General features: G+C 43.7%; 1 protein-coding gene across 1 annotated transcript; it reads left to right on the top strand.

The window, feature by feature from the left end:
• Positions 1-19034: 19034 nt before the first annotated feature.
• Positions 19035-82425, top strand: LOC126412972 (acetylcholinesterase-like). The gene is made up of 9 exons (XM_050082863.1): positions 19035-19061; positions 19325-19604; positions 26955-27140; positions 38597-38796; positions 43243-43408; positions 56504-56685; positions 69583-69715; positions 79323-79452; positions 82172-82425. The coding sequence occupies exons 1-9, from the start codon at positions 19035-19037 to the stop codon at positions 82317-82319; spliced, it is 1452 nt and encodes a 483-aa protein (XP_049938820.1). The 3' UTR covers positions 82320-82425.
• The last annotated feature ends 61754 nt before the right edge of the window (positions 82426-144179 follow it).

The following is a 144179-nucleotide window of genomic DNA, read 5'->3' on the forward strand; positions in this document are numbered from 1 at the left end:
TTGGAAGGGTCTGTATGCCCGCCGGGTATCACTCTACTGGTCGACTTCCAACCAATGTGTTGGTGCTTCATTAACCTTCCCATCATCCAAGTACTGCTTCCTGCGGAGTGCATCCTTCATTGGGCAAAACTTTCTTTGCAGACGCCATTTTGAAGGCTACTTATAGCGCCGCCATCTATCGGAACTTCATGAGACTATAGGAGCTGAAGCGGGAATACTCCACGATGTTGCACAACGAATTCCGCATTTCTTCAACCGAAATTGGCCGAAAAAAGTATTGCATTATTTATTGAATGCCCCTAGTACTAATCCAACCGTTAGACCAAGAACTAAAAAAAAAAAAAAAAAAAAAAAATACGGAGATTTTGCAGCTGTATCGGCCGAACAAGATATAGTCAGGGCAAAAGCAGCACAGGCGCAAACATGCGAGCTGGTGCCAGTGTCATAGAGACTCGCTACTTGCGCCAGTTCCACAGCGCCACGGCTTGCCCTGAGGATGAAGATATCGCCTTCACCTTGGCCAATTGGTGGTCGAGTTCAATCCGCCAATGACTGGACAACAGATGGAAGCCTACTCGGAAGATAGGAAAGCAGCTCTCGCCCACTTGGTTATAGACCATCGTCCAGGGCTGACTTAGACAGGGAACGTCGTTTAGGGAACTCTTAGAAGCGGACTGACAGTTGCTGTAAATTGCATTTGCTATGTTCTGTGAAGTTTACCTACGAATATTTGCACTTAGACATCGAGGGCCTTTTTAGTGTTATATTACACGTAGTTCAAATGTTCAAATGTGTGTGAATTCCTAAGGGACCAAACTGCTTAGGTCATCGATCCCTAGACTTACACACTACTCAAGCTAACTTAAACTAACTTATGCTTAGAACAACACATACACCCATGCCCGAGGGAGCACTGAACCTCCGTCGAAAGGGGCCGCGCAGTCTGTGACATGGCATCTTAAACCGCGCGGCGTATTACACGGAGTGTTGCAGACTTCATCATTCGACAAGTTACAAAGATAAGTAAATCTTTTTAACTGATTTGTCTGACTTTGTTACAAATTTTTTGGTTGTAGAGCCTACGTTCTTCTATCCCATTACCTGACCGTGGGGTATAGGTGTGTAATAATGGCAGGGAGAAATAGTCTTAGCGGTGTACTGCACCAGAAGCCGTTTCACGAACTCACAAACTCGGCCTACCGTAACAACAGTGGCATCTCGGCCTCCCTAGCAGTAGCGACGCGGCCTTTACAAAACTGGTGACGAGGGTTTCCCAAAGCTACAGTTGTAGATTGCAGCTTAATGTCGCCAAGGGCATCAACTTACCTCAGGGCAATTCGACCTTGACTACAGCCTTTATCAGCACTGTCAGTAGATACGGCGTAGAGTGCTTTGAGTCCTCCACTGATAAAACCGGCTCATGGGCTATAACTTCCTCAGACGTTATAATTCCGACCATGAATGTTTCTATTCAGTCTGACTTGTGACACTGCCAACACAATATTACTAGGATGATCTCGTCGTTAGTAGCACTGGTGTGTGTGGCCACTATTTCGTCCTCACTGGTGAGTGCCTTTTTCTCTCCTATTACTTCCAGTCTTTATTAGATGACTCTTACCACATGTTACACTACTCTCAGGACACTGGCGTCAGAATAATTTCGGGCTTACAAGTATTCGTAACGACAGACTTATCTTTAAATGAAGAAATGAGGGATACTTTAGCTATGTTCAAACATACCAATTTCAAATGAATGTGCTTAATATTTCGTGTAACAGGTCCATATTATAAGATTAAAATCGTTGTTTTCCCATAGTTGACTAGCGTAACTGCCTCTTGATGTTTTGTTTTGTGTCGTGTTGCCAACAGTCGAATGTTATTGCCAAAGATCGAATGTTATTGCTAACTATTCAATGTATTTTTGTGATATCTGTGTTCTGTTTGTGTGTGCATGTCTATGTGTGTGTGTGTGTGTGTGTGTGTGTGTGTGTGTGTGTGTGTGTGTGTGTGTGTGTGTGTATGTGTGTGTGTGAGTGTAATCGTATTTGTTTTGATATTTGATATGATTAGGTGATGGTATATGTAGTTTTTTCAGAGTATGTGTTTGTGTGTGTGAACAGCTCTTATTCATGTGCCAGAATGTATTTAATTTCCATGTATTCGTTTAACCTGCTTTTGGTGCTGTGTTTCAACTCTTTTTCCAAACGATTTTTTTCCCTTTTTCTTGTAGTTCTGACACTGTCAGGTTTAGAGGGAAACTTTGGTGAAATGTGTGTTGATGTTCTTGTGGTTTCATATTACTTCTGCAAATGTATGTCTGTGCCTTTTTTTATTGTTAGTTACATTATTTTTTGTTTAAGCTTATTTTGTAAAGGTTTCACTGCCGTGTATGTGTTGTCTTCGGTTTTTTCTGTCAGTGCCATGAGGAGTGCGGGGTTTCCTATGTGCTGTGTTAACTCTAAATGTGTCTCAGTTGTTTTAACGTGTAATTAGACATTCCAAAAATAAAAATTATCAACGTGCCGTAGTATTGTACGCAACTGAGTACGACAGGACTTCAAAAGTTGCAGATATTCGCTCGGAATTAATAAGTAAACACTCTGTTGATTACACTGAAGTTGTAACATACTTTATATATTACAACCAACAATCAACAAATAAGGTAAATTAATTAGTAGCGTGGCTGTAGTCGGTAGTTGGTCCACAACAAAACTACCTTTACTGTCTTTGACATCCTCATCTTAACGATTTTAGAACGTGTTCTGAGCTTGCAAATAATGAGATATCTCGGACAATAGGACCTTTTCCGCAAACATCGGCCATCTGCATTTCTCAAAAGACATTCCGAATCCACTGATCGAGATAGTCATGTGGATACAGTATTTCTTGACTTTCGAACGGCATTTGACGCAGTATATCACCAATGTTTACTGACGAAAATACAATCACGTGGGACATCAAAAGCAAACTGTGACTGGATTGAGGATTTCTTGTTAGGGGGAAGCAACATCTCATCGATGACAGAGAGTCATCGTTAGATGTAGAAGTAACTTCGGGCGTACCCCAGGAGAGTATATTGGGACCCTTGCTCTTCATGTTGTGTATTAATGGCATGGCAGACAATATTAGTAATAACCTTAAACTTTTTGCTGACGACGAAATTATCTATAATGGCGAACAGTTAGAAAAAAGCTGCACAAATATTTATTTAGAGCTTGATAAGATTTCAAAGTGTTGTAAAGATTAGGAACTTGATTTAAATCTTCAGAAATGTAAATTTGTGCAGTTTACAAAACGCTAAAACGAAGCAACTTGTGACTACAGTGTAAACGAATCACTATTGGAAGCAGTCACCTGATACAGTTAAAATGGTTCAAATGGCTCTGAGCACTATGGGACTTAACATCTATGGTCATCAGTCCCCTAGAACTTAGAACTACTTAAACTTAACTAACCTAAGGACAGCACACAACACCCAGTCATCACGGGGGAGAGAAAATCCCTGACTCCGCCGGGAATCGAACCTGGGAACCCGGGCGTGGGAAGCGAGACTGCGGACTGATACAGTTACCTGGTTGTAACAGTTTTTAGGGATTTTAAATCGAACGATCGCATAAGTACAGTCGTAGATAATGCACATGGTTGGTTAGTTGCTAGGGTACTGAGATAAAGCAATGAACCTACAAAGGAGATTGCTTACAAAACACCGGCAAGAGTCAATATAATGTATTACTCAAGTGTACAAGACCCGTACCAAATAAGACTAACGGGAGATTTTGAAAGTGTACAAAGAAGGACAGAACGAAATGTTACAGGTCTGTTTGACCCACGACAGAGTGTCAGTGCAACGTTGAAAGCTGTGAACTGGCAGACGCTTGAAGACGGGCGCCAACAATATCGCGAAATCATTTCTCCAAAGTTTGTAAAAACGTTATTGAGGAATCTACAGCTCCCTAAGCATCGCTGTCGAAGGGACCGCGAAGACAAGATTAGACGCAATTAAACCATCATTCTTTCCACGATCCACATGCGAATCGATAGGGAAGCAACCTATCTACGTGGTCCAGTGGGAAGTGCCCTCAACTGTGCTCTTCATAGTGGTTTGCTGGGTATAGATTATGGTGCAGATTTAGATGGTAATATTGGGCCAATTTCAGTAATTCTTCGCCCTAGCCGTGTTTTTGTCAGGACGCGGAATGAAACCGAGGCGTAATGCAGAACGATGGTAAGAATGGAATGGAGCAATGTACGAACGTGAAATTTTATTTTAAAGTGGGGAAGGCAATGTCGCAACATGATGCGCCCGGTATATGGAAACAATTATTTGTTGAAAAAGTATGTGGACGAATGATACAAATACTTCCTCACGGCTGAAACTGAATGGAAAACTCGCATCGGCGAGGCAGCCTTTTGACGCGCACCTTAAACAGGACGGCATACGAAAATTCGTCAGCTCTTGACCGAAAATCATCGACGAATATTTCGAATTTTGGAGTAATTTACAGGAATGCCGCACGGGAATGCTTATACAACTGCCGTGGGAACACTGGATAACCGTTACTGTGTTCGCTGTTGTTGCATACAGACTGACTCAAAGACAGGAACAAGCCAGGATAAGACGGACAGTGACACTATTTTTCCGGATCCCCCACGCAACGTCACAGGCAAGCAGTCGTAGTTCCTGAAGCACGATCTGGTATCGACAAGTGAAATTGTCGGGTGATGTGGTCCAGGTAAGACGAATCTAGAGAAGTTGGGTGCGAGAAGTTGCACATTAAGTGCATTTTCTCCTGTATACCGAAAAACATTGAAGATTTTAGAGGGTTCCAGGAGAAAAATAAAACTGCGAATGGAAACCTGTGTCATAAACCGTCATTCATCAAGGCAACAGGGCATCAAACTCATAGGAGAAAAGGCCTGTCTACGCAGCAGCTAGCTCTATCTTCTCCACCGGCAATCGTGGCAATTAACCGCAATCCTTACCGTCAGGGTACAAAGTCACATTTGCTGCCAAAGGGGTGGCCCAGTTGTAGGCACCGAAACCTATAAGTTAAACGCCCTGTAGCGTCAATGGGTTCCTATCCTCGATCTGTTCCGCAAGACCCCTCGAAGTTAATCGCAACATTTCTGGGACACCCTGTATAAAGAATACCTGCCACAAGGGATGACTATTAATCCAGCCACCTAGTAGAAGAATATCAATCAGGTCCTGAAGATCAGACATATGCATCGAGAATAGTTCGCGAATGATTCGTGTTGTCTTCTGCACGACAATGCACAGTCTCACCACCGTATCTCTGCAGCTGTTACGATACTTAAAGAGAGGTGGGTGGGTCTTATTATTATCCAAATGTTTCTCCTGCCCATCATTTCCGTTATCCTCTCATGATAAATGCTTATTAAGAAAAAAATTTTCGCAAAATTATTGATATTCAACCCAGTTGGAACGCTGCACTCAGTCGACTCCATCTGCATGTGTTGTCCGAAGTGTATATCCAGGAGAGGCGATAGTTTTGAACATTAATAATATACTATCTGATCAAAAGTGTTTAGACAGCTGTATGTAATGAGGAATTGACCACTAGATATCAGGAGAGGCGAATCTGCCGGTATATATGGAGGCTGGAAATACGGTTATGTCAGCAGAGAAACGTAACAGCGGAACTGATCTGTCAAGAGGGCTTAGAGTCTTCTAACATCGACTGTTCGTTGAGTAATAGATCTATCAGGGAAATTTCAACTCTTCTAAAACTGCATGTGTCACTGGTTAGTGATGCGACTGAGAAATGAAAATGCAGAGGAACAATCATACATAAATCAACACCAGATAGACCACATGATAGAGATCGTCAAGCATTGCGAGGGTGACTGTAAAAAAATCACATGAAATCAATGGAAGGGATGACTCGTGAGTTCCAAATTGCCACCATCAGAACAACTAACACAATGACTGCATGTAGGGAGTTAAAAAGAATGGGGACAATGGTCGACTACCTCCTCACAAGTCATACGTTTCTGTAGTCAGTGATAAGAGACGCTTGAGCTGCTGTAAGGAGCGAGGCCTATGGACGATGGATAACAGGAAATGAGTGATTTGGAGTGATGTCACACTATATTCCGTGCCACTTCCACAGAAGGTTTTGGGTTTGGTGAATGCTTGCCTTCATCTGAGTGCCAACACTGAAGTACAGAGCAGGTGGTGTTTCGATATTGGTGTCTTTTCATGGTTAGGGGGTTGGGTTGGGGTTGTTTTGGGGAAGGAGACCAGACAGCGAGGTCATCGGTCTCATCGGATTAGGGAAGGATGGGGAAGGGAGTCGGCCGTGCCCTTTGAAAGGAACCATCCCGGCATTTGCCTGGAGCGATTTAGGGAAATCACGGAAAACCTAAATCAGGATGGCCGGACGCGGGATTGAACCGTCGTCCTCCCGAATGCGAGTCCAGTGTCTAACCACTGCGCCACCTCGCTCGGTCATGGTTAGGGGGTGGGCCTCTTATTACACTTAAAAAAAAACACTAAAATGGAAAGGATACGAACAGACTTTACAACATTATACACTGCGTAGGTTAGAGGAACTGTTCAGAGACGATGAGTGTTGGTATCAGCATTCCATGAAGCAGGATCTGTGAGGCGATGATTTGTGGAAAATAACGTCCCTTAAATGCACTGGCCTCCTGGCCTGAACCAAATGGAACATCTTTGGAATGTATTAAAACATCGACTTCGCTCCAGACCACAGCGTCCGAAATAGCCACCATCTCTGGTGTTGGTTCATGAGGAAGAATGGGCTGCCATTCCTCCACAGACATTCAGACACCTCATTGAAGCTGTCGCCAGTGGAGTTCGAGCTATCATAGAGGCTAAGAGTGGACACATTCCATAATAATGTCCACTAATAGGCAAATAAAGTCGTGTGGCATGAATGGCTGGTAGACCCGAAAAGGGATGTTCAGACGCCTGATTGAAATGGTTTCACGCCCACAGGCACGTCTCCGTGTCGAACTATGAGATCTTGGGGGGGGGGGGGGGGGGTGTATGTTAAGTGTAGAAGACTGGATTAGTGTGTGAATAGTCGAAGATTTCCGTCAAACCTCCTTGCCTGGGGATACCAGATGGAAGTTGATGTCGTCAAGCCCTGAATGAAAATTGCGCAACGGATAACTGGGGAGGGGAGCTTGAGAGCGCTACCGAGAGAGCGTGCCCTTTCTGTACGATACTAGGCAAGGGGCTGGAGGGCTCACACGCTGATGTGTGGATCCCTGCATTCTGTATCTTTTATTTTAAATGAATTCCTTTAACTTGACTCCTTTGTGATTTTTGGGGTATGTTAAAGATTGATCACGATTATTTATTTATTTTAAACATTATCACTCGAGTTTACAGCGATTGCAGCAATTGATCCAGTTTACAGATATTACAGTTTTACAACTTATAGCTTGGGTATATTATATACTAATCTGCACGCACATTTCTACGGGCAAGACGACTTGCGTTGGCCAAATGTATACCACCAAAGTCTCCCAATATTTTACATGGGACATCCACAATGTGAGGAGGATAACAGGCAAATTGGGGACCAGATACATTAACACAGGGGGTCAAATTTCCGAAATTAAAAGAGAACATTCATTTCCTTACACAGTCCGAAGCTGGAAATAAAAGAATTAGTGCAAATATTCAAATACCTCTCTTCCATGCGTGAACACCGAGACAGACGCATTGAGGGCACGTCTGCTCACTTACCCGTCTTCTGTAACACTCCCAGAATATCGCGGGCACTCGGAGGTCTTTCTGGACCCCGGTGGAGGGGATGGTCGAACCACTTGGCCGTAACCAACTTCTCCACCCCAAATCTTGTGACACTGGAACCTCTTTGACTTTGCCCTGCCTGTGATGTCTCTCTGATCCCCTACCCATGAGTAAGGTTGGCACTACTATACTACAGAACTACTTCCCAACTAAGATTTGGCTACGCTTTATGGGGAGGTGTGAGAAGGCTTAGGAAAGTTCATGTGCAGGTTCACATTCACGTACAAGAAATGCATAATACACGACACATATAAATATGTTTTATCAAGCCTGACACATTTCTTTCCGCCCGTCCACATGGGTTCTGTTGCACCCGCGGCCGGCCACGTCGTGCAATATGGAGCGGAAACTACTGTACCGTTTCAATAGTACAGTGTGAGGTTCGTATTGGAGGTGACGGGAGAGGGGCAAAGCCAGTGATGGCACGCAGCCCACTCCTCTAGAGGGGTACCAAAGAAGCTGCTAAGCTTAACGCCCCCATCCAATGGACAGATCAGTATCAACATTGCCGCTTGCCCCCACTGCATGAAAGGCTGCGAAGAGGTTTGGAATTTAATCCAGGAGAATGGCGCGAAGACTGACGATCAGGGACTTCACGTCACTACTCCTCCTGTTCCCTCTGCTATAAAGGCAAAGGGGGAATGTTAACAGTGCTCGGTGAACCCAGACAGTCACCCATCCAAGTGCTAAAAGCGCCCAACGGTGCTTAACATAGGTGATCTGACGGAACTGGTGTATCCACCTCGGCACAGCCGTTGACCAGTAATCGGTGTCCGGATACTTTTGATCAGATAGTTTATGCGGTCCTGCATAAATACTACCTTGTCTTCGACTACTGCATTAATAATTATTTGTTAAGGATAATAAATACTTCAACTGGGCATGAAAATTGCAACAACTTGATGGCTGTGTGCAAAAAAATTAAATTCTTACGAAATTTGCTATATGCACGGATATGGACATCGTTAGCGTTTTAGTACAATTGCGTAAAGCAGTTAGCACGCAATCTACAGACTGTAAGTAAGGAAAGCATACATAGCGGATTTATCATTCAGAAGTTGCATTTTGTGGAGGTTGTTGAAAGACTGTTTTACACCACGTGTAAGGGGATGAAACGTCTACCAGCATGTGTTCGAGAGGTGGCCTATTGAGAATGCAGTATTGCGATATTACAGCAGCTCTCGTCCGCTGCAATCCCGAATGGCATGCGAGTATGCAGTCGATGGTTTTAGGCGAGCCATGCTCAAAGCTATGCAGAATCTCAACGACCACATGTGACTATCGCCTGAGAGGATATACATTTTGCTCACTTGTCCTTGCAGGATCGTTCAACCACGTAGCTCACTTGACTCAGGAAGTGGACCTACTTGCAGCAAGACAAGTATCAACTGGGACAACAGGACGCCACCTGGAGCACCACTGTCTGTCAGCTGAGTGACCATTGTTGTGCCTTTCCTGTAGGTGGCAGCAAAGAGGGGCGACTCAACAGCAGTGCGCTGAGCCATGGGCGTATACAGAAGTTTATTTGGGGAGGGGCGGGGGGAGGGAGGAGAGGCGGGAGGACGAGACGTTAAATCTTCATTTTTAAAATAAATTAGTTGATTTGTTTCGAGACTTGTCCTACCAGAAGAACAGAATTTTACAGGGTCACAAAAAACTTATCATATCCTAGAGAAATTATTGTTAGCCACTCGCGGGAAATCAGTCCTGGAAGTGTATGATACCATAATTATGAAATAAATAAAAATATTGTATTCCAGATTACACGACGTGTACGAGGGTGGGGGAGGGGGGGGGGGAAGGGGGAAGGAGACACGTTGACTTCTCAAATAAGTTCCGTTTCTGGATTCTGTACATCAGTGGTCACATCGATGTATAGAGGCTCTGAGGAAAACGAATGTTGTCGTATTGCATTCGTCACCGCCACAGGAGCCCACTAACTGACGTGATGCTATGGGAAGCCGTTAATAACACAACGCGATCTCCTCTGACTTGCATAGTTGGTAATTTGGGCAATGAGGGCTACGTTTATGTGTTATGGCTGGTGGCTGCGCCCTATATTTAAGGTCTTTGTGATGTAATATTTCAACAAGATAACGCAACACCCTAATTGTACCCGTGCTACTACGACCTACTTCGATACAAAGGATGTTCTACTATTGCTGTGATATGTCTCACCCTTGGAAATATCTGGTCACGGGTTGCCGACATCACTCACCACCCAGTACGACTGAGTGCTCTATCACAGGATTGTGTCTTTCAAGCTCAGATCAATTTCGTGCACTGCTTCGCAGAGCCGTTGTTACTGCCAGAAGTGAAGGTTTGTTGCTAAATTTCGCACTCAGTTTCTCCTCAAATCACCTATAAATTTAGTCACGTATTCTTGATACGTACAATATGTAAAAAAATTTTATTCGCTACGGTAAATTTGCAGAAACTTCAGTGACTGTGGAGAGTAGCGGTAAAAATTATTTACGTAGCAGAGATGTCTCCCGTTCTGCAACGGCATCACACCAATCATTTTGTAATTTGCTTCCAGGCTCAAGACGTGTATGTCACCGTGGAGCAGGGCACCCTCAGGGGTGCCGTGGTGACCAGCGCTCTGGGCACGCAGTACGCGAGCTTCAAGGGAGTGCCGTATGCACGACCTCCGATGGGGGAGCTGCGGTTCCAGGTGAGATTACTCACACGATCAAGCAGCGGCACTAGCTGCGGTGTTCTGACACCTCTTATTCAACCTTGACTGTGTAGTTATTTTTGTTGAGGAGTTAAAATATTTTTATGCAGCAAATTTTAAATTCATTGTCGAAATTTGCATTAGAAAGCTTGGATCCTTCACGAAGGACAGCCATTCTTTTCGTAAGTGAAGCAGGGAAGGCGATGGGTTAAGGGAAAAGGTGACTAAGGGTTACCACACCTACATATTAAATGCTGAAATGCACATTATCATTGTTTCACTGTTAACATTTATTTTACATCTTGTTGAGGCTTGCGGCTTGCTAGGCTGTTGTAAGACAACTGAAGACTGAACAGACAGTCAGACAACCATAGGGAGAGCTTCTAGCTGTACAAAGATTGTTATTTCCAAAGATATGTTTAGAGATTATTTATGCATACTAAAAAACAAAGCTGGGAAAGCTTCATTTGACACAGAGACAGTACGAGAAATATTATGCAATGATATATTTAATGTTTAAGAATCTGAGGATACGAGTATAAAACTGAAAATACAATGTTTATCTACCCTAAACGAAAACGAAAAATTGCAGTGCTTTAATCTGACATTAGCACAAAACAAAAATAATGCAAAGACATACTTAATGTTTTAGAATCTAAAGATATGAGTATACATCCGTGAACGCAATGTTCGACGAATCTAAACACGCAACTACTCAATTTATACAAATATTGTTTAGTATGCTCAACCTTTGCAAACTAATATTGATGTAACAGATAAAGAGTATTTACCAAGAAACGTTATATTAAACTGTACTTAGACATTAAAAGTTCTTGGGAAGACAGGTCAAAGAAGTACAGAAAGACTACTATGGTGTATTATGCACAAAAATGTGATGGACTGGGAAAGGGGTGGGGAGAGAGCCAGAGGAGAGCAAGGAGACAAATCAAAGTGGAGAGAACGAAACAGTCACAAAATTTACTGCGAAAATGTCGTCTTGACGTGAGAAGAATATTAACCGCTGTTGATACTTCAGCAAGGCTGAATCATGGGACTGTATTTGATCATTAACTATTGCGTCAGGATTCTCTGACTGTTGTTTGTTGATAGCCAAAATTTCCATTAACGTTGGTTTACTGCTTTCATTCGATCTATGGAGAACTTGATATTTAATGTCAAGCAAATGGCATTCACTCAGGGCGTACTCGGCAAAGATGTAATCACTTCGTTTTAGCCTCCAATTTCTTTCACATTCAGTCAGCTTCGTAGGTACAACCCTGACTGATCTATATATGCTTTGCCATACAAACTGCAGGAAAACGTATAAAATGAACTCTATTCTGAGTATTCCTGGTGTGGAAAGCTAGTGTATATTTTCTAGATTTTAATTTGTTAGCTATTGCCTGTGAAGTCCTGCCCTTATATTACTTGGAGACCCAATTCTGGGTAGGATTTAGTGCCTTCTCAGAAGAATACATAAGTGCTGTTATCCTCTGTCTACTCATTCTCTTAACTAAACCATCAGTTTCGGTAGGATTACAATCATTACTGTATGTAATGTCTTTAATTATTTTCAATTAGCTTTAAATATCTGATATGGTTGAGTATCTCGATAAATCGGCTTTAGAGTAAGGGATAATAATAGAGGATTTTCTTTTAAACATAGCTGCTTAGTTCAGTGACCGTTTACAAATTAAAGTTAAAGCAATTACAGCCTTAGGTCACAAAATTTAAGCCTTTTGACCAGGTTTCAACACTTCTATGAGCAACAGACTGTTGCTACCTGTGGCTTTATTGGTGTGAAAAGCCAAAAGTGGCTCGCCTTCCATGTATTTATAAATTTTTGTGACTAAAGCCTTTCTCGCTTGATATCTATCTTATACGTGACATGTAAGTACTGTTTCTTTCTTGTACTCTTAGCCAGTACCTACACTCTTATATAAAAGTTTTTTTTCATAAATTTGTGCTTATGTTATAGGCCAATTTGAATATTCAATTTCTGATGAAGGCACTCATAGAATTGAAACCTGGTCAAAAGACATAAATTTCATGTCCGAGGGCTGTAATAGCTTTAAATTTAATTATAGAGGATATTATGCTACTAAATATGTACCAGCCCCGCAAATTACACCCTTTCCTGATCTATATAAATGACCTGGGTACAATCTGAGCAGTTCTCTTAGGTTGTTCGCAGTTGATGCTGTAATTTACAGTCTAGTAAGGTCATCCTAAGACCAGTCTCAGTTGCAAAGCGATTTAGAAAAGATTGCTGTATGGTGTGGCAGGTGGCAGTTGACGCTAAATAACGAAAAGTGTGAGGTGATCAACATGAGTTCCAAAAGAAATCTGTTGGAATTCGATTATTCGATAAATAGCACAATTCTCAAGGCTGTCAGTTCAACTAAGTACCTGGGTGTAAAAATTACGAACAACTTCAGTTGGAAAGACCACATAGATAATATTGTGGGGAAGGCGAGCCAAAGGTTACGTTTCATTGGCAGGACACTTAGAAGATGCAACAAGTCCACTAAAGAGACAGCTTACACTACACTCGTTCGTCCTCTGTTAGAATATTGCTGCGCGGTGTGAGATCCTTAGCAGGTGGTATTGACGGAGGACATCGAAAGGGTGCAGAAAAGGGCAGCTCGTTTTGTATTATCACGTAATAGGAGAGAGAGTGTGGCAGGTATGATAAGCGAGTTGGGATGGAAGTCATTAAAGCAAAGACGTTTTTCGTCGCGGCGAGATCTATTTGCGAAATTTCAGGCACCAACTTTCTCTTCTGAATACGAAAATATTTTGTTGAGCCCAACCTACATAGGTAGGAATGAACATCAAAATAAAATAAGAGAAATCAGAGCTCGAACAGAAAGGTTTAGGTGTTCGTTTTTCCCGCGCGCTGTTCGGGAGTGGAATGGTAGAGAGATAGTATGATTGTGATTCGATGAACCCTCTGCCAAGCACTTAAATGTGAAATGCAGAGTACTCATGTAGATGTAGATGTAGATGTATTTGCCGGGAAGTGGCTAGACTAAATGTTTAGTGGCTGCAAGTTCATAGCTGATGAAAAAGCAACACTGGCATACTCCAGTCAAAAATTAAACTAGACTAAACTCCATCCGAACATGCCTCGAAAGACTCTTACGGTACTGACCTTAGCCTATAGGTGTCAGCGGATGCGGATATGGAGGGGGGGGGGGGGGGAGGGGGGGGGTGGTCAGCACACAGCTCTCCTGGGCGTTGTCAGTTTTCGTGACCGGGGCCGCTACTTTTCAATCAAGTACCTCCTCAATTTGCCTCACAAGGACTGAGTACACTCCGCTTGCTAACAGCGTTCAGCAGACCGAACGGTCACTCATCCAAGTCTAGCCGAGCCCGATGACTTCGGTGATCTGACGGAAACCTGTGTTACCACTGCGGCAAGGCCGTTTGCGTAATGATAATGAAAGTTTCCCTTAGCCAATTACAATATGTACTATGCGCCTGACACAGAGCGGCCCACTAATGAGCCGACAAGTCTTTACGACGGCGGCGATAAAGAGTGATTGTTCTAACAAAAGCGCTTACCTGCATTTTCAGAGGCTGATGCTGATATCACGTTCCCGACTTAAACATACCACGAAGTAGGCCATGTGGCTGAACTAAAGCCCCAAAAACATTCCGGTGTTACAAGAGATCGATTGTGAGGGAAGCAACGATCTGTTTCATCTTCAGACATTGGTACATTAGCGTAAACTGTAAACAGTGATGGTATGACGCTCATGTGGAGATATATTTTCAAATAGACCGTATTCATAATCCAAAACCGGCAGTGTCCACCTGAGACAAAGGTAACGTAGAAGCAGATCAAAAGGAATTTTAATGTATCGTCGACGAAAGCGTCGGTAGAGACGGAGTACAGGCTTCGACTGGGGAAAGAATTCCCCATGTCCTTTTAAAAGAAACGTTTCCCATATTTACATGAAAGTAACTTCGGAGTCTTGAAGGATCATTATGAGAGTTATACGACCATTACTTTTCGGTATGTAGACTGGTGCCCAAAATTAAATTAATAAAAGGACATTTTGTAAGGTTGCGCTTCTATTGCCACAAAACAGTATAAACAGGTGATAGTAAAGTAGAAACAATGTAAAGAATACACAATGTAATCAACTGCAATATACATAACGATACACAAAAGTGTTCTTCGCTTTTTTTTCAACTTAACGGATTTGCACACACAGTCTGGCAGCTGATTAATGTTCTCAGTATGGGGTGTGACCACCTCTGGTACGAATACAGGGTTGACAACGACAAGACATGCTGTGAATGATGTCATCAATCTCATGTTGAGGCAATAGCGTCCATTTTTCCTGCAGAGCTGCTCACAAGTCTTGGAGAGTGGTTGGTGGATGCCGACGTGGTGCAAGCCATGTCCCTAGTGCATCCCAGACATGCTCTACGGGATTCAAATCAGGAGAGCGAGCAGACCACGCCATGCGTGCAGTATTTCCAGTTCCCAACAAAACATCGACCATCCGTGCTCTATGAGGTCGAGCATTATCGTCCATCAATACGAAGTCTGGGCCCACAGCACCTCGCAACAACCACGTATGAGATCCCAAGATCTCTCCACGGTACCTGACAGCAGTTAAATCTTGCTGATTCACCCGTACAATTTCCTGAAGAGGTGTTCGAGTGGTCAACATAATTTCTGTCCTCACCATTAGGGATATCCCTCGATATCGTTCCATCCAGATGCGAATCCGCCGAGTATCACTCTTCAGACTAAATACGGACTCATCTGTGAAAAGAACATCGGCCCACAGTTCGACCGTCCAGGTGGCATCTTGATGGCTCCACTCTAGACGTTCCCTTCTGTGAAGACACGCCAGACGTAAACAGATAGCAGCTCTCCAACTATTGAGGCCACTCTGCTGAAGCCTACTGTACACCTTTTGCCTCGATGCTGCGAGGTCAGATGCCAGTTGCAGTGCCCTTAGAGCCAAATAACGGTCCAGTCTTTCTGATGTCACACGTGGCCCGGCCCTGTCCTGGTCTCCAGGATACAGTTTCGGTTTCTACAGACTGTCGCCTCATCTGAGAAACAACAGAACGATTCACATTAAGCCATCGGGTCACAACAGTTTGCTACTCTCCTGCTTCCTACCTTCCTACGGCCCTCCACAGCAGAGAGTCTATGTGCGTCTTCTCTGTGCCATTTAGCACCGTATGTGACTGTGTACATGTCTATTGTGGATGTGGGGCTATCCTACAAACCTCCTGCCCTGCTTGATAGGCGCCATGACGTCATTTCTGGCGTGGTTGTCTATTGATCGGAATGTCATCTTCCGTGCAGAACACCATCGTAACGTCATCTGTTGACAGTTTGTATGATTATGTCGTGAATTAGAAACAGGACGGGGAAATAGCAGTTTGTTTCTTCAGTTATGGGCTTATGAGTTCATTTTAACTGAAGAAATTGAGATATCTCGAAAATAACACATCGGATAAGAAAGTTATAATTCCAATTTTTTTGTCTCGGAGGGACCCGCACTCTCTATAGCAGATTACGATTCTACGGCAAAATCTACATACGTTTTGTCTGGAGCATTTTCCTCATTTCGACACATAGGGCGCTTAATCGATGGAATAGAAATAGCTACACAATTATACTTTACGACATTCTACTCAATGGCCCTTGAATATCCAGTGGCACATTGGGCCCCAAGTCCATGCTGCAGGGATAGAACATTTCATAACTTCTATTTACAACTCCCATTCGTAACGTTGTATTCCTTCAAAATAGCGAACAGGTGACTACTCGACGCCCCACGTGGCCGTTGGCGAACTACGACGTATCATATCAGACAGTACTCTGCGACTGAACCTCACGTATCGTGCAGACGTAGAACTGATAGCAACTGTAAATATTACAACACTTTCACAGTGTTTATTGACTGCACACATACCTACTATTTGGAAAACAGATTTGCAAGTGGACGAATGAATGCTACAATCACAGAATAAAAAACTGAAATGGTCCTGATTTACGGAGAACGTAAGGTCGAGACTGTTGTTGCCCTGTATGCTGAGCGCTTTCCAGAGAAAGCTCTGATGCTACATGTGAAAATGAACCGAAAATGTCCCGTGAACATTTGTCCGATTTTCGATCGTGATGGACAGAATATTGGTGGGACAGAGACCATATCCATCTTGCAAGAGGTGTTCAGAAAGTTCTCCACTCACCTCAATACATTTGTCAACGCTTTGGAGGGCTTTAATGCGGCGACAGCAAGGGTGATGCGAGCGATCGGCGACGCGAGCGAAAATTTCTTCATGTGTATCCACCCTCGTAGCGTACGCTTCCTCCTATAACCAGACGCATAAACAAAACTTTAATGGAGTTACCGCCTGTGATCTGGGATGCCAGTTAATGGGTCCACCGCGGCCAATCCACGGCTGAGGAAATTTGTTATTCGGATACTGGGATACTTGTTTGGTACCGGTGATTCAACGTGTTGCTGTCGTTGCTCTAATGTCACGTCTTCCAAAAGTGAAAGAAGATCTTCTATTGGCAAATGTGCATATGCTGTGGCTGTCATGCAGTTTGATAGGACCACAGGCATTATCAACAGGTCATCAATCATACCACACCAGACGTTCGCTGAGAATCTAACATGGAATTTCGTTTCTCTAGTGCCATGTGGGTTCTCCATCGCCCATGTACGAGAATTGTGGGTGTTCTTGATAGCACTGCGTCTAAATGTGGCCTCATCTGTAAATAAAAAGCAATCAAAGAATTGTTGTCTGCTTACTGAGTCTCCTAGAGGCATATGTTTCATGGGTTACAAATGGAATGCGTACAGGCCCTCCGAATTTAACGTACGCCACACTCGCGTTTTTTGGAATATTGAGCTGACGGCTAACGTACCGTGTTGGTGTTGGGACTCCATTGTACGAGGTGCATTCAAGTTCTAAGGCCTCCGATTTTTTTTCTCTGGACTGGAAAGAGATAGAAACATGCGCATTGTTTTAAAATGAGGCCGCGTTCATTGTCAATACTTCCCAGAGATGGCACCACCGTACGGCAGATGGAATTTTACCGCCAGCGGCGAGAATGAGAACTGTTTTAAATACTTAAAATGGCGACGTTTTCCTTACTTGAACAGCGTGCAATCATTCGTTTTCTGAATTTGCGTGGTGTGAAACCAATTGAAATTCATCGACAGTTGAAGGAGACACGTGGTGATGAAGTTATGGATGTGCTGAAAGTGCGTTCGTGGGTGCGACAGTTTAATGAAGGCAGAACATCGTGTGACAACAAACTGAAACAACTTCGGGCTCCCACAAGCCGGTCTGACGACATGATCGAGAAAGTGGAGAGAATTGTTTTGGGGGATCGCCGAATGACTGTTGAACAGATCGCCTCCAGAGTTGGCATTTCTGTGGGTTCTGTGCACACAATCCTGCATGACGACCTGAAAATGCGAAAAGTGTCATCCAGGTGGGTGCCACGAATGCTGACGGACGACCACATGGCTGCCCGTGTGGCATGTTGCCAAGCAATGTTGATGCGCAACGACAGTATGAATGGGACTTTCTTTTCGTCGGTTGTGACAATGGATGAGACGTGGATGCCATTTTTCAATCCAGAAACAAAGCGCCAGTCAGGTCAATGGAAGCACACAGATTCACTGACACCAAAAAAATTTCGGGTAACCAGTGCTGAGAAAATGATGGTGTCCATGTTCTGGGGCAGCGAGGGCATAATCCTTACCCATTGCGTTCCAAAGGGCACTACGGTAACAGGTGCATCCTACGAAAATGTTTTGAAGAACAAATTCCTTCCTGCACTGCATGGGAAGGGCTGCGCGTGTGCTGTTTCACCAACACAACGCACCCGCACATCGAGCTAACGTTACGCAACAGTTTCTTCGTGATAACAACTTTGAAGTGATTCCTCATACTCCCTACTCACCTGACCTGGCTCCTAGTGACTCTTGGCTTTTTCCAACAATGATAGACACTCTCTGTGGCCGCACATTCACCAGCCGTGCTGCTATTGCCTCAGCGATTTTCCAGTGGTCAAAACAGACTCCTAAGGAAGCCTTCGCGGCTACCATGGAATCATGGCGTCAGCGTTGTGAAAAATGTGTACGTCTGCAGGGCGATTACGTCGAGAAGTAACGCCAGTTTCATCGATTTCGGGTGATTAGTTAATTAGAAAAAAAAAAATCGGAGGCCTTAGAACTTGAATGCACCTTGTACTATTGTAATAATGTCTTCCCTTTCCTCAACTGATTCAACTGCCTCACGTTCTGATGCTATATATACGCTGGGTAGTGTAATGTTTGAAAAACCCTGGGAAACACCTCGGTGCAGGGAGTTTGTCGATTAGGTAAACGTCTCCGGTATTCTCTCACAGTCACAAGGGCGCTGCGATTACAATACCTGTACAAAAACAACATGTCTGAGTGTTCCGCTTGGGTGACTGTATGCGGCATGTTGGTACTCACGTGCATAATGGAGTTGCTCAGTTAAACAACACCCAAGCACGACGCGCACATGACCCCACGACAGCGCTTAGCTTCGGTGATCTGATGGGAACCGATGTTATCACTGCGGGAAGGCCGTTGGCGCTTGAGGTGCATGTATCCTGTATCCGTGGAATTAACTAAGTGATGTGAGCTCTACTCCCGAAAAGCTTTTCTGCGGTTTATGTTACTAACATTAATGGTTGTACCCTAAAGTATTTATAACCGCTGCTTCCAGCCCCCTGGGACGGACAACATTAGAAGTATCGAGTACGTTGCGACGTTTGAGGGGCTGTTGCGCAACGGCCGCGATGTCTGCAGGCTCCGCAGGCGGCCGACAGCTGGGAAGGCGTGCGCGACGCCCTGGAGGAGGGGTCGGCCTGCGTGCAGGAGCCGGGAGGCCCCGAGGCGGGCTCCGAGGACTGCCTCTACCTGAACGTGCACGTACCCCTCAACAGCTCCGCGCCCTTCGCCGTCTACGTGCTGATCCCCGGCGGCGGCTTCACGGGGGGCAGCGGCGCCACCCGCATCTACGGGCCAGACTTGTTCATCGAAGAGGGCGTGGCCGTCGTTGCCATCAACTATCGCCTGGGACCTCTCGGTAAAGCCCCTCTTACTCGAGCGACTTGCTTGTCTCAATCGACTACTCGTGGCAGGTTATGTCTACTGTGGAGCAAATAAGTGGCGCGTTGTTCCTGTACCGAGGCTCTCTATCACGAGTGGTTGTTTGTGTTTACACGTTGATGCCAAAATTGCACAGGTTCTCAAAGTCCTGTACGATATAAGTCAGGTTATAAAGGACCGATCTTCTTATAAAAGGTGCCCCCCCCCCAGAGCCCCCCTTTTCCTTTCCCCTCCTTCTCCCAGAGCGAATTTTCTTCCCTTGCCTCCCCCCCCCCCCTCTGAGTTCCTGTACCCCATCCTCAACTCTTTCCCTCCCACGACCTTCCCTCCTGGCCCACTTTGGCGCGCCCCCCACCCGTCTCCCCCCTCTCCCTTCTTCCTCATCTCCATCCGCCTGGCAGATCCTCGGTTTGCTCATCATCATCAGTGTGCTACGTCAAATGGTTCAAATGGCTCTGAGCACTATGGGACTTAACATCTATGGTCATCAGTCCCCTAGAACTTAGAACTACTTAAACCTAACTAACCTAAGGACATCACAAAACACCCAGTCATCACGAGGCAGAGAAAATCCCTGACCCCGCCGGGAATCGAACCCGGGAACGCGGGCGCGCGAAGTGAGAACGCTACCGCACGACCACGAGCTGCGGACTGTGCTACGTCAGTGTTGTGTTTGGTGCTGTTCTCCTGTGCGTCGAGAGCTGTGACTTTAATTGTGTGCTGGACTTGTACATAGTGTTACTATCAGTGATCGTTATGTGCTACGCCCTCCATCGATAATTTTACGCTGAAGCCATACTTCACCTTCTGTTCTTTTAATTGTCCCAGTGTGTGGTTTTTTGTGCTCAATACTTTTTAAGGTTTTTGTCTCCATTTTACAGTCGCCCCCTGCTTGTCTGTTCTCGTCCATTATGTTCCTCCTTTTTTATATTTTTGTCCGTCATATTTTCTCCTTTGTAATTTTAAATGTCTTCTGTTGTATCATATTGTCTTTTGGCTGAAGAACAGCGCATATGCTGCTGCTAGCCCGCCCCGTTGGGGAATTGAAATTCAATAAAGAAAAAAAATATAAAAAAATGTCAAAATGTGTGTGAAAACTTATAGGACTTCACTGGTTGGTTGGTTTTGGGGAAGGAGACCAGACAGCGTGGTCATCGGTCTCATCGGATTAGGGAAGGATGGGGAAGGAAGTCGGCCGTGCCCTTTCAGAGGAACCATCCCGGCATTTGCCTGGAGTGATTTAGGGAAATCACGGAAAACCTAAATCAGGATGGCCGGACGCGGGATTGAACCGTCGTCCTCCCGAATGCGAGTCCAGTGTCGAACCACTGCGCCACCTCGCTCGGTAGGACTTAACTGCTAAGGTCATCAGTCCCTACGCCTACACACTACTTAACCTACATTATCCTAAGGTCAGACACACACACCCATGCCCGAGGGAGGACTCGAACCTCCGCTGAGATCAGCTGCACAGTCCATGACTACAGCGCTCTAGACCGCTCGGCTAATACCGTGCGGCAAAATTATAAAAAGTCGCAATATACACTGACGGGAAAAAAATCGCAGCACCAAAAAATAATTGGTGTAGAGTAATGAAATTTCGGGAATACATTTGTCTAGGTAACATATGCAAATGATTAAAATTACGAGATCACAGGTTAATGTACGTGCGAGATAAGCCATTACAAATTTGAGATGCTGGTACATTAATAACACGTGTAACCGTCACAATACTGAATGCAAACGTGTGTGCATTGTGTTCCACAGATGCCGGATGTCAGTTTGTGGAATGGTGATCCATGCTGTTGCACTTGATCGGTCAGTGTAGGGACGATTAATGCTGTTTGCGGATGACTCAGGACTTGTCGTCCGCTGACGCCCCATATGTACTCGATTGGAGTCAGGGCTAGTAATCGACCAGGCTAAGGTAACATGTCGACACTGTGGAGCATGCTGGGTTACAACGACGGTATGTGGGCGAGCGTTATCCTATTGGAAAATACCATATGGTGTGCTGTTAACGAACGGCAGGTCGAATCACCAGATTGACGTTCAGGTTTTCTGTTAGGGTGCTTGGAATAACCACTAGAGCGCTCTGCTTTCTTACGAAATCGCACCCGAGACCATAAATCTAGGTGTAGTTCGCCGGCTGGAGTGGCAGAGCGGTTCTAGGCGCTTCAGTCTGGAACAGCACGACCGCTACGGTCGCAGGTTCGAATCCTGCCTCGGGGATGGATGGATGTGATGTCCTTAGGTTAGTTAGGTTTAAGTAGTTGTAAGTTCTAGGGGACTGATGCCCTCAGATGTTAAGTCCCATAGTGCTCAGAGCTAGTTCAGTTCAACCAGGTGTAGTTCCAGTGTGAATAAAACGCAGACAAGTTGATTGCAGCCCCTCAACTGGTCACCTGCTAACCAATACACGGCCATCACTGACACAATCGCGAGACCAGTTTCCAATGGGCTCTCCTTTGACACCACTTTGGTCGCAAACGGCAGTATTTTGGGGTCAGTGGCATGCACGCTACAAGGCTTCTAGCTCAGAGCTGTCCTTGAAGTAACTGATTTGTAACAGTTTGTTGTGTCACTTCGGTGCCAACTGCTGCTTAGCTTGCTGTTGCAGAAGTAGTACGATGTGCCAGAGCCGCACGTCGAACACGATGGTCATTCCTCTCGGTTGTCTCACATGGCTGTCCGCAGTCCGGTCTTCTTGCGACCGTACATTTTCGTAACCCTTGCTGTCAGCAATCACGTACAGTGGTTGCATATCAGCCAAGTCTTTCTGCAATATCGCAGAGTGAACTTCCAGCTTCTCGTAGCCCTATTACACGACCTCGTTCAGACTCAGTGAGGTGCTGAAGAGTGTCTTTGTCACCTTTTGGCATTCTTGACAAATACACTCCTGGAAATGGAAAAAAGAACACATTGACACCGGTGTGTCAGACCCACCATACTTGCTCCGGACACTGCGAGAGGGCTGTACAAGCAATGATCACCCGCACGGCACAGCGGACACACCAGGGACCGCGGTGTTGGCTGTCGAATGGCGCTAGCTGCGCAGCATTTGTGCACCGCCGCCGTCAGTGTCAGCCAGTTTGCCGTGGCATACGGAGCTCCATCGCAGTCTTTAACACTGGTAGCATGCCGCGACAGCGTGGACGTGAACCGTATGTGCAGTTGACGGACTTTGAGCGAGGGCGTATAGTGGGCATACGCAAGGCCGGGTGGACGTACCGCCGAATTGCTCAACACGTGGGGCGTGAGGTCTCCACAGTACATCGATGTTGTCGCCAGTGGTCGGCGGAAGGTGCACGTGCCCGTCGACCTGGGACCGGACCGCAGCGACGCACGGATGCACGCCAAGACCGTAGGATCCTACGTAGTGCCGTAGGGGACCGCACCGCCACTTCCCAGCAAATTAGGGACACTTTTGCTCCTGGGGTATCGGCGAGGACCATTCGCAACCGTCTCCATGAAGCTGGGCTACGGTCCCGCACACCGTTAGGCCGTCTTCCGCTCACGCCCCAACATCGTGCAGCCCGCCTCCAGTGGTGTCGCGACAGGCGTGAATGGAGGGACGAATGGAGACGTGTCGTCTTCAGCGATGAGAGTCGCTTCTGCCTTGGTGCCAATGATGGTCGTATGCGTGTTTGGCGCCGTGCAGGTGAGCGCCACAATCAGGACTGCATGCGACCGAGGCACACAGGGCCAACACCCGGCATCATGGTGTGGGGAGCGATCTCCTACACCGGCCGTACACCACAGGTGATCGTCGAGGGGACACTGAATAGTGCACGGTACATTCAAACCGTCATCGAACCCATCGTTCTACCATTCCTAGACCGGCAAGGGAACTTGCTGTTCCAACAGGACAATGCACGTCCGCATGTATCCCGTGCCACCCATCGTGCTCTAGAAGGTGTAAGTCAACTACCCTGGCCAGCAAGATCTCCGGATCTGTCCCCCATTGAGCATGTTTGGGACTGGATGAAGCGTCGTCTCACGCGGTCTGCACGTCCAGCACGAACGCTGGTCCAACTGAGGCGCCAGGTGGAAATGGCATGGCAAGCCGTTCCACAGGACTACATCCAGCATCTCTACGATCGTCTCCATGGGAGAATAGCAGCCTGCATTGCTGCGAAAGGTGGATATACACTGTACTAGTGCCGACATTGTGCATGCTCCATTGCCTGTGTCTATGTGCCTGTGGTTCTGTCAGTGTGATCATGTGATGTATCTGACCCCAGGAATGTGTCAATAAAGTTTCCCCTTCCTGGGACAATGAATTCACGGTGTTCTTATTTCAATTTCCAGGAGTGTATCATCTCAACATGCCCAATATCAAATCTGACTAACGTTCACGACAGTTGCAACGTATGTTTACAGAAATCTTGATTTGCATCCTTATAGAGGTGCTACTAGGTGCATTCTTTTGTGACTAGTGTGAAATTTTAAAAGGCATCATCTTTAAGATATAGGAACTATCCTACCAATTGTCGTTTACGTCGCACAACTCCTTTTTGGTGTTGCGATGTTTTCCCCGTCAGTGAAATATCAGAATTAAGAAACTAGCCATTACTAGGGGTATTCGTAAACTTTCTTTAAAAAAATCTAACTAGTGCTAGCCCTTCTCTGCACAATCACCCATCAGTGAGACAGATTAATCTAAGTCCCGTACGAGTTGGGGCATAGCGTGTGCGTTCGCACAAGAAGGTCAATAACCGGGTAGCCATGTTTTATCTATATATGAAGGTAGTATCGTTGGGGACATGTTGAAAATGTGTGTCCCGACCGTGTCTCGAACCCGGAATCTCCTGCTTACATGGCAGACGCTCTATCCAACTGAGCCACCGAGGGCACAGAGGATAGTGCGTCTGCAGGGACTTATCCCTTGCACGCTCCCCGTGAAACCCCACATTCCCAACATGTCCACACCACTATATTCGTAGTGCGCCGAACAGATGTTTGCCCATCACACTCATTACTCGTGGCTCAGTTGGATAGAGCGTCTGCCATGTAAGCAGGAGATCCAGGGTTCGAGTCCCGGTCGGGGCACACATTTTCAATATATCCCCAATGATGTATATCAACGCATGTTTGCAGCTAGGGTGTCGATTTAATTATCATTTCATTCTAGAGAAGCTGCACGGTCATCAATGGTATCTGTTCTATCGGGAACAGATACTACCTTCATATATAGTTTCCGCTAGTTTAAGTAGCGTGTAAGTTTAAGGACCGATGACCTCAGCAGTTTGGTCTCTTTGGAATTCACACGCATTTGAAACATTTGCAACTCGAAAATCATCTCGTTGTTTTTCTGCAAATACCTGCCACGCAATAGCCTCTTCATCCGAGGAGCAAAATACGGGAGGCCATATATGGTTCAAATGGCTCTGAGCACTATGGGACTTAACATCGATGGTCATCAGTCCCCTAGAACTTAGAACTACTTAAACCTAACTAACCTAAGGACAGCACACAACACCCAGCCATCACGAGGCAGAGAAAATCCCTGACCCCGCCCGGAATCGAACCCGGGAACCCGGGCGTGGGAAGCGAGAACGCTACTGCACGACCACGAGATGCGGGCGAGGCCATATAGGAGGAGGGAGAAGGTGAGAGGGGGTTGCTACATTTGATAGTCCAAAAAATGAGCATGTGTTAACATGTCGTGTGCTGAATTATATGCGGTGTTGTCGTGGAGGAAAAAACACTCCCTGCCTTGGACATCTTCCAACAACTCCATCTGATGCATGTGGACGTACTGCAATGTCTGCCAACACATCTCACACGTGCTCGTTAGGATTAAGTCGGGGAAGCAGGAAGGCCAGTCCATTCGCCAAAAATCCTCTCGTTCCAAGAGTTCCTTGACCTGCGTGGTTCTATGCGGTCGCTCATTATCATTCATAAAAATGAAGTCAGGGCCGAATGAACCCCTGAAAAGACTCACCTGACGAAGAAGTACAGCGCGGCAACAACGTTTATTGGTGGGAGTATCGTGTTCAAAGACATGAACGTCAGTACAACCATGCAACATTACCGTCCTCACACCATAACACCTGGCCCACCAAATGATCTTCATGGGTGCATTATGTGTTCCCATCTCTCGCCAAATGAGGGCATGTCCACCACAAGAACTCCTTATCAGCTTTGTAGGGGCAGGTTGCAGGGCATGCACTGCCGTCCGTAGTGCCACATACCCTATTAAGAACCATGTCCTGCCATTTTGTAATGACTAGGGGACCATCATAGACAGCAGTGACTTCAGTGTAATTATTTTCTTTGAATAAAAGTATCATTTCTGTTCGTATCATTCTTATTTCTTTGAGCTATCTTCTGTATTATATTGCAAAAGTTCTTTCTATGTAAGGTCCAAGAGTCATCGAGCTATGTTACTTGGCAGTGACACATCATGCGAAAGTTGTTTCGTCCTTAAGTTTTGCAAAAAATGGTTCAAATGGCTCTGAGCACTATGCGACTTAACTTCTGAGCTCATCAGTCGCCTAGAACTTAGAACTAATTAAACCTAACTAACCTAGGGACATCACACACATCCATGCTCGAGGCAAGATTCGAACCTCCGACTGTAGCGGTCGCTCGGCTCCAGACTGTAGTGCCTAGAACCGCACGGCCACTCCGGCCGGCTAAGTTTTGTACACTGGTGTTTTAGTATAATATGTGATACTACTCTATGAACTTTGCAATATTAACTGTAGAGAGAGTATATAAAATGGTGATTAGATTTACAAGATCAAATGACAGCTCTAATCCACCAGATAAAATCAATGCAGCAATAAGAGAATATTGTTGTCAGTGGTCACATTCGTATAACCGGTCTCCGTATTTTAAAATAGTTCTTTCTAATATTGTCCTGTCCGTAAGAGGAAGTTACGTTTTACTCTCCTTCTTATGAAGTTTCACCACGGGATTTATGTTCTGCTTTTACACAACGAACAGGATTTCTGTTGGATACCTCTAGTAGATTTATGACGGATACGCCATCTACAGCGGATGCCGAAAATTTAATGTCATTGCTAGATTACTTTCATTAACACAATGTTAGTAGGACCCATAGTGTTCACTCCTATTCACTCATTACCAGTCCTAGTATCTGAGATCGCTAAAGTGCGCAAGTGCTCCACAAGATACATACAAACTTGTTTCACTGGATAATAGTTCTATGGAACCCACGTGCAGTAAATCCTTTTCCAGTACCTTCCTCTTGCTCATGAATGCCACATTGTCTTCATCTCCCAGTGAGAAATGTAGACCTGACTATGTCTTTGATTAGTTACACGATTATGTATATAAAATTTCTTGCTTTTTCCAGGTTATCTAAGCACACAAGATGAAGTGATCCCAGGAAACGCGGGTATGAAGGACCAGGTGATGGCTCTGCGTTGGGTAAATCAGAACATCGCAGCCTTCGGTGGAGACCCTGAGAGAATAACTGCCGGTGGTTCTAGTGCTGGCGGCTGTTCAGTGTCGCACCACCTCTTGTCGCCCAGCTCTGCAGGTGAGCAGCTGCCGATGTGGACAACAGTGTCTCAATTCTGTGTTGAATGTTTTCTCAGCGCTGCAGTAAATGGTAGTGACAATTGTGACCTGCGACTATAAATGACCAAGTCATAAAAAGCGTTCAATATAACTATTACACTAAATAAGGTAATACTCTCTCTTGGTTCCTTTTTATTGTATAAACCTTTACAATTTTATCTTCGTACATCCATATTTAAATTGGACGATGGTGGAACATCAGCTGGTATAATTTTTATTAAAAATTAAACTCCTCCAGCTGTACTTAAGATTTCACATTTGTTTGGCTACTAGTTTCGACGTTGCGTCAATGCCATCTTCAGGCTCGTACACTTTGATGATATCAATTGTGTGTCGCTAAGTACTAGAAGTACGCGGTGAGACCAATACGTGCTTCACATGGATGGCGGGCAGTAACTTCAGACAGTATTGCCCGCCATCCATGTGGAACACGTGTTGGTATCACCGCGGACTTCTAGTACTCAGCCACACGCAGTTGATATCATCAAAGAGCCTGAAGATGGCCTTGACGTAATGTCGAAAGTAGTAGCCAAATAAATGTGAAATCTTAAGTACAGCTGGAGGACTTCCGTTTTTAATTAAAATTTTCAATTTTACTCGTTTCGGCTTTAAACCACCTTCAGAATCACTTATGTAGTGAAACACAAATGAAAAATAGTTATCTTACAAAGTACTAAATGTCACAGCACATATACATAAAACCGATACATACCGTATTAAGAGGACACAGTATCTTGTCAAAAATTCCACTGTATAAAAGTGCCATGAGTACTTATACTGACAGTCACAGAGGTTGCCTGAAGTAACATAAGCAGTGGCAATTAGGTGCAGGCACGCTTTAGAATATGGTATCAGTAACTTTTAGTAATATAAATAAAGTAATTTTCTACGAAAGAAACAAAATCTATAAACGTAAATAAAATGTAATATACTCTAGTGTAACGACGGAACCGCTTTCCACACTAATATACGAGGGTTGGAACTTAAATAGTGGCAACTAATTATTCACAAATGATAAAAAAGAGTTACATGTTTGCACCTGTTACTGTCCTTCAAAGTAGTCACCAGCGTTGTGTAGAACCCGTTGCCACCGATGTGGAAGGCATAGTATACACTTAGCAGAGGTTGTTCTGTTGATGGTGCGAATGGAGCGGTCTAAAGTTATGGTAAATCTCGTGTACGACTGTGATGGTGTTATCCTAACTCATTACGTTTCTCCACGGCAGACTGTCAATGCACAGAATTACTGTTCGTTTTGGAGCATCACCTGCGACCGGCTTCGCGAAAGAAGCGGCGACACTTTCTGCGCAACCCACCCATCATTTTGCACGACAATGCGCGGGCGCATATGGCGCAAGCTGTGGCTGCTCTGTTCGGTCGATGGGACTGGGAAGTACTGTACCATCCACTATACTCCCCGGACTTAAGTCCTTGTGACTTTGATTTGATTCCGAAGATGAAGGAACCACTTCATGGCATTCGCTTCAGAACTGTTCCAGAGATTCGACAGGCAGTAGACCGCTCCATTCGCACCATCAATAGAACAGGCTCTGATAACGGTATACTACGCCTTCCACATCACTGGCAACGTGTTCTACACAAAGCTGGTGACTACTTTGAAGGACAGTAACAGATGTAAACATGTGACTCTTTTGTATCGGTTGTGAATAAATAGTTGCCACTATTTAAGTTCCAAGCCTCGTGTAAGCTGGAAACTTACAAAAGGGGACTCTACTTTTTCAGATCTACCTACTTAAAGAAAGCCATAATTATAAATTGCAACATGAAGTATTACAACATATCGATAAAGGACGGAAGATGAACCTTCTCGAGACAGTGGAAATTAATGAACATACGACCATCTCTCCAACCTTAGTACTGAATGATCGCAGTTACCTTACTCGCCACTTATAACTGCAGATACTACTCAAAGTCCCATCTAGACCATGCTGTAAATTACCCCCTCATACTGACATGACCCATTTCTTCTTTATTTCAGTTACTATAATTTCTCTAGTCGTGATAAAAATTGCTATGTACAGACATAGCTGCTTTACTTACCGGCTTAATCTTATCTATTTTTAATTTTGGACCTATTAAAGGCAAAATTATTTTGTGCAGCCACACCCTTAGAACATGTTACCAAAGTTTACCGTTAAATTTATTTTCTTCTATGGTCAGTTTTTGTCATTTGTATATAGTTCATCAGTTAATGACTCACATATTTTATGTTAGTTATACATGGTTTTTCAGGAGTGATGGTCAATGACAGGAATGATTATTCGAAACAAGAAAGTCAAGTAAACATAGGCTCAAAACGCAAACCCTAAGAGCTTTGAGCAATTCTTGATCTTTGGTACTGTGAAAAAAATCTCTTCTACTGCAAGCTCTTTGCGTTCCATATTTTGGGAAGTTGTAGTATGGACCAAAACAAAAAAAATATGTACAGTAAAAATGTGCTCTAAAATGCATACCTTGAAATTTATGACCACTTGTTTATTAGAAGAGTGGTGTTTCAAAGGAGAGAAAATGAACAAGTGTTCATAGTTCTGCAGTTACTGTGTATGTGCACTAGCTTAAAATCTTTGACCCAAAAAAATTTCACTGCACCACATGTTTATCTTTGTACCTGATGATGGCTTAACAGTCAAAACCAGTTTCTGAAATAAATAATAAATATTGTAGAATATTACACCCACGTTGTGTGTGTTTTGATTCATAATGCATTTTAAACATACTTAAAAGTTAAATTTTCGTAAAATAAGGTTGATGTAATATAATGGTAACTTTATTAGTGCGTTATACAGCAAAGACTTTAAAACAACAAAATTAAAATAGGTTGGACGTTGATATTGTCGCCATTTCGCCCCCGTTGTGTTTACTGAAGATGTCGTCACCGGCCAGACAAGCTCCGTCTTTTGGCAGACGTGAACATGCTGGGGGGACAGCTATATATCGACTACGTCATGGTCCGCCGCACTCGCCGTATTCCTACAGTAAAAGGGCTTGAACGAAATACCTTTTTAGTAGTAATTATGGTACATGAAACAAAAGATGCGTAAATTTAGCGTTTATCTACCGTAAAAAAAAATAAAAAAAAAACTTACGCTTGTTTTTCTAATATTGTCACACACTGCCGGAAGAAAATCCCAGCGCCAAAAAACATGAATGTAGAGGAAGTTTCGGGTGTACGTTTGTCTGGGTAACGTATGTAAGTGTGTAGGTTCACAGGTTAATGCAAGCGCGAGAAAAGCCACTGGAAATTTGAACTGCTGGTACATAAATAACCAGTGTAATCACCGGAACGTTGAATGCAAGCATGCATTGCGTTGTACAGGTGGCGGATGTCAGTTTGTAAGTTCCATGCATGTTACACTTGGTCAGTCAATACAGGAACGGTTAATGCTGGTTGCAGATGAAGCTGGATTTATCGTCCGATGTTGTCCCATATGTGCTCGATTGGGAAAGATCTGACGATTGAGCGGGCCGACACTGCATAGAGCATGTTGGGTTACAACAGTGGCATGTGGGCGAGCGTTATCCTTTTGGAAAGCATGCCCTGGATACTGTTCAAGAATCACAGCACAACAGGTCGGATCACCAGCCTGACGTGCAAATTGTCAGTCGGGAGCATGGGATAACAACGAAACTGCTCCTGCTGTCATACGAAATCGCAACCCAGACCATAACTCCAATGAGCCCTCTCTAGACACCACTGAGGTCACAAACTGCGTTGGTTTAGGGTCATTGGGATGCACGCTACAGGGCGTCTGGCTCAGACCTGTTCTTGAAGTAACCGATTTTTAACAGTTTTTTGTGTCACTATGGTGCCAACAGCTGCTCGCGTGACTGTTGCAGACGGGCTACAGTCGTATTCCGTACATGACGGTCTTCCCTCTCGGTAGTTCAAAAATAGCTCTGAGCACTATGGGACTTAACTGTTGAGGTCATCAGTCCCCTAGAACTTAGAACTACTTAAACCGAACTAACCTAAGGACATCACACACATCGATGCCCGAGGCAGGATTCGAACCTGCGACCGTAGCAGTCGTGCGGTTCCGTACTGAAGCGCCTAGACCCGCTCGGCCACAGCGGCCGGCCCCTCTCCGTAGTGACACGTAGAGCCTGGTCTTCTTGCGTCCGTACATTCCTGTGACCGCCGCTGCCAGCAATCATGTACCGCGCCTACATTCCTGCCAAGTCTTTCTGCGATGTCGCGGAAGGAACATCCACCTTTTCGTAGCCCTGTTACAAGACTTCTTTCAAAGTCGGTGAGCTGTTGATAATGGCGTCTTCGTAGCCTTAAAGGCTTTTTTAACTAACATCAACTTACCACATCCAATCTCAGACCGTCATATCGCTTATTTAAAGCAAAGCTTATTAGCATCCTCATGTCGGCGCTACTAGCACTACTCTCATGCGACTGGCGCAAAATTTGGATAGACGTCATCTTTCAGATGTAGAAACACGCCTACCAACTTTCGTTTATCTCACACTATTCCTTCTTGGTATTGAGACTTTTTTCGTCAGTGTATGTTAAAGTAGTTCAACTATCAAGCAAGTGTATTTCATTACTTATTTAGTAGAAAATGACTGTATACAAACTGAAACTTTTAGATGGTGTATAGGAAAGTGTGTTTGCACTAATGTCACCTAAGTGCCTCAGATTGCATACCTACGTGACTAAACAGTACCAGTAGTCCATGGCACTTGTGCACTGGAATTTTTGACGGGATGGTGTTGATGCTCTCGAATATGATATCTGTTGCTTTTGTAGATACATACTGTAACAGTTTGCGCTCTGTAAGATAACTACTTCTCATCTCTTTCTTTTAATATGACAAATTCTAGTCACGAATTAAAGTTAAAATGTGTAAATTTGTAAAGTCTGTGCTACAAAAAAAAGCGATAGCGACTGAATATTACATTGTCTATGCGTGATGTCCAAAATCTAAACCAAATTTCTATAATTTTTTTACGATTTATGCTAGTTAATCTGAGTACCGCGGTAATGGTGAAGCACAAAGCATTCCACTTTTATTTTCACATGTCCGTCTTGATCACACAGATTTCCTTACACTTTATAACCGGTTTCGGCTTATCGCCATCTTCAGATCGTTAAAATATTCTGATGTAAATCATCGTCAAGTTAAACATGTTTAATTGACGATGATTTATAACAGAATATTTTAACGATCTGAAGATGACGATAAGCCGAAAATGGTAATACAGTTAAAGAAATCTATGTGATCAAGACGGACATGTGAAAATAAAAGTGCTCAAAATAAAATGATCGCGGACTCATATACAGACTTTATTTCTTCAGTTGATAACAAAGCAATCCATCGATGTGACATAGTGTTGCTATCTTCAGCCATGTGCGTCGTCTTCGTCAAAAAAGTCAACTGCTCCCTAACATAGTCGACTGATTTTGTTTTCACTGTTAATCCTGAATTTCATATTATCTGGCTGTGTTGCATTAAATCGATGTTGAGGCAAATACGTGTTGTGTACGACTTTGTACACAACGGAGAGGAGAGGTGGGCTGCAGAGCGGTGCGGCAACTCTCAAAAATTCAAATGGCTCTAAGCACTATGGGACTTAACATCTGAGGTCATCAGTCCCCTAGACTTAGAACTACTTAAACCTAACTAACCTAAGGACATCACAAACATCCATGCCCGAGGCAAGATTCGAACCTGCGACCGTAGCAGTCGCGCAGTTCCGGACTGAAGCGCCTAGAACCGCTCGACCACGGAACTCTCGTCGTAGGAAAGTTTGAGAGGAGTGGGAGTGTTTAGCGAACAAGTTAACACACTAAATAGAAGATTGATTTAACTTCTGTTACTCCAAGCGTATGAGGCCTCTTTGCAAATAATGGAGCAACCAACAAGAGTCCAGCTCATATAATAGCAGCATGGATGATGCTCTCAAAAGTAATGCACGAACAATGGTGCCGCAGCCGCGACTTGGCGGCGTCTGCCTAGCATCATATAGCGAAGCAGTTCCAAGTCTGAGACGGCTATGTGGCTGCCGCTGGCCGTCCCACATCGCAGCGGCAGAGGGCACTCGTAGTCCAGAGCTGATGGAAACATGGCTCAGGGGGCGTGCACCATTGGGTCTGCCAGATCCTGCGTCTGACCAAAACTAGGAATTCCATTGACAGCTTAAAGACGCCGGTAGGGCAGTATCGAAATGTGACACCACAATATGGAGATCTAAAAGCAACACTCGAATAGAAATAAATGGTTGGAGTAGTTCAATAGACTATGGATAACTATTAAAACAAGAAAGGCTGAAGGTAATATGTAAAAAGTTATAAACTCGTGTTTGATCGGGTTGGTATCTGATAAATGTATAAAACTTTTTCTGCTATTGAAATACGTAAGTCTAAGTGCAGGGCAATAGAGCTGTGTTAAAACCACATTTTGGACGGAGTATGTGAAGCATACGCTGCACGATGCAAGTCCAGGCTAGCCAGTGCATCAAACAAATCGCCTGCGAGAGATAAATCCGTTTTCAATGAAATTTACGTATGATGTTTGACTGAGAAACAAAATGATTCAAATTAAAATGTTGGACCTGAATACAGCTAATCTTTATCTTTATTCTTGCAAACAATCATCGTACCAGCATTGACTGAGGGAGGTGGCGCAGTGGTTAGCACACTGGAGTCTCATTCGAGAGGACGACGGTTCAATCCCGCGTCTGGCCATCCTAATTTAGATTTTCCGTGATTTCCCTAAACCGCTTTATGCAAATGCCGGAATGGTTTCTTTAACAAGGCACGGCCGACTTCCTTCGGCATCCTTCCCTAATCCGTTGAGACCGATGACCTCTCTGTCACAACAAATGAACACAAAATATACCGCATCTGACAAGACGACTTGAAAATTCACAAGGTAGCATTTTACCGAAATCATCTGCTGCTATTAAGCCTCTATGCTGATGCGATATTTTCACAATTGCATTCTCACAATCACTGTGCCTCACAATGGCATGATGTTTAATAATTAAATTCATTGGTCTATCTCTGCGCACGGAACGCTCATGTGTTCTGCAACCTGTTACTATTAGGAATACTGATCTGACTGTCCAAAACCAAATTTCATTTTCGATGCTTGTCATGGGCAATGTAAGATGGTACCTTACCTATTTTCTCAAAATGCTTCTGCAGCACACAACTCGCGATGCGTAATGCGAGTATACAAACACATTGATAAACGTAAAACACATTGACTAAAAAATAAGGAATTAAACTTAACGACTGATAAATCAAAACAAACTATGCCTCATTAACAACAATACACCCTTTCCTAAAGTTCTCACAATTAAAAAAGTTAGCAAACATCTTTCTCATCAATTTTACTGTTTACAATTACTTTCCTTGACACTTATTTCAATTACAAGACAAATTCATGTGCTCAACTATAAAACTTGTTACAGTAAACTTTGACCACACACAATGTTCTAACAATAAGATTGACTCACACACGCTGACTGCCACTCTGACATAGTAAAACTAACTTCTCTGACCAAGATCTGTGGTCTGAGGAATAGACTTAGAAAGAATATGATTATATCAGTATATATTGATTTATCAAATCCACACATTCTTTCACATTTATGGCCAAAACTTGCTGAAGATCGACGTGGCAAGTAAGACAGTCCACTTTCAAGGCTCTTATTTAAGTCGGATTACAGCCGTATTGCACAATAATGGTAAATCCTGTACAATACTGATAAAATGGAAGAGAAAGAAAGTAATCGCTATTACCTGCTCTCAAATCGTACTGACATCAGGTGGTAAGACACACTATCAGAGTGAATGAGACAGACTTGGGAAGTAAGGGGAGATTAAACAAAATTTCTGGGAAGTGAAAAGTAAGGTTTTTAATGTGAGAAGTGTAAATGGGAAACCTATGTTGATGCAAAATGTTGGTCAGTTTGATGGCAGGAGGAATAGAAAGTCTGTACGATAAATAATATCTGTCCGTCTTTATGAGTTTCTGCAAGAGGAAGAGGTATAGGATATAGGAGGTATTTTTATCTGGTGGGGTAAACCATTTACACGTTGAAATAAACGAACAAGTGGAATGCCGTTAAGTGAGTTTTAGGCAAGAACTTGCACACCTGACGTACCCATAGGAACTGCAGGATGGACAATAGCGGCCGATCACACCTCCAGCGTAGCGGCTGGCAACTGATCTGGTCCTACAGACGTGTATCATCAACTGACTGTCCTTCGGCTGTGTAGCATCGATCATCCTCAGTATAGTAGATCCATAACCCATTCGGGATATCACGAAGGTTTTATGAAACTGGAGAACATAATCTCCTACCCACCTCTCTGACTGTTAGCTATGATTAGTGCCTACAGCAACATGATTTTAATTCCCATTGGTGTACTAACCAGTGGAACCACCACCTACAGACCGATCACTATCTCGTAATGAAATGAAGCACTCCAGTGTCAATTTATGTTTCCTGGATGCTGAACACAGCGACTGGGGTTAAAATAACGGATGATTTGTATTGAAACTGCGACCAGTAACTCTTATTTTACCACTGGCCAGCCTTCGAGACCATGTCTAGGGTACTCCAAAGTCCGTTCAGAACAGCTTTAGGACCGACACTTCACCAAGCGCTGAGGAGAGCAGAGCAAGGCTGACACATCCGGCATCTCACATTTCATTCGACTCGCTCAAACTCGCAAACTATTCATAGTAAAAATTTGGAACTGGAATCAGTGTATTCTGGAGAAGGAGTACTAAGCCTTCATTTTAATGCTATTTACGGTATCAAAATTGTAAGATGATAGACGGGAAGAATACGAAAATGAATTTCCTGATAACGTTACGTGTTTACGACAAGGAGAAAATTTTTTTTAAGGTTAGCTGTACATACTGTGCGAACGAGGCCTTAAGAAAATATCATTTATTTATTCGATCCAAACCAGAACCCTTTCATGAATCCAAAACGAGATGCCGGAGTCAAATGCGACGCATTATGTTCCGCTCGCTCGCACGTCAACAGCGAAGTGATCGCCCTTTCGGTTTCATTACGAGAAACATATCTCTGTGTTTATTAACCTGTCACTAGAAGTGTAGTACGTTTCCTGATCAGCCACGCAGTTAAGTCTTCTCTATCCATCAGTAGCTTAGAGCCAAATGAATGTACTTAGTGAGAGCCCAGGTTGCGCAGAACTGAATATAACTATTTGCAGGATCGTTGGAAAATAGGAGTACTTACTTCCTTAACGATGATCAATAATTTGTTGAGTGCCGGATATTTGTATCTTCAAACTATGAATAGATTTAGCTCATCCGCTTATGCATAAAGCGTTTTTCCGCAAAGCTTCCATCTTACTCTTGCTTTCCTAACATGTTTGCAAATCTTCACAAAAGAGCATATCTTAATATTGAGAGCTACAGCAGTTCTTTCGATATAATTGTTAACTAAGTGAAGCGGTCTACTAGCAAGTTTTTCTTTCTCAAAACAGACACGTAAATGCAAACCATTTGTCTCGTCCAAACTTGTACGGATCTTTCATGACCAAGAGAGCGACTTTGAACTTTTCCACTCATAACATTTGACGAACTAGCTTCCGACTTTGTTCAGTATGAAAAAACACACAACAAATGAATGGAGGATTCCACGTTTACTTACACTGACGGCTCCAAGACCACCTTTGGTGTCGGGAGTGCCTATACTGTTGGAAACACCTCTATTAGATTTCGGCTTCCTGACCAGTGCTCCGTTTTTACTGTGGAGTTTTAAGGTGTCCCCCAGGCTCTCCAATACATCCGTCGCCATAAGCAGATACAGTATATTATATGGGCAGATTCGCTCGGCTCTCTTCTCAACGTCCTAGCTCTTTATCCCGTCTACCCTCTGGTCTACCGGATTCAGTACTGCCTCCACATGCTCCACTTGGGGGGGGGGGGGGGGGGGCGGGCATCTCTGTGGCATTCCCCTGAATCCCAGGGCATGTTGGTATCTGCGGAAACGAGGCAGCCGATATAGGGGCAAAGGCTGCAGTCTCTCTCCCTTGGCCCACTGTTGGCATGGTTCCCTTTGCCGATCTACAGAGAACTTTATGCCGTCCTGTACCTCTTTATGGCGCTCACATTGGTCTGCACTTCGAGATAATAAATTACGGGACATAAAACCTCTTCCCTGTGCTCGGACCTCTTCTTCCCGGCCTCGTCATCAGGAGGAGGTAACTAAACTCCGGATTGGGCACTGTCTTTTTAGCCGTTGACATCTAGTAAGTGGCGATCCCCCCCCGCCTTGCCCCACTGCTCAGAATCGTGAATGGTGATACACCTTTTACTTCAGTGGCCCTGGTATAAATTTCGGTTTTTTTCCCTTCACTAAGCCACACAATCACAACGACAGCAATGGAAAGTTGCAAATTGTACTTTTTTTATTCACTCGATGACTAGTTCCGGGCCGAGATCTTTTTTCAAATCATTGTAACATTGCCAAAAATGGTATTTCCGAAAACGTGAAAACCACGCCAAACAGTAGCAGCGCATACATTTAACTATCATCTGTGATGTGAAGTCATACCTGATGACCCCACACTATTACGCTAGGAGTAACTCCGCAGCACGTCTCCAAAACTTTGTAGTAATGGGACTTTGCCCATGGTGAATGCCACACTCACTGACGAACTGAGAGTAATGCAGAATGAAGATTCCTTTTTGAACGCAGTACGACTCCATTCATGCTTCCCGGTCACAGTACCACTCAAAACGCAGCCGTTTCTCTTGTGGCAGTCTAGGCTTGTGATGGTAGTTCCCTACTTTGGTTGCTGTTAGTGCCAGACCAAATGCGCAGGATAATACAGGACGATGCAGGGGCTCTATTATTTGTTCTCTGATGACAGACACAGATGTCAAGGGTTGTGAGGTAAGTGCACAATACGACATCCTCCTTTGTAGTGGTCAGACGTGGTCAACTGGAACGATGATGGCGATTAAGCCTGCCCTCACGTTCCCTTGTACTATATCGTTGGCCACTGTCACATCTGTACGCCTCCCAAATCCAAATGCTGCGCGATTCGACCAGCTGGCCAAATGTAAATCCAAACTCTGTCAGGTGCTGTTAATGGTGTCTGATATGAGTACACAGCATCCCCATGTCCTTCACAGTGATCAACATCCAATTCTGTTCATGCTGCTTACATACCCTACCAGACCTGGTTATAACAGTAAATATGAACAACGCTAATGCATTCTGGTGGATGTTCTGCCTCTCACAGAGAATTGCTGCTCTAATCATTTACATTCCCTCTGATGGTGTGTACATGTATGACATCCGACCATGTCTTCTGGGTGCTTGTTCTCTTTTTCCAGGCAGTTTAATTAGGAGTGACTGGAAGGCTCCTGATCGCCGTTGTGCCTGCAGGCCTGTTTCAGGGACTGACAATCCAGAGCGGAGACGCCATTAGCCCGTGGGGCATCATGGCGGACGCGAGGAAGAAGGCCTTCAGGCTGGGGGAGGTTCTCGGCCTCTCCACCAACGACTCCCGACAGCTGCTCGACTTCCTGCTGGCACAGGACGCGGCCGACCTCGTAAGCCACAACGACGACGTCATCACAGATGCGGTGGGTTCCGTTTGGAGCTGATGGATATCGTTTGCATTTATTACTAATTTCGAATTTGTTACGAGACTCGAGGTACCGTTTAGTTACTGCCTGGAACGTTTCGTTACTCATATGTTTCCTTCCCCGCTCGCTGTTCGTACCTAACTCGGACCGAGTCGGCAGTTTTCGTATTCCTCCAATTTCTTTTCGTCAGCAGACCCTGAGTAAAGTCAGTCCGGAACCGCGCTGCTGCTACGGTCGCAGGTTCGAATCCTACCTCGAGCATGGATGTGTGTGACGTCCTTAGGTTGGTTAGGTTTAAGTAGTTCTAAGTCTAGGGACTGATGACCTCAGATGTTAAGTTCCATAGTGCTTGGAGCCATTTGAACCTGAGTAAAGGATACGTTTTGTTACTTGCATGATTTCCTTCCCAGAGCACAGCTGGTGTCTACTCGGTAGGTTTCGTATTCCTCAGATTTTTTATTCGCAGCTGACCAAGTCGTTACTGACAAAGAGTACCGAACACATTTTGTCACTCCCTACGTTTTCTTTCCGCATGCAGTTCGCGTCCGGTCCGGGTCGAGTCGACAGTATTCGTTTCGTTACTCATGTAATTCAAACGCCGTGCGTAAACAGCATATGGCTTGAGTCACTTGTGTGGCACTGTTAGGCCACAGACAGCAATTAGTTCCAGCTACCTTCGATTGTAAAATTAATTTGTGACCCGCACTGTGAGAAGAGATTAGTTATATTGTACAACGACTCATTATACAATTCATATGAGTTCAAATTGACGATAATTTAATACACATTCTCATCGTTCAGTGAACTCACCATGCACTGGAAAAGAAGCTAACAGTGATTTTTTAATTTTGTCCAGAGAAGATGCATGCAATAAAGGAAATGCGATTTGTGTCGACTGTCATACTCCGTCATGGGAGTGTCCAGAACAAATTAATATATACATAATGAGATTCAATATCGAAAGTAACGAGTAAGGAATACTTTGTATGGGTATGCGCCTCGACGGTACCGAGTACATATGGTACAACATTTAATCATCTATTTTACAACATTAGTTTTCTCTCACTGGATTTCCAAAATCCGTTTTCGTAGGCAATTGTGATGAAAAGTACCGGCAAAGCGCGGGAAAACGTAATTCTTTATGCGGTGACAAAACTCGTTGTGTGTAGGTGAACATGGATTTTGTTGGAATGTAGATGGATATTTCGTTTCACAGTTTCTGCTGAAGGGAACGAGTGGAACGAGAGATATCATCCATATGTTCCAAGGTTAAGGGATGTCTTCAGATCTGGTTGTCTATAGAAAACGTACAGCCATTTTACTTAGTGCTGGAGCAGTCTTTGAAGAGTTCTGGACAGGGTTTGTGAGTCCGACAAGCATGTAATCTCTTCCAGTTCGAGACACTCAACAACATGGTTTGGATATGCTAAGATGACATAAGGAGTGATTTCATAATGGATGTGCCTTGAGGTGGGTATAGGGTTGCGAGGTATCCCGATTTTCACGGGATTGTCCAGAATTTCCAGCTGAAAATCCAATTCCCGACTACACCTTGCCGGTATAGATAAATATCTCGACCACACAAAAATTGATAATATTTCATATAATATTGCGATCTCTGCTTTAACTTTTTCATTTTGGGTTTACAAGTGAGGGACAATCTTATAAAAGTTGTTGAAATTGAAAATTCTTCTTAAGTTTTAGTCACAGAGTTAAGTTGACAAACCCGACTCAACAGCCGTTGTTTTTGAGGAGCGAGTCAGAAATAACACTGCTTAATCGTTCTGTGCAAGAACAACTGAGTAGTGTTGTGCAGTTTCCTTCATGATAATATGGATTCATGACACAGTGAAAGCAAAGAAGTGTCATTGCCGAAAGAGAAGCAAATGAGGAAAACTAGGTTCCGTGGAGTATGGTATAAAGTTTACTCGTGGCTTCGACAATATAAAGATGATCATAATACTTACTGTACTGTGTGCCCCTCATATTTCGATGTTTGTCATGGATGCGAAAATAACTTTAGAAAAGACCCAAACCCAAACATTAGCCACCAAAACGCAGACGAAAACTGCGGAAGCATCCTTTGTGTTCACTCAGTTAAAAACAGCCGTAGTTATGTTTTTGTGGACTGATGCAGCAGTTTGTTCTTGCTCACTTTTTTCAAGATTCTAAAATATCTGATAAATATTCTGGATGCACGAATCTTCGGATAGTACATTATTTTTCTCTCGAAGAAAGTGTATGTACAAAACTTATTTTATATCGGTGATGATGAAACGTTTGACTCAGTTGCGCCAGGAACAAAAAGTGAGCTAACCACAGCATCTTTACCACTGAAGAATATCAGCAGCTTTTCCTGCTGATAACGCCTCTGTTAATTTTGGAAAAAACTAAAAATATATACTTCGAGTTACGCAAAGAAAATCGAAACTTGACTGCAACAGCATGTAAATATCATCTTTTGAATAATTCCGCAAAGCGAGCAGCATATGCTCTTTGAATTGATGTAGAAGACGTTGTTATTAAGATATATAATTACTTAACATAATCGGTAAGATTCAACGAACAAAAGGAACTTTTTGCTTGGATGTATATTGAACAGCAGGAAATTTTGAAATACTCTGGTCGTGAAAGGAAGAGTGAAAAACTTCGAACCAATTAAATCATACGCGCGAAAGACGCTCAGAGACATTTTCGAGTATCTGGACTTTATAATGAACATTAGTGGTTATTTCTCATCCTCAAATGCAAAACTTTGATCTGCTGATGCACTTATAACAGACTTATTTGATTTAAAAACACTTTAAAATCTCTCTGAAACAAAGAAAATATCAGTTTTATGGCTCGGTGGCATCCCCAGACATCTTGAAGTCAGTAAATGATGGCTTATGGTTTCAAACATTCAAAAGAGAAACTTCCGATTACTTACTGCACGGTATAGACTTTCTTGATAAAAGATTTGACTTTGAAAAGAGTGCGTACAAAGCTTTCATACCGTTTACATTAACATGGAACAGTGCTCAGTTTTAGAATTCATATAAGTGACTTCCCTGTATGGACTTCTTGTAGACGAGGATTTGCGCAATTAAACACCTTTCTCAAGGAAGAGGAGATAATTGTAAAGTTGAAGTTTGATAATAAGCGGATGAAATTTTTTCGTCCGTGTGAAAACTGTGGAAACCTGTCCAAAGTTGTTTGTTTCGTGTTTTCTATACCTCATTCCAATATTGGCCCAAAAAGAATTGTCAGCATCATGAGGAACACCTGGCGAAGAAACTGTTTGTCAATGGCTATGGTTACACTGGAAGCTGAATTACTGATGAAGATGAATTACTCATTTACGTGCTTAGAGTTTCGTAATTTTCTGGACGGGGAAGAAGGGAAGACCCTACTAACGAGATTGAAAAGCGAGCAGGAATATCAACAAAATGAAATGCAGTGCTTTCTTAAATTGCATTTTGAATTTTGGGCCTAAGTGTATTTTGTCTAAGTTCCATAAAAAATCCCGATTTTGTTCGGACAAAACCTGGCAACCCTGGATGGTGACGACGTGTTTTTTGGAAACTGTCATTAAACGTCAGGTATCGAGCCCGAAGACTTTTGCGAAGTAACACTTCTGCAAAGCATGCCCCAGTCTACCACAGGTATTACTGGGAATTGGTTTTAATAAATGTTGGAAGGTTGGAAAAACGGCAATCAGTCACTTATTAATGATAATTTATTTATCTGTATCAGGCTGGTTTGCCTATGGAATGTGGGGGTTTTGTTTGTGAGTTGGTGAATTTAACGAATACGGAAGCAAAAAAAAAAAAAAAAAAAAAAAAAAAAAAAAGTCGATCGTTCAAATCTGCATCCGGCCATCCAGATTTAGGTTTTCTGTGATTTCTTTCAAAAGGGCATGGTCGAACTCGTTTCTCATCCTTGAATTATTCCGATCTCGTACTCCTTTTCTAATGACTAAGGTGTGGACGGTACGTTTAACCATAATCTTCCCTGCTTCTGGACAACTGTCACAAACTCCTCAGCCATAGCCGGATTTCAGGGAATCGGCTATAGCTATCTAGGCAATTTTGTAGCTAAAAATGTATGCATATAAGGATGACAAGGTCGTAAGGTTTCAAGAAAAGAATGCCGGATGGGGCGCATGGGGTAGCCGCGCATCCAAGGCGCCTTGTCACGGTCCACGCGGCTCCCCCCGGTCGGACGTTCGATTCCTCCCTCGGGAATGGGTGCGTGTGTCGTCCTCAGCGTAAGTTAGTTTAAGTTAGATTAAGTAGTGCTTAAGCTTAGGGACCGATGAGCTCAGCAGTTTGGTCCCATAAGACCTTACCACAAATTTCCAATTTTCAATGTCGGATGAGGTGCTCTGTAGAAGTATTGTACTCAGTTTTTGGCCGAATAAGAATGTTTCTATCTCAACAGTTCCTGTGTCTTCTCTTGCAGGAAAAAGTACGCATGCAGCATTTAGCTTGGCTGCCAGCGATAGAACCAGATTTAGAGGGCGCCTTCCTCACAGACTCACCGATCAATATCTTGAGGAGTGGTGGCTTCAATAAGGTTCCCATCATCGAAGGCTACACGTCAGGAGACGGCGTCATCTTCGTTGACCGTGAGTATCTCTTTCACCTTCTAGCGCTTATCGCAATTTCCAGTTAGTCGCCTGTAGTCATCTTGTGATCGCAATTTCCAGTTAGTCGCCTGTAGTCATCTTGTGAAATCATTGCGTACAGTGCCTGATAAAAGTTACAACACCATGAAAGAACTGTCAGAAAAGAAGGGAAATAACCTCGCATGACAAAGAGAAAGCGACTGATTTACTGCAGTGTACTGGGAAAGCTGTAATCTATGGTATTTCAGCTGAACAAATCACATCATGCTCGTGTGCGTGTTCGGAACGACGGCTGTTTGAATTATTTCTGTTCCATCATCCGCATGTATGTTTAAATTGCTTGTGGCGGATGCTGGAACGTCCCTTTGAAAAGGGAGAGCTGATTTCCTTCCCCATCCTTCTTCAGTCAGAACTTGGGCTCCGTCTGTATTGATCTCGTTGTCGGCGAGTCCATAAATCTTTCTTCCTTTCAGAATGAGATTTTCACTCTGCAGCGGAGTGTGCGCTAATATGAAACTTCCTGGCAGATTAAAACTGTGTGCTGGACCGTGACTCGGGACCTTTGCCTTTCGCGGGCAAGTGCTCTCTTCTTTTGTGTGTGTGTGTGTGTGTGTGTGTGTGTGTGTGGGTGTGTGTGTGTGTGTGGGTGGGTGGGTGGGTGTGGGTGTGTGGGCGCGCGCTAGAAGTACTCATTAATGGCTGTAGTCAAGAGCTCAAGTTCCAATCATTATTTCGGTCAGTCGTACTGCATTTTATCGCAAATGTCAGTTCCTTAATGGAAGATACAAAAACTGAGAGGTGCGGGGATGTACAATTTGTCTCGAGGGCGGAGAGAATCAGCCCTTCCATGGCATATCTCCTCCTTAATGCAGAATATAACGGGGGTAAGCGCATATATTTTTATTAATGACTGAGGACAGTGTACCGAAAAACATCACATTACTATTTACTTCAGTTGGATACTAATAATAATAATTGCTATTAGGAGTGGTATATTTTTAGGTTGGTTAGTACCTTGAAGTACACGTTGTAAGGGCAAACGATTAATGATTACTTTCCCCAGGGTAGCAGGTCAGACGTTGTAGTGTGGTCGCATGTACGCAAAACGTTTACTCTATACTACCAGGCGTAGTCCACTTATTGGAGTAGTTACGACCTTGCAAAGAAGATCAGTTTCTATGGTCTGAGACACGTTTGTGGGAAGACTGTTCCATGCAGAGAAAGAACCACCGTTACCCTGGTGTGTGTACACATTAAGGTACCACACATAAAAATATCTCCACTTATACCTGTTACACACTATATATGCAGATGGTTCTGAAAGTTTCGGAGCGGTACCTCCTGCCTAGAGCGAGGTCTCTCTCAGCTGGTCATTCTCCATTAGTCTCCGAGGAAAATTTTGAAAGCGTAGCTGCTTCTGTGTGGATGATACTCTTCTTGGGATACATGCAAATGACACATTGATTCTCGTGGGGATAAAGATTCGGAAGCTGTGCAACTACACAAAGAACGACGAAACTCATCTTTATTGCTGTGTACTGTCAACTAGCTCGTGTAAATGTATTCGAAGCAGTGGGTGGCGTGTGAAGCTATTGATCCCCTTGTCAGAAGCATTACGTGCAGCAGCGGCGTGTACTGAACTTTTTGTTAAGGAAGCAGTTGCAAAATAATAAAATATTTAAAAAAAATATGAAACTGCCCTTCTGACAAACTGTTTGACTACCAGAACTTAGGCCTCAGTTGCCGCAGGATTTGCTTTCAGGAAGTAGAGTTAAGATTGTATGCTGTTTTTGAGTTCGTGAGCTCCGTACATAGTTTTTTATCCTTCTTGTGGCTGAATTGCTCCTTCTGCCTGCGGCACTGGATACAGGAATAGTTAAAAGAGTTATAATTTCACAGTGTGTAGGCTAGAGTTATTTAACAATACAATTTAATGAATCACCAACTCTTTATTGACACATTTTCCTTAAAATGTACACAACCACCAGCTCGATCTTAAACAGGAAAAAAAGAGCCATAGGAATCAGGTAGTGATTGTGTGCAAGTTCTGGGTAACACCGTTTATGTGGCTCAGAATCATCTACCCTTAAAAGTTCCAAAAATAACAGAGTCAAAGTTACCGAATCTTTCTTATAAATGTCCCATCCCTCCGTCCAAAGTTTTACAGTATATTTTTATATCGTTTGTTTCCAAATAGACCACAGCATCATCCATTTGTTGACCGCGAATGACTATTTCCCATTTTCTTCCAAAACCGTCATATTTGGTTCTTAACATTGCTTGGAATTCTGTAATTTCTGTTTCGCGTCAACCAATGTCATAAGCTCTGGCTCGCGATGCATCAAACGAGGTGTCAGTGACAGGGAAAATACCTGCAGAAACATTAGAACGAAACTGACTTGCCTCATGATTTCAGATCCACGAGCAGCAGTAGAGGCTTCTTAGACCCTCTTATATGGATCTATTATCTTGTTGAAAAGTGAGTCCAGTTGACTGCAACATGAGGTTTTCACCAAATATGCAGAACTCAATCGCTTTACAACTTTGGGTAGTCATTTCCTTACGTTCTCATCTACACCCCAGATTCTTTTGGTTGGATTTGAAAAAAGCAGCAAGACTATTCAAAGTCAGGGAAGAAAATTCTGCGTTTTTTTTAGTCGACTTGTGATAGCACCGTGCACAATTGAAACGGTGGATGAAGATTGCAGTAAAAAACGTTTTTGTCACTCTTGATCGCAGTTCATTCAAATAAGCAGCCATAACAGCAGCTTCATCGTACCTTTCAGCATTTTCTAGTATTTTAAAAATCTTCCGTCGAGTAGGCCTAATCAACAGCTGTGGCATAGCGAACTACTTAGGAGACCAACAAGAAATTAAATGCATGAATTACTTCATCCTGAATACTTGCTTGACTTAATTCATTTGGCCCTTATGGGGGCATAGGGCATCCAAAAGAACTCGCCATCTATCTCTGTCTTTGGCCATTTTCTTCAATTCCGCCGAGATATAGCCCACTCTCCTTGTTTGCCCTTTCACTGTCCACTTCCATGTATCTCTAGGCCCGCCTCTCATTATCATTCTTTAGGGATTCCACTCCAATATCTTCTTTTTTATTGCTCTCTCTGGGTTTCTCAATGCGTGCCCAAGCCATCTTTACTTTATTTCACGTATCTGTTCTTCTATAAGTGTCTGGTTTGTTTTTCTCCAGAGATCCTCATCACTTATTTTTTTCGGGCCACCAGCTGGTCATTATACCCCGAAGACACCTAGTTGTGAGGCTCTGCACGTGACGTTTCTGTTTCTCCATACTGGATACAGTTGTGTGAAGCAAGCATTTGCCTTCTTTATGCGATTCTTCACGTTTTCTCTGGGTGCAGCATCTTCTGTCATCACATTACCCAGATACAGGAATGAATTGACAGTCTCCACTTGCTGCTCCCCCACAAGCAGTGGTGTAAGTAGCGTGAGCAAAAAAAGGAAGGAAAATGGCGTTACAGACTTACGCTGAAAAGTTGTTTTGGAGTCCGAGTGGGCTGAGCCTGCCGTCATTTTAAACGGCCCAAAACATTAATAGACCAGTGTTTATGATTGTTTCTTGTTCACTGTTTCTGTCATGTGCACGCAACAACTGTTTTAAATACTAAAAATTACAGTGCTTACATGAATATCATAGCGTGAGGAAGGCAATTTCGATCTTTTTCTGTTCTTAAATACGTATTTCATCTAGCAACACGACACATTTGGCCTCGTTAGTGTAACTTGTTTTTTGTTGATATAATTCGAACAACCAAGAAGAGAAGGAAGTGATGTGAAAAGCTGTCTTTTTTAATCCATTTAATTCCACTTTTATTGCATTTGTATCAGTAGAAAATGAAGATGGAACCCCGAAACCAATGCTTGTTTGCTTACTGGTATTGCTTCTTGTTCGTTACATTTTCAGCTTTCAACTCATATGCACAATATTTTTAATGTTCACGTTTGCAAAGAAACTTGCCTACTTGTCCTTTGCTAGCCCACAGACGTGTGCGATGAGGGAAGACGCAAGGCATGCTATCGTATCTTTTGCATATCAACAAAGTGAACGATTATTGAAATGTCAAAGAAACAGAACTGCACAGAGATGTATCTCCATGCAGAGTAGAGTTCTTGTTTTATTAGATTGTTAGTGCATTAGTTTCACTGTAGTTTACATATCTCTTCACTTTGAAATCTTATACGATGCGAATATATAATTTTCTAAACAGCATTGCCAAATGCTATAAATACGATTAAGGAAACACTCTCAAACGCTTAGGGCGCGTAAAACGGATATTTTCGATCAACATGCTTGTGAGTCACTTTTTTAGTAGTGTTAGTCTAGCCCGTGCTGCACATAGGCCTACCTTTCGATCATTTATTTATTTATTTATTTTTTTTTGTGGTTTTAGGGCGCACAACTTCAACGGTCATTAGCGCCCAGAATACGTGAGGAATATACCGCGAGTCACAAGTTTAAAACAGCAACGAAACGGAAAACACGATAAAAGACAGACTGACAGGCATAGGATTAAAAAAGGAAAACAGCAGAATCAAATGTCCTTTGAGAGGGTTGTCAAATTGATAAAATGAAGAACGCGAGCAGCTGCTCGTGGGTCATCCGCTAAAATGGCTTCTACAGTACATGGCAGGCCAAGATCAAGACGCAGGGTGTTAAAATCCGGACAGACCGTTAAAATATGGCAGACCGTCAGCAATTGCCCACAGGGGCAGAACGGCGCCGGCGCAGCCGTCAGCAGATGGCGATGGCTGAACCGGCAGTGGCCAATTCGCAACCCGGCCAAAACGACCTCCTCCCGCCGAGAAGGGCGTGAGGAGGACGTCCAAGCCACGGGAAGAGGTTTCAGGGCCCGAAGTTTGTTGTCTGTAAGTGCAGCCCAATCGGCATGCCACTGCGATAAAATGCGCCGACAAATTACCCTGCTACAATCTGACGAAGGGACACAACAAGATGCTGTCCGAGGCTGGAGGACCGCAGCCTTGGCCCGGCATCTGCAGCCTCGTTCCCAGGGATACCGACATGGCCAGGAACCCACATAAAGCTAACCGGAGAACCGACGTCCACCAGCTGCTGAAGAGAGCGTTGGATCCGGTGCACGAAAGGGTGAACCGGGTACGGATCACTGAGGCTCTGGATAGCGCTCAGGGAATCGGAGCAGATGACATATGCAGAATGTCGGTGGCGGCAGATGTAAAGGACAGCCTGGTAGAGGGCAAAGAGCTCAGCTGTGAAGACCGAACAAAGGCCATGGAGCCGGTATTTGAAACTTTGTGCCCCGACAATAAAGGAACATCCAACCCCGTCATTGGTCTTAGAGCCATCTGTATAAATGAAGGTCATATTAATGAACTTCGAACGAAGTTCGATAAAACGGGAGTCGTAGACTGAACCGGGGGTAACCTCCTTCGGGAGCGAGCAGAGGTCAAGGTGGACGCGAACCTGAGCCTGGAGCCAAGGTGGCGTGTGGCTCTCGCCCACTCGAAAGGTTACAGGGAGTGAAAAATTAAGGTGTTGAAGGAGGCGACGAAAGCGAACTCCAGGGGGTAGCAGGGCAGAGACATACAACCCGTATCGACTGTCGAGAGAGTCATAAAAAAAGGAACGATAAGACGGGTGGTCGGGCATTGCCAGTAGCCGACAGGCATACCGACAAAGCAGTATATCGCGCCGGTAGGTGAGTGGCAACTCACCAGCGTCAGCATGAAGACTCTCGACGGGACTAGTATAAAACGCTCCGATCACAAGTCGTAAACCCCGATGTTGTATGGAGTTGAGGCGGCGTAAGATGGATGGCCGTGCAGAGGAGTATACGAAGCTCCCATAATCCAGCTTGGAGCGGACGATCGACCGATATAGACGAAGCAGGACGGTTCGATCCGCTCCCCACGACATACCACTGAGAACACGGAGGACAATTAGAGAACGGGTACAACGGGCAGCCAAATATGACACATGTGGAGACCAACTAAGTTTCCTGTCAAATGTGAGACCTAAAAATTTTGTTGTCTCGACGAATGGGAGAGCAACGGGACCGAGTCGTAAGGACGGTGGGAGAAACTCTTTGTAGCGCCAGAAGTTAATACAGACCGTCTTCTCGGCAGAGAAACGGAAGCCATTGGCGACACTCCAGGAGTAAAGACGGTCAAGAGAACGCTGAAGATAGCGCTCCAGGAAACACGTACGCTGCGCGCTGCAATAGATGGTAAAATCGTCTACGAAAAGAGAGCCTGATACATCAGTTGGGAGGCAATCCATTATTGGATTGATCGCTATGGCGAAGAGAGCGACGCTCAAAACTGAGCCCTGTGGCACCCCATTCTCCTGGTGAAAGGTATCTGACAGGACAGAACCCACACGTACCCTGAACTGTCGATCCATTAAAAAGGAACGAATAAAAAGAGGGAGACGACCGCGAAGGCCCCATGTATGCATGGTGCGGAGAATGCCCGCCCTCCAACAGGTGTCGTAAGCCTTCTCCAAATCAAAGAACACAGCCGCGGTCGGGCGCTTCCGCAAGAAGTTATTCATAATGAAGGTCGACAAGGTAACCAGATGGTCGACAGCAGAGCGGCGCCTACGAAATCCACATTGTACATTGGTAAGTAGGCGTCGAGACTCGAGCAGCCAAACCAATCGAGAGTTAACCATTCGCTCCATCACTTTACAGACACAGCTGGTAAGCGAGATGGGTCGATAACTGGAAGGCAAGTGCTTGTCCTTCCCCGGCTTAGAAATCGGGACAACAATAGACTCGCGCCAGCATGCGGGAACATGTCCCTCAATCCAGATGCGATTGTAAGTCCGAAGAAGAAAACCTTTACCCGCAGGAGAAAGGTTCTTCAGCATCTGAATATGAATAGAATCAGGCCCTGGAGCGGAGGACCGTGATCGGCCAAGTGCGTTTTCGAGTTCCCGCATGGTGAATGGGGCATTATAACTTTCACGATTCGAGGAACGGAAGTTAGGTGGCCTAGCCTCCTCTGCCTGTTTGCGGGGGAGGAAGGCAGGGTGGTAATGAGCGGAGCTCGAAACCTCGGCGAAAAAGCGGCCGAAGGCATTGGAGACATCCTCAGGGGCCACAAGGACGTCATTCGCGACCGTCAAGCCAGAAACTGGTGAGTGGACCTTAGTGCCAGATAGCCGGCGCAGGCTACCCCAGACAACAGAAGAAGGAGTAAAACTGTTGAAGGTGCTTGTGAAAGCAGCCCAGCTGGCTTTCTTGCTTTCTTTAATAACACGACGACACTGAGCACGTAATCGTTTATAATTGATACAATTCGCCACTGTAGGGTGGCGTTTAAAGGTGCGTAAAGCACGTCGACGAGCACGTAAAGCGTCTCTACATGCTGCAGTCCACCAGGGGACCGGTACGCGACGTGGAGAAGAAGTAGGGTGAGGGATGGAATATTCAGCAGCAGCGAGAATGACGTCCGTGAGGTGTGCTACCTGACGATCGCAGCTTGTGAAGGTTTTATCCTGAAAGGTCGCCCTGGAAGAGAAGAGCCCCCAGTCTGCCTTGGAGATGGTCCAACTAGAGGAGCACGGAGAGGGGGTATGCTGCAGGAGATGGATAACACACAGGAAGTGGTCGCTCGAATACGTATCAGAAAGTGCATACCACTCAAACCGGCGTGCAAGTTGGGGAGTACATATAGAGAAGTCTAAATGGGAATAGGTGTGAGATGTGTCCGAAAGAAAAGTAGGGGCGCCAGTATTGAGGCAGACAAGATTGAGCTGGTTGAAAAGGTCTGCTAACAGGGAGCCCCTCGGGCAGGATGCTGGAGAGCCCCAAAGGGGATGGTGGGCATTGAAGTCTCCAGTTAACAAAAATGGTGCAGGTAGCTGAGCAATAAGTTGCATCATGTCTGCCCTGGTAACGGCAGATGACGATGGAGTGTAAACGGTACAAATGTAAAATGTAAAAGTGGGGAGAGTAATGCAGATGGCTACTGCCTGCAGGCCGGTGTGCAACGTGATGGGATCGTGGTAAATATCATCCCGGACCAGCAACATAACCCCTCCATGGGCCGGGATACCTACCACAGGGGGTAGGTCAAAACGCACAGAGGTGTAGTGTGCCAAGGCAATTTGATCGCATGGGCGTAGCTTCGTTTCCTGGAGGGCTACGACGAGCGGACGGTGCAAGCGGAGCAGCAACTTCAAGTCCTCTCGGTTGGAGCGAATGCTGCGAATATTCCAGTGAATAAGTGCCATCGTAAGAAGAAAAGAAAGACGAAAGAAGGGGTCACCTCGAAGGCCGCTGAGGGCCTGGCTTCGAGCGAGCACTGCCGCCGCTATCAGTAGGCGGACAGTCATCGTCCATGGGGTCTATAGGTTCATCGGCCGTCTTGGGAAGATGGCCGGGAGGGGGAGCTTCCTCCGCCGGTGAACGGCCAGATGTTCGGCTACCAGCGGTGCGGCCAGGCGAAACGGATGACGGCCTGGGGCGGCAACCGCTGGGTGGCGCAGGAGAAGAAATGCGCCGTGGCGGAGAAGGAGAACTGTGCTTCCTATGAGCCTTCTTGGAAGGACGTTTGGTGGAAGTACCGGTCGAAGGCTGGGAGATCGAGGTACGTAGGAAGTCTGCATGGGACGGTTCCTTCTTGAAGGCCCGTGCATCGGACTTCTGGGTCTTCGTCTTGGCAGAAGCTGATGAAGGTGCTTGTGGCTGAGGGGTGACGGGAGGAAGAGGAGACGTTGACCGGGCGATCTTAGCACTGGCCGAACGGACGACCGTGGTGCTGAAGGTCAGATCGCATGTCTGGGTTGCCACCTCCCTGGTAGTCCGAGGAGAGGCGAGGACAGTACTGTATTTCCCCGCTGGGAGCAGCGTGGGCTTCCTACTAGCCAACAGCTTGCGAGCAGCCGAGGTGGACACTTTCTCTTTGACCCGAATTTCTTGGATACAGCGTTCTGCCTTATAGACAGGACAGTCGCGGGAGGATGCGGCATGGTCACCCTGACAGTTCACACAACGAGGAGACGGAGGTGGACAGTCACCCTCATGGGCATCCCTGCCACAAGTGACACATTTAGCCGCATTGGAACAAGACTGTCGAGTGTGATTGAAACGCTGACACTGGTAGCAGCGCGTAGGTGTCGGGTCATAGGGGCGAACAGAAATAACCTCGTAGCCTGCCTTGATGCGCGATGGCAGCTTAACACTATCGAAGGTCAAGAAAAGTGTCCGGGTCGGCACAAGGTCATTGTTGACCTTCTTCATGACCCTATGGACAGCCGTCACGCCCTGCTCAGCGAGGAATGATTGAATGTCCTCGTCAGTCAATCCGTCGAGGGAGCTAGTATAGACCACACCACGAGACGAATTCAAAGTTCGGTGAGCCTCCACCCGCACAGGGAACGTGTACAGGAGTGTGGCCCGAAGCAGTTTTTGTGCCTGAAAGGCGCTCTCAGTTTCTAGTAATAAGGTACCGTTACACAACCTGGTACAAGATTTGACAGATCCGGCTATGGCATCTACACCCTTCTGGATAACGAAAGGGTTGACAGAGGAAAAATCCTTTCCGTCCTCAGATCGAGAAACGACGAGGAACTGTTGGGCAGGCGGTAGTACTTTTGTCACTGGTGGCTGGTCACGTTTCCGTTTTTGGGCAGAAGTCGAGACAGATGGAGTGAAATCCATTGCGGAGGAATCCCCCATGATTGCCAGCGTCTCCGATGGCGCGCTCCTTCCTTGTGGGGACCCTCTCAGAGGGCACTCCCGCCTTAGGTGAATGTTTACACCTCAGGTCACACCTCCTGAGAAACAGACGGAGGGACCAATCGGCATGGTCAGAAGGTATCAGCTCAGGCAATCACCCCTCCCCGGGCCTGGCCTTTACCAGGGGGTACGCGCGTGCCTTACATGTCTACCCAGGGCGGGGAATTACGCGTTACCCCGTCACCGGCTACGCGTGCGAACGCGTGGGTCGGCCTTCAGGCACGCACAGGGAGGAAGGAAGAAGAGGAAAAAGAAGAGAGAGAGGGAGAGAGAGGACAGACTGTCTCAAACGCGGGGGCGGAGACCAGAGAAGGCAAGGAGAAGAAGGTAATGAGAAGGCAAGCAAAAGGCAAGGAGAACCAAGGAGAAGAAGGCAATGAGAAGGCAAGGAGAAGAAGACAAGGGAAAGAGTAAGGAAGACAGTGAGGTGGAAAAGAGCAAAGAAAGGAACCAAACAAAGGAAGGAAGAAACGAGAAGTGAAAAAGCAAAATGACCGCAAATAGAGGTCGTGGAACCGTCCGTCTCCAGACGCAGGCGCTAACGACCCCCTTGAGGGGGTGGGACTCCTTTTAGTCGCCTCTTACGACAGGCAGGAATACCTCGGGCCTATTCTAATCCCCGGACCCGCAGGGGGGACCTTTCGATCAGTAGCCTGTTTGTTTCTTTTTACGGAATATTTCTCGTCAGCAGCTGTCAGTTTTTGAGGAATAGCCAATCATATCACTGTTGGAATGCACTTTGATCATCTGCCTTTTTTGAATTTCATTTTGAGGTTTTCAACGTATAGGACTCTATACCATGCTTTGTGATATACCAATAATTAATTAATTAGTTAGTTAGTTTCATATTCCTTGTAACATTTGCGTGGTAAATCATAATGATGTGGAACGAGTTATTCTCTATCAACATTTTTTTTTTGTAAAAATGACTCCATGTAGTTAATTTATTAGTATTTTTGTTTTTTAATTAAAGACATGTTAGTAATTCGTAGTCATCACCATTTACACATTACAGTCTTCTGTGGATTAGGAAGAGTTGTCAAAGAGAAACGTTACGGTGAAGCGGTTAGATTGCTACTCACAGGCCGAGCAGCAGGCAGGCACGACAAAAAGTGTGATCGGCTAAAGCCTTCTTCTGAAAGGAAGCAAAGCACACACTCACGTTCATACAATCATACACACAGAACACATACACATATGACCGCTGTCTCCTAATATTCTAGTCAGAGTCTCTTTTAAAGATGGAGGAAATATGAACAATGAATAATTATCGGCGGGAGGAATTCCGGGAATGAGTTACCGAACCAACAGTCAGCGCACTCACGTGGCCTTGTGTTGTGCGGAGACGAGGCCATCGACACAGTGTGGTTCGGATGCCTGAGCGTTTGGAGGACAATGAAAAACACAGGAAAGAAAACAAAGAATGCAGCAGGACTATAATACATGTATAGAAAAGAAAATATTGCTTGAAAATCTCCACTTATGAATGAAATGTGACTCCTGTAAATTTTGGATTACGATCGGATCGGTTAGTACAGCCATAAACGGCGCAAGCTGGCATTTTTGACGAAACAACTACGTCTCGACGCAAAGTACCAGATGCTATTTGGGAGGCGACCACAAAAGTCGGTAGATATCCCCAGCGGTCGGAACTTGGCAGGAGCACGTCAGAGTGATATCACGGAGAAGTATTACCGCGGTGAACCGTGGAGGTATAAATGGGGTGAACCTAATGTTTTGGGCAATATAAGATGGCGGGCGCTTGTTTCAGGTTTGTGACGTAATGATAATTGCTCCATGCGCAGAAAAGGGCAAAGAGGTCAGCGATGTACAAGGTAGGGCAAATAAAAGTGGCACGGAAGAGTGGATACAATTGGACGTGAATGTATGTATATAACCACACCCCAACAGGATGGAGCAACTGGCCACACAGCCGGTTGAACATCGGAGCACATTTACACAATTTTCACCCCTGACGAAGTTGTTAGCAGAGGTCAACCTGGTCGCTGCCCTAGTTGGCCATCCAGGACACAAGATCTGTCAGTGCGCGGTTACTTTGTGTGTGGAGCCATCAAGTGTAACGTGTATTGCAAAAGCCAGAGTCTTCAAAACTGCAGCAGAACATTTCGGACGAGAGTGCAGCAATTTCAGCATTTCAGCTTTGATCCGCCTTCAGTAACTTGCTGACCAGGGCCCAAAAGTGTTAATAGATGAATGATGGTCACTTTCAACATCTGCTGTAGTCAGATTAGTTCTGTATTTCCTTTCCTCTTCTGTGGTTCTTTGTGCCCTGGAACTCTTTTCTGCGAGCCATTTTTATTTGCCCAACCCTGTATTTAGGAATACCAAAATGTTGTTTTAAACTGATCTATACAAGAAAAGACAATTTCATGCACACTTTATAACTGACGATATGAATGTTATAAGTGATTATAAAAATTATTGAAATAACAATAATCATTACATAAATTTTCAAAATTATGAAATATGTCTGATCTTCTTTTGTAGTACAGTGTCCTATCTGAAACAACTTTCCATTACACATTTTAACATTTGAATACAAACAAATTGCCGGCCGGAGTGGCCATGCGGTTCTAGGCGCTTCAGTCTGGAGCCGAGCGACCGCTACCGTCGCAGGTTCGAATCCTGCCTCGAGCATGGATGTGTGTGATGTCCTTAGGTTAGTTACATTTAACTAGTTCTAAGTTCTAGGCGACTGATGGCCTCAGATGTTAAGTCCCATACTCGCGGTTCTAGGCGCTCAGTCCGGAACCGCGCGACTGCTACGGTCGCAGGTTCGAATCCTGCCTCGGGCATGGATGTGTGTGGTGTCCTTAGGTTAGTTAGGTTTAAGTAGTTCTAAGTTCTAGGGGACTGATGACCATAGATGTTAAGTCCCATAGTACTCAGAGCCATTTTTTTTGTTAAGTCCCATAATGCTCAGAGCCAATACAAACAAATTATACTTTACCATCAGCTCTTTCACAAATGTAAATAAAAGGTGTTGTGTGAGAAATTCACTAAATTGGCTCAAAATGGTTCAAATGGCTCTGAGCACTATGGGACTTAACATCTTAGGTCATCAGTCCCCTAGAACTTAGAACTACTTAAACCTAACTAACCTAATGACATCACACACATCCATGGCCGAGGCAGGATTCGAACCTGCGACCGTAGCAGTCCCGCGGTTCCGGACTGCAGCGCCTAGAACCGCACGACCACCGCGGCCGGCATTCACTAAATTGGATGGTGACCATATTGTATGTTTCGTGTTGTATACGAAATAATAGTGTCCCACTGCCCGGTTCCATTACGGTCTCCTTTCCTTGCCTTGCAGAGAAAGCCTACCTGTCGGAGCCAGCGTCTCTGCAGGAGCTGAACGACAACTTTGAGCTGGCGGTGGCGCCGCTGCTGCACCTGCCGACGGCCGAGGAGCGCTCTGCAGCCGCCCTCAGCATGCACGACTTCTACTTCGGACACGAGAACATCACCGTGGCCGATGGGCAAGCCCTGGTCAACGTACGTACCTCACTTGCTGACGGACTCAAACAGCGTCATGCGACTTCCCACAATTCGTGTCATTCCATGATTCAGGTGTCACCCACTGAATAACATGTACAACTGTGCTCTGCAAATCATAGCGAAGTGCAGGGCAGGGAGCACTTCCCATTATATTAGACTTCCGGTTCCATTCGCGTATAGAGCGCTGGGAAGAAAGGTTGCTAAATTGCCTCTGTGAGTTCAGTAATAAGTCACGTCTTACCTTCGAAGTCCCTAAGGGCGCGGCACGAAGCGGTTTGTAGTATACGCCTAGATTCTTCAATACAGCTACTTGAAATTTTGTAAGTTGGCCAAGTGTTTTGGCGTGGCCATTATCCCCAGCAAGTATATAAATATTACTTTCTCAAGTTGAAACGCCGTTTTCTTGCTTCTGTCTTTAGTATCTACGTTTCACATGTGTTTCGCCTTTTACATTAAGGCACCTTCAGTGGATTTAATCTGGAATTATAAAGTTTTGTTTTTTTCCGTAACATCTGAAAAAATTGTTTAATTCTCTTGAAGAAACAACTTAAAGTCATGTAGGTGCAAATGCACGCAAGTACACACACACACACACACACACACACACAGAGAGAGAGAGAGAGAGAGAGAGAGAGAGAGAGAGAGAGAAGAAACAGTAGTTAGGTTGGCAACTCTTAAGAAAAGTAACACCAAGTGAGCATACAGAGATCGTTCATAATTCTCGTAACAAAAATCTGCAGTTAATGACAGACCAGTAGTGGGGTCTACTCCGGTCAGCTTACGAAGTATGAAATGACAAAAGAAAATGTGTCGATTTTTGAGTGAGGTGACAGTGCTACCGCTAATGAAAAATTAGATGAGAGGAAAATCACATTTCGGCCTTTAAGACGAAAAATTGTAAGTAATAATTTATAAACGTAAAAATTTTATATTCAGTTGTTTTCTAATCTTCAAGTACCATATATATAAACAACACAGTACAATTTCAGATTAAATCCACTAAAGATACGTTAGTATAAAGTGAGAAACGTCTCTTGACTATAAATAAATATACACGGCAGCAAGAAAAAGGCGTTTCAATTTATAAAACGAATATTTGTAAACAACTATCAACGGAATAGTTGGCGGTCTTCAATCGGTCTTCAAGCGTCTGTGAGTTCCGTTTTTCGGCGTCTCTGTGACACTTCCTCGTGAATCAAACAAACACGTTGACATTTGTGCTGTCCTCATTTGTATCTTGTTTGATATCGACACTTACACACTTGAATGATATGATATGTAGGTCACACGAGTGTTTTTTAGACAATCTCCTTTAAAGACATTGCGGTCTTGCAGTAACCAACCAATGAAACGAAGCTTTATGAACGACTGAGCCTATGTGATCAATCCACTAATATACCCACATACTGTTAGTCCGAGACGTTAGTAATAGTTGATTGATTCAGTTGAGGTTCACTGATATTGTTTTATTCATTTTGTGATGCGCAAAATTTACATTTGTGAGTGCTGAAAGGAACGTGCCAATATTTGCACGAGTACGAAGACTTATTAACATCCATTCGAATATTTCTGTGATTTTTTTCGCGTAGTCCTTCATTGCAGATAGCTGCATCGAAAATGTTCAAATGTGTGTGAATTCTTAAGGGACGAAACTGCTGAGATAATCGATCATTAGACTTACATTCTAATTAAACAAACTTATGCTAAGAACAACACACGCACCCATGCCTGAGGGAGGTCTCGAACCTCCTGTGGGAGCTGCATCACCTATAAATAGTTTGAGGTTACTATTAACATTCCCTGGCATCTCATTAATATACGATATGAACAGCAAGGACCTCAACACACTTCCTTGGGATAAACCTGAGGGTAGTGCTACATCTGCCATTGACACTCCATCCAAGATAACATGTTGCTTCTTCCTACTGAGAAATTCTAAATCCTCTTATACTGCCGATAACAGTTATAAGACAGCAGACTAAGGATTATTACAGGAAAAAGTTACTGTTGTTCACATGGACGACGACGTTACACATTCGTATTACGACACTTATTATCTATAAATTATCCAGGAAGACTCTGAGTTTAGATTAGATACATCTTTTATTCCATAGATAGAGTGTGCAATATGTCACAAAATGAAAATACATATATGTATTTACAGAAGAACTGATGTGCTAATCGTTTAAATGATTGCATTCCACATGTGATAATCAGCTCTAGTTTATTTGCTGTTCTACTGTACAATTTAGGTCTAGGCCATTTTGACGTACACTTACGTAAGTGACTGTTAACAATTCATTTCGTCACAATGATTTGAAAATTAAGCACTGTGACAAACCAAGTCATAAAATCTGCTAAGATTAATAAGGAATTACTGCACTTTCGTAAACAATACCATGGGAAAAAAATCAGGTAAGTCATACTGGTATCTTGCACATGTGGCATTACAAGAGTGTCTTGAGCTATTGTACTTGTGAGCGTAACTGTCACATTTGTAATAAAAACCTGTACCAACAGCACCATTTATATAGACACAGGTAACACGTTTAAAATTTCGTGTATTGTTAAATAGCATCGCAATCGACTTTTAAATTTCGGACTTGCAGTCGCACTCACAAGCACAGTAGCTGTAGACACTCTTCAAATACCTGGTGATTTAATTAACGTGTAGCCACTTTTGGAGGTTCAGTGTGGGCTGTGACTATCGTATGACAACGAAACGTGGTAGATATGCTGATGTGCTAATCCGGAACAGATTTACATTGGAACACAAATTAGTTATAATTGTGGCCACCAGGTGCAAATCTGGAGCTACATACTGTTTGTATGGCTATGACATCCACGCTGTCATCTGAGAAGCCATAGCGTGAGTGAACTGTGTGGCTATCGAGAAGAGAGGCCGTGCACTGTTAGCGAAACTGTTCTATGTGAACTGCAGCTTTTGTAGTGCTACGAGGGCAGTTCAATAAGTAATGCAACACATTTTTTTTCTCGGCCAATTTTGGTTGAGAAAACCGGAAATTTCTTGTGGAATATTTTCAAACATTCCCGCTTCGTCTCGTATAGTTTCATTGACTTCCGACAGGTGGCAGCGCTGTACGGAGCTGTTAAAATGGCGTCTGTAACGGATGTGCGTTGCAAACAACAGGCAGTGATCGAGTTTCTTTTTGCGGAAAACCAGGGCATCTCAGATATTCATAGGCGCTTGCAGAATGTCTACGGTGATCTGGCAGTGGACAAAAGCACGGTGAGTCGTTGGGCAAAGCGTGTGTCATCATCGCCGCAAGGTCAAGCAAGACTGTCTGATCTCCCGCGTGCGGGCCGGCCGTGCACAGCTGTGACTCCTGCAATGGCGGAGCGTGCGAACACACTCGTTCATGATGATCGACGGATCACCATCAAACAACTCAGTGCTCAACTTGACATCTCTGTTGGTAGTGCTGTCACAATTGTTCATCAGTTGGGATATTCAAAGGTTTGTTCCCGCTGGGTCCCTCGTTGTCTAACCGAACACCATAAAGAGCAAAGGAGAACCATCTGTGCGGAATTGCTTGCTCGTCATGTGGCTGAGGGTGACAATTTCTTGTCAAAGATTGTTACAGGCGATGAAACATGGGTTCATCACTTTGAACCTGAAACAAAACGGCAATCAATCGAGTGGCGCCACACCCACTCCCCTACCAAGAAAAAGTTTAAAGCCATACCCTCAGCCGGTAAAGTCATGGTTACAGTCTTCTGGGACGCTGAAGGGGTTATTCTGTTCGATGTCCTTCCCCATGGTCAAACGATCAACTCTGAAGTGTATTGTGCTACTCTTCAGAAATTGAAGAAACGACTTCAGCGTGTTCGTAGGCACAAAAATCTGAACGAACTTCTCCTTCTTCATGACAACGCAAGACCTCACACAAGTCTTTGCACCCGAGAGGAGCTCACAAAACTTCAGTGGACTGTTCTTCCTCATGCACTCTACAGCCCCGATCTCGCACCGTCGGATTTCCATATGTTTGGCCCAATGAAGGACGCAATCAGTGGGAGGCACTACGCAGATGATGAAGAAGTTATTGATGCAGTACGACGTTGGCTCCGACATCGACCAGTGGAATGGTAACGTGCAGGCATACAGGCCCTCATTTCAAGGTGGCGTAAGGCCGTAGCATTGAATGGAGATTACGTTGAGAAATAGTGTTGTGTACCTAAAAGATTGGGGAATAACCTCGTGTATTTCAATGCTGAATAAAACAACCCCTGTTTCAGAAAAAAAATGTGTTGCATTACTTATTGAACTGCCCTCGTACATTCAGAGAGTATCGCCGACTGAAAGACCTGAGTAAAGGTCTGATATTATTAAATGGATTAAAGAAGATGATAATGCAATTTGGAAACACGGGTAAGCTGGTATATCTCCTGGAAGAGAAAGGCGTCCTGTGTCGATGGAAGTTATTGACGACATTGTTGTTACAGTAACTGATTATGCAGCACATGTCCCAGGTATTGTTAGTGCTCGTGCAGTGTCACAAGAACGGTCCATCCCATGGTCAACAGTACGGGAAGTTTTGCGGTCTATATTACACTAGTACCAGTACGAGATCCAGAAGGTGCAACAGTTGAAACCTCATGATCTGCAGCAACGTTCTCAATTTGATCTTCGGTTTCTGGCTGGGATCAAAGTGGATGACATGAGGCTGGGGCAATGTTCGGTGGAGTGACGAGGTACACTTTACACCACAGTATCCAGTGAATACTGCCGAATTTGGATTTCTGTTTAAACCGCGTGTTGCGCACGAAGAGCCATTGCGCTCGCCTTACGTGGGCGTGTGCTTTTGATTCACGAGCAGCTTTATTCTCGGTTCAGTCTTCTTTGAAGAGAACATAGCCAGAAGCTCTGTCAGGTAGCCGGCCGGGGTGGCCGTGCGGTTCTAGGCGCTACAGTCAGGAACCGCGCGACCGCTACGGTCGCAGGTTCGAATCCTGCCTCGGGCATGGGTGTGTGTGATGTCCTTAGGTTAGTCAGGTTTACGTAATTCTAAGTTCTAGGGGACTGATGACCTCAGAAGTTAAGCCCCTTAGTGCTAAGAGCCATTTGAACCATTTCTGTCAGGTATAGCATCCAGTCTGCACGTTATCGAGACCTGTTCGTACAATAGGTGATTCCTGCTTTGGAAGAGCACAACTGTGTGGAAATCACTGTTTTCATGCAGGACGAGGCAACATGTCATGTCACTCGCCAAGTGAAAGATCTGCTTAACGAAACCTTCCACGAAAATGTTATTTCCAGAGATTTTACAGAATCACGGCCTGCAAGATCACCTGATCTGAAATCTATGTGATTTTTCGCTATGGGGATACCAAAAGGAACGCGTTTACCGGGTACACGCTTGGTCTCCACCTGATCTAAAGGCCAGTGAAAATAGGAACACGCTGTTCATATTCCACCGTAATGCTGCAAGGAACTGTTGATTACGTCGTTTTATCGAAGCAGATCGTGTCGAAGTCTCCGATGCTCATATGAACAAACTGCACTGATCCCACGCCCGTCCGTAACGCACCCCGGCGATGGAGGTGGATGAGCGCGACACAGCTGTCGGTCGGTCGGTCGCGATGGGACCCTCTGTGGACAGAGTGGAGGAGTTTATAAACTTTAGTAGAGTTTATAAATCTTAGTATATCTAGTGATCTGATTTGTCACTGCGCGTAGTTTTTCAAACGATTTTTTATAGCTGATATCTTATCAGTCCTTTTTGTAAGCGTACTTGGAAACGGACGGTCGCTCCATTTGCACAACAGTACGACTGATAAAGTGAAACTGACAATTATAAGCGGGATGCAATCGTTTAAGCAGTTTGTCGCAGCTGTGGACCCATGTTTAATGAGAGTCAAGATATGCAAAATATTTCTTCTGCAGACTGTGAGACTCCTCTTGTTTTGGCAGCATTTTTTTGCTAAATTTTTCGTGTTATTGGGACGCTGCAGCGATTGGAAGTAATCCGCTCTCTTAAGCAGCATCACAGAATACAACAGCAAAGAGTGAGAAACTGTTTCCCATGTTGGCGTCGGTAATGAATGCGGCACGTTGCGTGATAGTTAGTCAATGGAGCGAAGAGATGTAAGCGAGCCATTAGAAAGTATCTTGCCTGGTGACCTGTACGTAGGATACCCAACAAAACAGGCGTGAAATCCAAACTTTTTCTTTCATAAATTTTAATTATTAGTGCCCACGTTTCGCATAATAGATGCTAGGAGGAAAGTATCTGGAATTAAAGATTCAACACAACAATACCATTACACAATAAATTTTTTAAATCTGATAACAATTGAAAATTGTTCACCTTCCGATTGCTTACGAACAGCTACGAAGTTGTACGAAGTATGTACGAGGTTACCGCTGCGCGCCAATCTAGTCTATTCTTTATACTGCTCGTCTTGATATAATATACTGCGAACTAGGACTATTGATATTTTAAAAAATATCACTTGTCCTATATATCGACACTTAAAAACATCAATATAGGGCCTTGATAGGTCGAATAAATTATCGATATATAGACGGAAAAGTATCAGCGTACTGCCCTATATAAATATCGCCAGCACATTGTAAATATACTGCAGATTTTAGTGCTATATATCTAAGTTTTAAGATATTCTACACATCAACAAGCTAGCAGCCTGCCTATCCCCCTCACAACAATAACTGTAAGGGTAACGATGCACGTTCAGGCTTGGCGATAACCTCTTTGCTAATAATGGTAACTGCAATTCATGTCGACTTCTCTGTTTTTTCATTTCTGCGGGCGAAGCTAAACGTTGCAGTTTCCGTTGGTAGCGCCGAGCGCCGATTAGATCAGCATTTCCGCTCACACGTCTCCATCCACCGTAAAGACAAATATTGTCATCTAGTTTTGACTCATTATTTTCAGCAACTGTTTCTGAAAACGCAACTGGTGTGCTATTTCTTTACATCAGAAATCTTGTTATTCCATTCACACCCAGTAGTATACTTGCTTGACACAGAGGGAAAGACTGGTCGTGATGAAAGCCCACAAGTAGTAATACTCCTTTACACAGGGAAAGTGACATTATGTTCTATTACAGTTTCAAAAAAACAACATAAAATATTTACCAAAAACTGCGAAAAAAATAGAACCCAAAATAAAAATATAGACATTCGATATTGCCATTTTTATATCGATGTATCGGAGAAAATAAAGTCGCAAATGTATATCCATACTTTATAGCAAATATCGATATATCGATATTAAATCGAAGGCTCTATTACGAACTATGGATGAAGGGCAACAGACAGATGCCATATTTCTAGATTTATCGAAGGCGTTTAACACGGTGCCCCGCTGGCTGTTAACGAAGGTACGAGCATATGGAATAACTTCACAGATACGTAAGTGTTTCGAAGACTTGTTAAATAATAGAACTCAGTAAGTTGTCCTTGACGGCGAGTGTTCATCAGAGACAAGGATATCGTGAGGAGTGCCCCAGGGGAGAGTAATAGAACCGCTGCGGTTCTCTGTGAGTCAAATGAAAACCTTAAATTTGTAATAACAAATCGAAATTTCACGCCGTTATCCTGTAAGCTGATAAGCGTGCTACAAACAGCATGTAGAGTGGCTTGTAGGTGGCAGCATACTGCAGATGCACACATACCGTGGCAGTTTCAGTATAAAGATGGCCGCTCTACTTGCGACTTGAACCAGGGAAGAACAGCGTTCTGTTATTCGGTTTTTGCGTAGTGAAGGTGTGAAACCTATCGAAATTCATCGACGAATGAAGGTTCAGTACGGTGATGCATGTTTGTCACAGCAGCAAGTCTACGAATGGAGTAGGAAGTTCGCAAATGGTGTGACTTCAGTGGAAGATGCTCCTCGTCCAGGTCAGGCACAACGAGTTGTGACTCCACAGAACATTGCAGCAGTTGAAGTCATAGTGACGGAAAACCGCTGAGTGACACTGAATGACATTGAAGCATGTTTACAGATCAGTCATGGGTCAGCACACCACATTGTGCATGAAGTGCTCCAGTTTCACAAAGTGTCTGCAAGATGGGTGCCACGGCAGCTGACTCCTGAAATAAGAGAACGACGCGTTCCTGCTTGTGAAGAACTTCTTCGGCGCTTTGAACAAGACGATGATTGCTTCCTTGCAAGAATCGTTACTGGGGACGAAACCTGTGTTCACTTCCACCAACCAGAAACGAAGGGAGCGAGCAAGGAATGGCGCCGTTCCTCATCACCAAAACCAAAGAAGTTCCGAACAGAATCATCAGCAGGGAAAGTTATGCTGACTCTCTTTTGGGACGGAAAAGGCGTCATTTTGATTACATGCCTAGAGGGACCACTGTCACCAGTGTATCATACACAGATCTCCTAAAAAATCATCTGCGGCCTGCAATCAAATCAAAGTGACGTGGATTGCTGTCAGCAGGTGTCCTTTTGCAACATGACAATGCAAGGCCCCACACTGCACGTACAACAGTTGCAACAACCACAGACCTGCATTTTGAGTGTCTTCCTCATGCACCATACTCACCAGACCTTGCCCCAAGTGATTTCCATATGTTTGGACCACTCAAAGACGCAATGGGAGGAAAGAAGTTCCGTTCTGATGAAGAGGTACGTCACGCGGTGCATGAGTGGTTGCGCGGACTACCAAAAGGATTTTTTTTTCTAAAGGAATTTATGCACTTTGTAAGCGCTGGAGACTTGCATTGAGCATGGGGGAGATTATGTTGAAAAGAGATACAGCTTTGTATCACTTCTGCACAATAAATAATATTTTAAAAAATATTTAATGTTTTCATTTGACTCACCCTCGTACATATATGATTTGGTGGGCAGAGTGGGCAGCAATCTGCGGTTGTTTGCTGATGATGCTATGGTGTATGGTGAGGTATCGAAGTTGAGTGACTGTAGGAAGATACAAGACAGACGAAATTTCCAGTTAGTGTGATGAATGGCAGATAGCTCTAAATGTAGAAAAATGTCAGTTAATACGGATGAATAGGAAGAACAGACCTGTAATGTTCGGATACAGCATTTTTAAAGTCCTGCTCGACACCGTCAAGCCGTTTAAATTTTTGGGTGTAGCATTGCTGAGCAGTATGAAATGGAACGACTATGTGAGAGCTGTAGCAGGGAAGGCGAATGGTCGACTTCAGTTTATTGGGAGAACGAGAGGAAAAAGTGGTTCACCTGTGAAGGAGATCGCATATAGGACGCTGGTGCGACCTATTCTCGAGTACTGCTCGAGTGTTTGGGATCCGTACCAGGTCGGATAGAAAGAAGACATCGAAGCAGTTCAGAGGCCGGTGGCTAAATTTGTTACCGGTAGGTTCGGGCAACACACAAGTGTTACGGAGATGCTTCGGGAACTCAAATGGCAATCCCTGGAGGGAAGGCGACGTTCTTTCGAGAAACACTATTGAGAAAACTTAGAGACTCGGCATTTGAAGCTGACTGCCGAACGTTTTTACTGCCGCCAATATACATCGCGCGCTAGGAAGTAAGGTATGAGGAATTGGGACTCATACGGAGCCATATAGACAGTGATTTTTCCCCCTTTTCCCTCGCTCTATTCACGAGAGGAAAAGGAAAGGGAATGACTAGTAGTGGTACAGGGTACCCTCCACCACTCACCGTACGGTGGCTTCCGGACTGTATGTACGTAGATGTCTTAATCATGCTCTCGGTTTTTATTAACTTTCATGTTGAATTGTTTCAACTGTTTAACTGTAAGCTGTTTTACGTTGTTTATTAGTAAATGCACCGTAATGGTATCCCGGGATTTATTTCACGTAGATTCGCTACCTGCACTCTCATAGTAGAGCCACGCCGGTCTCCTGCTTGCATCTCCAAACGAATCCACTGTGCCATAAGAACTACTTTAAGGGACTATATCAACGAAAGATCTACGGGAACGAGTAGGATGAATTCATAAGCGCCGATTCATCAAGGCAATCCAGGAAAGGGTTAACTTATCTTTTGCAGTCTCGAGTGGAAAGGAACCATCTTTTCTATTCTGTGTCGCCTATGCCACTTTCTAAAGACTCGTAGTTAAATGGAGAGTCATTTCTGGACGTTTGGTACCATGAGGGGATCTTGCAAGATCCGTAATGAAATTCTACTCGGGAATGTGCAAAAATCAAATGATTTTATTAAATTTTTCAGTACACGTTGATGAGAACGTTCAGCACAATAAAATCGTAGAAACCAATTGTAAACCTTCTTTTATGAAGGTGATTTATTCCCAAATGTTGAACGAAGTGATTATTGTTGACTTTGGTCTTTACCGAAGTCGTAAAATGTCATCCAGTGTAAGTTTCCACGTTAAAATTTCATTTTTTTCACAACATTGTTTCTCTCAACGCTGACTGAACAAACTACTCGGCCAATTTCTTAAATGTTTTTGTTTGAACAATACCAAACGATAAATTTTAAAACAATGCTATTTCAGGCCGCTTGTAAAACTTAAAAGGCAACCCTCGCATTTTACCTGTCACGACAAACATAATTTTTCTGATAAAGCGATCCGAGAGTTCTAGTTTTATGGTGGCTGTTTTGTAACATACTTCGTGGCGAAAAGACACTGCTTACAGCAGTGTAGCTTTTAAGGATTTGTAACCATAGTTATATTGCACAACGACAAAATTTTAGCTGTAACACATGTTATGGATCACGAGACATGTATTTCACAATTCGCAGAGGATAAAGTGTTCAGTGTAAGACGTGAATTTTCTTACAAATAACTCTTGGCATCTGGTGACAACAGCTTACTTTTGTAGCGTTTGGTGGAAACTTTCCTGGTAGCTTCAGAAACCTTGAACGACGAGTACCTGTAAAGTCGTTAACCATCGTGCATGAAGATAAAACATTATTCTTATAATGGAAGGATGCCAGGAAGACACTGTACCCTTCAAGAAGTTTGTGATATGATAAGGTTGCCGGAAAGATTTTTGTATTACCCTTTTCTCCCACTTGCACGAACCTGGGAGTGAATCTACCGGTTCCCCTTCATGGCCGTCTTCATCACAGACTTTTATAGAAAGAACTTTGGCCAGATTATTCTACTGTCTTGCGTCTACACTTCAGTCAAGTAAGTTTCTGCCCGTAAACATCGTAATCTGTGTTCTGCATTTTTCCTTATTATTTTGAATATTACTAAGATGATGATGGTGTTATCCGCTTAAAACAAACGTTGAATGTCACTTGAAACGAAATCCTTTGTTGTTGGCCTTAAAGAACAGCAGGTTCTTGTGGGAAGTATTGGCTGGATTCAGATTTGTTCCGTGTCCTTTCGGACGTGTATTTACGTCAATGTAACGACTAGGCAACTATTCCAGAACTACTGTGATGAAAAATAAACACCTCAAAAAAACATTGTTGCGGTTTACAGTATTCCAGTCGGAACTTGTAAGAGGACGCTAATGGACATGAATCAAAGTGTTGTGCTCGGGGCAAAGTAGGAACTATGTTCATGAAGACTAAACTGGACTTGATAATTACGTTGTTCTGAACATGGTGTGCGTTAGCAAACTATGCAGACAGGTCAGGATTATTCGCCGAATACCAGAGAGGGCGGATTCTTGAACTGCGAAAAACTGGTTGCACTTTCCGATGAACAAAATGCGTTTATTGGCACTAACGTATTTTTGGCAGAAAAAACCTCCAAGTGGCAAGCCGAAATAGCTGCCGTTCTTCTAGATGAGTTCACAATTTGTAAGACCACTATCAGATAAGGCATATGTAAAAACCGAAACAAATTTTCACGCTCCATCTTTCCTGGCTAATGTATTCGGCAGACGATTCATGAAACAGCGTAAATACCCCCCACTCTTACAGCCCAACAAGTCGGCTGTGAAAGAGCACTGCATCGATACTGGTCACTCTAAGCAAGTGCTTGGCAACCTTTCTTAGACCATTACCCCTGAGCGCAATCAAACACCAACTAGACCCCCGTCTGTTGCCCACACTTCCCTCCCACACATTCTAATCGGCAGAATGAAAGACTTGTATTTTTACAGTGATGAAAGGTGAATGATATTTAGTTCGTGTGTGTGTTGGGGGGAGCGTTAGAATGAATGACGAAGGAATTCGTGGTGCATCGCAAATGCTGCCCACAACTCCTTCGCAGATAAGAAAGCTAACTATTCATAATGAAGATGGACACTTGTTACAAAACATGCTTCCCCTGCATTACTCCTCTCCGTTGCGGCACTTGCTTGACCTGCACACTGCAACACTATTTAAAGTCAACCAAGTTAAAACGTGTGCACTTATAATTACTGTTCATAAATCATTTTATTGTTGCACTTCTTACTTTTGAACTGGCAGGAATTGGAAAAATTTAGGCTGATAGTGCTTTGTGTCTGACCACAGCCACTAATAGTAATAGCAGTTATAGTAACAATAACAATAATGGGTACAGCACTATAGTAGCCCTTACATAGTTATTGTTGTGTCGTATTGGCAATTAATTCTGTCATTAGCGATTGCAGTCTGTCACTTCGCCACGCATAAGTTTTCTGAGTAAGTTACTCGCCTTTCTGCAAACAACAGAACGCTACTGATATTATCTGATAAAGCATTGGCATACTGGATGAACTTACTAAGCCAGGCGCACAAATGTTTTACTAAGAGGTTATAACGCTATTGATTTCATATGGAAAACTTATGGAAAGTTACCTCTCAACAATATCCCAGGCTTTTAGTATACTGTATTTATACACATAAAGGGCAATAACATAGGAGTTGAGACAGTGAAGTCTCGAGACAATACCAATACCCCTTAATTAATCATTAATTCTCATATTTTAAAGAAACGATCATCTATACTCTTACGTTTGCCGTGCAAAATGAATACGGTAGTTCTTTCACTGTTTTACAGATGTCAACTGACCTATACTTTGCGGAACCAGCAGATTCAGCCATGAGGTTCGTCGTCAACCAGTCTGACGCTGGTCCAGTGTACTACTATCTGTTTGACTACAGAGGATCCGAGCTTTTAAACTCGACATTCGGTACGTACCTTATTTTTTAAATACCTTATAGCTTCAGCATTACGTAAACTACAGGCGGTTCGCAAATATTTTCGGACGCTATGTGTTTAGAATATCGAAGAACAGTGACTACCTTTCGAATAGACATTTATTCTGTGCCCTGGGTATCCCTCTATAGCCTTACAGTATTTACTACCAGCTCAGTGTTCGCTGCTTCACTCGTGAAGTGTGTAGGAGCTACACAGATCTTTTTTCTTTTTCTTTAATGGAATTTTTATGTTCACAAATTGCAACATTCTACACTATTCTAGCTAATTAAGGCCATAGAAGCACGGTCTTTCCCCGAATGTACTTTTGACCGAAAAGCGATCTTGATAGCTGGACGATTTTGTTAATCCTGCCGTTTGAGTTCTTTTGGTTATATTTACACAGAAGCTTTCAAACCCTAACACATTTCTTTATTTCTAACCATGAAGTGAAATACCAGTTTTCATACATTTAGATTTGAAAGTGTTTTAATATAACGAAATATTTTCTCAAACATTTTCCTCCCCTGTTTCACTCCTTTAGAGGTTGAGTTTCCAAAAACACTAAAACAAGTATTTTTTTAAATTTCTAACCGACCAGTCAAACACCAATTGTCATAGATGCAGCTTTGAAACGCTGTGGTAGTATTTTAATTATGATTTACACAAATCAAAACAAGTTTTGCATCTCCTCAGTTCATAGAGTTCCAGAACCTGTACAGAAAATTAGAATAGAGATCAACATAAACATCATCCCCGCCTTTTTATTGCTTATTGTGCATGAAAACCACACATTGAATGTTGAACCACCATACAGTGAGACCTTCAGAGGTGGTGCTCCAGATTGCTGTACACGTTGGTACCTCTAATACCCAGTAGCACGTTCTCTTGCATTGATGAATACCTGTATTCGTCGTGGCATACTATCCACAAGTTCATCAAGGCACTGTTGGTCAAGACTGTCCCACTCATGAACGGTGATTCGGTACAGATCCCTCAGAGTGGTTGAGGGGGTCATGTCGTCCATAAAAAGCCCTTTTCCATCTATCCCAGGCATATTCGATAGGGTTCATGTCTCGATAACAAGCTGGCCACTCTAGTGGAGCGATGTCGTTATCCTGAGGAAGTCATTCACAAGATGTGCACGATGGGGCGCGAATTATTGGCTATGAAGACGAATGCCTCGCTAATATGCTGCCGATACGGTTACACTATAGGTCGGAGAACGGAATTCACGTATTTTACATCCGTTACGGCGCCTCCCATGACCACCAGCGGCGTACGTCGGCTCCACATAATGCCACCCCAAAACAGCAGGGAACCTCCACCTTGCTGCACTCGCTGGACAGTGTGTCTAAGGCGTTCAGCCTTACCAGTTTGCCTCCAGACGTCTCCGTCGATTGTCTGGTTGAAGGCGTATGCGACACTCATTGGTGAAGAGAAAGTGATGCCAATCCTTAGCAGTTCATTCGGCATGTTGTTAGGCCCATCAGTACCGCGCTGCATGGCGTCGTGTTGCAAGGATGGACCTCGCCACGGACGCTGCGAGTGAAGTTGCTCATCATGCAGCCTATTACGCACAGTTTGAGTCGTAACACGACGTCCTGTGGCTACACGAAAAGCATTATTCAGTATGTTGGCGTTGCTGTCAGGGTTCCTCTGAGCCATAATCCGTAGGTATCGGTCATCCACTTCCGTAGTAGCCCTTGGGCGGCCTGAGCGAGGCTTGTCATCGACAATTCCTGTGTCTCTGTATCTTCTCCATGTCCGAACAACATCGCTTTGGTTCACTCCGAGACGCCTGGATACTTCTCTTGTTGAGAGCCCTTCCCTGGCACAAAGTAACAATGCGACGCGATCGAACCGCGGTGTTGACCGTCTAGGCACGTTTGAACTACAGATAATTCGAGCCGTGTACCTCCTTCCTGGTGGAATGACTGGAACTGATCGGCTGTCGGACCACCTCCGTCTAATAGGCGTCGTTCATGCATGGATGTTTACATCTTTGGGCGGGTTTAGTGACATCTCTGAACATCAAAACATCAAAGGGACTATGTCTGTGATACAATATCGACAGTCAACGTCTATCTTCAGGTGTTTTGGGAACCAGAGTGATGAAAAACTTTTTTTGACATGCGTTTTTTGAAAAAAGAAAGACTTTCGGCAACTATTTAACACAGAACGCTAAAATACGTGTTTCCTTATTTATGACCGAGAAACCAAATAGCAATTTTCGTAGTTCTCGCTTCATAATTACCTTAATAACGACAATTTTCAAACTGCCTTTCATCCCATATTTCACGCCCTTCCTAAGATAACTTCGAAAAATCCCTTCTTAAACAATTCCAACGGTATACGATCAACAGACTCTTCAATTTTCAAGTTTCTGTCCTTAGCGATGATGAGTCAGCCAGTCAGGACACTTCTATTTACAAATAGAGACCAGCTGAGCGCCTGCCACTTCGCTTGCGTGGACTGTATGGTCTGCACAGTTTTTTTAATCGTATTTTTATGTTGTTCACAAACTGCAACACCTAAACTTTTCACGCTAATTAAGGCCTTAGAAGTATGGCCTTCTCCGAATGTACTCCTTACCAAAAAGCCATTCTGGTAGCTGGAGTCCAAGGTTTTTCCTAATCATGCAAAATTTTTTTGGAAATTTGTGGTAAGTTCCTATGGGACAAAACTACTAAGGTCATCGGTCTCTAGGATTACACACTACTTAAGACTACGGACAACACACACACCCATGCCCGAGGGAGGACTCAAACCTCCGACGGGGGGATACGCGCGAACCGAGGCTAGGCGCAAATTGAGGCGCGTGTTCCACATAAGTCGCGCGGGTCCAGCGCATATTGCGACGCGTACACCGTACTTCTCACGCGCCGACTGGCGACGCTCGGCACAGACAGAACCGAAGCGCGCGCAACCTGTTTTCTTTCTCAAACGATTTTACAGAAACTATTCACTGAAAACATTTGATTTTTGCCTTACTTGTAGCGTTATGTTTCAGCTTCGTGGCGAAGTGCCCATCATCTCGCTAATGGTCATACTTATTGTGATGTACACATTATAGTAAGACACTACGGAAAATTAGGGGTCGCTATGATTTTGCGTCTGGTGCGTATTACACCATATGTTGCTGCGTATGAAATTTAGCTAACATGTTGAATTTTTGTTTAGACTTGGGAGGAGGTCTCTATCTGCCTCCGATCTCGAGAAAATGGATCCTATGTAGCGCGCTCACTTCCGATCACAGGCCCGCGAGAATGAAATACTCGCAACATCTCTCATATCTCCGAAGCCGCTCGAGGTATCGAAACGAAAGTCTGGCGAATGATAGCACACAAGGAGAAGAGTGTTTTGCCAATCCTTAAACACACGGAACTTTCTTATCTATGGCGATATATCAGTACTTATAATTCCCTTTTTATTTATTTCACTCCAGTGACTGTAATTTTTTTAAGAGTTATCGACAGCTAGCGAAACAAGAGCTTCCTAGTATGAAAATAAACATCAAATTTCTTCTTTTATGTTACTACAAACCAACACTATGAGGTTTTTCGTAAGCTATTGAGCTCTGTGATTGCCAATTACTTGTTTAATGAGGCGGTCCGTTTCGGAATTCTGTCCCAATAACCCCTGTGAGATGAGTTTGGCAAATTACACTGTGACAAAGGAAGTACAATTAAACCAGTCACCAAGAGAAATGTGGCCGTTACTCATAAACGGTGATGCTTCTTCGAATGCTAGCCATGTGTGCCTTGTGAGCTGGAGTACGAAAAACATTGTCATGAAAGTATATCTGCCTTTGTCAGCAGTACGTTTCAACAATTTAAGTATAGAATGAGATTTTCACTCTGTAGTGGAGAGTGCACTGATATGAAACTTTCCTGGCAGATTAAAACTGCGTGCCGGACCGAGATTCGAACACGGGACCTTTGCCTTTTGCGGGCAAGTGCTCTAGTAGAGCACACAGTTTTAATCTGCCAGGAAAGTTTCAAATTAAATATATCTAATCATGACACTCTTTTAGGATATTCCTACTTTCGTAATAGTACTGACCATTTTCTTCATTTGTGTAGCCTGTTGTATAATTATTTTATTAATGCTGCTAATGTGCATGCAACAATTGAAATGCTTTTTCTCATAATTGCGAACCAATTAAAACACTGTTATTTATGACTGCTTTTGGACTGTTTCTAGCTTGCAGTGGAAATGTGATGTTCACGTGCATGTAGTACAGTGTGTCGTATTACATTATTACATCCATATCGAAGTAATCACAGTGAGACTTCTATACTTCAGATCTTGGACGCTTTTTACGAGGAGCACAAAGGGATCACACCTGTGGAGATTATGCCTTTCCAAATTTTTGTAACAGTTCGTACAGATACGCCAGCGTACTAGGGCGTGAGAAGATAACCTTGTTTTACTTCCTGCCTTGCTTCTTAATCACATGATTTTATAATATTCCTTGCTTCCTTATTCACTACCCTCTGTCCCTTCTTGCGATCTGAAAACTTTGCGGATGCATGTGATACAATTCCAGCGGCCAATGGCTCACCAGTTACAGAAGTGTGCATTTTTCTTGACAGAAGAAACACAAAACAAAAAAATGGTTCAAGGGGCTCTGAGCATTATTGGACTCAACTCCTGAGGTCATTAGTCCCCTAGAACTTAGAACTAGTTAAACCTAACTAACCTAAGGACATCACAAACATCCATGCCCGAGGCAGGATGCGAACCTGCGACCGTACCGGTCTTGCGGTTCCAGACTGCAGCGCCTTTAACCGCACGGCCACTTCGGCCGGCAAACACAAAACAAAACAAAACTATACAGATATAAATAACAGGAAATTATAATGTACTAACGAAGAAAGCTGGAGGGTTTAAATGGCGGAAAACGAAACACTACCCAAAGGCAATAACATTTAGTATACAGTAATGCAATATTTATCTTATGGGCAATACTACCACTGCTCATATGCGCCGTTCCGATGTGAGCATATGGCCGGGCTACTTTTCCGCTCCCCGCCTCAAATTTCCCACTGTGCTAGCGATGCGCGAGAAACTGTGCCACAACCACAACGCCGCGCGACCTGGCGCAGGCGCGTGTCGCGTCCCACTCGCGTCGAATCGCGTCGCAATTGCGCGGTTGCATTTGAACCTGTGTAGTTACAAAAAAAGCGCGCTGCGTTGCGCCGCGTCACACGGGCTGTACGCGTCTCAATTTGCGCCTAGTCTTACCGCACGGCTACCCACCGCGGCACTAATCATGCCTTTGCTATCTTGTGGTGATATTTCCATAGAAGAAACTTTCATGCATGTAATACATAGTTCTTTACATCTAACTGAGAAGTTGAGTACCAGTTTTCGTAGTTTCAGCTCTAAAAATTTTTTAACATGACGAAATACACTCCTGGAAATTGAAATAAGAACACCGTAAATTCATTGTCCCAGGGAGGGGAAACTTTATTGACACATTCCTGGGGTCAGATACATCACATGATCACACTGACAGAACCACAGGCACATAGACACAGGCAACAGAGCATGCACAATGTCGGCACTAGTACAGTGTATATCCACCTTTCGCAGCAATGCAGGCTGCTATTCTCCCATGGAGACGATCGTAGAGATGCTGGATGTAGTCCTGTGGAACGGCTTGCCATGCCATTTCCACCTGGCGCCTCAGTTGGACCAGCGTTCGTGCTGGACGTGCAGACCGCGTGAGACGACGCTTCATCCAGTCCCAAACATGCTCAATGGGGGACAGATCCGGAGATCTTGCTGGCCAGGGTAGTTGACTTACACCTTCTAGAGCACATTGGGTGGCACGGGATACATGCGGACGTGCATTGTCCTGTTGGAACAGCAAGTTCCCTTGCCGGTCTAGGAATGGTAGAACGATGGGTTCGATGACGGTTTGGATGTACCGTGCACTATTCAGTGTCCCCTCGACGATCACCAGTGGTGTACGGCCAGTGTAGGAGATCGCTCCCCACACCATGATGCCGGGTGTTGGCCCTGTGTGCCTCGGTCGTATGCAGTCCTGATTGTGGCGCTCACCTGCACGGCGCCAAACACGCATACGACCATCATTGGCACCAAGGCAGAAGCGACTCTCATCGCTGAAGACGACACGTCTCCATTCGTCCCTCCATTCACGCCTGTCGCGACACCACTGGAGGCGGGCTGCACGATGTTGGGGCGTGAGCGGAAGACGGCCTAACGGTGTGCGGGACCGTAGCCTAGCTTCATGGAGACGGCTGCGAATGGTCCTCGCCAATACCCCAGGAGCAACAGTGTCCCTAATTTGCTGGGAAGTGGCGGTGCGGTCCCCTACGGCACTGCGTAGGATCCTACGGTCTTGGCGTGCATCCGTGCGTCGCTGCGGTCCGGTCCCAGGTCGACGGGCACGTGCACCTTCCGCCGACCACTGGCGACAACATCGATGTACTGTGGAGACCTCACGCCCCACGTGTTGAGCAATTCGGCGGTACGTCCACCCGGCCTCCCGCATGCCCACTATACGCCCTCGCTCAAAGTCCGTCAACTGCACATACGGTTCACGTCCACGCTGTCGCGGCATGCTACCAGTGTTAAAGACTGCGATGGAGCTCCGTATGCCACGGCAAACTGGCTGACACTGACGGCGGCGGTGCACAAATGCTGCGCAGCTAGCGCCATTCGACGGCCAACACCGCGGTTCCTGGTGTGTCCACTGTGCCGTGCGTGTGATCATTGCTTGTACAGCCCTCTCGCAGTGTCCGGAGCAAGTATGGTGGGTCTGACACACCGGTGTCAATGTGTTCTTTTTTCCATTTCCAGGAGTGTATTTTCTTAAAAAGTTTTATGCCTTATTTCACCCTCTTACGTTTCGAATTTCCAAACACAATGAAACACATATTTTTATCTTTAACAGAGAAGGTAAACAGAAATGTACATGGATTTAGCTTTGAAAATTATACAATTTTTCATCCCATATTTCACTCCCATATGGCGGTTCGGTTTCCAAAAAAATTGAAACACACATTATTTATTTGACACTGAGATGTCATATACCTGTTTTCATAGATGCAGCTTTAAAACTGCTTTAGTAGTTCTTTAATCATGATTTATTTAAAAAAAAACATTCCCAAATATTTTCCCCTTGGTGGCTGAATTTCAAAAAATTACGAAACACCTGTTTTTTGTTTTTTTTTTGTTTTTTACTTCCGACTGGGAAGCCAAATACTAATTTTCGTAGTTCTAGCTTGCCTTAATGTGACATATTTTCAAAAAACCTTTCATCTCGTACTTAAACCCCCTTAAGAGTGTAATTTCAAACAGTCAATTCTTAAACGATGCGTACAACTTAAGAGTGATTTGGGCTGGGCGATGATGAGTCACCCATTTAGGGGCTGAATTTCCAAATACAGTGAAATCAAGAAGGCAAATACCAATTTTCAAAGATTTAGCTTGAAAAACGTTTTCACAATGACGGGTTTCGTAAAGTATTTTATCGCTTTAGAGGTTGAATTTCCCAAAACTGTGAGATGAGTACTTTTTTATTTCTAACTGAGAAGCCAAATACAAATGTTCATAGATTTACATTCAAAAATAATGAATAGTGAAATATTTCCATAAAAACTGTCATTCCCTGTTTCACCACCATAGGGATTCAGTTTCCGAAAACAGCAAAACATATGTTTTTTTATTTCCAACCAAGAAGCCAAATTCACATTTTCGTGGATTCAACTTTAAAAATACTTTCATAATGAGATAGTTTCATGAAACGTTTCATCAAAGATTTCACCCCCTAAGGGTTGAATTTCCGTAGACATTGAAATACGTATTTTTTAAAAATTTGAAACCAAGGAATGAAAATACCAGTTTTCATAAATGTAGCTTTAAAAATACGTTAGTAGTTCTTCAATAACGATTTTCTAAAAAAAAAAAAAAAAGAAAAGCTTTCATCCACTTAACTTCCAGAAATGCTGAAACACATATTTCTTTATTACTCACCGAGAAACCAAATACGAGTTTTCACAGGTCTAGTTTTAAAACTACATTAATAGCGACGTATTTTCAAAAACCTTTCACCCCTATTTCACCACCTTAGGGGCTAGGAGCTGGACTGACAAAGATCCCCGTACTAGGAACTCACTGTATTTTAACGTTCCTTCCGTAAAGAGTATCTGTCGTTAATTTTCATGGAGGATGCTATACTACAAAGGGAAAGCAAAAGAAACACAGAGACCACTCTTACAAAGGAAAAACTAACAGAAATGCAAAGACCAAGTGCCACATGTTAGTAATACGGAATCAGCATATAAGGTAACTTTCGCGAAACTATGACAACTTTGTGATCTGACCAGTACTTTTCAGTAAATGCGAACTAAGCAAACTCACATACATGAAAGTCTGGCCGTGTTGAAGTTGTACTCTACGGTGGATGAGGTCTAGCTAAATTTTACACTACGGGTTCACTCACTGAACACACGTATGGCCCTCGTGATGTCGTAAACGAAAAGCTTTCTCCTCTCAGATCTTTTGTCAGTAAATTCGGACGTCAAGGGTAATCAGCACTTTCTTTTAGAAATCAAGCTCAAATGCGTCCATAAAGTTAAGATACTACCATCACAACGGGGTGTACATGACTTCCTTTGTCGGTATATTGAACCCCTTTTCTTCCGCTGGACACAGATACAGATCCGCGAAGACGTAGAACTGCTAAAAAATGCGGTATTTAGTAAATGGATAATTCTAAACCACTGATTTTTATACTTGCTATTCGTGAATGAGAGTAAAAAAATTAGCATCCCTTTTCTCACTGTCCGTCAATGGTATACCAGCCAATTCCCAAAGAAAATTGACGATATATACAGGCCTTATTTTTAGCTTACTTTGCGAAGCATATGAAGTTCAATACTAAAATTGAAATCTACGAAATATATCTTTCGATTCGGAAATTTTGGTGATAGCTACCACACCCAAAATTGGTAGATGTGTATTGTCAGTCTGAAAAGTTTGTAAGGGTGTTGCGAGGCAGATTGTGCTGAGAAATCATTGTTAAGAAAAAAAATTGATGCTTTGCGCCGTTTCCGAGTTAATTGGCATTGAAGTTAGCCAATCAAGTCCGTTATGCGCGCAAGTTCAAGCGGCCCGTTTTTTACAATTAATGTCAGTTGGTCTCATAGCGTAGATGTTAGCGCCCGAGACTGTTCAGCCTTTGGCTCGGGTTCGATCCTAGTACCTTCCCATGCCCAATTTTTGTATCGCTCTCTTGTTCGGTTTTAGGAAACCAAATGAAGAACACGTTTGGTGACACCGTTTCTGGCTGGCCGCTTGAATTTCCGCGTGCAACGGCCTGATTGGCTAACTTCAGTGCAAACTAACTCGGAAACAGCGCAACGTATCGAATTTTTTTCTTAACAGTTATTTCTCTGCCTTTTACATTGTTCCTGATGACCCTGTACAAGGCGACTAATGTCTGTAGCTGACAATCGATATCTATGGTTTCTGTTCGTGCCCCTCTAAATGTGTGAACGTGAACGTCAGACAGCGTAATTGTGCCAGAATATCCTTGACTAAAGTGCCGTCTGCATTGCTTATAGGTTCGTGGCATGCGGCGGAGACGGATGTGCTGTTCTTTGCTGGGAACTCTCAGCCGCCGGATCCAGACAGCGTGTTTGGGCGCATGAGGTCCAACCTGGTCAGGCTCTGGTCCAACTTCATCAAGTATGGGTATGTATAACTACGTCTGCTCTGTTCCTGAGCTAATACCCTCCAGTAAGTTTCTGTACACATTACAGTCTATTCAGATATTAAGCCATTTAACTGAACCCACTACTTTTTTAATCGCTGTATCTTTTTTTATGACTACAGCAGAGCGGAAAGCAATGCTTGAACATCAGTTAGGATCTTTTGTCGGAAATATGCTAATTACAGTAACAATGAGGAAGCTGTGAAGGAACACATACAGACAATAATATTGATAGTGTTAAATCAACACCATAAACATTGGCTAATGAGAAATTCGGTGTAGGAACATTTCTAACAGCTTTTCACAATTTCTTTCTATCTACTCAAAGCTGTTCCCCAAACATGGCTATACTGACGAATCTTTGTCTGATCTTAAGGTTCATGTATTTGGATGTTAGCGCTGTCGCTGTGTTAGAGCTATTCTGCCGCTACGTGAAATGTCATTTCATTAATCGTATAGACGAGCATTATACAGTCTCCAGATTACTATATTCTACTATGGTGTAGAATATCAGACGGTCTGTTCTTCCAAGTACTGTGATAAAGTGAATTAAAAGCTGAATTTACATAAACTGATTTTTTAACGTATGACCTTAACTGTGTATATTTATACCCTGAAAATATGAATGTATAAAAAGTATGCTGCCAAAGTTATTAAGAAAAAAAAGAAAAATTACTTTCACATTTACAAGATTGCATTGCAGTACATGATGAAAAATACCGTCAGGTTCTGAATCGTAAAGTGTGACAATTCCTCCTAGACAACGTTCTGTACCGTGACAAAGCGTGTTGCATTGTTTGTCAGCTTTGATATTTAAATGAAGCCAACTACTTCACTGTGAATCTACCAGGAACCAATGCAAGAGTTTCATCGTTCAAATAACAGCAACAGCACCCACTGTTTTCAAAACTTGGTTTCCTTCAAATAGGAACCGTCCTTTTTGCGCAACTGTATTGCTTTTACTTCCGTCTACCTTTCTGCGACCTGCAAGTACACCACCAAATTCGCATATTGCTCCAGTCAAAAGCAAATCAAAAGTTAACTCAAGTTGTTTGTAGAAGACTGTTTGATGGAACTGGGTCTGTCTGTCATAAGACAAAATGTAGCAAATACGCGTGTATTTCTTTTTTTTTTGTCCTTCACGACCCTTCTCAGGGATTTTCACTTTCGTCCTCAGATGGATACACAATACGCAAAACTTCAAATGTGAACCACTGTATCCATTGAAGGATGAGGACGAAAATACGCGAAACGGCTCATTGAGGATTAAGATAAAAGTGACTGATTGAGATTTAGTTTTTGTCTTAAGTCAGGAGCTACTAAAGTGAATTGTCAGCATAATATTCAGTGTTATTTAGCCACGGATCAAATTCTCCTGCCGATGGGACAACAGGGTAGGGTTGCTTCCGGATCCATGTTGTGAAAAAATTCATTTCTGTATGGTGCTTTAACAGAAGTTTTTGCCGTTGTCGGTCAGAGCGTCAGCACTGCCAAACATAGTCCATAGTTCCTCGCAGATACGACGCAACGTATGAACTCTGCAAAATACATGAATCACTACAGGCTATCTTACTACTCTTGGCTGCTCTGTTCGTATGTGTAAGCCAATGACTGCTATTTTAGTGTATATAGCCACGTCAGTCGAAAGTAGAACAATATTTTATATCATTAGACCACACTAGCTCTATTGATTCCAAAGTCTAGCAGTGGAGGAACGACTAACAGTTACTAACTCTTGACCATTTAGGAAGAGTGACAGGATTCTCCTTCTCCTGTCAATGTAACAGTTTACATTCCTCGCCATTTTGCACCGAAATACCTTTCTTACCGCATCTTTCACGAATTCTATTGACGGTTTAATTAAAACATTATGACAGAACTCTCACAAAGTTGATTCCCGTAGTGTGATTAGAAGCGTAATACGTAACGTTATGCTCTAATAAATTAGGAGTATTCCAAAATATTTGTATATACCAATTTTCAGAGGAATGCAATGCATTTAAAAATAGTAAACAGATAGACTCTATGTCTTAGTTATACCGTACGGTCTGGTTTGGTTTTGAACAGAGTAAAATAATTGTTTTTTCTCCGGACCTTTAGCTAAAGAAGAACACACAACATCTTTATTATACTTACATTGTTTCTCCTAGGTCTCTGCTTCCACTAGTGGATCGCATTACACAATCTCTCTGATTACGGAGTACACCCACACACACACACACACACACTCACACACAGAGAGAGAGAGAGAGAGAGAGAGAGAGAGAGAGAGAGAGAGAGGGAGACACGAGAGCGGAAAAAATCAAAAGCAAAGACATAAGGGTATATGTAAATTATTGATACGTCCTTTTCTAGTGTTAACAATGAAGCTGGAAACAAATGGCAAATGACGAACAAATTAGAATTCTCATTCTCCATTCCAAAGGTAAAGTACAATATAGACACCGATATATGAGCTTTTTGCACTTTTGGAATTATTTATATATTTTAACTACACTTTTTACAGTTGTATCTGCAGAATACAAAAAATCACTGTTAATACTTTAAAACATCCATTTACTTATAAATTACACGAAAATAAACAATTACCTGTCATTCTGTAACACAATACTTTCGGCGTAAATTCTGAGGTAGACAGGAGCTCTATGCGGCACCATACAATCACAGCATGTCTAGAGGTGCTTTCCTTCATTGTTGCAGAACACCGTCCCCCGACGGCGAGACAATTGACTGGCAGCCCTTCACGACGTCTGCGTTGAAGTACATGCACATCACGGACGATTTTCAATTAAGTGAGAATGTCAACAAGGAACGTATGGACTTCTGGCATGAAAACATTCCGTGGTGATCGATGATGTAGCGAATTACGTAGCGAATATATTTCTGTGATAAATTTTTCTGTCAACGTCGTAGGCTGAGTCTCACTCAAAATAAAACGTTTCTGTGGCGTATTACCTGTTGGCTTTCGTCTCGAGATTTTCGGCCGACGCTTGATTGACGTTTTTCCTGACATTTCGCCAGCATGAACTGCTGACATTGTGAAAGATCTACTCTCCGTTGCTGGTAGCGGTTTCTTTGACAATACCAGCCACTCGTGCTCGCGAAACGTCAGGAAAATCATTAAGCAAACGTCAACCTAAGATTCCGACGCGAAAATTACAAGGCAAAGTCAACGAGCCTCAACAATTTTGTTTCTATTGCACTCATTCTATTCCCCTTCAAATTCCTCTCCGAAATCTGAAGGACTAGAAAAGCGCATAAGTCAGTTAATTTAACATAATGGACAGTTTTTGCTGTTCGAGCTGTGTCACACCTTTTGACACGACTGAATGAGAACAGTAGTGATGGTCTCTTTAGGTTCAAAAATTGGTTTATTTTACCATCACAAACCGCATTTTTTTCTCTCTATACATATAACTAATTTCAGGCCATTAAGCCCATCCACGGGCAGCGGTCCGAAACTAGTAATTAAGGGTTCAAAAATTTGCAACCTTTGACAGTAAAATAGACTAGCTATATATATTTCGCATCGCTGTGTATAGACGATTATATAAGCGTTCATTAAAAAAGAAATACACTTTCGTGATCAATAAAAAGGTTTAATAACCCAATAAACATTCAAAAGTTTGCCACACTACACAGAGAGCATGACATACTTATTATAAAGAAGAAATGCAATGTTTATGGAGACCTTTGAACAACGGGAGTTGCAGAATGCCAGTAAAAGAACACCAAGGTGGTATCGTTATGTCGATGATACTTTCATAGCAGGGACACACGGTACAGTGAGTTAGATACCTTCGTGATACATCTCAGCAGTATCAACCCGAAAATCTAATTTACTGTGGAGACGGAGAGTAATGGCCAACTGAATTTTTTAGACGTGTCAGTTGTCCATCGCTAGGGCAGGTAATTGAGTCACAGGGTATACAGAAAAACCAAGCACACTGACTGTTACCTTCATAAGGTTTCTATCCACCACCCCAGATAAAAAAGAGGTGTGATTAAAACCTTGGTACACAGGACATACACGTTTTGTGAACCGACTTATTTAAAAGATAATGTTGATCATCTATGATCGACATACAAGAATAGTGGTTATTCTAAGAAGAAGATGGAACGAGCTCTTTGCCCTATGAAAAGAATCAGGATCAACGAGGAATAACGGCCACCCATGGGGAAAGTTTTCATTTCGTTCATTAGTAAATTACAGAATGCACTGGAAAAGTGTTGAGCAAGTATTGTGTGTAAATTATCTTCAGACCCACCAGGACGTTAAAAGAATGTTTAAGATCGGCAGAAGATATACAACATCCTCTGGCTACACACAGTGTACATAGAATTCCTTGTACTTATGGACTGGTTGATATCTGGTACCCCCTGGTACCACGAAAGGTAGTGTTAGCACCCTTCAGGTGGAACACAAGAAGAACTGCCGTCTGGGACATACGGATAAATCGGTCATGGTGGAGAGGGAAATCATGGAAGAAAATATAGTGAGATGAGCGTCATATCGAAAACATTGCATTATCATGTGTAGAGAGGCTATTGAGATTTATAAACACAAAAGAAGAAACTGTTAAATTAGATAAAATTGGGTGTCAACGTTGCACGGTAAGAATAACGATCGATTACATTCAATCGAGGATGTTGGCATTACCAGAGATAATCTCGTAGTCGAAATGATCTGTTTCCCTACACATTGCCTCTCGCATTCGGTGCTCTCTCGAGTTATAATTCCAGTTAGCAGCTTTGCATCTGAAGCCGTCTCCCACAGTCGGAGATGAAACGTTAGGAGAAAGTTTTATACATCCACCACGGCCTATTTGCCAGGAAGTTTCAAGTGAAGTCAATACCTGCCGTGACAGCTTAGACTGTACGATAAAATTCAATAAGTAAGTCGGTTTTAAAAACGTATACAAGACATTCCTTAAGCGAAACAATAATGTTATGTAGCTTATATTTCTTGATGCCTTAATTTCTAACTGCTTAGGGGTCTGAAAACTTGAAAAACGTGAACATAAAGCCATCTTATTACATTAAATTTATATTCAGACAGTTAAATTCGTAATTCATGCAACAAATGAAATTTCCTAAGGCCCTAGTGCTAGTGGTCGTAATTTTGCAGTTTTTCAAATTGGAAAGTAAAGGGAACAGATTGTGTAGGTTTGTCTCATGATAACTGCAGATCGCGGAATCGCAACGTGTTGTCGCCCTTCCTGTCACATAACACTGCATTCAGTACCACTCTTCGAGTAATCGTACTCCTAACATTCTCCAAAGTTTCTGGGACTACACCAGCTGAGGCTCCATTTGTGATTCTGGGAAAATGCCCAGTCGATGTAACAGATACGTGGCTGCGTCATACTGGCTACATGTGGAAGATATAAAGTCACTAAGAAATCACAGTTTTCAGGATCGCAGATAAATGCAGCCTAAAACTCTTGAAGTTACTTTGTCAAAAAATCGTCCTACCCATGGAATAAAAAATTAAAACTCCTTCTTTGCATATTCATGGTTTTTCAACAATGCCTTCTTTTTTTTTACTTTAAGGAAACCGTTCGGTAACAAATACTGATAATTTGGCAGCTTATAATCTCAGGTCACATATTGGAAACGGTCTGGCTACATTTTAGTTATTGGCCAATGCTACTACGCTGCTTCGAATTTAACCCACCACATATAAGAAGAATTTTCAGTAAGCCAGGAGGTCACTTGTTGCTTTTATTTGATGCACTTTAGGCCATTCACTGTTGTGTACGGAGTGGAGCTAAAGTAGAAAGCATGTAACAGAGCCGGAGAGCTGTATTACTTAGTGATAATTCGTCGTGGTGGCGGTAATTTGCACTGTATGGTGTTTCAAACCATGCAGTGTGATGTGTCATATCATTTCAAGGTACCCAGACTATGTTTTTGGCAAATGATAGTACACAAAGGGTTGGCTACTTTGCTTTAATGATAATACTGCAAAACATATTTTTCTATTGAGATGCAGTATTGACCATAGTTTCTTTTCAAGGAATGATGACTTACGGCGTTCGTGAAAAGAGAAGTATAGTCACACATAGTGCTGTTCAGATAAGCAAATGTTATTTTAATTTCATAATTATGAAAGATGAAAACATATTTACTGTGGGAGCTTTTGAGTTTCCCACAAACTTGGACGAAACAAAAAGAAATGTGTCAGCAGTAACAAATGAAGATACCGGGTGACACAGAAAAACGGGAAGATTTCCACAATCCAATAAAACCAGAAGTGAGAAGGAAAAGCCGGCCGGAGTGGCCGTGCGGTTCTGGGCGCTGCAGTCTGGAGCCGAGCGACCGCTACGGTCGCAGGTTCGAATCCTGCCTCGGGCATGGATGTGTGACGTCCTTAGGTTAGTTAGGTTTAATTAGTTCTAAGTTTTAGGCACAACTTGACTAGAAGAAGGGATCGGTTGGTAGGACATGTTTTGAGGCATCAAGGGATCACAAACTTAGCATTGGAGGGCAGCGTGGAGGGTAAAAATCGTAGAGGGAGACCAAGAGATCAATACACTAAGCAGATTCCGAAGGATGTAGGTTGCAGTAGGTACTGGGAGATGAAGAAGCTTGCACTGGATAGAGTAGCATGGAGAGCTGCAACAAACCAGTCTCAGGACTGAAGACCACAACAACAAGTTTTAGGCGACTGATGACCTCCGAAGTTAAGTCGCATAGTGCTCAGAACCATTTGAACCATTTTTGATGAAGGAAAGAAATTTCATTCATAGTAATTGAAACCTTACAACTTTAATATTTACGAAACATTGCTGGCATTTATCAATTTTTAAAAATTGCGTCCTTTAGATGGCGTCCTCTTGTACGAATACATTCGTCTAATCTGCTGTTGAAATTCCTCTTTGACCGCTGCAGCATCTCAGCTGGGATACTGTGAATTGCATTCTGAATTCTCTGTTTTAATGCATCCAGGGCTCTTGGTCGAGTCGTGGAGACTTTGCTCTTGAGGTAGCCCCACAAGAAAAAATCACAAACGGATAAATCTGGCGATCTAGGGGGCCAGGGAATGTTACCGATTCGTGAGACGACACGGTTGCAAACAATTCTCGCACATATGCCACTGATTGCCGTGCAGTGTGTCATGCCGCTTCGTCCTGTCGACACCAAGCTCCTTGAACGTTTGGAAACTTGTTCAATGCAGGTGTAACGAAAGTTCGTAACATCTCCAAGTAACGATCACCATTGACAGTTATTGTGTTTCCCTGTTTATTTGCAAAAAAATCTGGTCCGATAATCCCTTGTGATGAAACCCCACACCATACTGTCACTTTACTAGCGTGTAAACGACGCTCATGAACGTCATTAGTCCAGAATGAGATTTTCACTCTGCAGCGGAGTGTGCGCTGATATGAAACCTCCTGGCAGATTAAAACTGTGTGCCCGACCGAGACTCGAACTCGGGACCTTTGCCTTTCGCGGGCAAGTGCTCTACCACTGAGCTACCGAAGCACGACTCACGCGCGGTACTCACAGCTTTACTTCTGCCAGTACCTCGTCTCCTACCTTCCAAACTTTACAGAAGCTCTCCTGCGAACCTTGCAGAACTAGCACTCCTGAAAGAAAGGATATTGCGGAGACATGGCTTAGCCACAGCCTGGGGGATGTTTCCAGAATGAGATTTTCACTCTGCAGCGGAGTGTGCGCTGATATGAAACCTCCTGGCAGATTAAAACTGTGTGCCCGACCGAGACTCGAACTCGGGATCTTTGCCTTTCGAGGACAAGTTCTCTAGCAACTGAGTTACCCAAGCACGACTCACGCCCCGTCCTCAAAGCTTTACTTCCGCCAGTACCTCGTCTTCTACCTTCCGCTGCAGAGTGAAAATTTCATTCTGGAAACATCTCCCAGGCTGTGGCTAAGCCATGTCTCCCCAATATCCGTTCTTTCAGGAGTGCCATATTGGAAAGTCTGTGACGTGTGTTTCAAAATATTCTTCATTAAAATGAGTTTATTACAAAACGTTGTTAACATTTAACAACTGACATCCCGACATACCCAACTTCAGCAGGATCATAAACCTACAATGAACCTGACGCCTGAAGCGCTACTACCGTGCGACGAGGGACAACCGGTCGGGCACACAGTTTTAATCTGCCAGGAGGTTTCAACGTCATTAGTATTTGCCCAGTAACTGTAGTTCTTTTTATTCACATAACTTGTGAGATGAAAATGTGCCTCATCTGACATCCACAACTTGTTTAGAAATTCATCGTCATTGTTCATTTTTGTTATCATTTGTAATCGGCATTCGTTGTCCTTCACTTGTTGCACCATATGTAGTTTGTACGGATAAAATTTTAAATTAAGATGAAGAATTCTTCGAACACTCTCCCGGGACATTCCAGCCACTGCTGTTTGCTTACGAAGTGAACGCCGTGAGCTCCGTAACACAATCATACGGCGAGTTCATCGGTTCCATCGGATTAGGGCAGGATGGAGGAGGAAGTCGGCCGTGCCCTTTCAGAGGAACCATCGATTTAGCGAAGTCACGGTAAACCGAAATTAGGATGGCCGGACGCAGGCTTGAACCATCGTCCTCCGAATGCGAGTCCAGTGTGATAACCACTGCGCCACTTCGCTCGGTGCATGTTACAGGCGTCTTCACTGTTGTGAAGGAATTTTCACAGAAGCAAGGGCGATTACGGTAACAAACAGAATAAGTCATAATTACATTATTACTCCTTAATGAACTGGGGGAGACCACAGGCCCCTTATGCCAAAATTTTCAGAAAGCGAACGAAACTCAGAAAGTTTGTCGGTGGGGTTCTGGTTCACCCTCTATCTTACATGAATGTTCTATAGCTCTGGTACTCTTGTCTGACCGGTTCTAAATTCATGCAGATATAAAAAAAAGATTGCCTCCATGTACTTGCGACATTTTGCGAATTGAAGCGAAACAGTATTGTTTGACCCTTCAGATTACGTGTCTTTGCATTGAAGCGCTCTCGGCGTGAGGAAAATGAAGCAAGGATTATTCCAGTATTAAACCATCCAGTTTTCTTTGACAAAGTAATTTGATTAAATATCCATCATATTTTCTTTGATAAAGATATTTGACGTGGCGTAAATAGGGATACTACACCGTCATTACATTTTATTTGACAAAGACTTACTAGTGTGATCTACAGTTGCGTGTACCACAATTGCATTGAATCTACAGAAGAACAGAAAAAGGAAACTACTTGGGTGCAGCTGTCGATTTCACGGCGAGATGCCAAAAGCATCCAATAAATTTAATTACGGGAGCTGCAAGTCGAGGACGTAAAGTCGTATGAAAATTACTTGCGAATGGAGGAGAGTGCATTTCAATACGTGTTCATGAAAGCAACTCCTCGTATTACGCACCAGAAATGCTATATCTGCAAAAGACAGTCTTATCGTAATGGTACGATTTCTTGCAACAGGAGAAATCTACTCTATAGTGCAGCACTCGAATACCTGTGCGCCTCCGTAGGCTAGAGGTAGCCTTACCGCCTACCACGCAGGGGGGCCCGCGTTCGATTCCCGGCAGGGGACTGGGCATTGTGTGTCCATCATCATTGACTCGCAAGTCGCCGAAGTGGCGTCAACTATAAAGGACTTGCAATACGGCGGCCGAACTCGCCCGAATGGGGCCTCCCGGCCAACAACGTCATACGATCATTTCATTTTTACTCGAATACCTCAGTGCATATTGACGAAAATAGTACGGGAAAAGTATGAAGCTATGTACAAAATACCCAAGGAGGAAAATCTGAACATAAATATTTACTATACAATGTAGCCATTACGACCTATTTTCATTTATCAGCAGTTGTAGGCCATAATGACACATTAGTAAAAAATTCACGAACTTTTCACCGTGTCCTCCTCCTCTACCCGTGCCTCTTAAAATGCAGCTCGAATCTAACCCGAGGCACAGGTGGACGGCTGTTGCAATACCGCCGCTAACAAGTCCCATCTGCATATTAACACGCATTAATTTCGTTCATTGTGCCTCTCGGAAACGCATCCACCCCCACAGCACTCTTTTTTCGCAGTTCACATGCGTTGTGATTCGAGAGGGCACAAAAGCAAAGTTCTTCGATTGTTTGAGGTGGTTGATCAGGGCTCCAAGTCAATTCGGCCATCACCTTCAGCGTTTTGGTATCCTCCAGAAGAACATCAGAGGATTTCCCTGGTTTCCTTCTTCGGACTGGAGTTCCTTCTGGCCAACTTTACCTTCCTCCACCTGGTGCTTCTGAGCCTCTATTGCTGTCTACAAATACAGAAACGAAAACCATTAATTACATATTACGTTAAATGTACATTTAAAAAAAATCGCTAGATGAGATGTACGTCTACGGACAAACACATGATTATAACTTCCGAAAAATTGGATGATTTATTCAAGAGAAAGAGCTTCACAAACTGGGCAAGCCAGTAACCCGCTGGTCCACCTCTGGCCCTTATACGTGCAGTTATTGGGCTTGGCATTGATTGACAGACTTGTTGGATGCCCTCCTGAGGGATATCGTGCCAGATTATGTCGAACCGGCGCCTTGCACGGTGAAAATTCCCAACCGTTTGAAGGGCCCCGCCCATAATGCAGCAAAAGTTCTCAACTGGGGAGAGATACAGCGACATTGCTGGCCAAGGTAGGGATTGGCAAGCTCGAAGACAAGCAGTAGAGACGCTCGTCGTGTGCGGACGGGCATTATCTTGCTGAAATGTAAGGCCAGGATGACTTGCTACGAAGAGCAACAAACAGAGGCGTAGAATATCGTCGCCGTACATCTTTGCTACAACGGTGCCGCGGACGTCAACCAGAAGGGTCTTGTCATGAAATGAATTGGCGCCCGGACCATCACCTCTGGTTGTCGGATCTTATGGCGGGCAACAGTCAGGTCGGTATCCCACCACTCTCTGGGGTGTATTCGGATACGTCTTGCTTAATTCGAAGCGGGGCTTATCACTGAAGATAGTTTTACTTCAGTCAATGATTATATACATATATCATATCTACATAAATACTTCGCAGTCCACCAAAACTCGCATGACGAAGTGTACCCCGTACTACTACTACTAGTCATTTCCGTTTCTGTTCCACTCCCAAATAGAGCCAGAGAACAACGATTTTCTACGGGCCTCCGTATGAGCCCTAATTTCACGTATCTTACTTTTTTGATCCTTAGGCGCAATGTATATTGAAGGCAGTAGAATCGTTATGCAGTCAGCTTCAAATACCGGTTCTCGAAAAGACTGCCGCCTTCCCTCCAGGGAATCCCACTTGAGTCCCTGAAGCAGGTCCGTAATACTTGCGTGTTATATCTACAGGACACGTTGCCCGTAATTTAAAAAAATATCACGATGATCTGTCCGTTGGCAAAAGATTCTGCATCAGTCCCCATTTGGATCTCTGGGAGAGGACTACCAAGGGGGAGGAGATCATGAAAAACAGAATGTATGACCAGTGGAAGGGTAACACTCTGAATGGCGCGTGGGAGAAATGATTGTCGGTAAACCTATGAAAGTGATCTTATTTCTTTGATTTTCTCACCACTGTCCGTTGGATCTTCTCTCTCTTCTAGTAATCCCGCCTGTTAATAGTCGATGAACAGTTCTCGAGAATCGGTCTTACAAGTGCGTAGTGAGACACTTCTTTTATGAATGCATTACAGTTCATTAAGATTCTCCCAACAAATCTTAGCCTGCCATATGCTTTCCTTACAATTTGTTTTGTGGTCATTACACTTTAGGTCGCCCCTACTCCTAGGCCTCTATGGTGCAACATTTATAGAAGGAAAGTCCATGAATCGGTTGAGATTTGTAAGAACGAAAGTAATTTCAATAAAGGCGAAGGCTACAGGCTTTCAGCTTCGGGGGATTCCCGCAGTCAATGAAGTAAATGCTTACCCACGACGCACGAGAAATGCACACGATCACCAAGAATCCACCTCTGCGGTGTGACAATAGTACACTCTGAGACATAAAGAAAAGTTGCATCACAAAGGAGTTATGCAAGTTGATCACAAACTGACTTTGATACGGGTATTGAACGAAAATGCAAAATTGTGATCTTCGGCGGCCGATGAGTGTGTGATGCTGTAGCGCCATTTCACCGCTCAGCTGGTGAGGGAGTATATCGATACACGGGCATGAAGTCTTTCCGATTTCATTCCGTGTATTCAGTTGGACAGTAACTATGCCCCGCACACAGGCGCGTGAACAATACAGGCACATATCAGCATTGGAAATACGTGTAGTTGGGTTCAAGGAGGCCGGAAGGAGTAAACGGCGAATCGCTCGACGTCTGAATAGGAGCGACGCCACTATTCGGTGATGCTGGCACGAGTGGGTGAACCATGGCGGAAAACAGCACCAAGAAGGAAGCGGTCGACCTAGAGAGACGACACCATACGAGAACCGAGCAGCCGTCAGAGAGACACTCAAAGCCCCAGATTCATCATTATCATCTATTCGACGTGGATCTGATGATGGTTGGTTGGTTGTTTGGGGAAGGAGACCAGACAGCGTGGTCATCGGTCTCATCGGATTAGGGAAGGATGGGGAAGGAAGTCGGCCGTGCCCTTTCAGAGGAACCATCCCCGCATTTGCCTGGAGAGATTTAGGGAAATCACGGAAAACCTAAATCAGAATGGCTGGACGCGAGATTGAACCGTCGTCCTCCCGAATTCGAGTCCAGTGTCTAACCACTGCGCCACCTCGCTCGGTGGATCTGATGATTCACGTGGCACACAAAAATGTGGCTGAACTCTCGAGGCCCCTTGGTCTGACTACGATTGACCAATGTACACCAACAAGCCCGTCTGTAGCAGTGTGGGGCACATTCGGCCTGGAATCTCATTGACCAGAGTAGAATTGTATTCCGTGAAAGTCCCGCTTCGAACTGAGACCCGAGAGACACAGGAGACAAGGGAGGCAGGACAACTAAGAGTGCCGGCCGAAGTGGCCGTGCGGTTAAAGGCGCTGCAGTCTGGAACCGCAAGACCGCTACGGTCGCAGGTTCGAATCCTGCCTCGGGCATGGATGTTTGTGATGTCCTTAGGTTAGTTAGGTTTAACTAGTTCTAAGTTCTAGGGGACTAATGACCTCAGCAGTTGAGTCCCATAGTGCTCAGAGCCATTTGAACCATTTTGAACAACTAAGAGTACAGGATGACGGCATCACCATCAAAGCGAATGGAAACTTGATAAACAACAAGCTGGAAGTCGAAAACAATTTGAATAATCATTTTTGAAATGTTGTAGAGAAAATAGGATCTAAATGTTCGTTAGAAGAAGCAAGGCAGTTAATGGAAGAGGCCTTACCCACACCATTTGATACAATTGAAATTCCACCCACCTCTCCATCTGAAATTAGGAAGATAATAAACTCTCTCAAGAATAAAAGCTCACATGGGATTGATGGCATTTCCAGCAGGAAAATAAAAGCTTGTTCCCAAGAAATAAGTGGGATTCTTAGCCACATATGTAGTAGCTCTCTGAAGCAGGGTATTTTACCAGATAGACTGAAGTATGCCATTGTTATACCACTGCATAAAAAAGGGGATACGTCTGATGTCAACAACTACCGCCCAATCTCTCTTCTGACTGCCTTATCCAAAATTATTGAAAAAGTAATGTATTGTAGAGTAGCTTCACATCTTTGTAAAAATAAAGTTTTAACAAAACGTCAGTTTGGTTTCCAGAAGGGTTTTTCAACGGAAAATGCTATATATACTTTCACTAATGAAATATTAAATGCTCTGAGTAACCGGAAGTCACCCATTGGGATTTTTTGTGATCTATCAAAGGCTTTTGATTGTGTAAATCATGGAATACTTCTAGATAAGCTCAAGTATTGTGGTATGAATGGGACAGTGCTCAAATGGTTTAAATCATACCTAACTGGAAGAGTGCAGAAAGTTGAAATAAACAGTTCACATAATACGCAAAAAACTGGTGATTTCTCAAACTGGGGAACAATCAAGAATGGGGTGCTGCAAGGTTCGGTCTTGGGTCCTCTGCTGTTCTTAATATATATTAATGACTTGCCATTCTATATTCACGAAGATGCAAAGCTGGTACTTTTTGCCGATGATACAAGTATAGCTATCACACCCGATAGACAAGAATTAACTGGTGAAATTGTAAACGATGTTTTTCAGAAAATCATTAAGTGGTTCTCTACAAATGGGCTCTCATTAAACTTTGACAAAACCCAGTATATACAGTCCCACACAGTAAATGGAATGACCCCATTAATAAATATAGACTTCGATCAGAAATCGGTAGCTAAGGTAGAATATTCAGAATTTCTAGGTGTATGCTTTGATGAGGGGTTGAACTGGAAAAAACACACTGGGGATCTGCTGAAACGTTTGAGTTCAGCTACTTATGCTATTAGGGTCATTGCAAATTTTGGCAATATACAGCTGAGTAAATTAGCTTACCACGCCTATTTTCATTCTCTGCTTTCGTATGGCATCATATTCTGGGTAACTCATCACTGAGTAAAAGAGTGTTCATTGCACAAAAGTGTGCAAGCAGAATAATTGCTAGGGCTCATCCAAGATCATCCTGCAGACACTTATTTAAAGAGCTAGAAATCTTCACAGTAACCTCACAATATATAAATTCTCTTACGAAATTTGTTATTAACAATCCGAACGAATTCAAAAGTAATAGCAGTGTACATGGCTACAACACTAGGAGAAAGGATGATCTTCACTACTCAAGGTTAAATCTAACTTTGGCTCAGAAGGGGGTAAATTATGCTGCCACAAAAGTCTTTGGTCACTTACCTAATTGCATCAAAAGTCTGACAGATAGCCATATAGCAATTGAAAGGAAATTAAAAGAATTTCTTAATGGCAACTCCTACTCATTAGATGAATTTTTGGATGTAGTAGGTGGGTAATTTCCCAACCTCAAAAAATAAATAAATAAATAAAATAAAATAAAATAAAATAAATAAATAAAAAAATATTGAGTGTCATGTAATATTTTTCTAATGTAATATCTTGTATAAACACCTTTTATTAACCTGGCACGTTCCACATCATTACGAAGTGTCGTATTCATGGTCTATGGAACAAGTACTAATCTAATCTAATCTAATGCCCCGAACAAAAGTGGTTTACCAACCTGACTGTCACAAGCCATACGGCCCGACAACCAAGACTGATGGTCTGGAACGCCATTTCATTTCATAGCAGAACCATTTTGGTTGTCATCCACGGTACTCTTACACTACAGCGATACGTCGACAGTATTCTACGCCCCCGTCTTGTTGCCCTTCATGGCAAGCCATCTAGGGCTTACAATTCTGCAAGATAATGCCCCCTGCACACAGAAAGAGTTGTACTCCTTGTCTTCGTGCATGCCAAATACCTTGGTCAGCAAGGTCACTGGATCTCTTCCCAATTGAGGACGTTCGGTGGATTATGGACAGGGCCCCCCACTAGCTCAGTATTTTGATGATCTAATGCGCCAGTTGGGCAGACTTTGGCACAATATTCGTAGGGACATCCAACAACTCTGTCAGTCAATGCCAAACAGAAATAACTGTTTGCGTAAGGGCCAGAGATGGACCTACGCTTCACTGAGTTACTAAATTTGTAAAGCTTTTTCTACTGCTTAAATCATCCAGTCCTTCTTAAATTATAATCATTTGTTAATGTGTACATGTATACATGTACATCACTTCTACCGATTTCCGTCCTATTCGGATAATTCCTTCATGTTGCATCGTTATCTATCTTAAGAGTGTATTCTGGTAAACATTCCCCCTCTCTTTCTCTGCTTCCTATTGCTACCTATGTAGTGATGCGTGAACCAATTATAGCTGAAAAATTTCGCTCCAAAATAGCACTTCTTCAGTACACGCGCAGGAAAAGTCTCTTTTACAGGTGAACTCACTGACAGTAGTCTCAGATGGTGTTCATCTAACTAGGGACACGAGAAGATCCTTAAAAAAAGATCTCAGCAGAGGGGTTCAAATGTCGATTGTGTACGAAAAAACTGGAAGAGGAACATGACGCGGTTTGACAACCTACAAGATAGGCTATGTGCTCAAAAGTATCCAGACACCTGGCTGAAAATGACTTACAAGTTCGTGGCGCCCTCCATCGGTAATGCTAGCCTTGATGACAGCTTCCACTCCCGCACGCATACGTTCAAACAGGTGCTGGAAGGTTTCTTGGGAACGGCAACCCATTCTTCACGGAGTACTGCACTGAGGCCTGGCACAAAGTCGGCATTCCAAAACATCCCAAAGGTGTTGTATAGGATTCAGGTCAGGATTTTGTGCAGGCCAGTCCATTACAGGGATGTTATTGTCGTGTAACCACTCCGCCACGGACCGTGCATTATGAAAAGGTGCTCGATCGTGTTGAAACATACAATCGCCATCCCCGATTGCTCTTCAACAGTGCGAAGCAAGAAGGTGCTTTAAACATCAATGTAGACCTGTGCTGGAATAGTGTCACACAAAACAACAAGGGGTGCAAGTCTCCTCCATGAAAAACAGGACCACACCATAACGCCACCGACTCCGAATTTTACTGTTGGCACTACACACGCTGGTAGATGAGTTCACCAGGCATTCGCCATACCCACACCCAGCCATCGGATCGCTACATTGTGCAATGTGATTTGTCACTCCACTGTTCAATTGTGCAACGTTTACGCTCCTTACACCAAACGTGGCGTCGTTTGGCATTTACCGGCGTGATGTGTGGCTTATGAGCAGCCGTTCGACCATGAAATCCAAGTTTTCTCACCCCCCGCCTAACTGTCATGGTACTTGCAGTGGAATTACTGTGTGATGGTCTGGATAGATGTCTGCCTATTACACGTCACCACCCTCTTCAACTGTCAGCAGTCTCTGTCAGTCAACAGACGAGGTCAGCCTCTACGCTTTTCTGCTGTACGTGTCCCTTCACACTCCTGCTTCACAATCCCATCGAAAACAGTGGACCTAGGGATGATTAGGACTGTGTAAATCACGCGTACAGACGTACGACACAAGTGACACCCAATCAGCTGACCACGTTCGAAGTCCGTGGGTTCCACAGAGTGCCCCACTCTCTCACGATGTATAATGACTACTGAGGTCGCTAATATGGAGTACCTGGCAGTAGGTGGCACCACAATGCACCTACTATGAAAAACGCATGTTTTTGTTGGTGTCTGGTTACATTTGATCACATAGTATACTACTTTCAGTGGCAATGGCCACGAAAGCCGACACACTTGCGTATTTTATGATTGTTGCAGTGTGCTGTGATTTGTCGCCTATGCTGCAACCCATGTTGTCAAATTAGCTGTACTTGTAAGGTAAAAAGTGATGGAGCTCTTTGCAGAATCTGCGATGATAGAGATATGTGGAAAACACCGAAAAGAAGAGGGAAAAGTTTGAAAGGACAGGTGTTAAGACAACACGAAATTGCGAGAGGCGTTCAATAAGTGACGTCACACTTTTTTTCTGAAAGCAGGTTGGTTTTATTCAGGTTTTCAGTGCGCTATATTATTCCCAACTTTTTTCGCTACAAAACCCAATTTTCAACATAATCCCCGTGCAATGCGACGGCCTAACGCCACCTTACTGGAAGGGCCTGTATACCCTCAAGGTTCCACTCTAGTGGTCGACGTCGGTCCAGCATCTTGCTGTGTCAACATGTCAACAACCCAGCCCCCCCTTCCCCCCCCCCCCCCCCGGCTCCATAATCCACGCGTTGTGTACCACGGAGTGCGTCCTTCATTGTGTCAAACGGATGGAAGTCGAGAGGTGCGAGATCTGGGCTGTAGGGAGGACGAGGAAGAACAGTCGCCGACCGCTGTGGTCGAGCGGTCCTAGGCGCTTCAGTCCGGCGTCGCGCGGCTGCTACGGTTGGCAGGTTCGAATCCTGCGTCGGGCATGGATGTGTGTGATGTCCTTAGGTTAGTTAGGTTTAAGTAGTTCTAAGTTCTAGGGGACTGATGACCTCAGATTTTAAGTCCCATAGTGCTCAGAGCCATTGGAACCATTTGAAGAATAGTCCGATGAAGTTCTGTGAGCTCCTCCCGGGTGCACAGACTTGTGTGGGGCATTTCGTTGTCACGGAGAAGTAGAAGTTCATGCGCATTTTCGTGTCAATGAACAAGCTGAAGTCGTTACTGAGAGTAGCAAATTACCTCCAGAGTTGGCTCTGAGCACTATGGGACTTAACAGCTATGGTCATCAGTCCCCTAGAACTTAGAACTACTTAAACATAACTAACCTAAGGACAGCACACAACACCCAGCCATCACGAGGCAGAGAAAATCCCTGACCCCGCCGGGAATCGAACCCGGGAACCCGGGCCTCCAGAGTTGATCGTTGCACTATGAGGGAGGACATCAAACAGAATAGCCTTTTCAAAGTTCCAGAAAAGAATCGCTATGATTTTACCGGCTGAGGGTGAAGCTTTGAAGTTTTTCTTCGGAGGAAACATGCCATATTTAAAAAGACGCAAAATCTCCAAGACTGGCGATCTTTTACAGAAGTTCGAAATTTAGCGTGGACTTCAATGCGAGATGCTTATATTAGTTTCCAAAACGAAACTTTGTCTCGAAACTTGACAGATAATACAAAGAGATTCTGGTCGTACGTGAAATATGCTAGCGGCCCGACACAATCAATGCCTACTCTGCGGGATAGCAATGGAGATACCATCGAAGACAGTACTGCCAAAGAAGAGTTACTAAACACAGTCTTCCAAAATGAAAGACGAAAGCCTTCCGAAAGAAGACGAAGCAAATATACCAGAATTCGAATCAAGAACAGCTGCCAACATGCGTAACATAGAAGTAAATATCCTCGGAGTAGTGAAGCAACTTAAATCACTTAATAAAAGCAAGTGTTCTGATCACGACTGTACCAATTAGGTTCCTTTCAGAGTATGCTGATCCAATAACTCCATACTTAACAATCATATGCAATCGCTAACTCGATGAAAGACCCGTACCCAAAGACTGGAAAGTTGGACAGGTCACACCAATATTCAAGAAAGGTAGTATGAGTAATCCACTAAATTACAGGCCCATATCATTAACGTTGATAGCAGCAGGCTTCTCGAACATATATTGTGTTGGGACATTATGAATTATCTCTAAGGAAACGGTCTATTGACAAACAGTAAACAGGGTTTTACAAAATATGATTCTTGTGAAACACAACTAGCTCTTTATTCGCATGAAGTGTTGAGTGCTCTTGACAAGGGATTTCAGATCGATTCCGTATTTATGGATTTCCGGAAGGCTTTTGACACTCTACCACACAAGCAGATTGTAATGAAATTGCATTTTTATGGACTATTGTCTGTTATGTGACTGGATTCGTGGTTTCCTGTCAGAGAGGTCATAGTTTGTAGTAATTTATGGAAAGTTTCCAGAATGAGATTTTCAGTCTGCAGCGGAGTGTGCGCTGTTATGAAACTTCCTGGCAGATTAAAACTGTGTGCCTGACCGAGACTCGAACTCGGTATCTTTGCCTTTCGAGGACAAGTTCTCTAGCAACTGAGTTACCCAAGCACGACTCACGCCCCGTCCTCAAAGCTTTACTTCCGCCAGTACCTCGTCTTCTACCTTCCGCTGCAGAGTGAAAATTTCATTCTGGAAACATCTCCCAGGCTGTGGCTAAGCCATGTCTCCCCAATATCCGTTCTTTCAGGAGTGCCATATTGGAAAGTCTGTGACGTGTGTTTCAAAATATTCTTCATTAAAATGAGTTTATTACAAAACGTTGTTAACATTTAACAACTGACATCCCGACATACCCAACTTCAGCAGGATCATAAACCTACAATGAACCTGACGCCTGAAGCGCTACTACCGTGCGACGAGGGACAACCGAAGCAGCAAAATACCAGGTTAGTAATACAGAATCCAGAGAAGTAAGGCAGAGTCGCTTCCTTCTCGCTACAATGCCACAGAGGGCATTGTAAGTTCATGGACTTGAATCTTAGTATTCTTCACAAAGATTTAAAGTGACTTACTTTACTTCACAAAGAGGTCCATTACTCAGGAATACACATTTTCAATAATTTGCCAGCAGCGATAAAATTTTTAACTGCCAATAAAGCTCAGTTTAAGAGGAGCCTAAAGGATTTATTGGTGGCAAACTCCTTCTGTTCCACTGATGAACTTGGTAGTAGAAACAATAGATGTGCGTCCATGCACATGTATTGATGTGTGTGTGTTACTAATAATAAAAAATAATGCGAATATTAGTACAATCTGACTTCTGTACAAATTCACTGTAGAAACGCGATCGTTGGAAATAAATGTTAAAAAGTTTTTGATTCATTCCACATCACAGATGATCATTACACTTCGAGTCTGTGGAAGGTACATTAGCACACTCGTATTTGTTTTTCATTGTAATTATTTGTTGTGTATTCTTGTTCTCTGATATGTTCTACACCCTGGAGGATCTGCTCACTATGGATCAATTGGAACGAAAAGTACAAATAGTCTAATCTAATCCAACAGCTGTGTGCTGACGGCCGGCACGCGGGAGATAGGACAGGTTTGCTCGACCTTGTTGCCATAATGACAGACGTCTCGTCCAACGATCCACCGTGGGTTTGTTCACTGCCAGATCTTCGTAGACATTCTGCAATCTCCAGTGAATATCTGCGACGCTCTGGTTTTCAGTGAAAAGAAACTCAATGACAGTTCTCTGATAGGAACGCATCTCCCTTGCGGTCGCCAATTTGAAGGACAACTACAGCGCCGCCGCCTATCGGGAACTTCACAGAACTATAGGGACTGAAGCGGGAATATTCCACGATGTCCCATAACAAATTCAGCAACCGAACGAAAGAAAGTGTTGCATTACTTATTGAACGCCCTTCGTCCTTTCATGGTACTTAACTAGAGGGTGCTATGGAGAGTAAAAACTGTAGCGGAAGAGAGAGGTTGGAATGTAGCCACAAAACAAATAAGTAATGTGAATCTTCAGGTTTTGGCGGTGCAAAGACTGTTCCATTAAGTTTCGGGTGTGCAGCCGTAAGAAATCTCCTTCTTCTTCTAATATTTCGGCTGTATAACGTTCAGACATCTTCAGAGTGAGCCACAAGATTGCCGCTCTAGTTTTCTTTTCTTTATTGTGGTTTCATTCCCCTGCCCCATATGGGCAGGGGAGGGCTGTCAGTGGCACAATCCGCCGCTCTTCAGCCGAGTGACATAACTTAAAATAAGAATAAAATGTTACATACATAAGGCGAGAAAGGGGAACTTAAAACAGAATAATGGGAGAAAATGGAGGTAAAAAATAGACTAACATGGAGACGTTCATGGAGGACAGTTAAAAGTCACCAGAAAGTTAAAAAACACAGTTGGCGAGTCTTCAAAACTCAGAGAAGACACTGAATGGACATGCACACGTTAGAAGTCGGCCACAGTAGTAAAAAATGAAATGTCGTGTGGCTAGGGCCTCCCATCGGGTAGACCGTTCGCCTGGTGCAGGTCTTTCGATTTGACGCCACTTCGGCGACCTGCGCGTCGATGGGGATGAAATGATGATGATTAGGACAACACAACACCCAGTCCCTGAGCGGAGAAAATCTCCGACCCAGCCGGGAATCGAACCCGGGCCCTTAGGATTGACAGTCTGTCACGCTGACCACTCAGCTACCGGGGTGGACAAAAGTAGTAGTAAAAACACTCTGGAACAACACACTTAAAACCCACTTGGAGCACACACGATGAAGAATAAAACTGCCAGGCGGGACCTGCCGAGAGAAAGGGCAGAGAAGATGGAAAAGGAGGGGAGAGCATGGGGCCGCTCCAGTTTTTTTATTTTTTTATTTTGTGTGATTTCATTCCCCTGCCCCATATGGGTAGGGGAGGGCTGTCAGCGGCACAATCCGCCGCTCTTCAGCCGAGTGACATGACAACTAAAACAAGAATAAAATGATACATACATAAGGAGATAAAAAAGGGGAACACAAAACAGAGTAAGGGGAGAAAATGGAGGTAAAAATACACTGACATGTAGACGTTCACGAGGGACAGTTAAAAAAGTCACCAGAAAGTTAAAAAACACAGTTGGCGATTCTTAAAACACAGAGAAGACACTGAATGTGCATGCACAGGTTAAAAGTTGGCCACAGTACTAAAAACACTCCGAAACAACACACTTAAAATCCACTTGGAGCACACGACGAAGAATAAAACTACCAGGTGGGACCTGCCGAGGGAAAGGTCAGAGAGGATGGAAAAGGAGGGGAGAGCATGGGGCAGCTGGGGAAGCGGCGGGATGAAGAGAGGAGGGGCAACTGTGGGTTCACGAAGAGGCAGGAGACACATGGGGCGGGAGAGGAAAAGGGAAGACAGGGCAGGAGGGAGCGGAGAGACACTGAAAGAAGGCACAAGAGATGGAGTAGGAGGGGAAATCCGCTCAGAAGGAGGGAGGGGGAGGAGAGGGAGCCCGGAGGAGGAGGCAGGAAGAGGGGGTTAGAGTTGGTAGGAAGGGTAGATGTCAGGGCGAAGCTCATCATCCGGGAGGGGTAGACGGTGGAAGTTGTGTTGGGAAAGGAGGTGGAGGGTGTGGAGATGGAGAGAGGGAGGGACACAACGGTAAAGGCGCGGCAACTGGTTGGGAGTGGAGAGGAAGGGGGACACCAGGGGGTAAGGGGGATCAAGGCAGCGGACAATATATAGTGTGCGGATGTGTTCAAGGAAAAATAGAATGTGGGGGAAGGGGATGAGGTCATAGGGGATGCGCGTGGGGGACGGAAGGCGGATGCGGAAGGCGAGGCGGAGTGTATGGCGTTCGAGGATTTGGAGGGCTTTATAGAACCGGGGAGGGGGCCGCTCCAGTGCTCGCTTCGTCCCTTTATACTCGTGTACCGCGCGACTGCGCATGTGGCCACAGATGCAAATGCGCCAGAGACGTTGGTCGGCGGCAGAGACGTGCATAATGCGCTAGTTGTATCTATGACTCCACAGTTGATTTGTGTTGGCATGTCGATATATCATTGTGAGCTGCACTCTGACGACGTCTTTGCGAGTTTATTACAGCAAGTGCCGGATTCCATAATTTATCAAGATTGAAACCACTATCTCTATTAATTAAATTCGTCGTCAAGCGCATTTCAATTACCTCCTTCACTATCGAGTCCCAAAAGGATGATGTAGTTGCCAAAATTTCGACGTTGTCATACAACATAATGTGACCATTATCAATACAGTGCTCTGCCACTGCCGACTTGTTAGGTTGTAAAAGACGTATGTACCTCCGGTGTTCTGTACATCTTTTTTGGGCAGTACGAGTTGTTTGTCCGATGTAAGAAAGGCCACATTCACATGGAATTTTGTAAACTCCAGATTTTCGGAGCAGCAAATCATCTTTGACGGAGCCCACGAGTGCAGTTGTCTTTGGTGGAGGACGAAAAATCACTTTTACTTTGTGTCTGCCGAGAAAGCGTCCTATTTTTGATGAGAGGCTACCCACATATGGCAGGAAGGCCATCGATTTAAAGGTTTCTTCATCTTCTTCTGCTTTCTTTGTGGCCTCTTTCGGTTTCATTTTCAGTGCCCTCTGTATTTGTTGTGGAGAGTACCCATTGTCTTCAAACACTCTTTGTAAGTGGGAAAGTTCATCTTGCAGACTGCTTTCGTCAGAAATAATATGCGCTCTGTGAGTCAAAGTTCGGAGAACACTCATTGTCTGGGCAGGATGGTGGCAGCTATTTGCACGTAAATATAGATCGGTGTGCGTCGGCTTCCTATACACTTCATGTCCCAAAGTGCAATCCTCTTTGCGCCGGACCAAGACATCCAAGAATGGAAGGCATCCCTCCTTTTCAGTTTCCATTGTGAATTTTATTTGATCGTGGAGAGAGTTCAGATGTGTTAAGAAGTCTTGCAAGTTGTCTTCACCATGGGGCCAAACTACAAAGGTGTCATCAACATACCTCCAGAATATCGTGGGTTTCAAGTCAGCAGATTCAAGCGCCTTCTCCTCGAAGTCCTCCATAAATAAATTGGCCACCAGAGGGGATAAGGGACTATCCATGGCGACTCCGTCCGTCTGTTCAAAAAATTCGTTGTTAAATAAGAAATATGTGGAGGTCAGAACATGTTTAAATAAAGCTGAAATCTCTTTGTCAAAACTTCTTTCAATAAGTTGTAGAGATTCTGGAAGGGGAACCTTTGTAAATAAAGCAACCACATCAAACTAACTAATATATCAGACGGGTTCATTTTCAATGATTTCAGTTTACTAATGAAGTCAGCCGAGTTTCTTATGTGGTGAGTACATTTTCCCACAAGAGGCGTCAATATTGAAGCCAGATGTTTGGCAACGTCATAGGTCGGAGAGCTTATGTTACTCACTATGGGACGTAGGGGAACATCTTTCTTGTGGACAAAAAATCTAGGAGGCACCGGACCACTTTGTTTCAATCTCCGAACAACTTCTGCTGAAAAGGGAGAATCATTCAGAAGAAAAACAGTTTTCTTCGCCACTCGATTAGTGGGATCCCTGCTGATCTTCCGGTACATGCTATCACTCAATGAATTATACATTTTATCATGGTATTCGTCCCGAGACAATAAAACAGTAGCGTTACCTTTATCTGCTGGGAGTACCACCGTCTGAGTATCCAGGCGAAGCTTGCGTAGAGCAGCCCTCTCTGCCACAGATATATTGCTCCTTTGTGGCGAGCCTTCATAATTGCACGGCATGTTTCACGTCTTATTTCCTCTGCTGAATCAGAGGGAAGTGGTCGAATTATAGCTTCTTCAATGGCGCTGATAAACGAAGGCAATGGCAGAACCTGTGGCGTGGGTGCAAAATTCAGTCCCTTACTCAAAACCATCATCGTAGCATCGTCCAAATCTCTACCTGTCATATTAATAACAGGGCGTCGAATAACAGTTTCTCGCTGCGATGTCGTCTTCAGTCGACTAAATTTTGCAGTCTGTCGGGATGTGGCCACCTCACGAATCCAGCCTGATTTGGCCCAAGTTGTACCATCAATCCAATTCCAAGAATCATAGGGTATATTAGAAGTAGAAGGAGATTTCTTGCGGCTGCACACCCGAAACTTAATGGAACAATAAATAAGTAAGTCTGATGAAAGTGGTGCTCCGAGATAAAGAGGTTGGCATAGGAAAGGGAGTCGTGGCGGACCGCATCAGACCCAACTGGTGACAAAAAGCGTGTGCATCTCTATGTGTAATATGTCACATTTATTCACGTTCAGCGTCAACTGCCCGGTCTTGCACCAATCGTCGAACCTCTAATAGGTCTACTTGCACTTCCCTACAGTCTTCCATCGTTACTGCCTTACTGTACACATCAGCATCGTCCACGAGTGGAGCCAGTAGATGACAATGTAACGACTTGGACTATTCCGGGCAGCTACACGTCTGGATGGGTGAGAGAAGTGGTGGGGGATTGGGCAGATCCACATCTATACGTGCAATTAAACAGTGGTAGCGTTGACAGGTGTTATTCAAACAGCCTTTACAGCACTCCGGATAGCCTCAGGGCCAAACTGTGTGCGTGGAAATGCAGTAAGACTGCAGGGTGCGCTGTTGCCCCGATGGCGCCTGTGATGTCTACATCTACATCTACACTTACACTCCGCAAGCCACCCAACGGTGTGTGGCGGAGGGCACTTTACGTGCCACTGTCATTACCTCCCTTTTCTGTTCCAGTCGCGAATGGTTCGCGGGAAGAACGACTGCCGGAAAGCCTTCGTGCGCGCTCGAATCTCTCTAATTTTGTATTCGTGATCTCCTCGGGAGGTATAAGTAGGGGGAAGCAATATATTCGATACCTCATTCAGAAACGCACCCTCTCGAAACCTGGACAGCAAGCTACACCGCGATGCAGAGCGCCTCTCTTGCAGAGTGTGCCACTTGAGTTTGCTAAACATCTCCGTAACGCTATCACGCTTACCAAATAACCCTATGACGAAACGCGCCTCTCTTCTTTGGATCTTCTCTATCTCCTCTGTCAACCCGACCTGGTACGGATCCCGCACTGATGAGCAATGCTCAAGTTTAGGTCGAACGAGTGTTTTGTAAGCCACCCCCTTTGTTGATGGGCTACATTTTCTAAAGACTCTCCCAATGAATATCAACCTGGCACCCGCCTCAACAACAGTTAATTTTATATGATCATTCCACTTCAGATTGTTCCGTACGCATACTCCCAGATATTTTACAGAAGCAACTGCTACCAGTGTTTGTTCCACTATCATATAATCCTACAATAAAGGATCCTTCTTTCTATATATTCGCAATACATTACATTTGTCTATGATAAGGGTCAGTTGCCACTCCCTGCACCAAGTGCCTATTCGCTGCAGATCTTCCTGCATTTCGCTGCAATTTTCAAATGCTGCAACTTCTCTGTATACAACAACATCATCTACTAGGTCATACATACATATATATATATATATATATATATAGGGTGTTACAAAAAGGTACGGCCAAACTTTCAGGAAACATTCCTCACACACAAAGAAAGAAAATATGTTATGTGGACATGTGTCCGGAAACGCTTACTTTCCATGTTAGAGCTCATTTTATTACTTCTCTTCAAATCACATTAATCATGGAATGGAAACACACAGCAACAGAACGTACCAGCGTGACTTCAAACACTTTGTTACAGGAAATGTTCAAAATGTTCTCCGGTACCGAGGATACATTCACCCACCCTCTGTCGCATGGAATCCCTAATGCGCTGATGCAGCCCTGGAGAATGGCGTATTGCATCACAGCCGTCCACAATACGAGCACGAAGAGTCTCTACATTTGGTACCGGGGTTGCGTAGACGAGAGCTTTCAAATGCCCCCATAAATGAAAATCAAGAGGGTTGAAGTCAGGAGAGCGTGGAGGCCATGGAATTGGTCCGCCTCTACCAATCCATCGATCACCGAATCTGTTGTTGAGAAGCGTACGAACACTTCGACTGAAATGTGCAGGAGCTCCATCGTGCATGAACCACATGTTGTGTCGTACTTGTAAAGGCACACGTTCTAGCAGCACAGGTAGAGTATCCCGCATGAAATCATGGCGGTGAATCGAGGAAGTACAGTACATACTGACGAAACTAAAATGAGCTCTAACATGGAAATTAAGCGTTTCCGGACACATGTCCACATAACATCTTTTCTTTATTTTTATGTGAGGAATGTTTCCTGAAATTTTGGCCGTACCTTTTGCAACACCCTGTATATATATATATATATATATATATATATTGTGAAAAACAATGCTCTCATAACACTCCCCTGTGGCACGCTAGAGGTTACTTTAACGACTGTAGACGTCTCTCTATTGAGAGCAACATGCTGTGTTCTGTTTGATATAAAACTCTTCAATCCAGCGACACAGCTGGTCTGATATTCCGTAGGCTCTTACTTTGTTTATCTGACGACAGTGCGGAACTGTATAGAACGCCTTCCGGAAGTCAAGGAAAATGGTATCTACCTGGGAGCCAGTATCTAATATTTTCGGGGTCTCATGAACAAATAAATCTAGTTGGGTCTCACACGATCGCTGTTTCCGGAATCTATGTTGATTCCTACAGAGTAGATTCTGGGTTTCCAGGAACGACATGATACGGGAGCAAAAAACATGTTCTAAAATTCTACAACAGATCGATGTCAGAGATATAGGCCTGTAGTTTTGCGCATCTGCTCGACGACCCTTTTTGAAGACTGGGACTACCTGTGCTCTTTTCCAATCATTTGCAACCTTCCGTTCCTCTAGAAACTTGTGGTACACGGCTGTTAGAAGGGGGGCAAGTTCTTTCGCGTACTCTGTGTAGAATCGAATTGGTATCCCGTCAGGTCCAGTGGACTTTCCTCTGTTGAGTGATTTCAGTTGCTTTTCTATTCCTTAGACACTTATTTCGATGTCAGCCATTTTTTCGTTCGTGCGAGAATTTAGAGAAGGAACTGCAGTGCGGTCTTCCTCTGTGAAACAGCTTTGGAAAAAGGTGTTTAGTATTTCAGCTTTACGCGTGTCATCCCCTGTTTCAGTGGCATTATGATCCCTCCGTTGTCCTGGGTTGCGGCCGGCAACTACCACAGCGACGTTTGTGCAACCCTCTCAGATTCTCCGCAGTTGCGTTGGATAAGCACCCCGACGCGAACTCGTAGACCCCAAGCCGTGCGCTTGGATGTGATAGCCCACATTAGATATCCTGATGCCGGGCAGCAACGTTCCGGTCGCCCCAGCTTCTCCCTCTCCCATCGGGATCGACCAGGACAATGGCGGATGTCTTCTGGGCGGCTAGGAGGCCTTCTCCAACTGGATCGTAGACAGCTTCCAAACTGTCGGCTGAAGTCCCCCAGAGGACGGAAGCTAGTCGCACACCAGCTTCGCTCATCGGTGAAATTTCTCGAAGTCTCACGGCCGCCCCGCCATAGGTTCGGCGAGCCTCGTGCCGAACCTGACTTGTTAATATGAGGGTAGGCGGCCAGCTCATCTACATCATCAAGTGTTCACCGTGGTTTCTCTGAAACTCAAAAGCCTGTCATTTTCTCTGGTTCAAGACGCAAACAGAATGGCGGCAGAACTGAATGTTTTGAGCTCCTAAATTTGATTACTTATACCCTTTGAGTTATGCTTCTGACATAGTCCTAATGTTACGGAGCGGGGGAGTCGGCAGTGGGTTTGGTCAAAACAGAACACGTACCACAGATTTTAATCATCAATAATACAATAATATATTCTCGTTCACTGTTTGCAACAGTATGCCAACGCTAGCGTAACGATTCGATTCCGCGACTATAGAAATCACATGGCTGTAAGGCCAAGCACATTTTCATCCGGAAAGGAAGTTCCTTGAAGAGCGGGATAGGCGCAAGATCAGGGAATCAGGTGGGTGCGGAATCATATCCCAATGCAAATATTGTATACTGTTTTTTGTTGGTGAAGCAGAATGCGGGCGAATGTTATCGTGGAGTGACATCACTTCATGCAGTCTTCCTAGTTGTTGTACTTGGAAGCGCTTTCGGAGGAAGCAGTTCATAGTACATCACACCGTCGCTGTTCCTTTCAGATACAAAACATTTTCTTCTGTGGATGTGCACAGGTCTTTGTAATGGGAATTTCTGCTTCTTTGGGCTCAAAAAGTCCTTTCTTTTCCTTATGTTAGCATAAAGACATTTCTCGTCACCACTAATGATACAGGATAGCAATGATCGGTGTTGTTCACGAGCCGATTGATGAACGGATTGATTCACATATGGCCAACAGCAAATTTTTGTGATTTGGGCTTAAAACATGCGGTGCCCATACATTCAATTTTTGAACGTTTCCCATTGCATGTAAATGTGGTACGATTATGGAATGTTCACAGTTCATCACATTTGCCAATTCTCGAGTACACTCACGTGAAACATTGTGGATTAATGCGTTTAAACGATCTTCATTAACCTCGAAAGTCTTCCTGAACGTGGAGAGTCACTAATGTCAAAACGATTCTCCTCAAGAGGAGAAAACCATTTTCTTGCGGTGCTATGTCAAATGGTATGACGTTCATACATGGCACAAATGTTTTTGATTGCCTCCGCTGCTGTTACCCCTCTATTGATCTCAAACAGAAGAATGTGTCGGAATTGTTCAAATTTCTCCACTTGGCACCCCATTTAGTAGAGTACTCTGCTCCATTTTATACCTTTAAGCGACAAAATGACAATATGTAAACTCAAACAGCAACAGTGAACGACAAATTAAAAGTGACAGTCGATGAATAAATCCATAGGAACCAGAATACCACCATGCAAAAAAAAACTGCTACGAACATATGCACCAGTCTAATACTTATCCTGTTAGCGTTTCCGAGCTTGCTATGCCTCGATCAAGGGTTGCTAGTCCCGTTTAAACTTGTTTCTTGTGGTGTCCTCGGTAGCACGCAAGTGCTCCGAGTTTCCGAGTTTCAAGCCGTGACGTCACTTAGTCACACTGTGTTGCGGTGCTGTTCTATGCGTGTGGATCATGACCGGAGTGGCAAACACCGTCTGTTCAGGGTGTTTTGACGTAATTGCACAATACTATCCAGTGACGTACTTGATTATCACATCGACCACGCTGGCCTCTACACTGCCTGGCTGGAAAAAAAAAAAAAAAAAAACCTTTAAGAATTTGCAATTGGCGCATCGAATATTTTCGGGGAGCAGCAGTTAATATACTCGCTTACTGTACACAATAACTTCAATATCCCTCGGACACTGCGGAAATTACCTTTACATTTAACAATTTTGTTCCGTTGAGAACGACATGTTGAGTTCTATCTGCAAAGAAGTTCTGAATCTATTCACAAATCTGGTCCGACAACTGGTACGTATTTTGTCCACTAAAAGACAGAGCTGACCTGTATCGCACGTTTTCTGAAGGCAACGAGCACATCAATCTAGGAACCATAACCTACCGCGCTCTGGATTTCACGGACGAAAAGAATGGCCTGAGCTTCGCAATAACTGTGTTTGCGTAATCGATCTTGATTTTTATAGAGGGATTGTTGGTCTTCGAAAGTGTCGTAATGTGCGAACATAGAACATGTTCCATCAAGTTTGCAATATTGACGTCAGTGATATATGCGTATAATTATGCGGGCCAGTTTGACAACCCTTCTTGAAAACGAAAACGACCTGTGCTCTTTTCCAGTCGTTTGGTACCCTTCATACTCCTGCGCGCATCCTTAACTAATGCCGGAAGTGGAGCAACTTCTTTCTCATACTTTCTGCTGAATCTCACACGTATCTCATCGTTTCAGATGCCTTTGAATTGTGGAGCACCTTAGGCTGATTCTCTCTTCCGCGGTAGCTTGTCTCTGTATTTGCTTTTCTCTGTTCGTGGTATGATTGAAAGGAGGAGTCATTTACGATCTTCTGCGGTGAAACAATTTTTAAAGACCGAATTCCGTGTTTCCGCCTTCGCTGAGGCACCTTCCGTTTCGGTGCCAGTAAGGTCAATCTGCGACTGAATAGATAATTTCAATGTCCTTACGGAGTTAACGTAAGGCCAATGCTTCTTATAACTTTGAGTCAGAGCCATTTACTAATTCATTTCACTTTACGCTTTATTAACGTTGATGCAGTGTTCGTCGACTTCCGGAAGGCTTTAGTTACAGTTCCGCACTGCCACCTCGTGAACAAAATACAAACTTTTCGAATATCTGACCAGCTTTGTGACTGAACAGAGGACTTTGTAGAAGATGGAACTCAACGGATTGTGCTTAAAGGGGAGATTTAGTGGGTGTAAAAGTAAGTCTGGAAGTTTCCCTAGCATAACGTCGGAAACTTCATGAGGCAATTCGCGAATGATGCTATTTTACGGAATTAGCGAAGTCATAAAGTCGTAACAAATAATTGAGGACGTAGGTTGCAAGTGCTACTCTGAGATGAAGAGGTTAGCACAGGAAAGGAATTTGTGGCGGGCCGCATCAAACCAATCAGTAGACAGTTGACCAAAAAAAAAAAAAAAAAAAAAAAAAAAAAAAAAAAAAAAAAAAAGTCGTAACAAACTGCAGAAATATCTCCTAGGTGCAAAGATTGCCGATAGACCGTTCAAACAGTAATGGCTGTAACAAGGAATTAACTATCCGGGATGACCTGAAGAGAATCGTAGGAAATCAGATGCCAGACTCAAATTCACTGGATTGAGTCAATGCACATGCAATTCACCCATGAGAGACGTTGTTTATAAAATTATTATCGGACAAATTCTTGAGTATTGCTCCCCAATGTGCAAGCCTTACCAGGTGGGATCTCAGAGAAGATTGGCAATACCTCATCATACTCCAATTTATGAAATTACAAGAGAGGCGTTATGCTTGGTGGAGAGGTTTGTTTTTACAAAGACCATATGTTTCACGAAGATTCATGCTATACATTGCTTCCTCCCACGAGCATGACATGAAATGAACACGACGAGGAAATTAGGGACAGTCCAGTTCCTATGAATGTATCTTTATTACTAAAAATATGGACTTTAAGGTGCAGCACCTTTCCGAAAATATGGCTGTTTTCACACAGACAAGTCAATATATGCATTTGGGGGATATGAAACGAAGCAAAATAAGCGCAGTTTGTTGCGCCTTTTTTTGCACCTTTCTGGCACATTTTTTGTGAGGCTACAACATTTTGCACCTTTTGCCTTCTATTCCGTGCTTAAGCCTCTTTCCCCCATTTTTATCTGCCTTTTCAATAGATTAGATAGACTTTTTTTCTCTTCTTGAACAGTATTTTTAGATTTTATTTAATTTGAACAATGGTCAATAAATACAAAGACGTGATTTATGGAAAGCACCAGTAATTATTCATACGTCCACCAACAGTGGCCAACTTCAGCAACAACAATCAATTGCAGTAACGATGGTCAATCTGCAACTGTGAAATCAAGTTTAGTATAATCAGTGATGCTGCAACAGTTGAAACCTATATTCAGTTAGTGCTGGCATAAATTTAACATTCATATCTATCGACTGCATACTGTCTTGCTGGCTATGTTAGTGTTTTACCAGAACGGATTTTTCACAACAAAGCCATGCCGAAGGTTAAGAAGTAGTGTGCACTTAACAGAAAAATTCAAGAGTCAGTTTAACGATATGCCGTCTGCGAAGTAAATACTGCAACTGATGTCAAGCATTAAAAAAATCCAGAACAACAAACATTGAAGAAAACTACTCTGATTTACGCCTTCGCTTCAGGATCTGAAATGCATCTGTCCTTGAATGAGATTTGTGCGGACCTCGACAAGGCATTAATCCAATCAGGAATTCTAATCCACAAGGTAAGCAATCCCGTATTCGAATAATTTCTTGAGAAGTACACATAAAGGTCAGTTCTGGATGAGGAAGCACTCTGAGAAAAAATTACGTACAACCAATTTTTGAAAACTTTTTGGAGAAAATAAAAGAATTGGTCGGCAAATATATATTTGAATGAGCTGTTTTTTTGCATTATCTGGTGATGGATAAAGCCAATGCTTTTTTTTTTTTAAAAAATGTACCAACTCGAGAACACAAATCGCTGCACGATAATGGAATTAAACAACGACTCATGTACGAACCTTTGGCCCTTAGGGCATACAATACGAAAAGGTCATGCTTGTGGTGACTAATCAGGCACGCTACACACGTTCGGCTTGCCAACACCTGAAGAGCTTGTGCCTCAACCTGACATGTATTGCACACGGTCTACAGCGTGTTTGCGAAAGTATCAGGGAGAATTACTGTAGGTTATATGTCTTCAGTGCTAATGTGAAGAAGATTCTGGTAAAGGCTCCCCATCTTCAAGTTTCGTATCAAGAAATGATAGGACTCAACCTTCAACAGCTTCCTTGGATAAGATCAGTTTTCTTGTGCGAAAACTTTGATAAAATCGGACACTTTTTTTGCCCTAGACTCAATAGACGCAGCAGCCTTCTAGCAGGTCTAAAATTCGTCAGCAATAAAGGTCTAGAACTGGAACTTTTTGCAGTGGATGGCTACCAGTATCTGCTCGTCGTAATTCAGCGTTTGGAAGAAAAGATATGAAGGAGGAGGAACAATGGAAGAAGTTGATGTGTGTTAGGGACATCGTTCATGGATTTCCTAAAGACAAATTAGAATTAAATTTGAAGATCAAATCAGATGCGGAAACCTTTGCAACTCTGACTGCACTTCCTTTATGGGTGCTGAAAAATATACTGCATTTATTGTAGATGTCAAGCGAAGGTTCTCCATACATAAGGTGCTATTGAGCTCGAGGTGCCAGGAACTTAGTATCAAAACAAGTGTGTAATCCAGTATAACACGACCCTGTAAACGGGAAAAAAGAATGTATCTGGTTTAAACCTAAATAAAGTAACTTGACCAGAACCGTGTATGCACCTTTCTATATGCATTTTCAGAATCTCTTGAATTCCATTTACTACCTATGACTCTCCAGCACATATCCAAAAGTCACTTGATGAGGGGCATAAATCTTCCTAGGGTCCAACACGCATAAATTTGAATAGTGCTCAATGGAATTTTAAAATTTCTCTTTTTCTTCTTTCGGCCTTTATCCGCTATATTCACTGGTTTGCTCATTAATCATCGTATTTGGCACTAGTACTGGTTCAAATGGCTCTGAGCACTATGGGACTTAACTTCTGAGGTCATCAGTCCCCTAGAACTTAGAACTACTTAAACCTAACTAACCTAAGGACATCACACATATCCATGCCCGAGGCAGGATTCGAACCTGCGACGTAGCCGTCGCACAGTTCCAGACTGTAGCGCCTAGAACCGCTCGGCACTAGTACTCTCTCAGGTGAAGATGTGTGAACGTTTTCTAAATGTTTGCTACTTGTGTAACTGAGATGGAAGGTGTGTATCAGCCCGGTGTTCATTGGGTCAATGTGGGAAAACACCTAAAACCACATATGGGCTGTTCGGCAGACCGGCCCTCGTCGTTAATCCACCGGGTGGATTCGATCCGAGTCAGGATATCTAACACGAGCGGCTATAATGGAATTTTATACTGCTCTTTTGAAAGGAATTTTACCGGTTACTGAAGAGGTGCTGGGTAAGGCTACCGGAACATTAATTGTTTTTCCAATAGAAACCTCATATACGTTATTTCTCCAACAGATATCATGTTCATGTTCATGTTCATCATATTTGAAAATTCAATTAATTGTTAGGAACAGTTCATGTGCTACTGAATGAACAAAACTGTTTTAACCGATTTCAGGGACTTTATTAGTTTCCTGTAGTTTCAATGTGCTTATACAATATTATGCTTTAGAGTTGGAAAAAGACTACGTGGCCGAACTGTACGCTTTCCTGAACAGTCTCAAAGCGGACAAATGGTTCAAATGGCTCTGAGCAGTATGGGACAACTTCTGAGGTCATCAGTCCCCTAGAACCTAGAACTACTTACACATAACTAACGTAAGGACATCACACACATCCATGCCCGAGGCAGAACTCGAACCCGCGACCGCAGCGGTTCGCGCGGTTCCAGACTGTAGCGCCTAGAACCGCACAGCCACCCCGGCCGCCGGCAAAGCTGACATATTCGCTACTTTAAAGAACAGCAGAAACTAAATTTTTCAGGTCCATTTACATGAAACCATTGGCAAGTGGTTTAATATTTGTATTCTGCGGACCTTCCAAGTCTTTGCTATGATTTCATCTGAACTTACAAGAAACCATCAGTAGCAGCACTACCACGAAAGGTTTATTTACAACACAATGGTTGCGCCAGCGCTGTGTAAAGCATTAAACTGATCAGTCACATTTGTTTGGTATTCGTAATAGAGATAATAAATACTATAGTTCTTACCTGACCGTATCAGTAAAGCTTAGGATTCCTGCCGCCCGTATATTGAGCAGAGTACGTTTACCAAACAACAGCGTAACTTATCGTGACGTCAGACACAGTCAGTGTCGACACGCCTAGCGTGGCCTACTTCACGAACCGGGCATTCACCGCGTGGGTTCCGCGTGACGACGCAGAACGTTTGTGGGCGGAGCCGGTTCGATGAAGGTACGTGATATAATTATTTTTGTTATAGCAGTATTAACTACACTGAGGTGACATAAGTTATGGGACACCGATATGCACATGTACAGACAGCGGTAGTGTTGCGTACACAAGGTATAAAATAAAAGAGCAATGCATCGGCGGAGCTGTCATTTGTACTCAGGTGATTCATGTCAAAAGGTTTCCGACGCGATATGGCCGCACGACGGGAAGCAACAGACTTTGAACGCGGAATGGTAGTTGGAGCTAGACGCACGGGACGTTCCATTTCAGAAATCGTCAGGGAATTCAGTATTCTGAGACACACAGTGTCAAGAGTGTGCCGAGAATACCAAATAAATTTCGGTTATTACCTCTCACAACGGGCAATGCAGTGTCCTTCACTTAACTGACAGAGGACAGTCACGTTCGCGTAGAGATGACAGTGCTAAAAGACAAGCAGTAGGGCGTGAAATAATCGCAGAAATCAATGACGGACGTACGGCGAACATACGTGGGGGAGTTGGAAAATAAGTTTCCCCTGTCGACTGTGGTCAGAGTTGTATGTGGAAGAAAAAAAAACAGAGAATGAGACATTAAAGATAAGACAAATGTTCAAATGTGTGTGAAATCTCATGAGACTTAACTGCTAAGGTCATCAGTCCCTAGCTTACACACTACTTAACCTAAATTATCCTAACGACAGCCGGCCGGTGTCGCCGAGCGGTTCTGGGCGCTTCAGTCTGGAACCACGGTACCGCTAAGGTCGCACGTTCGAATCCTGCCTCGGGCATGGATGTGTGTGATGTCCTTAGGTTAGTTAGGTTTAATTAGTTCTAAGTTCTAGGAGACTGATGACCTCAGATGTTAAGTCCCGTAGTGCTCAGAGCCATTTGAACCATTTTTTTTCCAAAGGACAAACATACACACACCAAGCGGACTCGAACGTCCGCCGGGACCAGCCGTACAGTCCATGACTGCAGCACCCAGACCGCTCGGCTAATCCCGCGCGGCAAAGATAAGACATTTCTTTATTTATCTACATAATTCACAAGTACATTGAGACATTTGTCATACCGCTTTATAAGCTTCAAAAAGCCTCCCAGACAAAAATCAGGGCGTTGCATACGGAAGAAGCGTTGAACGGCTTGTTTGACGTCAGCATTGCTGCCAAAGCGCATTCCGCTGGGAGTCTTCTTCAAAGCAGAAAACAGATGGAAGTCACTTGGTGCGAGATCCGGAATGTAAGGCAGATAGTGTAGGCGCTCCAAACCAAGAGATGCAATACGGTTTTGCGTTGCCGTCGCGCGTGTGGTCTCGCATTGTCATCCAACAGCAGAATGCTAGATCTGAGAAGGCCAGGCCGCTGTTTCCGAATCACCTCTCACAATATGCACAGAGTGGCACAGTACCGTGCAGCATTGATGGTTGCATCCTCCAGAAAGTCCAGCAGCAAAACTCCTTTGGCGCCCCAGAAAACGGTGAGTTGCACTTTACATGCAGACGGAGTGCTTTTGAACTTCTTTCGGACAGGTGATGACGGATGTTTCCACTCCAGGGATGCGGCTTTCGATTCGGGCGTGTAATGGTGGACCCACGTTTCATTATCCGTCACAATCCGAAACAGAAGGTCATTGCCAGGTTCATGGTAACGCACGAGCTGTTCCAGGCTCAACGCCATGCGTTGTTCCATGTGTGTCGGGGTCAGTCGGCGGTGGCACCCATCGTGCTGACACCTTCCTGTATCGAAGAATGTCGTGGATGATCTTGCGAGCTCGCTTATGTCCGATTCAAAGTTCTACCGCTACTCCATCGCTGGTGATACGCCGGTTTGCTTTAATCATGTCATCCAGATTCCTGACATTTGCATCTGTAGTGGCTGTGCGCGTTCCTCCAGGTCTCCGTATGTCCTGCACTTGCTGACGTCCTTCACTGAATTGCTGGCACCATCTCCGCACCGTTTGCCTCGACATCACACCTGACCCATACACCTCAACAAGGCGGTTGGGAATTTCTGTGCCTGATACCCCACGTGCCCATTCATAGCGAATAACAGCTCTCACTTCCGCCTTTGACCACGACTCCAAAACGCACATTTCCTCCATTGCTCCGGGAAAAGACTGAGCGGCTGGCCTCCGCTTTGCGCAGGCACTGCTACTGCGCCATCTCATTGATCGCGGCCGACCTCTACCCAATGGTTTATCGGTGATACCTGCCGTATCGTCTTTGGCCCATATCACACAACTCTGCCCACAGTCGACAGTGGAAACTTTTTTTCCAACATCCCCTTCTATGTGTTAGGACAGTGCGGCGAAATCTGGCGTTATTGGACTATGGCAGCATACGACAGACACGAGTGCCTTTGGTAACAGTACGACGTCGCTTGCAGCGCCTCTCCTGAGCTCGTTACCATAACGGTTGGACCCTAATCAACTGGAATAGCGTGGCGCGGTCGGATGAGCTTCGATTTCAGTTGATAAGAGCTGATGTTAGGGTTCGAGTGTAGCGTAGACCCACAAAACCATAGACCCAAGTTGTCAACAAGGCACTGTGTAAGCTGGTGCTAGCTCCATAACGGTGTTCACATTGAATGTACTGGGTCCTCTGATCGAGATGAATCGATAATTGACTGGGAATGGTTATGTTCAGCTACTTGCAGACTATTTACAGTCATTCATGGACTTCTTGTTTCCAGACTACGATGTAATTTTTGTGAGTGACAATGCCCCATGTCACCGGGCCCCAATTGTTCTAAACTAGTTTGTGGAAACATTCTGGACATTCGAACGTAAGATTTGGCAACCCATAATGCCCGACATGAATCCCACCGAATATTTACAGGACATAATCGATAAGTCAGTTAGAGGCAGTGTATTTCTGCAGGGGACTTCCAACGAATTGCTGAGTCCATTACACGTCGGGTTGCTGCATTACGCAGCGCAAAAAGAAGGTCCGACACGATATTAGGAGGTATCCCATGACCTTTTTACTTCAGTGTATTTCACACAGTCACCGTCTCTACATTTATCCACTTATACACACACACACACACACACACACACACACACACTCACACACACACAATCGCGAGCGCCCGCGTGAACGCGAACGCGCGCGCACACACACACACACACCTAAATGTCAAACATCGAATGTTATTACGGAACTTGTGTTTATTTGTGGTTCACAAATGTACTACGACGGAGTTAACCTTTAAAATCTCTGTATACTCTGTTTTATTTTCTGATGTATTTTTCAGGAATGAATGATCACTTCAGTGTTTAAAACACCAAGTTTACTACAATACACTGAAGTTCTAATTTTGTCTCATTAACAGTTTTACTACGATTCTGAGTGACGGCAGTGTATCTAATATTGCAGTTGATTAATTCGTCCTGTGGGATTCCTACAGCTGTCACCGTATCGTCCAAGTCTATCGCCAGTGATTTGTGCCTTTCCATGCTTCCTTGTCTTTTGCTTTTTCTCATGGCTTCCTTTATCCCATCTAACCAGGTAACCTTCGACTTTCCTCTTCTATCTTACCTGAGGATGGTACGTCGAATCTTCTTTGGTCACCTGTCAAGTGTCATTTGCATTGTGATCCATACCAGGCGAGCTACCATTCTCCTGTTCTATCTGTGATGATTTCCAGAGTGTATGTCATTTCTCTAACTTTGTATTTCTTACGTGGTCTCGCCGAGATATTCTACACGATCCCCTGAGATACTCAGTTTCTACTTTTGTATCCCGCCTGGGAGGCACGGGAAAGATAATACAAGTCGGTACTGCAAGAAAGTGGCTTACTGGTGCAAAAACAAGGTGATAAACGATTACATAACTTTGTACGAAGGTGCGACGCTGAAGCGAAATGTCCTGGCTGGCTGCACCTGATGAAATGGGGCTGAATCAGTCGCGGAGCTCGTAGACCTCGACAGTACCAGCTAGAGGGCGCTGTCGTCGGTGTCTCTCGTAGTGCCAACCTAGCAGAGCGGACCTACGTTGTGGCATCGTAGCTATCGATACCACATCTGCAAGTCTAAATTTGGTTTTATTTTACCCAATAAACTCCGAAAATTCGCATCCTCACGTCGTTATAGGTTGTACAATACTTCTACAGAGTATCTTCTTTACTTTCCAACTTACCTTAGTAGACCATAACAGAGAGTCTAGCTTCTGAGTTGTTGCTGTCCTATGGGCTACTCGTTATCGTATTTCCCAATTACTTATTCGAATTTTTTACGTGCCTTCTGCTCCATAACTATTAAGTCTGTTAAATTTTCTCCACTAGGTAAATATTCAGTCATTTGAAAATTTGCGTTCAATTCCCACTTATTTTTCTAATGATTTTATTAGCATAAAGCAGATATCTTCTTCACTGGCCACCACTACCTGATCTTCTGTGAAGAACAAGATGTAAAAACATTATTCCCTTGTTATTGGAATGTCCATTCCTGCACATTTCCTACTCCATAGATCTAAGGCTTTCTGGATGTGTGTTTAAATCAACGAAAAGAGGCAAGCGATGGTCTTGTTTCAACCATTCTGTAATTCTGAAAGACTCTGATGAAATTTTATCCCACCCTTTTATTACACACTTTGCAAACTTATATATCTCGCATAATTTCTAATATGTCTTTTTCGGGCTAACTCCTTGTCAGGGCTTCAAACAGCGGCACTGTGTCATAGGCCTTCTGGAGGTCTACGAACACTAAGTGACTAGTAAGATCCCTTTCCAATCTCTTCGCTATTAGTTGTATTAAAGTAAATATATTCTCGTTACAAAATTGTCCCTTCCGGAATCCATTTTGCTCTTCAGCTTCAATCAAAATCCGTTATATCCTGTCTTCTAGGATCTGAGCATACAACCTACCAATAGAGTTTGTAACAATGAATCACGACAATTTCCAGGTGTCCTCATAGTAGCTTTCTTATGTATTGGATATAGATATGTCAAATTCCATTCCTTGGGCACTTCTTCTCCCTCTAACATACATGCATTAAACAACTTGATCAAGCATTCCCATAACGTATTCGGCCCATTCTTCACCAATTCTTTTGCTAGGTTTCCTGGTCCAGGCGAGTTTCTGTATTTCGCATCATTCACAGATATTCCACCTTCTGCTGTATTTATTGGGTCTACATATCCAACAGATAATTCAATCTAGAAGTCCGGTTCTATGTCCTTATCTCGCACTCTCTTGCGTTAATAGTGTCTTCAAATATTTTTCCCATTCTCTAATGCCAATAACTGTTATATTTCTCAATCCTTTCACGCCTCTTCTTAAACTCTTCACTGTTTTTCAAGCTTCCATTACCTTTGTTGCCTCCACAGATCCATCTGTCTTGTCACATCTCTTTCCCCACAGTTCATGTTTCCTATTAAAAATTTCTTTTCTAACTCCCCTGTTTATTTCCACATAGGTTTTTCTATTCTCGAGGTCTCTCGTGCACTTCCCGTTGTATACTTTTCTGTCGACTTTCATCTTTTCCCCCGTGCTCTCCTTCCACCACACTAGACTTTTTTTTCTTTCCCACCGCTTTATATGTTGCCTCGTGAATGCATCTTTTAATTTGATAATATTCTCTTCACGATTTACGCCTTAATAAAAACTTTCTAGCTTGCTAGATAGATTCAGTTTGTAAAGAAATTTCACACTTTCAGTTTTGAGACTATTTACGTTACATTTAATAGTGTCCACAATTTTAATAGCAGCACTATCTGCCTGATGTACTCTTTGCCCCCATGGTGGAAAGACTGACGTTTTCCCAAGCAGGAAGTGGTCAGAGGTACCTTCCGGGTCTTGGTATACCCTTAAGCCACTCACCATAAGTGTAAAATTTTTCTCTTGAATGATGTAATCTATGATTGTTATTAAATTTCTTCATTGACTCTGTCGCGTGTATACAGGGTGACTCACCTAAAACTTGAGACGCAAGTATTGCGGAAATGAAAAGCGCTATTGATATACAGTTTTCACAGAACTGATTGGTAGACAGTGGTTCGTGTTGTTAGCCAATAAAACGAATTATAATAACATTTAGGAAGCGTAATTTTTGTGCAGACATACACCTTTTTAAACGATACAATGCCTACTGATATTAACAGACTACAAGTAGTGTAAATTAGAATGTCAGTGATGTTTGTTGCAGGATACTAGTACGAGTCGTATTTTGAGACGTTTCCATACCGGCCCTTGTTTGTGCCACTCAACCTGCGCAATTGATAGATACGATGTAGTTATGTTTGCTTACAGTGTGCTTATGTGTCCCCTGCGTGCACTGCGGCTTGCTAGTCCGACAGTGTATGAAAGTCCAAGCAGTAAGTCGTGAGTGGACGACAGGATTTACGAAAGCAGAAAAAGCCGACACGCCCACGGAGTACGGAGAGTGCAGTAAGAATGCAGTTTGTTCTTGTGCGGTGTATGCGGTAAGATATCCCAATGTACGTCAACCATCTGTGCCGTTATTTATCAACTTCTTCAGCCAGTTACGTGAAAGTGATAGTGTAACTCCTAGACAACGTTGCAGAAGGAGGCAAGTGATGACAGAGGAGGATGAAATTAATGATCTCGCTGCTGTTGCAGTTGATCGACACGCATTCGCACGAGGAAGTGGCATGAGCCAGGCAAGTATCCCATGCATTCTCCATCGACATGGGTTCCATCCCTATCGCCTCTCTCTCCATCAAGAGCTTCATGGGAAAGATTATGAGAATCTCGTGAACTTCTGTACATGAGCATTAAGACAGGATACTCCATATGTATCATTTGTGTGGTTAAGTGATGAAGCCAAATGCACGAGTCATGGCCAGCTAAACCGCTGAAACCTGCACTATTGATCTGTTGACAATCTCCGTTGCCTTCGTTATGTGGAACGTCAGCATCCATGGAGTGATGAACACGTGTGGTGTGGATAGTGATAATGATGTTCGGTTTGTGGTGCGCTCAACTGCGCTGTCATCAGCGCCCGCACCAATTACCAATGATGATGGAATGATGAGGACAAGACAAACACCCAGTCTCTGGGCAGAGAAAATCCCCCAACCCGGTCGGGAATCGAATGCGGGACCCCGTGATCCAGAGGTAGCAATACTAGCCGCTAGACCATAGGAACACTGAACGCGCACAAGCATCACAACCTCCTAACAGACCATCTTCCACGTATGCTAGTAGACGTTCTTTTGCAGACTAGGAGTAACCTGGGATATCAACATGATAGCTGTCCAGCCCATAGTGCACGAAGTACAACAGCACAACAGCATGGCTTCGTGAATTGTTTCCAGATCGTTGAATTGGACAGAGAAAAGCTATACCTTGGCCTATCCGTTTCCCGGATTTGACGCCTGTAGACTTTTTTGAGTGGGGAAAGCTGAAAGACGCTGTCTACAAGGACACACCAACTGAATCCAATGATATGCAACGATGTATTACTGCAGCCTGCTCGGATATCACCACTAAAATGCTAGTACGTGTGCAGCAGTCGTTCCATATCAGACTGGAAGCGTGTAATGCCGGTAATGGCGCTGCCGGTGATCATTTTAAACAAAACCTTGATGGTTAATTGTCTCGTTATTGGTCAGAATGCACATAAATAGTGTTTGCAGTTGTGTTGTTCTTTAGTGTGTGCTATCACAGGTATTATACAAGTGTCGGTGTGGGGACATTTCTAAATGATATCTCGTAAACGACTCGCACTAGAACCCTGCAACGAAGACCACTGACATTCTAATTTTTCCCTACTTTTAGTTTGTTGATGTCAAAAGGCATAGTTCCATTTTAAATATGTATGTTTACACAAAAAATGCCCTTCCAAAGTATTATTACAATCTGTTGATTGGCTAACAATACGAAGCACTGACTACCAGCCTATTCAGTGAAAACACACATCAATAGCGCTTTCCACTTGCGCAATATTTGCGGTGCAAGTTTTTGGCGACTCACTCTGTATTTATGTATCCATTAATGGGGGCAGAAACTAATCAAAAATTTCAAGTTCAGTTCAGTGCATTATTTAGAAATGTTTCGCCATTTTCATTTTCGACATTCCCTCCTTATCTTCCAACCATTTCCTCGTCCAGCTGCAGTTTTTGAAGGCATATTTTCTTTCATAGCATGCAACTCGAACGTGTGACTCGTTTAGAAAGTATGATCCTTTATTCGCACGGGAAAATTAGATCAAAACTCATTCCGTGACTAACAGAAGAAGTTGCTTAATATTCCAGTATCGCCATCTCACACGTATCGTTTCTGTATGTAAGCCTTGCGCCCCGTCAGCTAATTACACTGGTGTCCAAAATTAAAGCAACTAAAAGAAATTTTGCAAGGCTGCGTATATTTTGTCACAAACAGCGTAAACAGGTGATAGTACAGTAGACATAATGGAAAGAACACAGAACGCAAACAACTGCAACATGCATAACAGTAGACAAAAATACTTTTACCAACTTAACGTATTTGCACACACATTCCGACAACTGGTTAATGTGTTCAGCAGGGGGTGTTATCACGTCTCGCTGCAATACACGCCTGACAACAACGGAGCATGTTGTGAGTGATGTCACGAGTCTCTTGTTGAGGCAATAACGACCATTCTTCCTTCAGAATTGCTCGCAAGTCTTGGAGAGTGGTTGGTCGATACTGACGTGATGCAGCCTGTCATCCTAGTTCATCCCAGACATGCTCTTTGGGATTCAAATCGGGAGAGCAAGCATACCACGCCATTCGTGCAGCATCTTCTTTTTCCAAGAAAACATCAACCGCCCGTGGTCTATGAGGTGGAGCATTATTGTCCATCAATACGAATTCTTGGCCGACACCACCTCGCAACAACCGTAGGTGAGGTCCCAAGATCTCGTCTCGATATCTGACAGTAGTTAAACCTTGCTGATTTATCCTTACAGTTTCATGAAGGGGTGCTCGAATGGTCAACATAATCTCTGCCCACACCATTAAGGATCCTCCTCGATATCTGTCTCTTTCCACGATGTTTGGATTTCGAAATCGTGATCCACATTCCCTCCAGATACGAACGCATCGAGAATCGCTCTTCAGATCAAATCGGAACTCATCTGCAAAAATAACATTGACCTACTGTTCGACCGCCCAATTGGCATGTTGATGACTCCATTCTGAACGTTCCCTTTTGTGAAGACGCGTCAGAGGTACACATACAGAAAGTCTCCGACAGTAAAGGCTACTCTGCCGAAGCCTTCCGTACACATTTTGTCTCGATAGAACTCGCCCAGTGGATGTTGCGAGGTCAAATGCCAGTTGCTTTGCAGTACTAAGGCGGTACCTAGTGTCCTTACGACCAAATAATGGTCCTCTCCTTTTGGTATCACACGTGGTCGGCCATGCCCTGTTCTTTGGATTACTGTTTCTGTCTCTATAAATTGTCGCCACATCCGAGTAACAACAGAACGATTCACTCTAAACCTTCGATAACACATCAGTGCCGGCCTCTGTGGCCGAGTGGTTCTAGACGCTTCAGTCCGGAACCGCGCTGCTGCTACAGTCGCAGGTTCGAATCCTGCCTGGGGCATGGATGTGTGCGATGTTCTTAGGTTAGTTAGGTTTAAGTAGTTGTAAGTCAAGGGGACTGATGACCTCAGATGTTAAGTCCCATAGTGCTTAGAGCCATTTGAACACATCAGTTTGTGACTGTCCTGCTTCCATTCTTCTTATGGCCCTCCATAGGAGAGAGTCTGGGAGGCGTCTTCTTCTTGCGATACTATATCGTCTGTGACTATATACACAGTGATTGTCGATGTGGAACTACCTGGCAAAAACTACCCTGTTTGATAAGTGCTGACGCCATCGTTGTCATGGTTTACATTGACAGGAATGTCATCTAAAGTGAAAAACACGTTTGTATGGGCGTCTGTTGACCTTTAGTATGGGTATGCCTTGAATGAGACACAACACCGGGAAACGGCGGATTGTTGCTTTAATTTTGGACACCAGTTTGTTTTAGAAACTATTTGTTTCTCGTGACCCCAACAGTACATCTCGATGCAGCATTAAAGCCACGCACGCTGCCTTTTAATCAAGGGCAGAAATCGATAGCTGTCTTCTCTCTCACCAAACCTACAAAAATAAATAAATAAATAAGAACTTGCAAGACGGACGGGATTCCTGCTACACCAAACAGGCAGACGTAGGGAGTGTTCACAAATCCACTTCTGGTGATATATCACACCTTATTCATTCTTTGTTGCGAAACTAAGTGAGTCCCTATTCTACAACACCCAAACCCTAGTCCACGTCCTGCGAACGCTCTTGCCTTTAATCCTAGAAGTACAATACGTTTTCCATAGCGCGCGTTACGTTGGGGTGTCTGCTTTATGCCCATCCTACAAAAAAAATCTAAAAAAGCTAAATACGTTAATTGTTGTTAACAGCATAATTTTTAAAGGGGTACTGTTGTGTCAGGATCCAGAACCTGAGAGTATCGTTAGCCACACTCTTAGCAAAATCAAGGCAGTTTCAATAATGTGTACTACCAACTGCACTAAGACCATCACTAAACTATTTGCAGGCATACTGTATTTCGTTACCCGTTGTTGACTTTTACTCACACCATGCATTTTAAAGTAATATTGTCGTGTAAGTATAGCCCTCAACCTGAAAGTATTGAATATGACACTAGTTAGGAAGAGTGACATCCACTACTAGACTGAGATTTAAATTTTTAGGTTAAGTTTAACTGAAAATTTAAAACATTTCTGGAATCCGGCAGAAGAATTCATTAATAACAATATATTTTTTAATATTAAAATATAAATAAACTGACTAATTGCACCTAATAATTTTGAAAGGGACCGTAAAGAATCTCCCCTCACCTTGGTATTGCGAGGGTTAATAGATGACATCATCATGTGCAATTATTGCGTGATAAAGTACGCTTAATAATGTCTTTCCCGCCAAGTACAACATAATAGTTATATTATTTTAGTGACTTAAGGTTATTTCCGTCTACATGGAGCTGAATAAATATAATTTACCTTTGCCTTACTTTGTTGAGGTATCTTCTACTGCCAGCACGTCTCGTAAAACAGAAATTGCGGTTATTCAGTTTCGGACAGATAGAAACAAGCTAAAATGATTCGTATAATATTACTAGCAGTGAGCGTTCACAGGCCTGCACCACTGAGGATAATTGTAAGACTCGTTCGTGGGATTCATAGCTGGGAATTCTCAGGAAAAGAACTGCGTAATTCAGGAAGGGAAATACAAGTTGGAATTTTACAGTATTATGTGCAGTTACAACAATAGAATAATATTATGGAATAAACTGTTAAGTAGAGAAATACCGACACGGGAAGTTAAGAATATGAATCCACTTTCAGAGTGATACTGACCACGAATACTGACTGGATATGGAACCCTAGATAGATTCATTACGGGTCAAATAAATCAGCTTATAAATTCTGCTTACCGAATTTCCGAATGAAAATGGAAGTGTAAGGAGTAATATTAAGATATTTGTTAAATCTGAGGAATCATAATTCGCCGCCCAGTAAACAGACCTGAAATTCTTTATTGGTGGACGTATTGTTGATAAAGACGATTAGTAAATATCACCACGAAAAAAAGAATTGTAAAGGCAAGAGTATCAGTTAAAAGTCGCTGCCTATAAGAATTACGATTTTAAAGAAAAGGAAGAAAATTTTAAAAATGAAGTTGATACTGTGTTTAAACGAACGATTTTAAAGAAAAGGAAGAAAATTTTAAAAATGAAGTTGATACTGTGTTTAAACGATTGTCAATTTCAACAAAGAAGGTAAATTCAGTACGGTATTAATGTGCCCGCCTGGCTAGCCGCGCGGTGTAACGAGCTGCTTCCCGAGTGGGAAGGCGTGCCGGCCCGCGGCACGAATCCGCTCGGTTGATTAGTGTCGAGGTCCGGTGTGCCGGCCAGCCTGTGGATGGTTTTTAAGGCGGTTTTCCATCCGCCTCGACGAATGCGGGCTGGTTCCCCTTATTTCGTCACAGTTACACTACGTCGGCGATTGCTGCGCAAACACTGTCTCCATCTCCATTTATGTGTACAACACAATGACTCTACTCTACTCTCGTCTGGTGTGAGAGGCTCCCCGGGGGGTTGGGGGGGGGGGGGGGGGTCAACTGGGGCCCGAGCCGCACAATAACCTTGGGTTCGATGTGGGGTGGCAGTGGGGTGGGTGGTCTGCTGTGGGCTGTTGTGGGATTGTGAACCATTGAGGGTTAAGGTGGAACGAAGCCTCTCCATCGTTTCTAGGTCCCCAGTTTCATATATGCACACAATACAAGGCATTAATGTACATGTCCTCAGCAGTATTGCAGAAAATGAGTATATCCATCATTCAGGAAAAAGGTCCATAGTTACAGCGGGGATCAATATTAGTAGTACCGAAGGAGAATAGAATTGCTCGTGCGCAAAATATGCTAAGCGATGATATAGCAACGCTAACTAAACTAGTCAGAGGCAATATAAATGCTAAAAAAAAACTAAGATAAGAGATATTAAAGTTAATCATGTAATGGATGGTGGTGTGAAATGTCTATAGTCCTTACTCGGGGTAGGGAAAATAAAAGTGGCCTGGACATTTTGAAATCATTTGTGGAACTATTAACAGCCGGCCGTTGTGGCCGAACAGTTCTAGGCGTTTCAGTCAGGAACCACGCTGCCGCTACGGTCGCAGGTTCGAATCCTGCCTTGGGAATGGATGTGTGTGATGTCCTTAGATTAGTTAGGTTTAAATAGTTCTAAGTCTAGGGGACTGATGACCTCAGATGTTAAGTCCCATAGTGCTCAGAGCCATTTGAACCATTTGGAACCATTAACGAAGGAGGAAAAGACCTATAGTTACTTCCACAGGATGGAGCAACTGCCCATACAGCCAGCGGAACCTTGGAGCACGTTTAGAAAACCTTCATGCCTGACAGAGTTATTACAGAGGTTGGTCTGGTCGCGGGCCTGGCTGGCCACCCAGGCCACCTAGTCTGCCAGCGAGCGATTGCTGTGCGTGGGGAGCCCTCAAGTCTAAGCTGTATCGCAACAACCCTCATAATCTTCAAGAACTGCAGCAGAACATTTGGGATGCGACTGCTGCAATTGCAGCGGTCCAGCTTCGATCCACCTTCAGCAACTTGCTGACCAGGGCCCAAAAGTGTCAACATCTGCTATAGTTAGGTTAGTGGTGTATTTCCATTTCTCTGCTGTGTTTATTTTTACCCAGGAACTCTGCTCTCCAGGCCAATTTTATATTTGTCGCACCATGTATTGCTTGATGAGGATAATTCCAAACTAATGCGGCCTCCATAATCTGCGTACAATAGTCTCTAATAGCGATAGAGTGCAATCAGGTGCGAATAGTTCGTCAGTCAGATTTTAAGAGTCAATTGAAGCTACCGGTACCAAATGTCGGCTCTTTCCCATAGCATAATGATGATATGGCGTGTGCTAAAAACTACGTCATACCTGCATAAACAGAGAGAGTTGCATCTATACTAACTTTTGGAGTGTAAGTTAGTATGGTGGACTGACCTGCGTTGTAGCCCGAGATCTAGGTCAGGTTGGAAGGTGGCAGTTTGGTTCTGAGTTGGCTAAGCTTACGAATTTGAGTACGAAATCTTAGATATTGAGATATATTGATCTGTTATGGAGCCTAAGATCTAGGTGAGATATAAAAGTGACAGTTTGGTTCTGAGTTAGTGGTTAGTTACCGAACGCGTGGACTAATCGGATTTTAATTCCAGAACCTTTTCAGGTAGTTTTTGGTCTGTAAGAGAGTTTGTTTTATCAAGTTCTGATGTTATTATGTGAAGTAAATGGGTTTAAATATAGCAGGTACAATTGCCAATATATGCATTAATCAGTTCGAGTAAAAAAGTCTTGCAATAAAATGAAGCTCTATGGATAAAATGCTGGTGATACATTGCTCCTGGTGGATAGTGACACAGATGATATTAACAGTGTATTCGATACACTCAATAAACGGGACCGAAATATAAAATTCACTGTTGAATATGAAAATAATGGTAGCATAAACGTCCTAGACGTAAACATCAGTAAGAAAAACAGTTTACACACCTTCAAGTCCACAGAAAGTCAACAACAAAAGTCACCACTGTACACAGCCCATCTAGCCCCCCTCTTCCCCCCCCCCCCTCTCACAGCACTAGTTAATAGAGCCAACAGAATACCAACAAAAGATACATATGTAAAGGTTGAGGTACTCAGCACAGCCAATAAATAGCTGCACCAAATGGCTATGACGTCTCACTTGTGGACACCCTCGCACAGGAAAGAAAAAAAAAACAATAATAAACTAGTGCCGGACAGAAAATGAAAAAGAAACCCACTGCTTACATACCATTCACAGGCAAACACTCCTACAAAATAGCAAACTTTTTGGGATAGCGAAACATTAACATCCGATGTTCAATGCGTATTTTATTGAAAATATTGTCTTTAATAACAAAAAATTCTTTTTACCAAGTAAGTTATATCGTTACTTACTTTGTGCCAAGATATAAATACATCTACATGTAAAAAGGTTGATCCTTACTATATATTACTATCTTAGCAATTGAAACTAGTTTATCTTAACAGTTAAGACTCTTTGGAACGATGCATCTGTTTATAAAACTCTTATGAGGTGATGTGTTTGTCACTGTGCTCTGTGAGCCATACGACTAAATTTCCAACAAATGTATAAGTAAATGCACAAATGAAATGATCTAAACGTGCAAATCACTTAATGTAAACGATAAAATGTATGTAACTTTTTGTGTAGATTTCTGTTTCGACTCATAAACTCACTGGCACTCACAGAAAATGAAACTAATAACACTTCAGAATAATAGAATGTACATAGCGCGATGCTGCCGAAACGCGTCGCGCTAATTGAATAATAGTGAAAAAGTGACTGAAGCAGTAGAAATTATTTCATAGAGGTAAATTTTAGTACATGTCCGATGTTCATGAAGTTACAAGGCTAATAATTGACAGAGTTCGGATGTTTACAGCTATTCATAGGCAAGTTCCATGTGTCGGTGCGGTTTGACATTACATCTGATTCCTCCACTCTCTGGCTCCATCAGCACACAGTAAGCGTGCTCGCAATGCCGCCTACACTCGCCAACCGCCGTCGCTACACTCATGTGTGAATATTTGCGGTTGACCGCGCAGCGCCGTTATCTCTTCCAAATTACGGCTTTTGGCGAGCGTCATTAATGCATTAAATGAACACAGCTGCGAATGAAATATCACGCTTTTATATTTGCGGTCGGCACTGCGCACTGGTGGCCATCGCCCTCTATCTGCTTCGCACATTGTCCTCTGCTCGTGCTCACGTGCGTAATGGTATAACGATAAAGCCTACGTTAACCTCGGAAGCTAACCAAATTACAATACTGTCGCGGAGATAAGTTTATGGCTAGGAAATATTCCTCAATGGTGTTCCTAAAGCATCTTTCGCTATTTTTCTCTTTTTAAAAATAGTTTTTATTTAACCAGAAAATAAAATAGCCTTTATGGTCTCCCTTACAGCTAGTGATAAGTTCTTCGTCATGGAATTTAATTAGTAATGAAATTGTAAACAACTATTTAAATACGCTGTTGAAAGGACAATAATTGGGGGGGGGGGGGGGGGCGGGGGGGAGCGGAGCGGAAAAGAGAAGCAAAGTGGTACAACAGACATTTCCCAGAAAAATGAGATAAATACATGTAGAGTATTTAAAACTGTTGTGGCAGAGTGATACATGTGAAAACCCTCTCTTTGCTGCTCCCTGGCAAACTAAAAGACAACTAGTTAAAAGATGTCGAGAAAAAGTTGCCATCAAAGAGATACATGTGCACTTGTACGTATATGAGTTTCTCACATATGATCAAACAAAATCTGGCATAAAAGGCAAAACTCCCAAGAATGTCATCTTATCATTTCTGTACAATCATTCTCTAAAAATTAAACCTCCTAAATAGAAAAATCATCTGGACTTGCTTCCATTTATCCAGTACGGATTCTTCCGACCGCTTCCACATAAAGAACAACCAAGAACGAAAACTAGGACGTACCTGTTTGAGTCATTTGAACCAGATGACGAGAAAGACTTTCTGGACTCAGATTATCAACATAGACTTTCTTATTTTGTTGGGCTATTTTAAATGCTACATAAAAAAACGTTATAATGATAAGCAATCGAAACACTCAGCTGCGAACAGGTGTTGTTGATATACCTCAACGGGGACAGCTGAAAAAGTGTGCCCCGACAGGGACTCGAACCTGGGATCTCCTGCTAACATGGCAGATGCTCTATCCATCTTTTTTTTTTTTTGTTCGCTTTTTTTCGTTGCATCTGCTCGGGGTGGACGTCGTAAGACACCCGTTTAAGTTCGTCGTTGATCGGTTAACTCAGTTTTTTTGTTACAGAGGGCAGCTATCCCTCTGACCGAACACGCTGAGCTACCGTGTCGGCGTCCATCTGAGCCACTGAGGGCACAGAGGACAGCATGACTGCAGGGATTTATCCCTTGCCTCCCAAAAATTGTATAGAGGACACCTGCATGTATCTTCTAACGGTGTTTTTCTCTCGCAGGAGATGATAGCACCAGGTCGCAGGCTTATTGAAAAGTTGTAGTACTGTAGAGTTAAAACTGTAGCAAAGGGAATATCACGTGTTTTAAGGGATGACATGTGTTATTGCGGTCTGTAAATGTTGTCAGAGCGCCGTGTTGAAACAAAATTATTTCTGCTCTCTTTGATTACAGTCACACGTATCTCTTGTTGGTATATCAATCCAAGAAGGCCTAACCACACTTTACAGAAATTTGATCGTCCTTAGCGATACTTTAGTCGTGTACTTATTCTGCACTGTGTTTTGACCGTCATTTTCGCGTTAGATCACGTTCAATAACATGATTTTCCATAACAATTGGCTGCTGCCATCACAATCGCGACGTTTACCTTGCTCGCCACGGGGATATTCTCTTTAATAAACAAATAAAATTTCTTTACAAAAGCCGGCCAAAGTGGCCGTGCGGTTAAAGGCGCTGCAGTCTGGAACCGCAAGACCGCTACGGTCGCAGGTTCGAATCCTGCCTCGGGCATGGATGTTTGTGATGTCCTTAGGTTAGTTAGGTTTAACTAGTTCTAAGTTCTAGGGGACTAATGACCTCAGCAGTTGAGTCCCATAGTGCTCAGAGCCATTTGAACCATTTTTCTTTACAAAGATTCTCAATTTCTACACCATGGCTAGCCATACTCGACCGATACTGTGGCTGCCTCCACTAGACTCACCACTTGTGCTGTTCCCAATGATAATGAACTCGACTGGCGAGAACCACCTACGATGCGACGATCCACCGTGGCCCCCGCAACATCAGCCGTATACAGAGCTCCGGGCCCGTAGGCTTAGGCCGCACTGGACTACAACAGTCTCCGACGAACCTAGCCCGTGACGTCATCGCACTGGCCGAGCAGTACTGTATGCAAGCACCAGTGTGCCGCGGGCTCAGTAGAAATACGCATAGAGTCGTAGCCCGCGGGCCACGACCGCGCTGTTCTGTGACGTCACTGCACGGGGCAGCCAGTGGCATGCGCAAACACTGGTGTGCTCCGCTTACGGGCTATTCGTAGCACTGACCGCCGCGTGCGAGCTAAGGTCTACGAGCGGCGAGCAGAGCAGTGCTTAGTGGAGTGGTGAGACTTCTCCATTTTTTTTCTTACTACAGAAAAGGAACGTAGAAACTAAACGTGGTTTGCAGGAAGGAGAGAATGTCAAGAAAAAGGGAGTAAAAGAAAAATTAATCAGCTTGAAACGTTCAGTTTGGACGGCATTTACGCATACAGTGGAGGGCACTGAGTAAAACATTAATTTTGATTGCTGTTACTGTGCAGTGAAATCTATGCTCATGCTGAAGGGTCAAGAGGCACTTCGCACATTTCTCCTAATCCATGCATGTCTAATAAACAATGGTCTTGTGTGGGCGAGAAAAGCCTTCCTAAATCTGCTCAGGGGATAATTGTCACCGGGCGGTGTGGCCGAGCGGTTTTAGGCGCTTCAGTCTAGAACCGCACGACAGCTGGTTCGAATCCTGCATCGGGCATGCACGTGTGTGATGTCCTTAGGTTAGTTAGGTTTAAGGAGTCCTAAGTTCTAGGGGACTGATGATCTCAGATGTTAAGTTCCACAGTGCTCAGAACCATTTGAACCATTTGATAATGATGAGCGTATGGCATTGGTGGCTGGGAGACCCCTCGCGGGGCGGTTCGTCCGCCGCTCCACAAGTTCTTTAACGCCACTACGGCGACTTGCGAGTGAATGAGGATGAAATGATGATGAAAGACACACACAACACCCAGTCGTCTCGAGGCAGAGAAAATCCCTGACCCCGCCGGGAATCGATCCCGGGACCCCGTGCGCGGGAAGCGAGAACGCTACCGCAAGACCACGAGCCGCGAACAACCATTTGATAATTGTCTATAAATGAATGGCTGTGTGTGCGGAAGACCTAAGGTCGCACGGAAATACACGAAGTAAAGGATTTTTGAAACTTGTTCAGACTTCAGTCGACTTAAACGGAAAAGTATCCGCAAAGGCTGTTATATGTAATCCCACAACCGAGACGCGGCACCCGGCAGAAAGTGCTAAACGCCTTAGAGATACACTGAAAGAAGAAAAAGATTGCGACACCAAGAAGGAGTTGTGCGACATAAACGAAAGTTGGTAGGCGTGTTCCTGTATCTGAAAGATGATGTCTATTAAAATTTAGTGGTTGCCGCATAAGAGTTGCGCCAGTAGCGCCACTATAAGGAAGCAAATCAGGTTTGTTTTAAATACGCGCTGTAAAGATCGTCAGCGTTGGTCATCTTTGAGACTGACTGTGGCGAGGTGATTTTGGTCAAGAATGTCTATAAGGCGACAAAGACACCACTATCAACACCTCACTGAGTTTCAACAAGGTCGTAATAGGGCTACAAGCAGCTGCGATACTGCAGAAAGACTTGGCCGGAAGGTAGCCAGTGTACTTGATTATTGGTAGCGGTGGTCACGAGAATAACCGGTCACAAGAAGAATAGGCTCCGGATGGCCACGTAGCACAACAGAGAGGGAAGACATCGTGTTCGGCGTATGACTGGCGCATCGTAATTCATCTGAAGCAGCAATCTGAACAGCAATTGGCACCACAGTGACACAAAAATAGATACAAATCGATTACTTTGAGGACAGCTTCGAGGCAGACGTTCTGTAGCATGCATTCCATTGACCCCAAGCCACCGCCATTTTCGACTTCATTGGTCACAAGCGACAGCTCGTTGGACGGCAGGCTGGAGGTCTGCTGTGTCTCCTAACGACAGACTGTTCTGTTTCGGTGCCAGTGATGGCTGTGTGTTGGTTAGGAGGCGGCCACTTAAGGACCAAACAACCAGTCTGCATGCTAGACACACAGGACCTACACCTGAAGTTATGGTCTGGGATGCGATTTCGTATGACAGCGGGAACACTCTCGTGGGTATCCCACGCACCCTGACTGTAAATCTGTACTTCATTCTAGTTCCACCTGTTGTGCTTCCATTAATTAACAACAGTCCAGGAAGTGTTCTCCAACAGGATAACACTCACCTACATACCGCTGTTGTAATTCAACATGATCTACGGAGTATCGGCATGCTGCCTTGGCCTGCTCGATCACCAGATCCGTCCCCAGAAGAGCGCACATGGGACATCATCGGAAAACAATTCCAGCGTCACCCACAACCAGCATTACCGCCCTGTATTGAGCGACCAAGTGCAACAGACTTGGAACTCCATCCCGCAAACTAACAAGCGGCACCTTTACAACATACTGCATGCACGTTTGCATTCAACATTCTGGCTGTTACACAGGTTATTCATGTACCAACATTTCACATTTCCAATGGCTTATCTTGCACTTACATTAACCTTTAATCTTGCAATATTAATCACTTAAAAATAATACCTAGACAAATGTATTCCCGTTATTTCATGACTCTGCATTAATTATTTTTTGATGTTGCGATTTTTTCCGTCAGTGTTTAATTATGCCTGAAGTAATTGCTCATATCACAAAAGGTGAATGTTCACCAGCTACAGACATGTGGACATGCAGCGCTGGAATAAACCATTATCTGACATGTACTGTCTCCTATTTTGTTGAATGAACTCTCAGATCTCATGTTTTGTTTACAACCCAGCTTGCAGATAAACCAAAAACGGTTGATAACATTCGAAGAGAATTGCTGAGATGATTTTTGTCTCTTGATATCCACGATTCTGTTTTGAAAAACATGCATTTTACAACTTTTCAAGGTGCCAGCATCGATGCTGCACTGCTCTATTATTCATGGCTGAATTGTTGCTGCCACAGGGTAAATATATTGCTACGAAATGATTTCAATGCGGAGTAGATATGCGTTAGTTGTCCACAAGTTCTAGGTGTTTTGACTGCGCCGAAAGAACTTGCCCCTTCACGCAAAACAAGTGGCCTTCTTAATGCTCTTGTTAGATCACTGGAACAGTCTAACGATACTCGCTGGAATACGAGGCTGCCAATGTTAGAATCGGTAGAAAGCCATTATTCGGCATTATGCGAAAAGCTGTCTGAGGAAGAAGTAGCTCGAATTGGAAGAACTGATATAATGCTGATGAACGAACTAATCTCTCTTCCTACGGCGTGTATGCTATTCTATTACTATAATTCTTATATGTTATCGTTTATTTTACATCTTTTAAAACATGAGGATTTTTTGCAGCCTTTCAAGAAGGCGTCCAAGGAATTAGAACTGTATAAATCACTTACACTGCACCTTCTATTGCCTTGGAAGATAACACTATTACAGAATTTGAGTCAGGCGCTCCAGGACAGAGAAGCCTCTGAAACAGGACTTATCGGAAAAGCCTCATATTATAGATGAAAAGGTAATCGTCCAGAGGTACTAATAGGTAGCAACTTTTCTCCGGTCACGATTTCGTCATTTAAATATGACATCTAAAGAGAAGAGGCCTGAAGTCATAGTAGAGGCAAGACGTATAATCCATTTAATGCTATTTTAATAGCTCCCCAGTATCCAGTTACAAAGGGAACTGACAACTCTAAGTCGAAACTAAGCTCAATCACAGAATCTAGTGTAGGCCTCATAGTTTCAGAGTTGATATTCCCTCGCCTAAGGAATAGCCAAATCCACACATCAAAAAAATATCTGCAACACCCCGGTTTCAAGGATTCCTGAAGATAGATGTTGACTGTGCATATTGTATCACAGACACAGTCCCTTTGCCTGTTTAGAGATGTCACTAAACCGTCCAAAGATGTAAACAACCATGCTTGAGCAGTGCCTATTAGACGGAGGGGGTTTGACAGCCGATCAAAAAAAAAAATGGCTCTGAGCACTATGGGACTTAACTTCTGAGGTCATCAGTCCCCTAGAACTTAGAACTACTTACACTTAACTAACCTAAGGACATCACAAACATCCATGCCCGAGGCAGGATTCGAACCTGCGACCGTAGCGGTCGCGCGGTTCCAGACTGTAGCGCCTAGAACCGCTCGGCCACCACGGCCGGCACAGCCGATCAGTTCCTCCAGCAGGAAGGAGGTAGACGGCTCGTGTTGCCTTTAGTTCAACCATGCCCATACGGTTAATACCGCGGTTCGATCGCGTCCGCATTGTTACTTTGTGCCAGGAAGGTCTCTCAACAAGGGAAGTGTCGAGGCGTCTCGGAGTGAACCAAAGCGATCTTGTTCGGACATGGACGAGATACAGAGAGACAGGAACTGTCTATGAAAAGCCCTCTTCAGGCCGCCCAAGGGCTACTACTGCAGTGGATGACCACTACCTACGGATTATGGCTCGGAGGAACTCTGACAGCAACGCCACCATGTTGAATAATGCTTTTCGTGCAGCCACAGGACGTCGTGTTACGACTAAAACTGTGCGCAATAGGCTGCATGACGCGTAACTTCCCTCCCGACGTCCATGGCGAGGTCAATTTTTGCAACCACAACACCATGGAACGCAGTACAGATGGGCCCAACAACATACCGAATGGACCGCTCAGCATTGGCATCGCGTTATCTTCACCAATGAGTGTCGCATATGCCTTCAACCAGGCAATCGTCGAAGACTTGTTTGGAGGCAACCCGGTCAGGCTGAACGCATTAGACACACTGTCCAGTGAGTGCAGAAAGGTGGAGGTTCTCTGCTGTTTTGGGGTGGCATTATGTGGGGCCGACGTACGCCGCTGGTGGTCATGGAAGGCGCCTTAACGGCTGTACCATATGTGAATGTCATCCTCCGACCGATAGTGCAACCCTATCAGCAGCATATTGGCTAGGCATTCGTCTAAATCGGCGACAATTCGCGCCCCCATCGTGCACATCTTGTGAATGACTTCCTTCAGGATAACTAAATCGTTCGACTAGAGCGGCCAGCATGTTTTCCAGACATGAACTCCATCGAACATTCCTGGGATAGATTGAAAAGGGCTGTTTATGGACGACGTGACGCACCAACCATTCTTTGGGATATACGCCGAAGCCGTTGAGGAGTGGGTCAATCTGGACCAACAGTGCCTTTGTGAACTTCTAGATAGTGTGCAACGACGTATACAGGCATGCATCAATGCAAGAGGACGTGCTACTGGGTATTAGAGGTACCGGTGTGTACAGCAATCTGGACCACCACCTCTGAAGGTCTCGCTGTATGATAGAACAACATGCAATGTGTGGTTTTCATGAGCAATAAAAGGGGCGGAAATGATGTTTATGTTGATCTCTATTCCATTTTTCTGTACAGGTTTCGGAACTCTCGGAACCGAGGTAATGCAAAACTTTTTGTGATGTGTATATATGAGAATATTTTATCAGATTGTCCAATCGAATTTTATTCATGCACAGATGAATGATGCACTACCACGTGATCACGCCACAGGAGGGCGAAAGAGAGGAGAACTGAAAAAGGATCACATTCAGATTTCGTCGGAAATCTCACGAGAGCCTGTACACGAGAGCAAAAATTCCAGTTGTGCTGCTCTCCAATGTGATGCGATCGCGTTAAATGTGGATACTGCCCCACAATGTCCTTAGAGAAGTGCTGAAATGCCTGAGAGTGTCAGCAGTTTCAAAAGCTGTTAAGAACATCTTCCTGTTGATTACCGCAAGGCGTACTGTTGTTTTCAACCTCGAAATGTGTGGGAATCAACACCACAGGGGATTGAGTGGTTCCATTGAAGCCATTTATGTCTGAGCCTGAGGCCTTTCCGTGTCGATTCTGAACGACGTTCTCTCTGAAATGTTTTCCTCCCACGGAAATGAGTGGTTTCCTTCACGCCATTTATACCACCCCCTGAGGCCTTTTCGTGTCGACTCTGAGCGACAGTGTGTCTGAAATGTTTTCTTCGGCCACCAATAAGAAAAACGCGTGATTTCAACGCTGGGCGTCACGGTTCTGACCGCGATCGCGGAGACGTCAAAACAAGGTGTGAAATGTGGGTAAGACGAGTTGTGCCGACTGTATCATTGTGTGACACGTCCATGGTGGCTTTGCGCAGAATTGTAGGGAAATTTGGTGCTAGTGGGACATCATGAACCAACCTTGGAGCTGTAGCCTCTAGGCATCTTTGAGGCAAATTCCAAACTCATGCGTCTTAATAGGTTTTGAAAAAACGATCCTTTAATTCTGTTATGCAGTGTCCTTTTCTGTAAAAATTATGAACGTTTCAAATGGCTCTGAGCACTGTGCGACTTACCGAGCGAGGTGGCGCAGTGGTTAGACACTGGACTCGCATTCGGAAGGACGACGGTTCAATCCCGCGTCCGGCCATCCTGATTTAGGTTTTCCGTGATTTCCCTAAATCGCTCCAGGCAAATGCTGGGATGGTTCCTCTGAAAGGGCACGGCCGACTTCCTTCCCCATCCTCCCCTAATTCGATGAGACCGATGACCACGCTGTCTGGTCTCTTTCCCCAACCAACCAACCACCACCACCACTGTGCGACTTAACATCTGAGGTCATCAGTCGCCTAGAACTTAGAACTACTTAAACCTAACTAACCTAAGGACATCACACACATCCATGCCCGAAGCAGGATTCGAACCTGCGACCGTAGCGGTCGCGCGGTTCCAGACGGAAACGCCTAGAACCGCTCGGCTACTCCGGCCGGCCAAAATCAAAGGTCCAGGGTTCAATTCTCGATCAGTTTTAAGATCTTTTCAATCGCCTGATGCTTCTTTCACCTCTAGTAGTAACCTGTCAATACGGGAATTTCAAATACCTCCGTGATTCGGAGTCCACATTAAATTGTAGGTCATCCTATCAATGGATTACGACAATTCAGACGTCGGAGGAAGGCAAAGGCATGGCACCGTCAATAGAAGCGTGTCTGTTGTATTCAAAACAGTGCAGTAGGCGAATGAAGAAGCATTGTTAAAAATGGAAGAACGACGCCATGCAAAAACACGAAATTATGAATAATAATTAATTAATAATAATTAGTATAAAGCAGGCTTTGTGGAGAAGATCAAAATTATATTAAAATATAAAAATATAAAAATTTTACAATTGTTACAAAAATTAAAAAACTTCTGTATTTTGTCTCAATTGCGTTTAACACCAAAAAGGTCTATTTTTTTACAAAGTGATGGTAAGTTTCGGTAGCTTAATTCCAATCTCTCGATCTGAAACATAGAATCAAAATAAAAGTTGCCTTAAGTGTAAAATTTGCTATTGGCGTACTTTTAAAAAAATTACAGGGGTTGACATACCACACGCAGTTTTACAAACGCATTTGCAGTGTTCAACACCACTGCATCGTCCATGGCATTCTAATTTTAAATCTTCAGGCTGCACATAGCACATTTTACTATGTGTGGTATGTAAATTCCCTGCAATATTTTAAAAGTAAGCCAACAGAAAAAAAGGAAGAAAATATGGCAAATGCGATTGAGAAAATACATAAAAAAATTCGAAAGTTTAAAAAAGTTCTATCGAAAATTTTTAAAATTTTTATAATTTCACATTTGATTATCTGCTTACGATCACTTTTTCCTATTCTGACAGTGTCAGATAGTTCCAACTTATGTTATTAATATGTTGTACTTATCGGATATAATTATAAAATCTGGAACTCCTAACTCCGCCACTGTACCCATCTGCCTTCGCCAAATGTACAATAAATCTCGTGTTCAGGTTCAAATAGTTCAAATGGCTCTAAGCACTATGGGACTTAACATCTGAAGTCATCAGTCCCCTAGACTTAGAACTACTTAAACCTAACCAACCTAAGGATATCAAACACATCCATGCCCGAGGCAGGATTCGAACCTGCAACCGTAGCAGCAGCGCGGTTCCGAACTGAAGCGCCTATAACCTTTCGGTCACAGCGGCCGGCTCGTGTTCAAGTGTGAGAACCTTTGTCTAAATGTTTGCGTTACGCATATCTGAGCTCGGACGTGGGTACCAGTTTGGTATTTATCTTGGTGGGTGGGGGAAGCTGCATGAAAGCCACATTCATGCTGGCTGGCTCACTGGCCCTCGCCGTTAATCCGTGGGGCGGATTCGATCCGAAGCAGGCTCATAACACCGAATCCCGGAAGTGGCGTAATAACACGCACGGCTATCCGGGTGCGTCTGTTTTATATGAGTGTGATTGTCAACAGTGCATTCATACAATAACGTACCGTAATTACGCGCAGTACACGTCTGAATTGTCGAGCCTTTATCATGAGGCAAATTACTCTGTTGGTTGATTTGAGGGGAAGGGGACCAAACGGTGAGGTCTTTGGTCCCACTGGATTAGGGAAGGAACTCGGCAGTGCCCTTTGAAAGGAACCATCCCAGCATTTGTCTGAAGCGATTTAGGGGAATCGTGGAAAACCTAAAACAGGATGGCCGGACGCTGGTTTGAACCGTCGTCCTACCGAATGCAGATTATTATGTTTTTTGCGTTTTGTGTTCCTTAGCAGCATTCACGTGCGTTGTGGGTGGCCTGCCAAAGTCGTGTCGCATCTTTCTGTCGAAAATGCATAAAGAATGAAAAACGCGAAGTAATGCACCTGATGATTAAGGCGCGATAGTCGAAACACATATGTGACTGAATAACAATTCGAGTGATGAAGAAAACTGATTTATTTGTGCAAATGTGCTGTTTAAAGTTACATTACTCGCATTACCCGGTGATTCTACGTTTGTGTAGTACGCGCAGGATGACCTGGAAGGAGTTGTAGAGCATATATATATATATATATATGATTGTGTGATTGTGTATGCGCTTGTTTATGTTCCTCCTGCAATATTTTCGCATAGTTATCTAGTTACTCTGTTACTTGTGGCTTAATGTGTTAACAATTTCAGATTTGTTTAGAACATGTTCTTCTATTCAGTTTATATTTTTCGTAAAAACGGGTGTTTAGTGAATGTTCCCAAGTAATATGAACGCCTCTTATGGTTTTGAACCGAACGATATATCGAAATGAATTTCTCCAGAAATCACATTATGAAAAAGAAACGAATAATTTTATTTACGGAAAATATATTCGCAACTGTTTTATTTACTGAGATGATGGACCAATAATATTTTTTTAAACAGAAAGCAGTACAGGAAAACGTGTAATGTAAAACTCTGGAAACGAGAAGAACAACGATATGTGTGTTGTTACACCTTGTTTTTCCCATATGCATAAATAAATACAGTAACACCTACCATGTTACTACATTTGTGGCTCCAATGTTAAAGCAGATCATACTACTTAGTGACCGACAAGGCTGTTCCGATGTTTTCCTTTGATTACGAGACAAATGTGTAAACAGATAACCGTTCTTGTTAGCGCTTTTGCGTTTCCATTTACCTAGCACTACGAAACAGAACTTCGCTTTCGTCCTTCAGTGTTTGCGAAAATTTGGATAAAGTAATCTGAGATTACAAAAGCTTGACAACTACTTTAGGCCAAGGAAGTGCACAAACCTATTAATTTTGTCTCACTACAACTGTTATCTTCCTCCATTACTTGGATGAAGGACCTAGTAATGAGAGTTCATCTAACATTTACAGTGGCTATAGAGTTATTGTGAACGAAATCAGGGCTGGTAAATGTTTTACCGTTATGACGGGAGTGTACTGCTATTTTCCAAAATTTATTGCGCTCATCTGGCAGAAAGAGTGGAAACTGACATTTAGACACTTTTGATGTTGCCAAGAAGTACTGATTTTTTAGCTGTATTGGCTCTGAACGCTCTACTGGTGTAAGCAAAGTTCTTCAGAACATGTGACGTTTTTACCAGAAATTGTCGACGGATGGCGATTTTTATCACTCACAGCGCCTTCTCAGAGACCTATTTATAAATCACAGCGGTACAATAGTTGTCACACCCGAAGATTTTTTTTTTCAGGTTGTAAAAGAAACGGATCATTACTATAACTAAGCGGAAACATTACAGAATTAACAGAAATATCGAGGACGTTAACGTTCTCACGTTCCTTTACGGGGAGATAATGAACTAAATGGCTGTGTGGTGACTGATTAAATCTACTGATTGCTCTCTCAAGTATTTGTATCTACTGAAACATACTTCATTGTTCGATGTTGTTTGTCACTAATAGACATCCTTCAAATTAGGTGCGCTTGAACGACATAACATTTATCTCACCTACGTTTACATGTATTGTAAATTATGGTCTTTCATCATTAGAGGTACACAAAACGGGTCCGATCGCTGTTGCAGAAAAAATGAAAAAAGCTTACCAAATTGAAAAGATCGCAAAATCCCCAAGATTGGCAAAGTATTGCAGAAGTTCGAAATATAGCGCGACTTCAATGCGAGGTTCTTTTAATCATTTCCACGACGAAACTCTGCCTCAGAATCTGGCAGAAAACCCAAAGAGATTCTGGTCATACATAAATCACACCAGAAGCAATACGCAATCAATACCTTCACTGCGCCATAAGAACAGTGAAGTCACTGATGACAGTACCACTAAAGCAGACTTATTAAACACGGTGTTCCGAAACTCCTTCACCAAAGAAGACGAAGTAAATATTCCTGAATTCCAATGAAGAACAACTGCCAATATGAGAAACATAGAAGCAGATATCCTCGGTGTAGCAAAGCAGCTTACATCACTTAATAAATGCAAGGCTTCCTGTCCAGATGGTACACCAGTCAGGTTCCTATTGCTAACACAATAGCTCCACATTTAGCAATTAGACAGAACCGCTCGCTCACAGAAAGATCCGTACCTAAAGACTGAAAATTGCTCAAGTCATCTCAATACCCAAAAAGGGAAGTAGGAGTAACCGCTGAATTACAGGCCCATAGGGACCGATGATCTTTGCAGTCTGGTCCTTTCAACCCCCACAAACCAAACCAACAGGCCCATATCACTAACGTCGATTTGCAGCAGAAGTTTGGAACATATACTGTGGTGGAACATTATGAATTATCTCGAAGAAAACGATATTGACACACAGTCAGCACGGATACAGAAAACATCGTTCTTGTGAAACACAACTAGCTCTTTATACTCATGAAGTAATGAGTGCTGTCGACAGGGGATGTCAAATTGATTCCATATTTTCAGTTTTCCAGAAGGCTATCGACACCGTTAATCACAAGCTTCTTATAACCAAACTGAGTGCCTATGGTATATCGCCTCAGTTGTGCGACTGGTATTCGTGATTTCCTGTCAGAAAGGTCACACTTCATAGCAATAGCCAGAAAGTCATCGAGTAAAACAAAAGTAATATCCGCCGTTTCCCAAGGAAGTGCTATAGCCCCCCAAAATTCCTGATCTATATTAACGGAGTAGGAGACAATCTGAGTAGCCGTCTTAGATTGTTGGCAGATGATACTCTCATTTACCGTCTTGTAAAGTCATCAAATGACCAAAACTAATTGCAAAATGATTTATATAAGATACTGCATCTGTATTGTGCGAGAAGTGACAACTGACCCTGAATAAAGAAAAGTGTGAAGTTATTCACATGACTACTAAAAGAAATCCGATATATTTCGATTAAGCGCTAAGCAACACAAATATGAAGACCGTAAATTCAACTAAATAAATAAATTCGAAGGATCACATAGAAAATGTGGTGAGTAGAGCAAACCAAAGACTGCGATTCATTGACAGGACACTTAGAAGGCGCAACAGGTCTACTAAAGAGACTGGTTACACCACACTTGTCCGCCCTATCCTGGAGTATTGCTG

This window comes from Schistocerca serialis, chromosome 7 (genome assembly GCF_023864345.2).
Source record: "Schistocerca serialis cubense isolate TAMUIC-IGC-003099 chromosome 7, iqSchSeri2.2, whole genome shotgun sequence".
Classification (NCBI taxonomy): Eukaryota; Metazoa; Arthropoda; class Insecta; order Orthoptera; family Acrididae; genus Schistocerca; species Schistocerca serialis.

Excerpts from the sequence above, each read along its gene's own strand:
- LOC126412972 (XM_050082863.1), top strand. The coding sequence starts at position 19,035 with ATGACCCCACGACAGCGCTTAGCTTCG. Across the intron at positions 19,605-26,954 it reads CTATCGCCTGGGACCTCTCG|GTTATCTAAGCACACAAGAT; the intron begins GTAAAGCCCCTC and ends TGCTTTTTCCAG. Across the intron at positions 38,797-43,242 it reads ACGACGTCATCACAGATGCG|GAAAAAGTACGCATGCAGCA; the intron begins GTGGGTTCCGTT and ends CTTCTCTTGCAG.